The 140,905-nt window shown below is 50.0% G+C and overlaps 5 protein-coding genes and 1 long non-coding RNA gene across 11 annotated transcripts; 3 read left to right on the forward strand and 3 right to left on the reverse strand.

The window, feature by feature from the left end:
• Positions 1–10,628: 10,628 nt before the first annotated feature.
• LOC309801999 lies at positions 10,629–18,732 on the reverse strand. The gene is made up of 4 exons (XR_014293704.1): positions 18,207–18,732; positions 14,648–14,803; positions 12,347–12,452; positions 10,629–11,564 (listed from the first exon to the last, which is right to left on the reverse strand). It is a non-coding gene; the product is annotated as an uncharacterized lncRNA (long non-coding RNA).
• An 8,473-nt stretch (positions 18,733–27,205) lies between these two features.
• On the forward strand, positions 27,206–46,900 carry SHF (Src homology 2 domain containing F). 6 transcript variants are annotated; one of them, XM_082616908.1, is made up of 7 exons: positions 27,206–27,729; positions 36,364–36,505; positions 39,093–39,302; positions 40,721–40,861; positions 42,140–42,311; positions 42,453–42,572; positions 46,107–46,900. In XM_082616908.1, the coding sequence occupies exons 1-7, from the start codon at positions 27,232–27,234 to the stop codon at positions 46,291–46,293; spliced, it is 1,470 nt and encodes a 489-aa protein (XP_082473034.1). In that variant the 5' UTR covers positions 27,206–27,231; the 3' UTR covers positions 46,294–46,900. The 6 variants fall into 6 exon arrangements, with proteins under 6 accessions (XP_082473034.1, XP_082473037.1, XP_082473036.1 ...); XM_082616911.1 differs by lacking the exon at positions 46,107–46,900 and adding an exon at positions 44,095–44,185 and having other exon boundaries at positions 42,140–42,309; XM_082616910.1 differs by lacking the exon at positions 46,107–46,900 and adding an exon at positions 43,974–44,106 and having other exon boundaries at positions 42,140–42,309.
• A 1,907-nt stretch (positions 46,901–48,807) lies between these two features.
• DUOX1 (dual oxidase 1) lies at positions 48,808–81,782 on the reverse strand (the record flags this gene model as incomplete). The annotated part of the gene is given in 42 exon segments (XM_082618756.1): positions 48,808–49,223; positions 49,901–50,029; positions 50,177–50,332; positions 51,478–51,636; positions 51,884–52,042; positions 52,046–52,116; positions 52,527–52,677; positions 56,403–56,530; positions 57,998–58,047; positions 58,306–58,402; positions 59,082–59,243; positions 59,246–59,281; positions 59,489–59,700; positions 60,181–60,312; positions 60,735–60,804; positions 62,688–62,863; positions 63,153–63,246; positions 63,505–63,604; positions 63,608–63,730; positions 65,835–66,014; positions 66,668–66,715; positions 66,718–66,829; positions 66,831–66,861; positions 67,603–67,716; positions 68,413–68,550; positions 69,135–69,253; positions 69,464–69,639; positions 71,091–71,279; positions 71,513–71,608; positions 72,642–72,732; positions 74,136–74,229; positions 74,410–74,470; positions 74,852–75,018; positions 75,117–75,318; positions 75,483–75,670; positions 76,449–76,476; positions 76,480–76,613; positions 76,808–76,885; positions 79,168–79,198; positions 79,202–79,244; positions 81,145–81,459; positions 81,739–81,782. Coding segments are annotated over 42 exon segments (5,007 nt in total). The 3' UTR covers positions 48,808–49,100.
• A 6,569-nt stretch (positions 81,783–88,351) lies between these two features.
• On the forward strand, positions 88,352–91,660 carry LOC309801854 (dual oxidase maturation factor 1-like; the record flags this gene model as incomplete). Its single annotated transcript, XM_082616914.1, is given in 9 exon segments — positions 88,352–88,498; positions 88,817–88,834; positions 88,838–88,874; positions 89,535–89,669; positions 89,924–89,952; positions 89,954–90,138; positions 90,403–90,620; positions 91,302–91,399; positions 91,401–91,660. Coding segments are annotated over 9 exon segments (1,107 nt in total). The 3' UTR covers positions 91,641–91,660.
• Positions 91,661–92,634: 974 nt separating this feature from the next.
• DUOXA2 (dual oxidase maturation factor 2) lies at positions 92,635–96,218 on the reverse strand. The gene is made up of 6 exons (XM_082616915.1): positions 96,007–96,218; positions 94,845–94,902; positions 94,430–94,564; positions 93,957–94,170; positions 93,380–93,594; positions 92,635–93,023 (listed from the first exon to the last, which is right to left on the reverse strand). Exons 1-6 carry the CDS (start codon positions 96,151–96,153, stop codon positions 92,830–92,832), a joined length of 963 nt encoding a protein of 320 aa, XP_082473041.1. The 5' UTR covers positions 96,154–96,218; the 3' UTR covers positions 92,635–92,829.
• A 1,058-nt stretch (positions 96,219–97,276) lies between these two features.
• DUOX2 (dual oxidase 2) lies at positions 97,277–115,934 on the forward strand (the record flags this gene model as incomplete). Its single annotated transcript, XM_082618757.1, has 33 exons — positions 97,277–97,346; positions 97,634–97,723; positions 97,975–98,139; positions 98,740–98,927; positions 99,089–99,290; positions 99,389–99,555; positions 99,937–99,997; positions 100,178–100,274; positions 100,718–100,808; positions 101,083–101,185; positions 101,672–101,835; positions 102,369–102,544; positions 102,746–102,864; positions 103,227–103,364; positions 103,585–103,698; positions 103,895–104,097; positions 104,393–104,578; positions 105,374–105,599; positions 105,679–105,772; positions 107,376–107,563; positions 108,085–108,154; positions 108,578–108,661; positions 109,198–109,376; positions 109,534–109,764; positions 109,925–110,024; positions 110,730–110,779; positions 111,069–111,196; positions 111,449–111,602; positions 112,852–113,084; positions 113,306–113,464; positions 113,815–113,970; positions 114,118–114,246; positions 114,523–115,934. The coding sequence occupies 33 exons, from the start codon at positions 97,277–97,279 to the stop codon at positions 114,643–114,645; spliced, it is 4,638 nt and encodes a 1,545-aa protein (XP_082474883.1). The 3' UTR covers positions 114,646–115,934.
• Positions 115,935–140,905: the final 24,971 nt, after the last annotated feature.

The following is a 140,905-nucleotide window of genomic DNA, read 5'->3' on the forward strand; positions in this document are numbered from 1 at the left end:
TACTGCCTTTTTTAAAAAAAATAAATTTACTTATTTATTTTTGGCTGCGTTGGGTCTTCGTTGCTGCACGTGGGCGTTCTCCAGTTGCCGTGAGCTGGGGGTGCTACTCTTCACTGCAGTGCGTGGGTTTCTCGTTGCGGTGGCTTCTCTTGTTGTGGAGAACGGGCTCTAGGCACACAGGCTTCAGTAGTTGTGGCACACAGGCTGAGTAGTTGTGGCACACAGGCTCAGTAGTTGTGGTGCACAGGCTTAGTTGCTCCATGGCAATGAGGGATCTTCCCGGACCAGGGCTTCAACCTGTGTCCCCTGCATTGGCAGGCGGATTCTTAACCACTGTGCCACCAAGGAAGTCCGATAGTTACTGCTTTTTAAAACCTCTATTTTATAAAAACCAGGACTTAGAGAGGTTAAGCAACTTGCCCAAGTTGCTTGCTTCTGTTAAGTGGGAATCTTAGTTTTGAATCCAGACAGTTGGGTATTCTCAAGGAGAATCACAAACTCCCAATCGGTAGGTTCCAAAATTGCCTTGTCTCCCCTAATCAGAGGGTGCTGATAGGGGCATTGTAGCTGGAGCACTGATTCAGCCCCTCAGTTCACATCTCCTCAGGAAGCTGCTCCAGTTACTGATAAAGCCTTCCACAAGCAGTGTTGCAATGAAGATAAGTATAATGGCATTCTCCTGAAGGGAATTAAGACAGTTCTGACAGTAGGGAAGGGCAGCCGGGCTGAGCTAGCTTTGAAGTCTGCAAACTCTGCCTGTGATTCAGTCTATACGTCAAGTTCTCAAGAACTTTTCCAGTCCTGTTGACTCCATTGCCTAAAAGAGTGGAACCTGCCTGTGAGAAAGATGGAACAGAGTGGTTGCTACCATCTCCTCGCTTCACTCCTCTCCTCTCCACCTCCGCAAGCCTTTCCAAGGAAACCATTTAAACCATGTAGAAAGTGGGCCAGTGAGGTCTTTTCAGGGGCAAGGAGAGAGAAGGAGAGGGAAATGGGGTCCAACCTGGGTCAGACAGGGGCGTAGAGAGGAGGGTCCATGTCTGAGACATGCACTAAGGACAGCACAGATAAACAGGAAGCCAGCAAAGAGAGTCTTTGGAGGTAAAGGCCCCTCTCTCTTTTTCCTTTTCTCCATCCTCTGTCTTTCTCCTCTCCAGCCTGTTCAAAATCTGTCCTCAGGAAAAGACCTGAGATTGGCTGCTTCCCTGGGAACCCAAGTCAGGAAGTAGTTTCTGTGCTCTGTAAAGGGCTTTGAAGAATTGGTGAGCAAATGAGGGAGGGAGACCTTGTCTGATTCAGGATTATTTCCCCAGTGCCTAGATCATTGTCTGGCTCTTTAGTTGTTGACTAAATGAATATTGGAGGCCAGGGAGTCCTTCTCAAGACCCTAAAATTGAACACCTATTGGCCCCAGGCTGTGGACCTGTGGGCCACAGTTGTTAGAGCTTCTGAGCAAACGAACTTCTGATGCTGAGAGATAGGCAGCAGAATGTGTGAAGCGAACACTAAATACTGTATCACTACATGTACCCAGGGTGCCCTTTAGCTCCTAGCAGAGATTTATAAACCTCACCCCTGCCTCTAATCCCTGCTTCCAAAATAGTAGAATGCTGGCTCTACCATTGGAGAACATGCCCCCAACTTTCTGGGCACAGAGCAAGGGGTCTGGATTAAGCCTTCCCTGCTGCTAATGTGCTGAATTGTGTCCCTCCCCCACACCCCCCACCAAATTCATATGTTGAACCCCTAAATCTAATGTGACTATATTTATAGTAAGGAAGTAATTAAGGTTTAATGAGGTCATAAGGGCAGGGCCCTAATCCAATAGGATTAGCGTTCTTATAAGAAGAGACACCAGAGTGGTCACTCTCTCTCCACCATGTGAGGACAAAGCAAAAAGGTGGCCATCTGCAAGTCAGGAATGGAGTTCTCACCAGAAAATAAATTGGCCAGCACAAATAAATTTCTGTTGTTTAGCCACACAGTCTATGGTATTTTGTTATGACAACCTGAGCAGAACAAGACACCTGCTTCCTCTATAATGCTTCAAGATTTATGCTCAGAGAGGTTCCAATGAGCAGACATACCTTCTAGGCCCACTCTTACCCAAGCCAAATTTCTTCCTGTTATATATCTTTTATTCCACACAAATGGACATAACATTGCTTTTTCTCACACTCCATTTCTCCGTTGCCACGTCTTAAATATTAAGCCACAAATGAGGCAGGTTCTTCAGGACAAGAATACTTTGCAGATCCAGGTATACTATGAAGCCCTGGTGGTACAGAGAGTCTTCTCTCTTAGTCTGTCTTGGTCTCAGGGTCTCAGCATCAAGGAGGTGGGCTGGGCTTAAGATGTCTCCGTTAACTCTGGAGCTATACTTCCTGGTTTCAAACCCAGGCTCTGCTACTTACTGGCGATGAGGCACAAAGCATGTTTGAAATAAGGATGTTAACAGTATCTATCTGAAAGGGGTTTTGTGAGGATTAAATCCAAAAAAAAAAAAAAAGATATCTCCATTACAATGATCATGTTACTTTGGGGTAGGAGGATAATATTTTTAACACCCTTCAACAACTTAGTAGGTCACCTGGCTCCTTCTGAAAGGAACTGGATAAAAAGATATATTTAACTGGAGGAAAGAAGGTTTAAGAGCCCTGGGAGGGAAAGCTTAGGAACCAGAGCTGGTGTCTACAAGAGTATGAAGCTAAAATCAGCAAACCAGGTTTGCTGACTTGATAGTTTTTCCCCTATTTCCCAGAAGATAGAAAACTACAATAAAGTACTTGATGCTGGCAAAGCATAATCCTCAGCAAAGGTTAATAAACAACTATAAAGCATTTAAGATAAGACCTTATATGATTAACTGATTATCTTGGAAATTAAAGAACAGGGCCCCAGGGTATGGGACCTGATTAGAAAGTTATACATATATATGTGAGGGGGGGCCAGGGTAGGAAGACGGTAGCAGGAGGGCACTCTATTAGAATAGGCTGAAGGGGAAGGGGAGGAGTATGTAAGTTGGCCAGAGACAGGAGTTGGGAGAACTCTGTTGACTGACAACTGTACCTGTATCACTGACATGTCTTGGGGTAGCAATAGTGCTGGACATTAACCACAAAGACTACTGCCCTTTCCAAACTGATACACAACCAACTGCTTAGGAGAGGACCTAGAAAGAGACCACTGGAAACATAAGGGTTTTTCTATGAAATTGTTAGGAAGTGTTATCAGACTTATATTCTGCATATTTTCCAATCCCAACCTTCTGCCTCATTAAAATGTTGGGCCTTTGCAACCTTGGAAATATCTTAGGGTGAGTCACCAGCTGTTCTGTAGAATTTCAAGATACTCTGTTGTCAGGAGAAACCAAGATGGCGGAGTAGAAGGACATGCTCTCACTCCCTCTTGTGAGAACACCAGAATCAGAACTACCTGCTGGATAATCATCGACAGCAAGACACTGGAACTCACCAAAAAAGATACCCCACGTCCAAAGACAAAGGAGAAGCCACAGTGAGACGGTAGGAGGGGTGCAATCACAGTAAAATCAAATCCCATAACTGCTGGGTGGGTGACTCACAGACTGGAGAACACTTATACCACAGAAGTCCACCCACTGGAGTGAAGGTTCTGAGCCCCACGTCAGGCTTCCCAACCTGGGGGTCCAGCAACTGGAGGAGGAATTCCTAGAGAATCAGACTTTGAAGGTCAGTGGGATTTGATTGCAGGACTTCGACAGGACTAGGGGAAACAGAGATTCCACTCTTGGAGGGCACACGCAAAGTAGTGTGCGCATCGGGACCCAGGGGAAGGAGCAGTGACCTCAGGGGAGACTGAACCAGACCTACCTGCTAGTATTGGAGGGTCTCCTGCAGAGGCGGAGTGTGGCTGTGGCTCACCGTGAAAGAAGTTCTGGGAAGTACTCCTTGGCATGAGCCCTCCGAGAGTCTGTCCTTAGCCCCACCAAAGGGCCCAGGTAGGCTCCAGTGTTGCGTTGCCTCAGGCCAAACAACCAACAGGGAGGGAACCCAGTCCCACCCATCCACAGTCAAGCGGATTAAAGTTTTACTGAGCTCTGCCCACCAGAGCAGCAGTCAGCTCTACCCACCACCAGTCCCTCCCATCAGGAAACTTACACAAGCCTCTTAGATAGCCTCATCCACCAGAGGGCAGACAGCAGAAGCAAGAACTACAATCCTGCAGCCTGTGGAACAAAAACCATATTCACAGAAAGATAGACAAGATGAAAAGGCAGAGGGCTATGTACCAGATGAAGGAACAAGATAAAACCCCAGAAAAACAACTAAATGAAGTGGAGATAGGCAACCTTCCAGAAAAAGAATTCAGAATAATGATAGTGAAGATGATCCAGGACCTCGGAAAAAGAATGGAGGCAAAGATCTAGAAGATGCAAGAAAAGTTTAACAAAGACCTAGAAGAATTAAAGAACAACCAAACAGAGATGAACAATACAATAACTGAAACGAAAACTACACTAGAAGGAATCAACAGCAGAATAACTGAGGCAGAAGAACAGATAAGTGACCTGGAAGACAGAGTGGTGGAATTCACTGCTGCAGAACAGAATAAAGAAAAAAGAATGAAAAGAAATGAAGAGAGCCTAAGAGCCCTCTGGGACAATATTAAACACAACAACATTCGTATTATAGGGGTCGTCCCAGAAGAAGAAGAGAGAGAGAAAGGACCAGAGAAAATATTTGAAGAGATTATAGTCGAAAACTTCCCTAACATGGGAAAGGAAATAGCCACCCAAGTTCAGGAAGCGCAGAGAGTCCCATACAGGATAAACCCAAGGAGAAACATGCCGAGACACATAGTAATCAAATTGGCAAAAATTAAAGACACAGAAAAATATTGAAAGCAGCAAGGGAAAAACGACAAATACAAGGGAACTCCCATAAGGTTAACAGCTGATTTCTCAGCAGAAACTCTACAAGCCAGAAGGGAGTGGCATGATATACATAAAATGGTGAAAGGGAAGAACCTACAACCAAGATTACTCTACCCGACAAGGATCTCATTCAGATTCAATGGAGAAATCAAAAGCTTTACAGAGAATCAAAAGCTAAGAGAATTCAGCACCACCAAACCAGCTCTACAACAAATGCTAAAGGAACTTCTCTAAATGGGAAACACAAGAGAAGAAAAGGACCTACAGAAACAAACCCAAAACAATTAAGAAATTGGTCATAGGAACATACATATCGATAATTACCTTAAATGTGAAAGGATTAAATGCTCCAGCCAAAAGACACAGGCTTGCTGAATGGATACAAAAACAAGACCCATATATATGCTGTCTACAAGAGACCCAATTCAGACCTAGGGACACATACAGACTGAAAGTGAGGGGATGGAAAAAGATATTCCATGCAAATGGAAATCAAAAGAAAGCTGGAGTAGCAATACTCATATCAGATAAAATAGACTTTAAAATAAAGAATGTTACAAGACACAAGGAAGGACACGACATAATGATCAAGGGATCAATCCAAGAAGATATAACAATTATAAACATATATGCACCCAACATAGGAGCACCTCAATACATAAGGCAACTGCTAACAGCTCTAAAAGAGGAAATTGACAGCAACACAATAATAGTAGGGGACTTTAACACCTCACTTACACCAATGGACAGATCATCCAAAATGAAAATTAATAAGGAAACAGAAGCTTTAAGTGACATAATAGACCAGATAGATTTAATTGATATTTATAGGACATTCCATCCAAAAACAGCAGATTACACTTTCTTCTCCAGTGTGCACGGAACATTCTCCACGATAGATCACATCTTGGGTCACAAATCAAGCCTCAGTAAATTTAAGAAAATTGAAATAATATCAAGTATCTTTTCTGACCACAACGCTATGAGATTAGAAATTAATTACAGGGAAAAAACATAAAAAACACAAACACATGGAGGCTAAACAATATGTAACTAAATAACCAAGAGATCACTGAAGAAATCAAAGAGGAAATCAAAAAATACCTAGAGACAAATGACAATGAAAACATGATGATCCAAAACCTTTGGGATGCAGCAAAAGCAGTTCTAAGAGGGAAGGATACAGGTATACAAGCCTACCTCAAGAAACAAGAAAAATCTCCAATAAACAATCTAACCTTACACCTAAAGGAACCAGAGAAAGAAGAACAGAGAAAACCCAAAGTTAGCAGAAGGAAAGAAACCATCAAGATCAGAGCAGAAATAAATGAAATAGAAACAAAGAAAACAATAGCAAAGATTAATAAAACTAAAAGCTGGTTCTTTGAGAAAATAAACAAAATGGATAAACCATTAGCCAGACTCATCAAGAAAAAGATGGAGAGGACTCAAATCAATAAAATTAGAATCGAAAAAGGAGAAGTTACAACAGACACTGCAGAAATACAAAGCATCCCAAGAGACTACTACAAGCAACTCTATGCCAATAAAATGGACAACCTGGAAGAAATGGACAAATTCTTTGAAAGGTATAACCTTCCAAGACTGAACCAGGAAGAAATAGAAAATACAAACAGACCAATCGCCAGTAATGAAATTGAAACTGTGATTAAAAATCTTCCTACAAACAAAAGTCCAGGACCAGATGGCTTCACAGGTGAATTCTATCAAACATTTAGAGAAGAGCTAACACCTATCCTTCTCAAACTCTTCCAAAAAATTGCGGAGGAATTAATACTCCCAAACTCATTCTATGAGGCCACCATCACCCTGATACCAAAACCAGACAAATATACCACAAAAAAAGAAAATTACAGACCAATATCACTGATGAATATAGCTGCAAAAATCCTCAACAAAATACTAGCAAACAGAATCCAACAACACATTAAAAGGATCATACACCATCAAGTGGGATTTATCCCAGGGATGCAAGGATTCTTCAATATACGCAAATCAATCAATGTGATACACCACATTAACAAACTGAAGAAGAAAAACCATATGATCATCTCAATAGATGCAGAAAAAGCTTTTGACAAAATTCAACACCCATTTATGATAAAAACTTTCCAGAAAGTGGGCATAGAGGGAACCTACCTCAACATAATAAAGGCCATATAAGACAAACCCACAGCAAACATCATTCTCAGTGGTGAAAAACTGAAAGCATTTCCTCTAAGATCAGGAAAAAGACAAGGATGTCCACTCTCACCACTATTATTCAACATAGTTTTGGAAGTCCTAGCCATGGCAATCAGAGAAGAAAAAGAAATAAAAGGAATCCAAATTGGAAAAGAAGAAGTAAAGCTGTCACTGTTTGCAGATGACATGATACTATACATAGAGAATCCTAAGGATGCCACCAGAAAACTACTAGAGCTAATCAATGAATTTGGTGAAGTTGCAGGATACAACATTAATGCACAGAAATCTCTGGCATTCCTATACACTAAAGATGAAAAATCTGAAAGAGAAATTAAGGAAACACTCCCATTTATCATTGCAACAAAAAGAATAAAATATCTAGGAATAAACTACCTAGGGAGACAAAAGACCTGTATGCAGAAAACTATAAGACACTGATGAAAGAAATTAAAGATGATACCAACAGATGGAGAGATATACCATGTTCTTGGATTGGAAAAATCAATATCATGAAAATGACTATACTACCCAAAGCAATCTACAGATTCAATGCATTTCCTATCAAATTGCCAATGGCATTTTTTTACAGAACTAGAACAAAAAATCTTAAAATTTGTATGGAGACACAAAGGACCCTGAATAGCCAAAGCAGCCTTGAGGGAACAAAACGGAGCTGGAGGAATCAGACTCCCTGACTTCAGACTATACTACAAAGCTACAGTAATCAAGACAATATGGTACTGGCACAAAAACAGAAACATAGATCAATGGAACAAGATAGAAAGCCCAGATATAAACCCATGCACCTATGGTCAACTAATCTATGACAAAGGGGGCAAGGATAACAATGGAGAAAAGACAGTCTCTTCAATAAGTGGTGCTGGGAAAACTGGACAGCTACATGTAAAAGAATGAAATTAGAACACTCCCTAACACCATACACAAAAATAAACTCAAAATGGATTAAAGACCTAAATGTAAGACCAGACACTATAAAACTCTTAAAGGAAAACATAGGAAGAACACTCTTCGACATAAATTACAGCAAGATCTTTTTTGATCCACCTCCTAGAGTAATGGAAATAAAAACAAAAATAAACAAATGGGACCTAATGAAACTTCAAAGCTTTTGCACAGCAAAGGAAACCATAAACAAGATGAAAAGACAACCCTCAGAATGGGAGAAAATATTTGCCAATGAATCAACGGACAAAGGATTAATCTCCAAAATATATAAACAGCTCATGCAGCTCAATATTAAAGAAACAAACAACCCAATCCAAAAATGGGCAGAAGACCTAAATAGACATTTCTCCAAAGAAGACAAACAGATGGCCAGGAAGCACATGGAAAGCTGCTCAACATCACTAATTATTAGAGAAATGCAAATCAAAACTACAATGAGGTATCACCTCACACCAGTTAGAATGGGCATCATCAGAAAGTCTACAAACAACAAATGCTGGAGAGGGTGTGGAGAAAAAGGAACCCTCTTGCACTGTTAGTGGGAATGTAAATTGATATAGCCACTAATGTGAACAGTACGGAGGTCGCTTAAAAAATGAAAAACAGAATTACCATATCATCCAGCAGTCCCACTACTGGGCATATACCCAGAGAAAACCATAATTCAAAGAGACACATGCAACCCAATGTTCATTACAGCACTATTTACAATAGCCAGGTCATGGAAGCAACCTAGATGCCCATAGACAGATGAATGGATAAAGAAGATGTGACACATATATACAATGGAATATTACTCAGCCATAAAAAGGAATGAAATTGGGTCATTTGTTGAGACATGGATGGATCTAGAGACTGTCATACAGAGTGAAGTAAGTCAGAAAGAGAAAAACAAATATCATATATTAATGCATATATGTGGAACCTAGAAAAATGGTACAGATAAACCGGTTTGTAGGGCAGTAATTGAGACACAGATGTAGAGAACAAACGTATGGACACCAAGCGGGGGAAGCGGCAGGATGTGTGTGTGTGTGTGTGATGAATTGGGTGATTGGGATTGACATGTATACACTGATGTATATAAAATTGATGACTAATAAGAACCTGCTGTATAAAAAAACAAAATAAAATTCAAGAATAAAAAGAAAACAATTAATACTAAACCTTCTTTGGGTTATTTGTATGGAAATATGTTAATATAAATGTTTCAGACATTGCATGAAATTCCTAAAAATCTTATATGTTCTGGTATAATGTTATAAGTCATAATTCTAGTTATTACTTTAAAATATATATCTCAGCAACAACTAAATTTCCTTGTCAATTGCATTATTATGAACTTTCATCAAATCTTTAACTGTGGTCATTTTTAAGTCTTTTGTCATTTACACACAGTGCTGGGTGTACTCTGATGCTTTTGCAAAAATGTTCCTATAAAAGGGTTTTATCTTCAAGGAATTCATGGAAAAGACTCTGACAAGTACAGGTTTCTGGTAACTGACTATACTGATGAACTGAATGAATAAGCACTTTCAGAACTCTAATGGAAAACTGATGAATTCATAAAAGTGCTAACAAAAGATCAAGATGAAAAAAATTAATTACATGGGACTGAGTGAACTGATGAGGATGATTAGAATTTTTGTGACTTTCTGTTTAAATTAAAAAAAAATGTGATGTTAAAAAAAAAAAAAGATACTTTGTTGTCTAGTGGCTGAGCCTTCATTGCCTTGCTGGTTTCCAGGAAAGCAGGCCCCTAAATCACTCAGCACAGACCCAACAATTTTTTCTTTAGGGCCCATTAAAAATTGTTGGGATTTCCCCTGCCAAAATAGCCATTCATATATATCTGAATAACTTATGAATATGGTTTGCATATAAATAAAGCATTCCAACAATTTTCTTTTCAAGAGTCATGAAATCTGTACTATGGCCTTCTGAGACCCAAGCAAATTAAAGATGATAGGATTGTTAGGGAACCGTTGGCTGAAACTGCCCACCCTGGCCAGGCACAATAACAGATTTGCTTAAGTCTCCCACCTCAGGATGCTTCAAAAGAACACACAACCAGTGAAGGGTCCAAAAGCAACCCAGGGAAAACCCACGAGGGGCCAAGAAGGGGAGGAGACACCAGTCCATAATATGTCTTGCCAACCTCCCAGAAACCCTCACGATGAAAACCATCGTGACTGAGAGATGCGCGCACCACCAGGAAGGGCCCTGAGCCGGACCAAATGAAGGCACAAGCAAGATGATTGGCCAGAAACGACGTGGAAAGCTAACCCCACCACCATAAAACCTGAGACTGTAAGTCACAAGGCAGAGCAGTTCTCCTGGGCTCCCTTACCCTGCTGCTCTCCACTTGAGCGCCCCTTTTCAATAAAATCTTTTGCTTTGTCAGTACGTGTGTCTCCTTGGACAATTCATTTCTGAGTGTTGGACAAGAGCCCACTCTTGGGCCCTTGAAGGGGTCCCATCAAGTGACAGGATGACACTAGCAATATATACAAGGACAGAGATTTGTAAAATTCAGTGGTAAGAAGAAAAACAATTTTATTCTGGACGTTTTAGTTAAATCATTGAGGTGAAGAATGAATATAAAGAACCTTCTTCTCTGGACCAGCCTTTGTTAAAGAATCAGAAACCCCTTCTCCTTTTGGGGCATGTGGTTGTGAGCTGTTGAAGCAACCTGTTAAAGGTAGAGCCAGCTTCAGTTTCCTGAGATTAAACCAGGCTGAAACTAGGTTTACAGACAGCACAAAAGTCAGGTGCAGGACCTCTTGTCTCTGTTATGGAGCTATGCCTTGGGGAATTATGCCTTGGGTCAGTTATTAGCTGTCTCCTATAACTACTTTGTTTAGGGTAATATTATTTATAGAACCTTGATTAGATAAAGATTAAGAGAATTATAAAATATTTAGGTATTCATCCAGCCCAACTTCTTCATTTTACAGATGGGGAAACTGAGGAAGATAGTCTCTTCAAGGCTATTTGGACTTATACTAACACTCTCCTCAAAGTTTTTCCAGTGTCTGCCGAGTTCTAAAGCCACTTTCACATTCTGGGTTTTTGTTGTGGCAGTGCCCCACCTCTGGTAACAAAATCTGTATTAATTATCTATCACAGTGTAACAATTACCCGAAAATTTAGCAGCTTAAAATGACAAACATTGGTTATCTCACAGTTTCTTAACTCAGGAATTTGGAAATGACTTAGATGAGTGGTTTGGGTTCAGGGTTTCTCATGAAATTACAGTCAAGATGTCAGCCAGGGCTGCAGTCATCTGAAGGTCTGGCTGAGGCTGGAGGATCTGATTTCAAGGTGGCTCACTCACATGGCTATTGGCCAAAAATCTCATTTCTTTGATGACTGTTGTGGCAGAAGGCCTCAATTCCTCACCTCATGTGTCTCTCCATGGGATTGCTTGAGTGTCCTCTTGACATGGCGGCTGGCTTCCTTCAGAGCTAGTGATCTGAGAGAGAGCAAAAAGGAAGCGACATGTACTTTATGACCTCATCTAGGAAGTGAAACACCATCACTTCTACTTCATTCTATTCTTTTGAAGGAGTCACTAAGTCCAGCCCTCAGTCCAGGGAGGGAAATAAAGCTCTACCTCTGGAACAGAGGAGTATCAAAGAATTTGTGAACATATTTTAAAACCACAAGTTCTCTCAGAGCATTTGATCTAAAGAGAATTAAGTGGAAAAGGGGTTCTTAGTAGCTTTGATGATATGGTAAGAAAGGAATTCATCTAGACTCAGTCTGAGGCTACTGAACCAAAGAGTAGTCATGACACAGAAGTATTTTGACTCTGAAATTTATGAGGAAGTTGGGAAAAGTAAGGGTCAAGTCAGTTTGTTGCAACCTGTGCATGTGTTTCTCCCTCTTAACTTAAAGTTACATTTGAATTTGCATATCCACGTCTCAGTACTAACAATATAGTATATATACATAAAGGTAACACGGATACATCTACTTTCATACTATTTGACTACTGTAATTCTAGAAAATATTCCACCCTTGATATTAGAGCTTCTCTCAAGCTTCACATTCATTCTCTTCATCCAACATGTCCATCCCCTCTACCTCTGTGCTCAAGAGGAAACACCTATGGGTGTGATGTGAGGGAAGAGCCTCTCCCCCTAGATTAGTCCCCAAGCCCCAACGTCAACCACCAGACCAGGGGGCTGAGATCCTCTTCTATCTCTCCTTTGAATTAAGACTTTTGTCAATAATTACCCATTTACCACTCACCTTTCCAAAAGGAAGATGCGATTATGTCCCTCTTCTGCTTAGAACTGGAGATTTAAATGGTCCCACATATAAGAGAACCTCTGTGCATAGAACTATATCCAATCTCCTGGGATAAACCATAATGGAAAAGAATATTAAAAAAAATAATGTCTCTATGTGTGTAACTGAGTCACTCTGCTGGACAGCAGAGACTGCCACAATGTTGTAAATAAACTATGCTTCAATTAAAAAAAAAAAAGCCTCTGTGGATTCCTGACACTCTATCATAGCTGCACTATTTTGGAGAACAAGCCTATAACTTTCAAGGGATCCCCAAAGCAATAAGTTACCACAAAATGTCAAGATCCACCAGCCTCCAGGATAAAGGCCTGTCTCAATAAGGGGCAAGAGATTCATCAATTTGGCTCTACCCTTGCTCTCTATTAAGAAGAAAAAATGTTGCCTGCCGTTCCAGTTCCACAAGGATCAGGCCATCAGCCACTGCAGTTGCCCACTGCCAGTGTGCCCTTACGGGAATTCAGGATGAAGAAAAACAGGAAACATTCTATGCTTTGGGTACACTGGCCTTTAGATAGTTAAGATGCATATCTAAGAAAAATTTTCAAATGAATTCAGATACTTGCATTTTCCCAGACACAGAAAAGCACTAAAATCGCTAACTTGAGATACCTGTTTGTTGTAATTAGCAGTAATCTTTTGATGCTTGACTACGTTTTCCCAGCAAAAAAGTTTATATATATCCTGGCTCCTCCCTTACCTCTTTGGAGCAGTTCCTCAGAGCTATCTGAAAGGCTGTTTCCTGGGCTATAGTCCTCAGTAAGGTCCTCAGATAAAACTTAACTCACAACTTACATTGTGTGTTTTTCTCTCAGTCTACATCTCCATCCACTCGCCCCTCCATATCTTACGTCACAGCTTTATCTTTCCCTATGCTGTTCACACTTCCTGGCCTTTGTTTCTGCCTTTCTCTCTGCCTAGAATACACTTTCCCCTTCTCTGCCAGGAAAACTACTCTGCATGCCTTGGAACCCAGCTCAAATGTCATATCCTGGAGGAATGAATGATTTAAGTTCCAATATACTTTGTATGTATATAGCTGTAATTACTTCTTCACTCATCTGATTAACCCTGCACTGACATGATCTCTGAGTAAGAATGTTTTACTAGAATTTGTATCTCCAAGGCCTAGCAGAGATCATACTAGGGACTACTATTTGTTAGGTGGGTGGATAGGGGTTAGACTGGACCATTGCCTGACAGAACAGGGATCCTTCTCCCTCTGAGCATTTCTCTGCAGACCCACTACAAACTGAGGACCATCTCTTCTCAGTCTGATGCTTTGCTCTCCAGGCTCTGTAGTGAGCTTTGTACTTTTAGATTTCACTGACCAGTAAAATTTCAAAAGTAATTTTGGAGACCAAAATAGGATTGCCAGTTTTTAATTTTTTCAAACTTAAAGACTTAAAAAAAATTATCACCTACTTTTTAAAAAGTCACTATAACACCTCAAAAGTAGGAAGACCATAACCTTAGCCTAGAGAATAGTTCTTTGAATTAAACACATTTAGCCTTTTGAAAAACCTACCACATCAACCTTATTTTTTCTCATTCCATGATGAAAAATTCATCCCTGTTTATCAGCTCTAGAATAATGTTTGGAAACCACTGATTTTGACCTTTGCTTTTGAGAGGTGGCTCCTGCAATCTTCTTGGCTCAAGAATGAGCTTTAGGCCTCATGACAGGAATAGTCCTGTAGGATCTTCCCATGGCTTTTTTTTTGTGTGTGTGTGGGTGTAGAGAGAAGTACCTGGGAACAAGAGACCAACTAATGTATATTGAGCACCTCTATGCTAGTCACTTGGCACATATATGAGGTGCACATCTCAGGTGACAAACTCAAGAATGCAAAAAAAAAGCAATTTTACTTCTTTGCTTACCAAATTTATTACCTATCCAAGTATGTTCGACCTAGTGACAGAAATACATCTTAATTCAGGGTCCCCTCCTCCCTTTCTTTCCCTAGGGGTTGCATCTCCGATCCAGGGGACTGATTTAGTGTGTCAACGGGGCTGGATTAAACCTCCCAAGGTCTTAAGCACTGAAAAAATTATGTTGCCTCATATGTAAGTGAAAGTTTTTTAAATAATTATTTTATAGTTTATTTTTTCCCAACAAAGTTCTGTTTTTCTTTTTTCTCCTGAAATTGATCACTTCACTGCTTTTTATTCTTTCAAAAAATTTTCTTACTTCTTGGGTGGATGTTTTGTTTTCCTTGTGTCCTTGGCAAGTTCTTGACCTACCTATGGGGTCATCTGGTCCTGCTCATTGGCCCTCAGCATCCACCTGCTTGTACTGGATTATATTGCAGGTCCATGCAGGTCACCACAGAGTCCTCCTCACGCTGTCCACACAAGACTGCCTCACATCTGAAGGCTCTTTATGACACATGTGGGCCACTGTGGGTGAGAGTTTATCTTTTTAGTGTAAAACTTCCATCCCTATTAAAAGGCAACACTTACTATTATCAGTCATCTTACTTTGTACAAAGGAGCTGAGGGGGTACATGGGTGGATAATAGGCAGGGAACAGGAGGACACTATATCACATTATTTTCCATTGGCACACATTCTTTTATTTTTTATTTAACATTCTTTTCTGATTCCTGCACTAGACTATAGGTCTATGAGAACAACCCATCTGTGTTATTCATTACTATAACCCCAGAACCTAGAACAGTGCCTACCTAGCACATAGTAGGCTGTTAGTAAATACTGTTGATCAAATGAACGAGACTGAATGAGATAAGGACAACACAAAGAGGTAGAAGGGGATCAGAATGAGGGTGCTGGAAGTGCTGAAAATAAACTTCAATGATTTTACAATTCTGGAAGTTTATGTTAGCTCTTCCTTGGAGAGTTTCCTTCCATTGCAGCAAAAGATGTCTCTTCTACAGCATTCCTTGTGTTGTTTTCTGACTGTTGCCTGTGGACTAGCATTTTCTTTCAGCTGGAAAATAAACTAGTTTGGGCAAGAAGGATCATATACAGCTTTGCAGCTCCCCATGAGGTACAGCACTTTAAGAGCTAAAATATGCTAGTTTACTGAATGAATGAATGACTGGAACTTGAGTCCTAAATATCCAGAGAATCCCTGAGGAGTGGGCTCCGTGTTATATGGGTTAAATCCAAAGTGGTATCTTCTAGACTAAGTTTTATCCAGCCTCAGCATTCTACATCCACTTCCTGGGGTGCAGTACCTCCTAGTGGACGTCCAGGGCTGCTGCCTCCTTCCTAGATGCTCCCAAACATGGGCCCTCGGTGACTCCCTCCCAGAACTCCATCTTCTCCTCCTCAAAACCTCAATGTCACCCTCATCAGTGAAGCCCAGTAGACGATGAGGCCCAGCCAACTCAGGCAGGTCCTTTCTAGTCACCCCAAGTACTCACAAGATAAATAATGAAGGGCTGCATCAGAGCCAGGTAGTTCTCTAGAGCAGACCAGCGCCTCAAACTTTAAGGTGCAAATGAATAATCTGGAGAGAATCTTGCTAAAATGAAGGTTCTGATGCAGTAGTTCTGGGTTGTGGACCAAGATTCTGAATCTGAACTAGCTTCCGGGTGACACCAAAGGATGCTGCTCCAGTCTGTACTGCAACCTCGTGGTGACTGGCAGCTAAAGAAGTAGCAGCTCCCAGATGTACCAAGTCTGACCAGCAAGCCATGGGGTTGACCATTTAAGTAAACACTCTGAAGCTTATGAAGTACATTCAAGGTTTGTCCCTTGAAGGTTTGCCTGCCTCTTTCCTGGTGCTGAGACCCTAGAGAAAAGATCTGACCTCCAGCTGGAAGGGGTAGGGGAAAGGACACATTCCCAAAATCAGAAACTGCAAAACGTGGTTTAAATCAAGAGGTCAAGGGGAGGGAGCTGACTGACTGCTCAGAGGGTGTCCCAGAGCAGCAGTCTCTCATCCCAGGCCAGAGTCTCTAGCTCTCAGCTTTGCCAGCCTGGAAACTCCATTTTATCTGTACACCCAGAGATAAGCAGACTCAAGGGAAATGAATCATACCAGCCAGACTCTTAAGAGTCTAAACCAAATACCAACAAGTAAGAAGAGCAAACGCCAACTAATCAGAAACTTCTTCAGAGCAATACTTTCCCTGCAGGAATGTCTACATGGGCTGGCAAATCATTACCAAAAGTCTGTTTGGGGGCCTGAAATCAGAGCAAGGGGAATCAAGTGAGCAACCTCAGAAGAGAATATGATGACATTTTGATAGCTGGATGCACCCATCTCCATGGATAATTGCATACCTGCCAAGCAGAAGTTAGGAGAGCACCTTCCCCTTCTGGTACTCTTCCTGAAACTGGGAACTTTCTGTTCAGATTTCTTTAGTGCATTCCTGCCCTCAAATACACTTCAGTTGCCTTGGATGGATGTGAATGGCTAGAGTGGGTTACCTCCATTGATGTATGTTTGTAGTCTTTATTTTCTTGGTTGACTGTTTTTACTCAAAATACTCTTAGGAAGTGATTGCACCAGAATTTCTCCCCAGATTCTGAGATCAGCTCATTGCCCAGCACTGAAGCACCAGCAGGAGAGGAATGGGGGTTGGAGGGAGGGCCATCAGAGAAAAAGCTGGATCCTTTCCTTGCTTCCCACCCTGACATCTTATTCTAGGCTGCAGATTTTTAAAAACTTCAGTACAGTTATTTGGTAAGCGGTCAGAGGAACAGAAGTTGTCACATTTCTGTTGGCTGGTTCTTTTTTTGCTGGTGATGTTAATTTTCTATACATATAACACTTAAATCAGTGTCCAAAGTCTGGCAAGTTCTCAGGCTCACTTTCCTTTATTCTATTCTCTCATGATCTGAGCTGTCCTGTTGGGTGGCTTTTAAGTCATCAAACTTACAGAAGTGGGAGTGGGGAGACCTGGAAAATTACAGACCTCCACAGTTTCTTGCTTTTACAGGCTGTTCAGTAAGACTTTGTTGACAGGCTGTCGGCAAACGAAGCACAACCCCACTGCAATGTCCATCTCTCCCAGGAATGCTTCCTGACTTGCTGTGCCACCCCCAGGTTCCCTGGGAGAAGCTGGAGAGGCTCATTGCTCACTGAGTCCTATCTTATTCCCTCCTTGACAGTGATACAGCCGCTGCCAGCCACCTGAGAGCCAAATCCAAAACATATTTCCATTTTTGCCTAATGCCTAAATGACAGACCTAAATTTGTTGAGTCTGGATTTTTTAAGTGCTCATCAAAGTAACAAATAAAATTTGCTTTAAACCTGAGGCAGATTAGGAAAAATCCTCAACGAGAATATCCCTCTCACCCAGGTGGCTGTGGAGATGGAGGCCACAAAGTCCTCTTTCGCACCCTCATAGTGGCTACGGGAACCAGCACCTCCTGAGCAGTCAGATTTTTCACTCGTCACACTGTATTGTCCACTCTGCACTCTTCTAACGCTTAATAAATGTTTGCGCAGTATTCCTATAATTCCTGCACTCCAAAGGAAGTTTTAGCGAGTGTGAGGGCTTTTTAGAAAACCCAGTACATGACTTCCCCATTGACAGGGGCCAAATGAGGTAAGATAATGAGTACAACACGGAATAACCTCCCCCAAATTAAACAATCATATAGGAAGGAAGATGACGATTGGCTGATTCACTGAAGACCCCGCGGTCACCCTTTGCCGCGTTATAATTTCGGCCCAGACCTAACATCAAGCAGCAGCTGGGGCCTAACCGCCGAAGAATGTGGCTTCCGGAATCTAAAAAGGTGCCCCTGCCGTGCCATTGTTCCCACAATGCCGTGACTCGGATTCGAACCGAGGTTGCTGCGGCCACAACGCAGAGTACTAACCACTATACGATCACGGCGAGCTACTGGGACGCCACGAGGAGTATGTCACTGAGTGTCGTCCTCGTCTAGGTGGCTGCCGCTCTCGCCTTCCCAAGCCGTTCACTGTCGACCAGGCCCCTCTGGCCCTGGCGCCCAGCCCGAAGTGGAGTAGGGGCGCCGTGGACTCCCGGCCGAAGTCTCTGCTGGTCGTCCGCACGGCCCGTGAAAGAGAGGACATGAAAGTCCTCTGCAAACTAAAGGACTCCTAAGAGGCCAGGCCTACGTCCGGGACTCTCACGCTGCCTGTACGAATGTGAGGCCCGGGGGTCGTCCGAATGGCGGCGCTGGGCCCCTCTCACACCCACCGTGCCCTGGCGCTCACGCTGTCTGAACGGGCTCTTGCTAGGAATGGGGCCGTCTCTTAAATCCCACAAGAAGGAAAATCAGTTCGGACCCAGCCGCACAACTTCCTTCGAGATGCGGAGTAAGGGGAACTCGCAAATAACACACGCCTCGGTAATGAAGCAGTAGGATCTGGCGGGCTGGTGAGTGCTTACGGATATCTAGAAAGCAAGCGAGCAGTGCGCCTGCGTTCCCTCAGGGAGAGGCGAGGTTAGAGACGGGCGGGAACCAGCAGTGACACGGCAAAGGGGCGGGGCCTTAAACAGAGAAGAGCTTAGGCGAGAAAAGAAACTCCCGGGTCCCCAGTAGCTCGCCGTGATCGTATAGTGGTTAGTACTCTGCGTTGTGGCCGCAGCAACCTCGGTTCGAATCCGAGTCACGGCATTGCGAAAGCACTGACACGGCAGGAGGACAGCTTTTTAACGCTGTCCTCCATTTTTATCTTCAGTTTGTAATAACTTCCTTGAAAATGGATCCCAGTCCCCTTGTGACAGTTGGAAACGATGTTTACGCCAGGTCTCGCTAAATTGGACTTCGGAAGCATATAGGCTTCCGCTTACCCTGGCCTACGCACGTTATCCTGCCAAGCCCAGACAGAGCACAGAACACTCACAAGGCCAAGAAGTGTTATAATTGACATATGTACCAATGTCCATGGCAGCACTGAAAACGGGTTCCCAATAATAGGAAGAGAACGCTTCGCAGAGGAGGTGACCTTTGAAGTAGCTCTTAAAGGCAGAAAGAGAATTTGTCAAACAGCCAGGAATGTCAAGCAACCAGCATTATCTCGTGTGCTAAGGGCTCCAAAAGGAACAATCATAATTCCTCTTTGTAAGTCTTCTCTCTTCCCCACCCCCACTACGCCCACAGGCCCTGGTCTGACAGGTAGCAGGCGCCTCTCAAGGACTTGTTGAGTGAATGAAAGCAAGTAACTAGGAAATGGGAAACGACACTGAGGAAAGGCCACAGGATGAGCTGGAAAAGGTAGACAAACTTCCCGCAGTCTCGGGGGTGGGGATGAGAGGCGGAGGAGTGAGAGGATGATTCTATTCGTGTTTAGCAAGATCCCTCTGGCGGCTCTGAAGGGGGGCAGTGATTAGAGCAGACAACACTGAAGAGACCGGTGGTCTCTCTGGATTCACTCGTTAGAACCAGGGGTATGTTCTCATTTTAGCAAAAAGCCACTGCCTACTGTGGACTCGGCCTGGTTCTAGGCGCCATGGAGACGAAAGCACTGATGTACAAGATGAAAAATCAGACCCAGTCCCTGCTGCGCCCAGGGACGCAACAGAGGAGGGCACCGGGTCCGGCGGGAGCCCTGCGGAGGGACGAGTCAGGGCCGTCGCGGGAATAAGAGAAACAAGGAAGCGGGTGCTGGAGGTGGGGAGAACGGCAGGGTGTGTTCACTGAGTCCCTTCTAAGTGGACAGCCCAGTTCTGTGGGCATCCACATTATCCGTAGAGGCTGCCGTTAGGTCACTCCTGGGGAATCAACAGGGAGGAGAAGCCCTGAGGAGCGCCCCCCGGCAAGTTTGGGGTCGCTAGAAGGGTCTCAGGGGCAGAGGAGATAGGCGTCCTCCAAGGAATGAGAGTTACACAGCTTGTGAACACTCAGCTCCGGCCAGTCCCGTCTCTGGATGCCCAAGTGGTAACCCCCTAAACTCTTACATGGAACTCACCCTTTCCCACTGCATCATCCCCACCTCCCGTGGCTAATGGGCCAAAACAGGAGAGAACTGACAAGAGAGCAATGCGCCTGCGCATTCTCAGACCCGGCCTTAGGCCGGAACCCGCCCCATAGGTGGACCCTTTGGTGACGTGCAGAATGGGAAGGACTTTAACTGTTGAAGAAGACAATCAGAAAAGGCCGCTGACAGGTCCCCGGTAGCTCGCCGTGATCGTATAGTGGTTAGTACTCTGCGTTGTGGCCGCAGCAACCTCGGTTCGAATCCGAGTCACGGCATTGTGGGAACAATGGCACGGCAAGGGGCTTACCTTTTCTAATTCCTTTTTTCCCCCCCAGCCCATAACACTTTGTATAAATTGTGACTCATTTTTTTAAAATGAAAAAACGCTGCATCTCTCTACTCTGAAAACTGAAACAGCTCTATGATCACCACCTTCAGTAATTCTCATTTAATTATCTGAATACAGCTTTAGATCAAACAGTTGTAACCCCTTACCTCCTGAAAAAAATGGAAAATCAGTGTCTAAATCATTCTCCTACACCAACAAAACAGCGCCCCTGTGGCCTTGCGATTTTTTCCTTTTCATACATTTATTTTAAAAAATGGTTTATTATCAAATTGAGAATACATATGCACAAGCCCAGCGAAAAGTGTCTCCCTCTCATTGTTCACCCTATCTACCAATTATTGCCAGTTTCCAATATATTTTTCTGTGGCAGTCTTTGTATAAATAAATATTTATTTATGTATATATGTATGCAAATATATTCCCCCCTTGCTTCTTGTATAATACAGGTGACCTCTTCCCTTCCTCCTCCTCACCCCCATAAGTCAGACCTGAAGTGCTAGATTTGCATTGGTAGGCAATCTCCCTTTACAGGAAAGAGTATACATACCCAGGGGAATCTCCACCTGATCCAGTCCTTTTTCTCCCCAGGCACTGGCTCGCAGCTAGGGAGGGTGGGACACTATTTGGGGTCATAAGATAAGGGAAAGGAATTCCTTACTGTGCTTGTAAAAAACTTTGGGGAGCCTGGGCTCTGCTGGGAATCAGCCCTATTTTTATTTCAGGTTGGAAAGTCAGGGAAGCCTCCTGGGTTTGGAGTTGGGAAGAGGGACTAGACTTGATAGTTCATTTGGAGACCCTCCACTTCCATCTCTTATCTTATTGTCAGGATCCAACTTAAATCACAAACCACTAAAGTTAGAAAATTCAAGTTCATTGAAGGCAGAACTGAATCCTACTATATTTGTGTTCCAAGAATACAGCCTCTCCATAAATATTTGAAAGGAGATTGCTCGAGTCCATAAATGAGAGAAGTGGCCCGGTTTGCTTTATGGTTGCACCTTAAGTTGTATTCTTGCAACACAGAACCATGTTTTTGTTTTGATTTTTTATAAATTTATTTATTTATTTTTGGCTGCGTTGGGTCTTCGTTGCAGTGCACAGGCTTCTCATTGCAGTGGCTTCTCTTGTTGCGGAGCACGGGCTCTAGGTGTGAAGGCTTCAGTAGTTGGGGCTCACAGGCTTAGTTGCTCTGCGGCATGTGGGATCTTCCCGGACCAGGGCTCGAACCCGTGTTCCCTGCATTGGCAGGCAGATTCTTAACCACTGCGCCACCAGGGAAGTCCCCCATGTTATTTTTTTAAATATATATTTTTAATTTATTTATTTGGCTGCATCAGGTCTCAGTCGCGGCACGCAGGCTCTAGAGCGCAGGCTCAGTTGCCCCACAGCATGTGGGATCCCAGCTTCCCGACCAGGGCTCGAACCCTCATCCCCTGCACTGGAAGGTGGACTCTCAACCACCGGACCACCGGGGAAGTCCCCCCCGCCATGTTATTTTATATCAGACAAATAGAAAACACGGCCCAAATGAAGCTCCATTTACATGCAGAATCTCTAAGAACAGAGTGCATATGTGAGTATACTGGGATATGTTTGTCCTCTCAAGGTTGTGGACAGAGATGGACCCAAGGCAAGGCTGGAGAGCAAAGCCAAGGGCCAGACTTAGAAGAAAAAACCAGAAGGAATGGGAGCTCAGGATGGGACTGGGCATTCAAAGTCAAGCAAATAGAAGGGAGGACACCCCACTTAGTACCCAGTAAGAAAAGTGAGCTCTAAGGTCTAGGTGTTGGAACATGCGAAAATTTAGGAGGTTAAGGGAGGAAGAGAGGATTTGCCTTGAGAGAAAGGAGAACAGTGTCATTTTAAGGAAAGTTTGGGAGAAGACAGTTGCAAGCACAAAGGAGGTCAGCAGACTCAGGTGCTGCAAAGGAGAAAGAGGAATGAGACAAAATAACTGGGCTTAACATTTAGAAGTCGTTGTTGACTTTTAAAACTTTCTATGAGAGCAGATGGATAACGTGTATCAAGAGTAAGATGGGCTTCCCTGGTGGCGCAGTGGTTGAGAGTCCGCCTGCCGATGCAGGGGACATGGGTTCGTGCCCCCGTCTGGGAAGATCCCACATGCCGCGGAGTGGCTGGGTCCGTGAGCCATGGCCGCTGAGCCTGCGCGTCTGGAGCCTGTGCTCCGCAACGGGAGAGGCCACAACAGTGAGAGGCCCGTGTACCGCAAAAAAAAAAAAAAAAAAAAAAAGAAGAGTAAGAAAAAAATATACACTCTTTGCCCCAACAACTCCACTTTTGGGAATCTTGTCAAAGGAAATAATCCTAAACTTGGAAAAGTTATCCGCATAAAGATGTCTGTTACAGTTATTTAGAAGGGAGGAGAATGGAAATAGCCTAAATGTTCAACAAATAAAGTGATGAGCTAAACTGAGGTATGCTTATTTGATGAGATATTAAATTGCCATTTTTAAAGTACAAAGTCAATTTTAAAATACCATTTCCAACTAAAAGGAGTAAGACTCCCTTAAAAAAATGACTGGTTACATTTTGCAACAGGATAAGTACAAGTTGAGTCTAGAACATCTTGTGTGAGAATGCAAGTAAATGTTTAAAGATTGGCGAGACCAAGTCAAAAGAATGCAGAAGCCTCTTGAAAGGGCTCCTGCTGGCTCAATTTGGGACAATTTTGAGCATCAAACAGAATGATGATGGTAATGGATTATATCACATTGAATTTTTTTAAAAAATTTAAAAAAAATTTTTGAGACCATGGGGATGGGGGTGAGGAGGGAGGAGGAGGAGAGGAAACTCTTCTTTACAGAAATGAATGCCAGATAATAAATGCAGGGACTTCCCTGGTGGCGCAGTGGTTAAGAATCCGCCTGCCAATGTAGGGGACACGGGTTCGAGCCCTGGTCTGGGAAGATCCCACATGCCACGGAGCAACTAAGCCCGTGCACCACAACTACTGAGCCCGTGTGCTCTAGAGTCCACGAGCCACAACTACTGAGCCCGTGTGCCACAACTACTGAGCCTGTGCTCTAGAGCCCGCGAGCCACAACTACTGAGCCCGTGTGCCACAACTACTGAAGGCTGTGCGCCTAGAGTCTGTGCTCCGCAACAAGAGAAGCCACCGCGAAGCCACCGCAATGAGAAGCCTGTGCACCATAAGGAAGAGTAGCCCCCACTCCCCACAACTAGATAAAGCCCGCGTGCAGCAACAAAGACCCGACACAGCCAAAAAGAAAGAAAGAAAGAAAGAAAATTTAAAAAAAAACAAATACAGAATGACAATTAGAGACATCATTTTGCGATCCCCAGTGTAATAACAAATGTAAGCATAGATCATCAATGGAAGCTCCGCAGCCTGCGCGTCCGGAGCCTGTGCTCCGCAACGGGAGAGGCCACAACAGTCAGAGGCCCGCGTACCGCAAAACAAAAACAAAACAAAAAAAACAAAACAACAACAACAAAAAAACAAAATAAAAAATGTTTAACCTGAATCTAATCATGAGGAAACTATGGAAAAATCCAAAATGTGTGACATTCTACATGACAACTGCCCTGGACATTTCAGAATGATCAATGTCATGAAAAACAAACTAGCAAGAAAAAAATGGGGAACAGTTCAAGATTTAAAGAGATTAAAGAAACAAACAAGTGCAACGGGGGAAGGAACCTTGATAAATCCTGAATCAGGACAAAAAACAAACAAACAAAAAAACCCCCAACTATATATATATGACATTTGGGGGGAAATGGAAAAAAATTAATATAGACTGCATAATAGACAATACTATTATGGTAATGGTCTAATGGCCCCATGCAATAATTCCTTATTCTTAGGGAATGGCTGCTGAAGTATTTAGAGCTGAAGTATCATGATACCTGAAACTTGCATCAAATGGTTAAGGAAAAAAAAGGGTGGGGGGATAGAACAAATGTGGCAAAATGTTAAAAAGTAGTGAATCTAGGTGAAGGCTATACAGATTTCCACTGTACTTTCTTTGAATTTTTCTGTAGGTTTGAAATATTTTGAAAAAAAATTGGAAGAAAATAAAGCTTACATAATAAAAATGGGGAAAATGTGCAATGTTAAGTGGAAAAAATAAGGACATAAAATTGTGTATACCACAATTATAGCTATATAAAAATACGAACAAGAGAAATGATCTTTATTCATTTCAACATTTGTTAAGCTCCTGCCCCATGACAGGCTCTGCTCTAAGTGATGGGAACACCTGGCTCCCTTTCAGAATCCTGAGTCTATGGTACAATGCTTAACATGCTTAACTGCAAGACTTTGGATCTGGCAAACTCCACCCAGGTCTTAGAGGAGACTTGCTGAGAGGGCCTCACCTCTGTATCCTTGGTTCCTAGCAAGCTTCCTGGTCCCATGAGGTGCTCAACAATGCCTGATTCCAGCAGCACACACTCTGGTGGGGGAGAAAAGTGCATTAACAGATAGTTTAAAACAAGAGTAAGTTCACGGTGCACATAAGGTATTATAGCTTTTTAATTATCATTTAAACTCTACCCTTATGCTATCCTCCCCCCTCCTCATGTGACTTTACTTCCTACCCTTCCTCACTATGAACCCACCCCTTCTTTATGGTAGGCTGGTTCCCACCTCAATCCCTTCACTCAACTCATGCTGACCTCCTGGCTTGGAATGATCTTTCACTCCTTTGCTTCATCTGTCCAAATCCTACCCAGCTCAGGTCTACCCCCTCCATGAAGCCTACTATCTTTTGTGTAGACTTGATTGATTCCCTTCTTCTGAGCTATCAGCAGCTTAACTCCATATTTCTTAAACATATGTGGCTTCATTTGACATCTACCATGGTAAGCACTTTACAGTTTTCAAATCCTGTTCCATCATTTCCATCATTTCATATCCATCATTTTCCCTAATCCTCACCCACAGTCATCATGCCCTTTGCAGATATAAGGAAAGTGAGAATCAGTGGCACTGAGTATCTTGCCACTGATCCTCAGACATCTGGCTACAGCCCACAATTATTGTTGTCAGATACCTGGTGATTGAGGAGACCCTCCAATATGGATCAACTGGACAATTCTTCTAGAATTTATTATCTCTATGTCCAGTTAGTCAATTTTTTAAGCTGCACATTTTTACGATGTGCACGTTATTTTCTCTATTATACCTCATGAAACCAGGCACAATATCAGATATTTCAGTATCTCCTACAGTCCTGCTACTCAAAGTGTGGTGGCAGGGCCAGCTGCATCTGTATCACCTGGGAACCTGTTGGAACTACACGGGACCCCATCCCAGCTAGACCTACAGTATCAGAAACTTCAATTTAACAAACTCCCCAGGAGATTCGTGTGCATATTGCAGTTTGGAAAGCACTGTCCTATAACACCAAAGAATATGCACAAAGCAGAAACTCAACAAATATTTTGAGACCTGGGGTCCTGGGAATCCTAGGGTATTCTCAGTTTTACCATCACATCTTACTCTACTCCAGCTTTGAGCCCCCTTCCCTGTGGGGCCTCATGTGGCTCTTTGCTCCCTCACAAGACAGATATGAGCCTAAGGGTGAGGGAGACACTGAGGTAGTGCTCAGAGGGATGTTGGTGAGGTGAAGCTGCTACCTTTCCATCAGAGTCAGAAGCAAATGTTGGTGTTGACCTCAGGGCTACAACATTCCTGGGGAGAAATTGGTTTTATTTCTCAGACAAAAATGCTTGAGCATCCGAGCCTCTGGAGGATAAGGGGTTTATGACAGACAACACTGGAACTGTTTCTAGACTTGATTTATTGACTTGTCTGTTTCTATTCTGTCACTAAGCTGATTGGCAACGCAACCTGGGACTTGAAGGGATTTCTGTGTATATGCGTGCGCTGCCATCAGGGCCGGGTGGGAGGCGTCTATGCAAGGGCTGTTTGCCTGTGAGGAGGGCGTGTGTGGAAACCACTCGGGAGAAGTGGGTGCCTCTAGGGAGCTGATTGTCTGTGATGTGAGATGTCTACCTTGAGTGGGTTCGAGTATGTGCACAGAGAGCAGTTGGATGGGAGGAAGTAGGTGGGGCTCCCAAGGCAGCAGGCCGGAGCCGGTAGTTCCAGACACATCTTACAGAACAGCCCCTGTCTCGCCCCCACACCACCCCAGCTTTTCCTCCCAGGACATTATTTCCCAGTTGGGAGGCCTTGGGTAGGGTAAAGGAGGGGCGGAAGGCGCCGGAGGGCCAGGAACCCCGGAATCCGAAGACTCCCCTCTTGGCGTTTGGCGCGAGGTGGGAGCTGGGGAGGGGGAACAGACGTGCACAGGTGCGCCCCGTGGAGGATTCATCCTCAGTCCATCCTCAGGAGTCGCATTCCCTGCCCTAGGGTCGCCACTTCACTTCTGCGTCCACACAGGCTGGAAGCCCCCGCCCGCTCCTCTCCGCCGGGCGGGGGGAGGTCGCCTCCTTTAGGTAGCGGAACCCCGCCCCTCCCTTGTTACTGACGAGCCCCGCCCCCTCTCGCCGCCCGGCTAAGCCCCGCCCCCTCTCACCGCCCCGCCGAGCTCCGCCCCCGCCCCGCCCCCGCCCCCTGCCCGGCCACAGAGCTCCCCACGTTCAGTCTGGCTGGCCTCATGTTACTGAGCGGAGCTTCTCCTGCCGGCTCCGGCCCGGGGCCGCGGGCGCAGGGGAGCGCGGGGGGCGGCCCGGCTGGATCGCGCCGGGGCGCCGGAGGTGCGGGAACCGGCCCAGGAGGGGGCGGCAGCGGCGGAGTGGCCAAGTGGCTCCGGGAGCACCTGGGCTTCCGCGGGGGGGGCGGCGGCGGAGGTGGGGGCAAGCCGGCGCCCCCGGAGCCGGACTACCGCCCCCCCGCACCTTCCCCGGCCGCGCCCCCCGCACCTCCCCCGGACATCTTGGCCGCCTACCGACTGCAGAGGGAGCGCGACTTCGAAGACCCCTACTCCGGGGCGCCGTCCGGCTCCGCTGCTCTAGCCACCCCTGCCGTTCCTGGCCCCACGCCGCCCCCGCGCCACGGCTCGCCACCCCACCGCCTTATTCGGGTCGAGACCCCTGGACCCCCAGCGCCTCCTCCCGAGGAACGGATCTCTGGACCACCCGCCAGCAGCGACAGGGTGAGTGCCACGCCGGTCGGGGGGTGGCAAGGAGGAGAGGTGGTCGGAGGTCTGGGGCTTTCGAGAGGGACAAAGGTGGCCTGACCGGGGCCGGGCCCCTTGGTGTCACGGTTCCTGGCGGACACGATCTTAGTCCCTGACCCCGGGGCTCGGAGCCTTCATCCACCTTTGTTCAGATTCTCGACCTTCTAATTTGGGACGTGCGCCCCAAACTCTGCCTCTTTCCATTATAGCCCCTGAACTAGTGACCCTCCCCCTCCCAGCTCTGCTCTCCTCATCGCAGACCCCGGAGCCTAATCGGGGAGCCTTTTTTCTAACGGGATTTGAGCCCGTTTCTCCCCAGTTTATGGCCTTTCAATCCTCTGGGAGCAGCAGCTCACTGCCCTTTGATCTCTGACCCCTCCCCCTCAGGGCAGAGCCAGCACAAAGCTCCACTCCTTCTCCTGTTAAAAAAGCCCAAGCATCCTTGGAGGTGCTGAAGCCCCAGGAAGGAGGTGAAGGCTGGGTTTCTCCCTGTGCACACGGCAAGAGCTGGCCTTTGCCTTACCCAGTAGGACTGGAGCCGGGTGGACCGTTGTTCTCAGGAAGCCAGAACAGGCAGTATGCAGCTCTTCACCAAGGATGCTGACCACTGAGGTCCAGGCAGGCCCACTCCTGCACTCCTTCCCTTATCCCCCCAGGTATGCGGACAGTCAGTGCTCAGAACCTGTTGCCCAGAAGGGGCTAAGCAACTGAGCCCACTCCTCCTCTCCTCTTGGCCTCCTGCTCCCCGGGTCCCTTCTGAGGGTGGCTAGATCTTTTTGTGGATCTGCAGGCTTGGGGTAGAGAGGCGGGCTGGGCATTCACTCTTTCCAAGAACATCCACTGTGGCTCAAAGGCCCCTGGCAGAGAAGACACCCCCTGCCCAACCTCAGTGCGGCCTTATCCCTCCCTGACAGCTGAAAGTCATCCCCAGGTCCCTGTAGTCCTAAATTCTAGGACGATGACTCGGTGGGCTGCCCTATCTCTATTGTCCCTCTTCACTTACCCCTGGGAGCTCGCTCTGGGGTTTACTCTCCTCTCCTCAGCAGAGAACACAGTTTTCTTTGATTGGAGAGCAAAGTTGCTGTCTGAATCTGTTGGCTCCAGGACTGAGGCTTTCAGCTGAGAGCGCGCCACTGTTCTGCCTGATTCTTGGGTAAGAGAGATGCGTCAGGGTCAGAGCAGAAGCCTCAGGAATGTGAATTATTTTCCCCCTAGTTCCTGCCATGGCGCATGGCTACCCATCCTGGGCCAGGACTGTTTGCCTGCAGAAGGAGCCTATGCTTTCTTCACATGTCCTTAGGCTCCTCTTCCTAATTTTCCCCGATGGTGGTGGTGGCAGTGAGGCAGAGGAAGCATTAGGCTTTGTTCTTAGTATTGATCAGTTAGTCTCCTCCTCCCTGACCACTGCCTGCTGGCATGTGGGCCTGAACTGTCCCTGGCCCTCCTCCTCTCTGTATCGTCTTGGAATGGCATAACAGGCTGCCCACCAAGCCGTGGGCTCCTCCAGGACAAGGACCTTATCCTCATATTGTGTCTCCCAAGTGCCTGACACAGAGTTTGGCATCAAGAGGGGTGGTGCATAAATATCAATAGGTCCTGAGTGGTGACTCTCCACTGCTAGGGTGACCTGAGGGTCAGAGACTCCCCTAACTAAAGTCCCCCTTGTACACTTCCCCACAGAGACCCCAAGGAAGGGGCTGTGCCCACACAACCATGCAGAAACCCACAGCCTCTTCTCACCAAGGGCATCCATGCCTCTCCCTGGGTCGTCCCTGAGATCTGTGGGCTGCTCAGACCTTGGGGGCTAAGAGGTATCTGACTCCTTTGTCAGCTGCAGGGACAGGAATGAAATCCAGCAGGATTTCCTAGGAGCCATACAATTCTGTGGTTTAATGAGTGTGTGGGAAAGACCCAGTATGCCATCTGAGCTGGCCCAGGGGCAGGGATGCTGACCTGGGGCCTCCCACCATTCAGAGAGAGTGGCTCCACCTCTTCAGGAGTGGAGTTTGGATCATCTTAGGAAGAGCCCAGACTAGGTACCTGAGCCCCTTAGCCTAAACCCAAGTGTCAGCACCTGCCTGCAGAACTCACACAGGATTGTACCTTCTGGATGGTGAGCCGGCCTGGCCCCCGAGGCCCCGCTGAGCTGGTGTTCCTGTCCTGTGTGGCTGCTTTCTCCTTAGTCTCAGTTCCCCCTCCGCTTAGCCCTGCAGGTCCTCTTGGCTTGCTGCTTTTGAGTCTCTTCCTGAGGTGAGATGAGGCTGGGGACCAGGTTTTGCCTTGGGCTGGCTCACTTCTCTCCTTCTGCAGTCCAGCAGCTGGTGCTGGGTGGGTCAGAACCCTCTGAGCTGGATCATGAGGTTTGATGAAATGGGTGCAAATGCTTCTGTGATGAGCCAGAGAAGCTGAAGAGGAATGAGCCCAGTGGATGTAGGGGCTGGAGAGAATAGGCCTCAGACAGGACCCTGAGAGGCCTGGGGGCTCAGGACCATTAGCCTTCTCCCCGTGCAGGGCTCTGGCCAGTGGCCCACCCTGAGACCCACGGCTGCAGTTGGCAGGGGTGCAAGGTTGGCCATCTGGGCAGGCCTGGCAGGGCAGGTGTGGGAGCAGCAGGCAGGCAGGGCCTCACCATCTGGCTGCAGGAAGACTCCCTCTTGGTACTGGGCCCTGTCTGGCCATCAGGCTATGCCCTGGCAGAGGGACTAGAGAGCTGTGCCTTCCCTTGCTTTGCTCCCTTTTCTCAGACCTTCAACAGGAAAAACCTGATCTAATTAGGAAAGGGGGATGGGGATGGGAGAGGGGCCCTGATTGGATGAAGCTTTGAGTTGCCTCTGACCATCTGCAGAGTGTGTCCTTTGCCTCCATCATGCCAAGATACATGTGTGAGAGAGAGAGACAGAGACAGAGAATGAGAGAGTGAGAGAGCAAAACAGAGAGAGAGAGGTGATGTGAATACTAAGACAGTCAAGCACCCCGTATGAATTGAAACTAGGGTTCTTGTTCTTAGCTCACAGAGGGGCTTCTAGGGTTCATGAACCTCCAGAAATACTGTGCACATATTTGGGGGCATGAGCATTTTTCTGGGAAAAGGCTCACAGCTCTCAGATTCTCACTGGTGTTCACAGGGCCCGAAATATTAAGAACTTTGAAGAATAGATACTGTACCTCATAGATGGTTTTCACATGGACTTGGATCCTCTGGGCCCAAGTTTGGAAACGAATCAACAGACAGGCTGGAAGAAGAAAGTGAAGGATACATTCTGGGTGTCAGAAGATGAACAAGACATGGCTGCCCTGGGATTAGGAGGGCAGGTAGGGGCCCTCCCTGGCCAGTGTTGAGTGTTTGAGTGTCGTTAAGTGACACTGGCCTAAGCGCTGAGACTCACCACCTAGAAGACCGAGTCCTTGCCTTTTTTGAGTTTGCTTCCTCGTTTGCTTTAATTTTCTTTCGTGTGACCTGCGCCGAGTCTGGAGGGGTGACTCGTTTGTCTCGCACGTGTCCTTGGGTCTCCTGCTGGAGGACGGGGGAGGGCTCCGGCCAAGGGGCCTGAACTCTGTGGCCTGTGCTGTTGTTGGTCCCACTGCCATTGGTGCTTCGAGGAGGGCTGAGGCCCACAGGCCTGTCCACTCTATCCACTGCTGCCTCCTCGTGCTGCAGCACTCCCTCCCTCTGGAAGACAACTGCGGCTTGTTGGCTTGGGCAGTGACTCAGTGATACTGCAGCCCTGGTGCTCCACCCTTTGGGAGCCAGGAACAGCCAGGACCCTGTGACCCTGGATGGAGCAGCTGGCTGGGGCCCGGGACTTGGAGGGCTACCTGCAGCCTGTTCCCTTTGCCCTGGAGAACCAGTGTGATATGATATGAGAGTGGAGGTGGGGCCCAAACCCTGCATACAGTGAGCCTGTGGGGCTTGCAGAGCCTGGGGCTCAGCCGTGTGGCTTCATAGCACCTTAAGGTGCTTCACTTTTTGGGAACTTGTTTTGTGTCTGTCACTGTGAGCTCTTGGAGGATCCAGGAATTTGTCCTTTGTATTTAATAATATAATCGTGGACATTGACTGAGCCTCCACCTTGTATCTAGTACCATTTGAAGCAGCTGATGTGTATTAGACCAGTTGATCCTTACAACAACCCTATGAGGACAAGTCTGTTATTCCAGCATTATGAAAAGGGAGACTGAAGCACAGCAATGTTGAGTCACGCTTGCATGGTGTCACAGCTAGTTAGAGAGCTGAGGTTCCCAGCTGGGCAGCCTGACTCCAGACTGGCTGCCAGCACCGTGTATGGGACCTTTGCACGGGACCTTTGCACCTGCTGAGAGGAGGCCTGCAGAGAGAGGAAGTATCCACTGAGCATTTGCTAATGAACCAGGGGAAGGAGGCTCCTAAGGAAGGAATGAGGATTGCATTCTGTGCCGAGTTTGCCATTTCCTGAATGCTGAAGGCCAGCACTTGCCACCCAATCCCAAAGTGGCCTCGGACATACGTTATAAGTGTCTTAAAAGGTTTGGTAGCATCAATTGCATGTCTGTGATGAATGTTTTACAAGCATGGCATTGCTTTGTTATTAGAAAAGGATAATAAATTTGTTTCACGTGAAGGAGTTTCCCTGGCAGATAAAATTGGGAAGGGCATTCTAATAAGTGGGAACAGAAGGTGCAAAAAGTTCAATTCTGAGCGAGGTAAATATCAATAGTACACCATTTCCCAGACTGACAGACTTTCAGTGGAAAAGGGATTTCATGGTTAAATAGTTTGGAGAAATGCTGAATTAAACAAAATTAAGTTAGTCTTTTGGTTGCAGGACTTCTCAGAGCCTTTAACATGCTAAGGCGTATTTTAAATCTACAAATAGAGGAGAGAAGATGCTACATTTCCCAGTTTTTCTGGAAAATCTGTGGCAAGGCAATGAGAGTCAGGAGACCTGGGTCTCTGTCTTTCTTGTCTCTGCTACTGCAAGCTGTGCACCCTAGACAAGCACCTGAACTCTGGGGTCTTAATGCCTGAATAAAAGAGATTATCATCAGGGCAAACATTTATTGAGCACTGACTCCTTGCCAGCCTCTGGGCCAAGGACTTTTTACATTCATTGCCCTCTACCCAGTCCTATGAGGTAGGTGCTAATACCATCCCCATTCTACAGATTAAAAAACCAGAGACTTCCAGACATTAAATATAAACTAAAGAAATGGAGAAAAGGGACAGTGGTAGACTTCGGGTACTTTGCAGAGCCCAAATCCTGTGACATGTGTCTCCTTTGCTCCCCTGGCCTCAAAAGCCCCAGAGGTGGGGTCAGAAACTCGTAGCAGGGCCCAGCTGCAATGTGGAGGGTTCAACCAGATCGTGGGCCTGCCGGCTACCTCAGGAGAGGCCTGGGCAGGAAGGAGAGGCAAGTCCTGGCAGCTGCTTTGGGAGGAGCACTGCCCAACTGAACAGGCACAAGACCAGGGTCCTGGAGGCACCCTGCCACCCTCCTGCAGGAGTGGAGGGAGCCACAGAGCCCTCTGGGCAGAGCTACTTACCTACTAGTTTGGAAATATTTCAGCATTTCAACAGCGTACCAGAGGATTTGCCTAAATATCAGCCCTGGCTTTAGGTGCCTCCCCTGCCAGTTCCTTCCTTCTGCCCTTGAGCCAAAGGCTTTGATCCCTATCAAATGTGGATTCTCCTGACAGGCTGCTCCTACAGCCCCTGCTGGTCGGTCAGAGTTAGATGAATTGGGATCTGAGAGTCTGTCACTCCAGAAGATGGAGTCTGGGTAGAAGGCGGCCTTTTGAGTACCCAGTACATGCTCACTGAGCACCTACTGTGTGCCAGGCCCTGTGATGGATGCCGTATACAACAGTGAGCACGGCAGAGTCAGGTAGAGGGCCCATAAACAAAGTAAATCATGATAGAGCAAAGGTGTCAGAAGCCTACAGGGGCAGCTTCCCCACACTGAGCAGTTTTGCCTCTTCACATGACCTAGAAGCCACTGGGAAAGCAGGTCTGGTCTCTGACATGTCCTGTATGTCCAGGTCAGGTGCCCGTCCTTCCCAGCAGGCGTCTCTGCTGCTGCTCCTGACCCCAGCCCCGTGGGTGGCTTCTCTAGGTGCCCCAGCCCAGGGCGGAGGCCAGGGCTTCCTGGAGCAGGGTGTGGAGCCAGGCATGGAACAGAGGAGCCATTGAGCTGCCCACAGAGCTGCCACCTGGGTGCCCACGGGCCCTGAGCTGCCAGGAGCTGCCAGGAGGGGTCGCAGCTCCTGGCACTGGCCCAGGACTCCAGTGGGAAGGGTGCTGCCTGCAGCTCTGACTGGGCTTGCTAAGGGAAGGCAAGGGAGGGCTCTGTGGAGTTGGAGAGGGGGGCCTGGGGCTTGGGCCAGGTGCTTCTGCTTATTGAGCAGCTTCCAGGGACTCATACCCCGTGTTTGACTCCCCAGCCAGATTCATGCTTCCTCCTCCCCTGAATGAACAAGGAAAAGTGCTTCCTTTGTCCATTCTTCCTTCCTCTGTTATTTGAACTGATTTAACAAATATTTACTGAGCACTTTTAGGTATTGGGAATTTAGCAATGAACTGCCCTCAGGAAGTTCACAGTCTGCAGGAAGACAGATAATAAAACAAGTATTTACTACACAGTGTGTTGATAGCCCAGCACAGAGGCCCTAAACAGACCTGGAGGGAGAATGGAAGGCTTTCTAAAGAAAAATAATCTGATCCAGGTAAAGGGAAAGCCTTTGAGATAAGAAAGAGATTATACAGCTTTCAGGTAACAAAGTAACCTAGGGTGGGTAGAGAGAACCCAAAGAGCAAAGTGGAATCTTTAAATCCCTTTAACTTTGGACTTGTTCTTCTGGCACTGGAGAGCCACTGCAAGGTTTAAGGATAGCACATTTGTTGATTCAGTTACTGTTAAGTAGCTGCCACATATGAGTGTAAGGCTGGGTGCCAACCTGGGGGGGTACCCAATGGGCTGGCTCCAGAGCCCCTTGGTCAAGTGGGTGAGACTGTGGGTGCCCGTTGGCCTGGGGTGAAGCAGCTCGGGGTAGGAGTGGATTCCTTTTCTGCACTTCCTGCAGGAAGGAGGACTCGCAGAGGGGGGCTGTAAGGGGAAATAGGCAGTGATCTAGCAGAAACATTTTTCTAGTGCCCACTGTGAACCAGGTGCTTACTGGAGCTGGAGGGACAGAAGTGACAAAGAGCCCCAGGCCAGTGGATGCTCTGGTGGAGGTGATGGGATGATCTGAGATGGTGGTCTTCTCAGAAGCAGGCAGAGATTCAAGGGAGGTAAAGGAGCTGGGGGTCTTGACTGGAACAAGGTGAAACGAGTAGGAGCTGAAGAACCGATGGATGAGATGGTAGGAGCTGTTGGGACACTCTTGAGACCCCTAGAAGGGCCAGTGGGGGTTCAAGGAACATGCAGAAGGGGTCTCTGAGGTGGGAAGTTTTCTTTCTCCATTTCCGCCTTGCTAGGGGTCCCAGGTCCTGTAACCCAGGACAGGCGGTCATCATCCCCACAGCCTCCCTGCACAACTGTCTCCCACAGCCCTGATCTGGACCAGAACCAAAGCCTAGACCGAGAATAGGGGAGAGGCAGGAGTGGCCCCTTCCCCATGCTGCAGGCCCCGGAGCTACCTCTTGTCAACGCCTGGCAACCCGGTGTGCGGTGCTCTCCCGCCCCGAGGTGCAGTTAGTGCGCCGCGGGCCGTACTCTGTCTCTGCCTCGGCAGGTCCCCCCAAGCCTGTGCCCAGCTTGGAGAAAGTCTCTATTGTCCTCAGCTGCACCCCGCCCCGAGCACCTTAAGCTCCTCTGCAGGGTGTGCGGCTTGCACCCTGGGATGGGGAGGGCCAAGACCAGGCCTTTCCTGTCCCCGTCCTCCAAGAGCCCGGGGGATTTCAGCAGAGCCCAAACCCTGGCTTTCTCAGGGCTATCCTAAGGTGGTCTCTCTCCCAGGACAGCCAAGATGCCCAGTGGTAGCAGGTTGGCAGCATGATTTTGCACAAAGGGCACAGGTTCCATCCTGGTTTCTCCACTTATGTGGAATGGACTTGGGCATGTTGTTCCCTACCTGCCCTGAGCCTCCATTTCCTTAAAATGGGGATAATAATTCCCACATAACATTGTGAAGGATGTTGTGAGGATAAACCAGCGAACTGTGGCATAAAGTCAGTACCTTCCTTGATGGTCAGCAAATACTTATTTAGCATCTGGGAATGCAGTGCTAGGCATGGACCAAGCTAATCCCCCAGTTGCCTACTGTTCCCTGCTTATTCTTTGAACTCCAGCACCTTTATAACCAGGTCTCTGAATTAATTCCCTCTGTTAGGCCACCTGGTATAGGCTCTGGTCCTGCCTGGACCCTGACTGAGGCAGGCATTAAAGTCCAGAGCCTCATCCTGTCCATTTAGCCTAGGGAATGGGCCAGAGGCACAAAATTAACAGAAAAGAAAGATGTACCATTCTGTTGGCAGCCTAGTGGGGACCCCTGCAAAGGAAGAGCCAGAGCTTCTCCCCATCCAAGCTCCTGGGCAGCCTGCCCAGGACTCTTGCTCCCATGGACAGAGCATCCTGGGGAGAAGCAGAGCTGTCTCTCAGACGTCTGAAGCTTGCTCCCCTCACTCTCTTCCCAAAGTTAGCAATTCTAGAAGACTATGCGGATCCGTTTGATGTTCAGGAGACTGGTGAAGGCCAAATAGGAGCTTCAGGAGCCCCAGAGAAGGTCCCCGAGAATGACGGTTACATGGAGCCCTATGAGGCCCAAAAGATGATGGCTGGTGAGTGATGGAGTTAGGGGTGGGGGTGGGGTGGGGGGTTGCTCCCTGAGGCCTGAGTATCTGTAGAACAGGCCCTGGGACCCACAAGTCTAAGGACTGATTCCTTGGTCCCTAGAAAATATGGAGAAAGCCTTTGCTGGGTCTTTGGGGAGGGTGGCCATTGCCTTCAAGATAGTCATTTTGGAGAAGAAGCTGGGACTTGTGGTGCCTGAGACGTGAGGTGCTAGAGAAGGCCATACAACCAAAGGGCAGACAATAGAAGCATTTGGGAGCTAGTGGTGTGGGCTGGGGGTCACTGATCCCAAGAAGAGAATCACTAGCTTTAGGGAAGGTGATGGGTCTGAAATGATGGGACCTGGAAGCGAACATCTATGGCAATTGGAAACACATGACTAGAAATGCAGATGCAATGCACATGATATTGGGCAAGCAGTTCAAGGAGTGAGGGCAGGGAGAAGTGAATGAGACCTGGCCCTGGGGAACAGAGGTCAAGAAAGCATCCAGGGAAAGGGAACAATGTGGGTGATCAGAGAGGAGGACAGGGGTGAATCAGTGTAAGCCAAGGTCCCAGGGAAGGATGAGAGGAAGGTTTGTTCAGGGGCAGATAATCTTAGTGCTGGGCATACAGGAGAGCTAAAATGAGAGAGGCCAAGAGGGGTAGTGCAGGTCTTAAAGGCTCAAATGAGGCATTTGGACTTGCTCCAAAAATGGGAGGGGAGCCATTATGGATTCTTGAGCAAGAAAGGAACAGGATGAATATGGCATTTTTAGAGGATTACTGAGGCTTTTGGGTACAGAACACACTAGAAGAACTGGGCATCAGAAAGATGAGTTAGGGGGCTTCCCTAGTGGCGCAGTGGTTAAGAATCTGCCTGCCAATTCAGGGGACACAGGTTTGAGCCCTCGTCTGGGAAGATCCCACATGCTGCGGAGCAACTAAGCCCGCGCGCCACAACTACAGAGCCTGCGCTCTAGAGCCCGTGAGCCACAACTACTGAAGCCCACGCACCTAGAGCTTGTGCTCTGCAACAAGAGAAGCCACTGCAATGAGAAGCCCGCGAACTGCAATGAAGAGTAGCCACCACTCACCGCAACTAGAGAAAGCCCGCATGTGGCAACAAAGACCCAACGCAGCCAATAAATAAATAAATTAATTAATTAATTAAAAAATAAGAAAGATGAGTTAGTAGGCTATCGTGGAAATTGTTGAGGCTTTAAGGGACCAATAATTAACACCCCTTTCTTCCCCTCTGAGCTTGGAAATAACTGAGGAATAGGATTAAGGAAACAGATAGATGGAGATAGCAATGCCAGCTTTATTACTGATAAAGTTGATTGGAGAACATTACTTAGCTATGTCACCAGAATGACATAGCTAAGAATACTTCGCCACAGAATTAAGCTTGCCTACTCAGGCTTGGGCAACTCAAGACAGCTATAGGCCCCTGCACGGGGGCAGGAGGAGAAAGAACCAGAATGTTCTCTCTCTGCAAGTAGGCAGATCTGGGAAAGAAAGGAAACTTCCATTGGCCAATCAGATAAGCTGTTCTCCCTCCCTGGGAGAGGTGGGTGAGGGAGCAGACAGCAGTAGGGAGTGTCATTCCATGGAGCCCCTGAAACATGAGCCTGTAGATTGTAGGTTCACCCTAGCAGTAATCTAGACGTGGAGAGTTGAGGGTGAGAGTCATCAGGTATTGGCACTGAACACATGGGATTCAGAGAATGAAGGAGGGCCAGGACCAAGGAGAGCAGTGTAGTAGACAGAAATGGAGAAAGTGAGAGGGCGGCCACTGTGTTTAGATCAGAAGGGTGTAGACCTCCAGGAGGTCCATGAGTGCTGTGGAACTGTATGTGAAAATTCGCACATTTTTCTGGGGAGTAGCTCCATAGCTTTTATCAGATTTCCACTGGGTCAGTGATCCCCAAATGAGGATCACAGAACAGACTAGAAGAATTTTTCGGGAAAGCAGTGAGTTTGAAACATCAAAGTGAAACATTTTTATGGCAGTTGGAAACATATAGATGCAAAGGGTGCCATGAGACTGGAGAGTGAGGGCAGGGAGAAATGAATAAGATTTGGCCCTGGCGGACAGAGACCAAGAGAGGATCCAGGGAAAGAGACCAAACGGGTGTGATGGGAGAGGAGGACAGTCCATGAAACTGACTTGTCCAAAGGGTACAGTTTCAAGGAGGGGGTGGTCAGCAGTACCTGAGCAACAAAGGATATTCTGAATGCGAAATGACATAACTTGGGACACAAGGAAATAAATGGATCTGAGTAGCAAGGAGATGGACCATGCCTCAGTTTCCTAAATGTGTAAGCCTCAGCTCCCCAGCCCTTGTTGGCCATCGCAGGATCTTTTTTCTGTCTTTCACTCTGGTGCTCCTCTGCCCCTGCCTCTGTTGGGTCCCATGCTTTTGGAATCCTAGAGGTGTTCTGAGGGTGAGGGACCCCAGATGTGTGGCCACTGGGCTCCCCCCAGAGCCAGCATCTCCTCTGAAGGCTTGTAGCTGGGGAATGCTGCCGGGGGCGCTGAGCCAGGCAGCCAGGACTGCTCACACCTCCCCTCCTGCCTTGCCCTGGCAGAGATCCGGGGCTCCAAGGAGACAGCAGCTCAGCCCTTGCCCCTGTATGACACGCCCTATGAGCCAGAGGAAGAGGAGGGGGCCACCCCGGAAGGTGAGGGGGCCTCCTGGCCCCGGGAGTCCCGCCTGCCAGAGGATGATGAGAGGCCCCCTGAGGAGTATGACCAGCCCTGGGAGTGGAAGAAGGAGCGGATTTCCAAAGCCTTTGCAGGTGAGTCCTGGGTGGAGAGGGCAGGTCTGCTGGGGCCTCTGAGCAGCTTTCCAGGCTCAGGGGGATGGGAGGAGTGGGCTTGGGGTGGGGGTGGGGGTGGGGCAGGAGCTGGGCTCAAGGGAAGTGCAGTTGAGTTGCACCATGGAGAGTGGTGAGTTGGGCGGTGTGGACACAGAACTGTGTGCAGGGTCAGGGATGACTCCCTGCATCACCACCTCTCAGAGGCCAAGAGGCTTGGGCCACTTCCATCTTTTGGGAGGCAGGGTATACTTAAAAATAAAGAAATTCCAAACAAAATGATAAAACTTGTGGCATATGTTAAATACTTACACGTAACAAAGGAAAGCATTTAACACTCCAGACAGTGAAAACCCACTGTGTGTATAGCCTAGCCCCAAGGGTATTTCTCAGGAGCAGGAACCAGTGGGGAGAGGGAGAAATCATCAGGTTTCTCCTGTACCAAGCACCCCAGTGTCCATCCCAGGCCCGGAGTCCAACATAGAGAGGGCCTGAGTGGGTGATACAAGAGCCTGGTACAAGAGCCTTGTTCAGTGAGAACATAAAGGACTTCAGTGCCGTTAGACTTCATTCCTACTCCCATGTCCTCCTCAGCCCTCCTTGGGCAAGGAGCTCATCCTGGAGCTGGACTCCGCTCTCCGCTCTGTCCTCCCCACCCCGGCAGCCACACTGGGAAACCACAGGTTCCTAATTTGTTTCCCTTAAAGCGTGCACCGTTGAGGATGGGCTGTTTATCTCCCGAAGTCTCCTTGGAGAATCAATACTGTTTGAATTGCTTAATGGGAAAATCTATGTTCCTCATTAGGAAACCTGTTAGCAGTCCTGCAGCCGCCAGTTGCATGGCTCTCCTAATTGTCAAGGCTCAGGATTGAGGGTTTGGCGGGTAAATTTCAATAAAACATCTGCTCCAGCTTCTGAGTTTTCCTGACAGCCTGAGGCTGGGCTGTCTCAGTCTCTGCCCATGAGTTCCCAGGCTGCAGGCGAAAGGGGGAAGGGAGGCAAGGTGGGGCGTGCCAGGATGCTGTGTGGGTGTCCAGGTACGGTGCTGGGGAGTATGGGCAGCTCCTGGTCCTGCTTTTCCTCCCTGCCTGGGCCCTTTGGGCCCTGGAGGCTTGTGAGAGGTCAAACAAAGGGGACCTGTGGGGCTGGCAGAGCAAGACCCTGTGTCCGGCTGTTTGCTCCTGGAGCCTCCCACCCACCATGGTGCGGTCAGTGTGGCTCTGCCCAGTCCTCTGAGAGTCCTCTTCCCTCAGAAGCTGCCCCTGCCTCTGCTCTGACCCTCCTCCTTTCTAGGCTGTCCTGTGTCCTGGCTCTGGGTTTTGGTGTCTCAATCTCTGCCTCTCTCTGTCTCTGTCTCTGTCCCTGTCTGTCTCTCTTCTCCCTGCTGCTACTGGCTCCAGTTGACATTAAGGTCATCAAAGACCTACCTTGGCCTCCACCAGTGGGACAGCTGGACAGCAGCCCCTCCCTTCCCGACGGGGACAGGGACATCTCCGGTCCAGCCTCACCCCTCCTTGAGTCCAGCCTGGAGGATGGCAGCGGTGGGTCCTTTGGGGGCTTCTGGCCAGGGTGATGTGTCCTCTCAGCCCTCAGGCCCTGTGGATTGGAGGAGCAGAGAGGTGGGGCAGAGTTCAGAGAACCCAGGAGGAATCCCTCTTGCCCTGGAAGAAGATGGAAGGGACAAAGTACACGTTCCTCCCTTCCCTAAAGGGGTGGGGAAGGTATCTCTTGAGGGAGGCCCCTTCCAAATCTTTCCCCCCATGCCATAAAAACCCATTATTCTAAATTCAGTCTTTTGGGCAGAGCTCTGCCTGACCAGATCCCTCAGCAGTGCAAATAACGCCTGAGGCAGGGGCGATGCTAGCACAGGAAGTACCTAACTCCTTAAAGGAAAGGTTTGATCTTTGTATCTGGTGACTGGAAAGACAACGAGGGCTTGAAAGTGCTACACGGAGAGAAAAAGAGCCCAAATGGGGTGAAAAAAGACACTGAACACTTCTACTTTCAGTTTTACCCAGAATGGGCAGCCAGGGATGTGCTTGCATCTGTGCATACGCACACGGGCATGAGCACCTGTTTGTACATTTGTGCGTGGGTGTGAGTGGGTATTTTGTAAATACAGGCTGAAGGAGGGTCTCTGTCATCTGTGCATGTGTGCTCGTGCCCGTTTGGCCCACTGGCTTCAGTCCTCCCTGGACAGGCTCGGCGGTCATGCCTGTCCCAGTCTGGGAGGCCAGAGCTGCCTCTGCTGGGCTTCTGTGGGTGGGGGAGGGGAGCCTGTGGGCCGCGACCTTGGGGGCGAGGGAGGGGCGGGCTGGCTGGTGGCTTTGGGCAGGATTAGCCTGTCAGGATGGCACCAAGGGGAGTCAGATAATTGTTCTCAGATCGATAAGTCATTTCTACAGAACGGCTTGGCAGGGTGATTTGGAGAACAGTAATGAACTCTTGAGGAGGAGAAAGGAACAATATTATCAGCACTGAAGCCACCCTGAGGGGGATGGAATAAGGGAAGGCAGTCAGCTCCTCCAGAGGGAGGAGCTTAAGTGGTTTCTCGTGTTGCTGTCTCCCCTCTCCTGCCACGGTGTGGGGACTGGGAGGCCCTGTGGCACAGGAGAGCTGAGCCCCGCCCCTGCCCCCACCCCACCCAGGGATGGACCTAGGATACTGTCCCTAGAGCTGGTCAGGCTCATGAGCACGCCCCACCCTTCCAGAACATTCCTTTGCCCCCTTTTGGCTGGAAATGGGGATGGGGCACTGGCTAGTCTATAGGGCTCTATCTCTAGGGTCCTCAGAGTCTATGACTGGTATGTCCCCCACAGCCCAGTTTGAAGGATCTGAGAAGAGCTGCCTGTCACCTGGCCGGGAGGAGAAGGGGCGGCTCCCTCCCCGACTCTCTGCAGGGAACCCCAAGTCAGCCAAGTCCCTAAGCGTGGAGCCCAGCAGCCCCCTGGGGGAGTGGACAGACCCAGCACTGCCTCTGGAAAACCAGGTGTGAGTGTCTGTGTCCAGCTGGGGACTCTCCCCTCCCTTCCCCTCCTGGCACCGGCTTGCCTGCAGGGGACACCCAGAATGGTGGGCCTGGACAGCGAGGGACCCAGCAGAGATGCCCCCCTTCCTCTCTCTTGTCCTCAGCTGGTACCACGGGGCCATCAGTCGAACAGATGCCGAGAACCTGCTCCGGCTGTGCAAAGAGGCCAGCTACCTGGTGCGCAACAGTGAGACCAGCAAGAACGACTTCTCCCTGTCCCTCAAGTGAGTGGGGCCTGCTGGCTGGTGGCTTTAGGCAGAGTGAGCCTGTCAGGATGACTCCAAGGGGAATCGGTGGGGGGATAACCAGCAGGACAGGAGGAGTCTCCAGTATCTCTCCTGCCCAGCCAGGCTGGGGAGAACTTCATCCCCTGTGAACATGTGCCGACTCTGTGCCAAGCCCTGGGCATCTGGAGACGTCTGAGGCTCAGCCCCGGCTCCCAAGGAGCGCAGAGTCCACTGGGGGAAGCAGTCAAGCTATAGAGTGCAGCTTAGAAGGGTTCTGTCACTTTCTAGCTCTAGTATAGAGTGCAGCTTAGAAGGGTTCTGTCACTTTCTAGCTCTAGTGGCCTGGGGCCCCCTTAACCTCTCTGGGCCTCAGTTTCCATATAAAATGGGGGAATAATCATATCTGACTTATAGGGAAGGATTAAATGAAATAAGCACTTAGCATAGTGCTAAGTGCTTAATGAATTATCACTATCATCATTATTAACGGAAGCCCAAGATGTTCTACAAGTACAGGCAAGGAGATAGGAACTTTGCCTGTGGGACTCAACAGGGTGAGATGGAGGCTGGGTGCTGGGAGGAGGATGGAGCAGTGGACACAAAGCTGTTCTTGTTCACTCTGAAGAAGAGGGCAGAAGGTCTGGGTGCTAGCGGCTGACAACTGGGCTTTAAACGGTCCTGGAAGAGGCAGGGGAGGCAGGGCTCCTCCTCCTCCTTAGCCTTCCAGTCCGGGCACAGATACAGAGAGACCAGCATCAGCCTCCCAGGTTCTACTGGCAGGATGGCTAGTCCTCTCCTTGGTACCTAGGAGTTCTGCCTGGTAGAACCTGCACCCCACATAGCAGCCTGTCAGAGTGCTGTGTCCAGTCACATCCCCCATCATTACAGGGGCATCTATACCACTTCCTATCACATTTTCTAGGGGGCATTAGAGTACAGGTATACCCCACTTCAGACATATCCAATATATGGAAATTTGGGAGTATTAAACAGATACACTGGAGGATAATTATTCAACTTCACTAAAAGATAATGGAAAAAATGCCAGATTATAGTCAGATAACCTGAATTTCATTCTTGGTTTTAATAAAACTAGCTGTGTGACCTTAAGCAAATCACTTAACCCCTCTGGACCTCGGTTTCTACCTTTGCAAAATATGTCAATGGATACCTCTTAGGTTTCTTCCACCTCTTATGCTGGGGGAGTCTGCAAATTATAACATCAAAGGAGCATTTAGGAAAAATTCATTTGTCAAAAATTTGATCTACATAACTTCAGAATGTGTATTGCTTTAAAAATTATAGTTAAGATTCATAGAGCATCTACTATGTGCCAAGCAGCATACATACCATCTCCAAACCAGCTACTGTCCTGCAAGATCAACCTCTTTTTTATAGAAAGAAAATCGATTCAAAGAGATATGTGACTTGCTCAAGGCCACCAGCTAATAAAGTGCCCAGAGCAGGATCTGAACCCAGCTCAGGCCAACTCCAAGAACCACACTGTTCCATTACACAGTTCCACCCCCCATCAAGTTTGGTATGGTTCAAGGCAAGAGGAGACATCCGGGTCTGGCTCCCGAGCAGAGCAGAGCAGAGCCTGGGCCCTGCCATATCCTGAGGAGTGAAAAGGGGAGGCCAGCCTGCACACTGCTCCAGCCCAGGCTGATCAGGCCCTGCCAGCATCTGTCTGCCAGAGCCTCGTTTACATATAAATGGTTTCTCTGAAATACAATTATGGTTTCTCTTCTCTCTGTAATGGAAGGGCTTTCACTGGTAATTAAACAGCTTCCTCCAAAAGCCATGCCAGCCCTAGCCCTGCGGCCCAGCTAGTCCCACCTCAGTTCCCTGAGGGTCAGGCAAGGGCTCTGCTGTGTCTTAATGGACCCTTGGGACTTCGTCCCAGGAGGTCAGTTATCCAGGTGTGGAGGCTGAGCGCTCAGCTGCCAACTCAGTTCTCTGGCCACTTGTTGCCCTTCTTGGCCATATCTGTCCCTGAAGGAGAAGATACAATGTACAGTTTTCAGGAGAGGGGATTCTGTCAAGTGGACTGTGGGGAGGGGGCTGTCCCCAAACTGCGGGAGCACAGGGCCTACCCTGATGCCCATAGCCTTGGGCCTGGGTTTTGGCATAGGGCAGACAGGGGAGGGCAACCACTCACTGCCTCCCCTCTCTACTGCCCCAGGGGGCTGTACGTATTCCTCAGGCCCTTTGCTCTTTTCCCCAGGGCCTGCATGGTCACTGTCAACTTCAGCCGTTATCTCAGCCCTGCAAATGAAGGATGGTCCCACACCCTGACACACACGCCCAGGCTTTAGGGAACTGTACCCTGTGGTGGGGGGAGGGAAGGATGGTGTTAAGGGCCTGTTTTTTTCCTCCCATCCCTTTCCTCTTTAGTCTCCCCACTCTCTGTGCTTTCTCACTTGTGGCCCTAGTGAAATGGGACCAGTCAGAGCCCTCTTTGTACACAGACAGGGGAAGCAAGTGAGGGGGTTTGCCAGCCTCACCTCTCAAGGGTGGCAAACCTCACGAGGAGGCAGCCCCCTCCCCCAGTCCTACCTCCCACACCAGCTTCTGAGCCCGGCCCTTGTCCCCAAGTAGGCTCTGACCAGCAGAAACAAGTACTCGGGCTTCAGGGCTCTCCCAAGCATGGTTTCCCCATTGCCTGTCTGGAGTTTCAGACCTGGGGCCTGGCCGACCAGGCCTGTGGTAGTTGGAACAAACGTTCTTGCTGGGAGCCGGCCAGAGCTCTGAGCAGCAGGGTCCCTGTCTTGTGGGCAGGGCTGGGCACTGATGCTGATTTCCTGGATTGTGGTAGGGAGATGGGAGAGGCAGTGGGGCATGTCCTCTCCGAGGGAGGGGATGGAGCTGCAGCCTCACAGATGATGTCATCCCAGGCAGCAGAGCTGGATAGATGAGCTGGGGGATTGGCCCAAGGCCCAGTTAGCAGGAGGGTGAAGGGATGTCCCCAGGACAAGGCAGCTGAGTATTCCCAGATTTGGGGTGATGTCCAGCTCCCTCTCTCCCCTAGTCTCTACATGAGAGCCCCAACCAAGATTCGCCTGGTTGGTTGTCGCATGCGTCCACCCACTGTCCTGCCAAGGGTGTCTGTGTGTTCACGAGGCACCAGGAGCTCCCCCACACAGATGTCCTCCCCTACAGCTCAAGGAGGGGGAGGGTAAACTGGCCCTGGTCGCATAGGCTGGGGGGGTGCATAGGCTGAGGCAGGAGCGACTGGATCCCAGGGTTGGGGGGGGGTGCTGATAGCTTGTTTCCACCTGCACACACCCTGTACACTCACCACCCACACATTCTTGGCACAACCAGTGCCCTCACCACAAAGCCAGTACCTACTGCTGCCTACTTACAAAATCCCCTACATCCCCTCCCTGCTTCCTGGACTGACCTCCACCTTCCCTAGTTGCCTCCACTCTCAGCTGGCTTGGAACAACCATGTTTGCAGCGGGTGGTGGGGTGGTAACGACGACCGGAGAGGGCCCCACTCACCAGGGTCTCCCCTCCTCTTCCCAGGAGCAGTCAGGGCTTCATGCACATGAAGCTGTCCCGGACCAAGGAACACAAGTATGTGCTGGGCCAGAACAGCCCGCCCTTCAGCAGCGTCCCTGAAATCGTGCACCACTACGCCAGCCGCAAGCTGCCCATTAAGGGGGCCGAGCACATGTCCCTGCTCTACCCCGTGGCCATCCGGACTCTGTAGGTGTGAGGCCCGGGCGTTGTGACAGATCTGGACCCAGCCCTGTGCTCATCCCCTGGCTGAGGGCTGTGGCCCTTCCTGGGCCACATGATCTCTCAAACCTTTCTTGGTCCTCTCCCTGGAATCGAGTGGCAGCTGGAGATTCCTTAATTTATTCTAAAGGGAAGGACTACTGGAGCCTTGGAGTAAGAGGTGGTCTGGAGCTGAGGATAGAGGACTCCCTGGGGAGAAAGGATAGCTCCAGGAGGAAGGGATTTCAGAATCGCTGATCTCCTGAGCAGTTTAAGACAGACAGCTCCAGCCCCTTTCTGCCCCTAGGGCAGAGGTGGCGACCTCCTCCCCGCCACCCTCTTTACCCGGGGGTGGAGGGGTGGATTGGGAATGGAGCTGGACGCGGGCCCTCGGGTGCTCTAACCACCTCTCCGCCTCCACCCCTAAACCACTGGCGGGCTCCGCCCGGAGTCTGGTGCGGGGCGCTTCGGGAAGACAGACCCCTGGGATGGAGACATTGGGGGTGGGGAAGGAGGGGAAGGGCTGGGCCGGAGGGAACTTGTGCAGGCCCGGGGCCGCCCCGGCTCCGGGCCAGAGGCAATAAATAAACCCAGTCCTGCCAGGCACAGCCGCTTCCGCGCCTCCAGCGCCGCAGCTCCCTCCCTCCCCCTCCCACCCCACCCCCACCCCCACTCCGGCTGACGGGGGAGGGAGTTGAGCGAGCACAGATTCTGTTTATCAATCAGCTCTGGAGAGGACACAGGCGGCTGTGAAAAGCACTTTCGAAGCATCAAGTTCCTTCCTTTGACGAGATGTCAAAACATCCCCCCCCGCCCCCGCCCCGGCTCCGGGCACCAGAGCCGGCCTGCCGCGCGGCGCCCCCTCCCCGCAGCCCCGACAAGCGCGGCTCCCAGAGAGCGCATCTAATTTCCTGCCTACAGCCATTTGTCTGGGAGGAGGGGAGCCACGGAGAGACAAAGAGGCAGCGCGCCAGGCGGGAGGGAGCGGGGCGCCCCTGCCACGCGGAAGCCGCGCGCCGGCGGAGGCGGGAAAGCTGGCGGGCCGACTGCGTTTCCTTTCCAGAGGAAGCGGGGGCCTGCCGCGCCACCCGCGGCCTCGGGCCGATGGGTCCGGCCCCGAGACCTGCAGGCGGCCAACCCGGGCCCGGATCTCCCTCGTGGCTGCGGCGCCTGGAGGGGCCGCCCGCGCGCGCCCCCTTTTGGCCGCACCTCTACCCGAGGGGCCACACCAACCGCGGCCCTGGCGGCCCCCCAGCCCGCGCCCGCAGCTGGAACCCGCCGAGGCCTGGGGCCCAGTCCCTGGGGAATACCACTGGGCCGCCAGGCGGAGCTGCTGTCAAACCACTCCAGGGCCGCCCTCCCGCTCCCACGGGCAAGCTGAACAGCAGCTCCCGATGACAGGCTGAACTAACACCCTCGGGACGGGTGCCCAAGGAGGGCAGCCTGAGAGCCTCCTCCAGAACCGATACCTGCAACTCCCAAGCGTGGTGTGAAGCACGGGAATTTGGATTTTCTAATCCAGTGGCTAGTTTCTCGAAATCGAGGATATGTGATCTGACGAATGCAAGAATTCTGTGGGGACAGTGGAAAGGATCACTTGAAATTGAGTCCTGCTTCAAACATTCCATCATAGAGGTTGCCCTATCCTTAAGTAGACTTGGAGGGCATCCAGTTATTTTGCAGATGAGAAAACAGAGGCCCAAAGAGGTTAGGTGATGTGCTCATCAGTCTCCTTGCTGTCATCTCACTACATAGAAGACTCATAGGCACAGGTGCTCCACCCTCCCATGGCTCAGAGGACCGGGAGTAACTGAGGTCCTGGAGCAAGCCAGTGAACTCTGACTCCCTGTAGACTCCTGCTGTGTCTTGCTACACTGCTCCCTTCTTTGTGCCCAGCCCACCGTCACCAGAAGCCCTCACACCTCCCTCTGCCCCTCCTGACCAGGCCTCAGGAGCCCCACACTAGCCGCCCTGAGAGGCCCTCTGTCAGGAAAGGTGCCCCTGAGCAGGGGAAGGGGTCTCTAGCTGGGGCGCTTGGCCTTGGAGGGGTTCCCTTAGTCAGTGGGTACAGGCAAGCTCAAAGAGAACGTGTGGACCAGCCTCGGTGAGCTGGCTGCGTGAGGACCCCACCCTGCAGCAGAATAAAGAAACCCTAAGGCAGGAAAGTGGCTTATTTATAAAAGGCTATTAGAGCAGGAAGAGAAGAGCTGAGGAGCACTGAGGCCTGCTGGGGGAGGTTTTGACTACAGTACACGTTTAAAAAGTTGGCAGAAAAGATCAACTGTGCTGTTAGAATGGGGTGCTGAGGGGGGTCCTGTAAACTGCTCTCTGTGGGTCTACCCTCTACCCTCTCTAAGGCATTTGCCAGCCCTTTTGACAGTGGGGAGCTCCGAGGAGGGGAGATTTGGGGGAAGGGGTTTTAGGATGCCAGCATCTGTGCTCCCACTTCATCCTTAGGCTCACAGCCCCCCCCACACACACACACTGTCTGTTCCAGTCTTTTGTTTTTTTTTCTTATTTTGGAAGAAGAGGTGTCACTTTGCCCCAAAGCAATAATAGCTCTCCTACCTCCCAACCTCTAGTCCCCACACAGTGCCTTGCATTTCTCCAGGCTGAGACCTTCCGGGCCTGGGAGTCCCTGAACCCACATGAGGTGACTAACCATGGCCACCTGGACCAAGGTTGGCAGGTGCGAATGGGGAGACGGCTGAGGGAGCCAGAAACAGGAAAGCTAGAGGTGAGGTATGGGGCCAAACCTCTGCTCAGCTGGGGAGTGGGCAGAGGCCCTGGGCAGGAGGCCTAGAAGTTCTCATGATGGTGGGAGAAACGAATCCCGTCCTGCCGGTTGATGAGCTGACAGGCCTTTCCCACATTCTTCGTCATGCCACGGGGGTCACAGCTAAACACCCTGATCTTCTGGACCTGTTGGAGGAAGAAGTGAAGGCTAGCTCAGTGTTCAGAGGGAGGGCTAGCTCCATGTTCATGTTAAAGACCAGCAAGAGTCCTTGGTGAGGACCATTCCATGTTCCTGATGAAGGTTTGCTTCGTGCTGTGTATGGTGAGGGCTGCCTCAATGTTTATAAAACTAACTCAGTTTTGGTAGACTTGCTCTCTGTGCGTCCAGCCTTTACCGTTTTCCAGCGCACTTGCTAGCTTCAGGTGCAAGGTCAGTGTTTCCAACAGGGGCCAGGTTAATCAATGTCCAAGTTGAGGACAGTTTAGTGTCTCGTTGAGGGCTAGCCCAGTTTATATGAGAGTGTGGCTAGCATCGTGTTCGTGGTGAAGGTTAGCTTGGTGTCCAGGGTGAGGGCTGGATAGCATTAGTGGTAAGGATAACTCTGTGTCTGTGGTGAGGACCAGCCCAACCACCGAGCCTTTCCTTCTGGACAAGGCATCACGGCTTCAGAGGTGGCAAGTCCCTGCTGCCTGATTCCTCCCTTTGCCCCTGATGGTGACCCACACCTCTCCCCTTCCATTCCATTACCCCACCAATATCCCTGGGGGTGGATTCTCCTTCCCTTATGGAGCAGGTTTGGGAGCTTTGCTCAGACCCCAAACGATAAAGGTGAAGAAAACCTGAATATGGGGTGGGAACGGACCTGTGGGTAGACCTCCTGCAGAGAGTCAAAGAAGGGCTCAAAGGGGGGTCGGCCAAAGTGGGTGATGGAGCGCAAGCCCGTGAACAGACTCCGGTTCAGCACCTTCTGGAAGTGCCGCTCACAGATGTACTGGGGGAGGGAGTAGAGGAGGAAGGTCACAGCCAGGCAGAGCCAGGGTCAGCGCCTAGTCCAGAGGGTCCACCCACCTGCCTTGGCCATCCTTACCCTCAACCCACATACCCACTGAGCTGCCCTGCCTGGCCGGCCCTGACGTACCAGCATGGTGGTCCTGAGGTCAAACTTCTCAGCCAGCTGGGTGACGTAGATGTGCACGGACACCAGGTCCTGGTGGTCATTCTCCTCCACCTCCCGGATGATGTCAGCCAGCCACTCAAACTGCCGCTGGGTCCGTGTCACCCAGATGAAGTAGATCTGGGGACAGGGCTAGAGCTTGGGACCCAGCTCATCTCAGGCTCCCTACACCCCAGGAATCATCACACCAATAGAACTCTTCTGGTCTCTAGCAGCTTGTGCCTCTCCCCAGATAGCCTGGGGAGGTGGAATGTATGGGGCCACAGGGCCGTGCTCTGAGGCAGGAGATGGAGTTGCCCCAGGGCACAGAGCAGTGGAAGTGAGCGATACCCTGGGGCCATGAGAAAGGACCCTGTCAAGGGAGCTGAAGGTCTGTTGGGGTGGGAAGCAGCTTTCTCTTGCCGAGCCTGACCTTCCACTCCCTCCAGTGGGCCCTGCTCAGGCTGCTAGGCTCCCAACCTACAGGCTGCCCAGAGGGAGAGGGTCCCGCTAAGGGGTATGTCACAGAACAGCCTCTGGAAAGACCCAGCTGGCTGCCTGGAGTGGATGGGCATGGGCTCAAAGAGAGACCTGGGGAATGGAAGCTGCCCCGGAAGGTCCCCGGGGGGGACCCACCTCCAGCTTCTGATGGGGAGAAATGGGGCTGTGAGTTAAGAGGCAGAGACAGAGCTGGCACGGACAGAGGGGCAGGGGAGCTGTCTGCCACCCTCTGAGTGCTGACAGCATACAGGCTGGGCCTCTGCCCGCTGCATTCCTGTGGCGCTGACTCACCTGCCAGGCCCAGAGAGACAAGCAGGGGCCTGCCACCAGGGCCAGGGTGAGGCGAAGGGGCCTGGTGTGGAGGGGCCTCAGGGCCTGGGCTGTGTTCCTAGGGCGATCCAGGCCCGCCAGCCCTGCCTTGCTGCCTCCCCTCCTCTTCCCCTTGAGAGCAGAGCCAGTTTCACTTGTGCCCCACCCCAAGTGTGTCCTTCCCTCTCCCGACCCGACAGTGCTTCAAGTGCTGGCTTCCTCTCCAACGCTGCCTGGAGGGACTCTCAGAAGCACATCCTACGTGGGGCATCCCCTAACTGAGGCAGGAGCCTGGAAGGCATCAGCGAAACAACTCTGTCCCTTAGGGTCCAGGAATACCCCGAGTCCCTTGGGGTCAGGCCAACTCAGCCTTTCCCAGACCAGGGAGGCCAAGGACAGAGGCAGGAGACAGGTTCAGATGGACACAGTGACAGGGAGCAGGGGGCCAGGGGCTGGTGGGAGGAGGGGACACTCACCTTCCTACAGAACACTTGGCAGCTGACCGATGACTTGAAGACCAGGTCTTTGAGGATGGAGGCAAAGGGGGTGACCCCAATGCCCCCTCCCACCAGCATGGACACCTCAAGCTTATGCCACTCCTGGTGGCCCTCTCCAAATGGTCCATCGAGGTACAGCTGCAGGGAGGGGAGTGGGTTTGAGTTAAGTTCGGCTACCACCATAGTTCTGAAGCCAGAAATGGGAGGCAGGGAAATGCAGGTAGGCGTATGGAGTGGGGAGTAGTGGGGGGCTTGTAGCATCTTCTGGAAGAATCAGTCCCCGGATAGGGGAAGGGAGGAACACAGTGGGGAGTCTGGGGCAGCAGGACCGAGGCCTGCTAAGGACTGTGGGAGCGTGTGGTGCGTCCGGCCTGGGTCTGGGCCCCTTTGGATGTTTGGCACAGCTGTCACCCGTCGGGGGTGAGTAGATCTCCCTGAGGCGGGTGGTCCAGGGCCCTGCTGCCCGGATGTGCAGGCTAAGTGTGTCCTCGTGGGGCGCAGAAGTCAGGGTGAAGGGGTGGCACTCTGTGGTCCCCAGAGCCAGTCAGGCGATCCGCACCCACTGTCCTGACTTGTACTCAAAGTCTTGGGGCCGCTGGAACTCAAGGCGGGTCACTCCTGAGGAGGGGAGGTGGGTGGGAGGCTGCTGTCCTGAACCCAGCAACAATGTGACCCCTAGAGAGTTCCCCAACCTGCAGCCTCAGCTCTGCTTTTGGAATATGACAGACGAGGCCTCTCGCGATCAGAGGTCATTACTCCCCTCAGGCAACGTCTACCCTGAGCGGGTGCTGGGCAGCACTGGGGTTGGTAGTCAGCCTGGCCTGGGCTCCTCCTCTCTCTGTTGTGAGAGAGGCTCAGGTCCCCTGGCAAAGAGCCTCTCTTACCAGCTCCCTCATCCCTACCACCTCAAGGACCCTGCTAACTCCACTGGGCCAGGCCAGGAGATTTCAAGGTCCAGGCTCTGCTCCTGGCCTGTCAGCTTCCTCAGTACCACCAGCCTGCTCCCCTGACAGCCTCTGTGTTGGTACCTGAAGGCAGCTGCTCTGCCTTCACCACACTGATCACCTTCTTCAGGCTCAGGCTCACCAGCTTGTCCCCCATATAAATAAATACTGGGACCAGGAAGAAGATGTGAAAACGGGGCAGCTGGATCAGAGTGAAGCTACCATGGATGATGAGCTGGATAGAGCAAAGAGTATAGCTGAGATCCAAGCCACACTCACAACAGGGTCTGACCCCTGCATCCTTTCCCAATTGGCCCATCCAATTCTCACCTCCCCAGGAGCCATGTTCCTTCCAGGCTCCAAAACTTAACCTCTCCCAACCCATCCTCCAAAGCCTTTATGTTAATGAGACTATTTGCATCTTCCTGACACCATCCTAGACCAAGCCACCTGCACTCATGCGGTAGCCTCCTACTTGGTCTTCCACTGGGTTGCCCCACTGTGATCCATTCTCTCCAAGACAGCCAGTGTGACATTTTAAAGTTTCTTTTATCATGTCATTTCCAGCTCAAAAGGCCTTAGATGATTTCCCATCGCACCACAAGGCCTTGCAGTGTTCTGGGCTCTACCTGCCAGCATTTCCCCCTCCCTGTTCTTCAAACACGGCAAGTCCTTTTGCACCTGCTGCTCCCTCTGCTGGGAATGCCTTTCCCCTACTTCTTCCATCCATCTCACTTTTCAGGTCTCAGCAGAAACGCCACCTCCTCAGGCCTTCACCAGGCCCTCTCTATCCCTTCTCCCTGTGAACTCCCTTCAGAGCATTGTCGTCATCCACGATACGTGTTCCTTCATCCACGGACATGTTTATTGTTGTTCTCCCCACTGGACTAGAGGAGTAGGGACTGTGCGCATTTCATTTGCCGTGACACTCTCAGCTCCAATCAGTTTCTGCCTGGCACACAGTAGGTGCTCAGTAAGTACTGAGTTAATGGAAGGAGTTTCCCCAATTTACCCTACCCCTTTGGAGACTAAGAACACCTAACCAGTCCTCCTTTTCCATGAAATAACTGACAGGTATTGTCCAGCTCCGGTCCTTTCCCCAACAAGCTGGTCTAACGTGGTCAGACACGACTTGCCCCCTTCTTCCCACTTGCTTGCTCCTGAGTATGGTCGGCCTGGCTCCCGCCTCTACGTCTTCTCAGGACCTGCTCACAGAGGGCTCACACGTGACCAAACCCCGAGGTCTCCCTTCAGACTGCATTCGCGCCCATGCTTGGCAGCCTGTGGCTCTAGTGACCACCCCCGCCTTGCCCCTTCTGCAGCAGTGCTCTACTGGTCCTCCCCCTTTCCCTCTCTGGCTGTTTACTTTCTACCTCCTGCACTGGCTCTGCTCCTTCTCCCACCCCCAATCCTGTGTGTTGCCCCAGCCTGATTTCCTCACCCTCTGCTCTTCTCTTTCTATGATCTCCCACCTGGCGCAGCCCCTCAGCTGAGCCACAGCCCTTCAGCTGCAGCTGCAGCCTGCACAGGTCCGCCATGTCCTGCCACCACCTACTGCCCTGTTGGCTATTCATAGCCAGGCCCATCTCCTCTGTGCCCCGAATATTCTATCATCATTCCCACCTCTGCACCAGTGTTCATGCCTTTCTCTTTTTTTTTTTTGGCCCAACCAGGGATTGAACCTGGGCCCTCGGCAGTGAAAGCACAGAGTCCTAACCACTGGACCTCCAGGGAAGTCCCTCATGCCCTTCCTTCCACCTGGAATGCTCTTCAGTTTCTACTCTGCCCTGTCAAACCTTAGCTTATCTCTCCTTAAGCTTAGCACAAGTTCCACCTTCTCCCCAAAGTCTTCTCTAACCAGTTTGGCCCAAACGAAACCCTTCAATGAGCTCTTCTAACTGACTGACTGGAACACTCAGCTCAGCAATTAATCCTGTATTATCTGTTCATTTTGATCATTTCACATGCATGGCACTTATCTCTGCAGCAAATCCTCAGTTCCTGAGGGCAGAGCTTAGAGTCTCCCCTTCCTCTGCTGGGCCTAGCACAGAGCAAGTATATACTAGACCCTCAACACATAACAGTTAAAGTGAACTCCGGTTCCTAATTCAGCTCTCTATTCCTCCAGCTGAGTGTTACCCAATTCTTGAAACTTTCCCCACAGAGCTCACTCAAACCTCCTTGGGCTCTTCTCTGAATTGGCTCCAGTTTTCCCAAGTTCCTCTTTCATTAAGGAGTCCATGCCCACCCCCAAGCCTTCCTGAGAATACAACCAGGCTGAGAACAATGTCAAGGTGACTTCATACTCCTTTGTTTATACACCTTGCTCAGTGTTGGCTCTACCTTTAAACCACAAAGCTGCTGCAGGGTCATGGTTGACTGAGGAGCCTGGGGAACAGCCTGCCAGCTGTTTCTGCTGTGCTAACTCCACCCTCTACAGCCTGGATCAGGAGCCTGGACACCCTTCCCCAGGGTCTGCTCCACACTGGGGTCGTTTACTTGTAACTTCTCTTTCTGCCAGAGGTCAAGTGGGCATACCTGAGATAAACAGGAAGGCAGCAGGTGCTTTGGCTCTGATCTCCCCCGAGATGAGATGCACCCAAGCTGCAGGGGCTAGGACTTCCTAGCAGAGGGGCCTGCACCTTTCTGAGCTGCTAACTTCCCTTCTGGATCCCCCAGTGGTCCCCACAACCGGGGATAAATCAGAAACCGGTCTTGGTCTCAGGGAACCAGGCTGGCCACTCTCCTGGGTCTCCCATCTAGTTTAAAAAAGCTGCTTTATCACCAGAAACAAGACCATCATTTCCACCCCTAACAGAAACAGTCACCCAGATACTAGGGCTCTACCCATTATCAGGAACATTGGGAGGGAGGCATAAATTAGCCACAATTTCCAGAGAAACAAACGTCATCAGTTCTAGGAAACATCCTAAGCCCAGGCTGGATAGTCATCTTCAGAACCATGAAGTGCTGAGCCTCAAGCAGGATGGAAGCAGACCCTCCTACCTACCAATGAGGACAGACTGCACCCCAGCACCAGCCTGACCCAGGCAATGATGACCTTTCTCCCTTGTCTCAGGACAAAGGAGACCCCCGTGTGCAGTTCTGCCTGGAGCCAGGTGATAGGGCAGCCATCTGGGCTCTGCACTTCTTGAATGCTGGCAGCCAAGCTATCCTCAATGGGGACATCAGAGCACTGGGACTTGGTTTAACTTCCTAGCAAGGTCCTCAGGGTGCCCTTCGGGGAAGTGCCTGTGCCTGTGAGAAAGGCAGGCCAAGTAGAGCCATGACATAGGGGCATAGATCAGAGTCAGCTCTGGAAATAGCCAGCTGAAGCAGCTGAGGACAAAGCCAGGGAAAGGTGAAAAGGGAACAGGAAAGAAGGAGGGAGGGAATGTGAAGGAAGGGAGGCAGGGGCCCAGGTTAGGAAGGGGAGAAGTGGAGTCTTAAAAATCCATTTTATCAACAGTCCAATGAAGACATTTTGAGCAAGTTCATTAACTTTACAGGTGGCACTTAGCTAGCTGGATGGGGTAGCTAACACCCCAGAAAAAAGGATCAGAAGTGGCAGAACCTATTTAAGGTACGTTTCTCTTTAAGAAGGTGATGCTCCCTTGAATGCAGACAGTCCACCCAAGAGCCCAAACCACTACCCAAAGTAGGGAAAGACTGGCTGGGCAGAAATGATGTGGGGTGTCTGGAAGGAATGCAGATCAGCCTGGTAAGGCTGCTACTACAGATCCCATGCCAGGGAGTCAGTCTTCCAAGTGCCGCATATTGGGTCAGCCTACCTTAGAGCCCCATACTATATAATCTCCACCTTTTGAGAGAGATACGGAGAAGTGAAGAGGATACTTGAAATAACTAAGGGGATGGAGAACTGATGTCTCAGGCATCACTGCCTCCCTGGGAACATCTGCCCAGCCTCCACTGGCCTGGTTCACAGCCAAAAGCCCTCACCAGCACCAAGAGCAGAATGCACAGGTGGTGGGTCAGCCAGAAGCCCCGGAAGCTGCGGCGCCGGAAGTGGTGGGAGGCGAAGACGTACATGACGGCGGGAACCAGGAGCAGCATGACCCCCGTGAGACCTGCAAATGAACATGGGGTGAAGGGCAGAGGCGCAGGGCCTCACAGAGGGGGCTGTTCTGAGGCTTCCAGGGTCCCCTCTCCACTCCTCAGCTCCAGGCAGGGGGCGGAAAGCCCAGCACCCTTCCCTCTTCCTCTCTCCGACACCACTGATCACAGGTACTTTTCATCTCAACAGACCCTACTTGTCCTTCGTGGACCTTGTCATGATTGTTGTTTTTCAAACACCTGTGTCATTACTTGTTTTACGTCTATCACTTTCTTGACGCTCAGGTCCACAAGAACAGGGACCAGGCTAGGCTAGTTCACCACTGCACCTGAGTGCCTAGTGCAGGGCCTGGCACACCATGGGCCTTATGGACATGTGTGATGAGTGAATGAATGAATGAATGAATGTACAGGGCAGCTGCTCTGAGCCCTCTGGGTGGAACTCTGGACATTGTAGGCCCTGCCGTCAGGGAGTTAAGGCTTGGCCAGCATTCCAGCTGCACTCTACCTGGCAGCCACAGCACCAAGCGTGAGCACTGGCACCGTGAGTGAGCGAGTGGGACCACACTGTCGCTGCTCATCACCAGAGCCCCCATGGATCTGGCCCAGACCTGGTGGGAGACCCCTCCTCTCAAAGGGGATCCCAGGCTAGGGGTGCACAGGGCAATACTGGAGCCATTCCAGATAACGGCCCCTCAAGTGATCAAGGAGGAGAGAGGCAGAAGTGAAGAAGATTAGAGCCCTGTAGTGTGGAAGAGTAGAGGTTAAGAAGGGATCTAGCCAAAGCCTGTAAAGTCCTGAATGGAGAGAAGGGCATAAACGCGGCCTGATCCACTAAACCCCAGTGCGCAGGAGTTAGCAAGCACTCTCTGAAGTTCAGAGCCGATCATTTTAGGATTTAAAGAAAAATAAAAAACAACACGCTGTGTTTCACAGAAAGGAGTGTAGAGAACGTGTTACCCCAAGGAGGGAACAGAGTGAAAATATAAATAGCTTCAAGAAGCATTTGAATAGATTCACAGCTAATAGCTCTAAAATGAGTGATTATGGGGAGTTAGGAATATGCCCCTAAACAGCTCTTGTCAAGACAGACTACAGAATGGAGGGGGAGAGGGGGAGGGGGTGTCCACCAGGCTCCACAAAGAGCCTGGTCCCTCCCCCATGCAGCTGGGGCATAGCATTCCTCAAAGTCACTGTCATGGTAGGTGTGTGTGTCAGGGGTGGAGGGGTGCACTCCCATTCCTCAGAGGGAGGGACTAGTTCAGAACTGGGGCAGAAGCCCAGCTAAGCTCCTGAGAGAAGGCCTGGAATGCAGAGTATCCTACTGCCCAGGAGAGTGCTCAGGGCAAGGGCAGAGCCTGGCTCACCGTGAAGGCTATGAGGGCCGAGTGAGAGCGACTGGGCTGCCTGTGGCAGACAGAACCCAGAGCCTGGAACCCAGAGCCAGGCCCAGAAATTCATGGAGCAGAGAGGGCTCTCACCTGGCAGGGTCTGGAAGAACCACCAGTAACACTTCTGGGGGAACTCGGACCTGAGGGTTAGGGAAAGCAAGGACGGATCCTGTGAGGAGATGTCTGGGACCTCCAGAAAGGATCCTCCAGAGGAGGCACCCCACACCAGCCACCAGTCTCCCTTTCTGCGACTTGGGATTGGGGACTCAGGCTGGTCACTGTCCTATAACTTGGAGAGTGACACACTCCTCTGAGCCAAGAGAATTTCTGCAAAGAATTCCACCCCCTTCACCCCCGAGCCAGGCCACACACACACACACACATACACACTCACTCACCCATTGTCATGGAAGAAGCCGGGGAAGAGGCAGGAGAGGATGCTGAGCGGGCTGATGGAGAAGTAGACATTCACCACATGGCCTGCACTGTGTAAGGCTAAGGAAGACCAGACAGGGTGGGGTTGAGCCTGGGGCCAGCCCACTGGGGGTGCTCAACCCATTCAGCCCAAGCTCTAGGACTCCAGCCAGCCAGAGCTGGGGGCCTGAAAAAGGACCCTAGGGATCTGGACTTCTATTCTTTAATAAACCTCCTGTTCCTCCCCTGCCCCATATACACACCATCCATGAAAACAGCCACATGCGTCTGAAATTACACCATTAGGAGTTCATTCCTTTGGTTTCTCTCATAGAATTACGTGTTTTTGTTTGTTTGGCTCACAAAGAGGCTTGTGGGATCTTAGTTCCCCGACTAGGGATAGAACCCGGGGCCCTGGCAGTGACAGCATCCAGTCCTGACCACTGGACCACCAGGGAATTCCTCAGAATTATGTTTTAAAACATAAAACCTGGGAGAGTTCACACATTATGTGCACTCATTCTGGAGTGTTAGTAACTGGTCAGTGGGAGGCTGGTAAGGTGGCCTTGAGAGCGTGGGGCAGTGAGGGGCTCCTGGGCTTACTTCACACCACTGCAGGGGCCACCGTCATCCTAGGAAAGGACATCTAAGACTCACACTCCAATTACGTGCAGGTAGAGAGGAGGGGGCTCTCAGAGGAGGGGGAGGCTGCAGGGGGCGGGAGGACGTGGAGAGAATCCTCGGGACTCCCAGGCCCTGCCTGTGAGGACGATGGCAGTGGAGACAATGAGGCAATGGAAGTCCACGGCAGCGTCGAAGGGCACGTAGCGGTTGAGGAAGGTCTCTCGCAGGAAGCTGATGAGGTTGCGGCACATGGTGAGCAGGATGTAGGAGAACATGAAGGAGATGCTGGCCGCCGTGACAGGATGATGCCCACGTGATGAGCCGCAAAGGCGTAGTCTGCGGAGGGCCCAGTCGGGTGAGCTCAGCGCAGGCGCTGGCCGGTGGCTACCATTGCAGGCAACAAGCCTCCCGCGGTCTCCATTCAAGCAGGCCCCTCGCGCACCCGGAGGCCCCGCCCCCAGGGCTGTCCATCACTCACAATAGGCCCCACCGCCAGGGCTGTGGCTAATTGTTAAGACCTGTCCCGCCACGGTCGTCACACACAGTAGGCCCTCTCCAGGAAGAAAACCCCGGCGATGGGGTAGGACACGGCCAGGCAGCCGATGTGGCGTTGGTAGTTCTCGACGAAGCGCTTGAACTGCTGCACCGTCTGGTGGCCATGGTTGCGTTGAAACTTCTCTCGGTGAACATCAGGGGCTGGAACATTACCCTGGGAGACAGGAAGTCTCGGCTCTCTCTCGGCCAAGGACCCGATGCTAATGTGGACCCGCTCTCTAGAAGGGGGAAAGGTGCATCTAGTTACTCAAGCCAAGTAGGGTTCAGACCCCAAAGGCTCCTCAGTACCACACTCCTCAAGTGGGCTGTCAGTGTGGGGACGGCCTCGCAGGTGGTCACTCGGTCACCTTTCCCTTTCCAGTCTGTAGCTCTCAACTCCCACCAGCTCCGTTCTCACCCTTTACTGGAGACTCAAAGGACACTTCCTCCAGGAAGTCTTCCCTACCTCCCAGGCAGAGGTGAGCATTTCCTTAAGCTCTGAAGGCCCTTGCTCTTACCACTATTATTACATTAATCGGACATTGTAACTATCACTGTGCCAGACTCTCTTATCAGACACTCTTGGGCGGGGACCATTCATCCTGCCTGCACCTCCAGTGCCAGCACAGTGCCTGGCACCAAGTAATCAATGCTGAAGGGATGGATGAACTGCCTGGGCTTAAGGGGAGGAGCAGGCGTACTTCTTGTCAAACCTCCGTCGAATTTCCTGGGGAGGGTCTGTGTCCGTGGGGCACTGCATCCTCCATGTTGTCAGCCCCACCTTGACGTTAGCGTCCCTTCGGGGACAGTAAGCACTCACTCTGGGAGAGGGACTAGGACAGGAATGCAGGAGATAGAATAGGACCTTGGCCACCTGAGCCACTTGGTCCTCTGCTGCCCCACGTCTGCCTCCAGACCTACTCTGTTAAGGAAGGGTCAGAGCTCTCAGCCAGGGAACAACAGGATTCCCACAGAGACCTAGCAAGAGAATGAATGAGTCAGATCCTGGGGCCCCCACCGGGGTGTCAATACAGTTGTGCCCTTCAAAAGGGCATCTGATTCAGGCAGCAGGTGAGTGCTGAAATCCAGCAGGCTGTCTGATCTCCCCTTCCCACAGGGCTTTCTCTGCCTTTTTCTAATTTGCATGAAGGCGCTATTTGGGCTGGTGAGTGCCCTGATCCCAGTCATTCTGGGTAAACAAAAAGCACCTCCCTGACCCCAGCTCTCCTTCCAACATTCCCAGATGAGGGTTCACCAGAGCTTCCCGTGGCTGATGTATGAGGCTCGCTGGCAGAGGTCCTTGATGACTTCAGGCACCTCCACCCCTGCAACACAGAGCTGGGCTAGTAAGAAGCTCAGGGCCCAGAGCCCAGGACGACCTAGCTCAAATGCACAGCACCCACCCCATGTCCAAAACTGTAGAGGATCCCTGGCCAGTACCCTGCCTCTGGGTGTGCCAGCCTCAGCCTGTGCCCCCAGTGGGAGCAAGACCCCACCACGGGTGGGTAGGGAGAAGGCTTGAAACAAAGTTGGCCAGGCAGGCTCCCCTGAGTGTGTGTCCACTTTCAGTCCCACATCTGGGACTGGTATCAGGCTTGTGGAATAGGGCTCAGGAACTGTACGCAACCTGCCTGCTAAGACCACTCAGCCACAAAACCCTGCTAAAGACCCTCCAGCTTAAAAACTCCCAGGAGTTCAGTGCAGAATCTAGTTAGTACATATATGGGAGATTACTGTAAAATTCCTTCTACTTTTCTGTGTTTGAAAGAGCTCATAATAAAATGTTGGGGGTGGGAGGAACCCTCCCAGGAGCCACCAGTGCTGAGGGGCAGGGAAGGACTGAGCTGCAAATCCAGGACCTCACAGGAGGCCTGGGAGTCTCCAGGTCACTTCCAAGTGCAAAACCAGTCTTGAAGATTACCCTGGCTATAGACCAGGGTAAAAAGCTGAATTTAATGAAATGAATGTTTAAAACAAACCATAGATGTCTATCCTCTCAAATGGTTTGGCAAACAGCAAATGTGGCAAAATGGTAACAAATGGCAAACCTAGGTGAAAGGTAAAGGGATGTTCCTTGTACTATTCTTACACCTTTTCTGCAGGTTCAAAATGTTTCAAAGTGAAATATAGAGGAAACAACAAAGCACAACAATAATTAAAAGCAAAGCAAAATAGTACTCAATGCTAACTCTCTACTTAATCCTCAACCCCCAAGCCTGGTCCTCCCCTCCACTCCAGGGACTGGATGTCCCCAGGACTCTAGCCTCAGCTCACTTCCAGGCACCTGGCCCTGTTTTGCCCTCAGGCCCAGGTGCCTGCTGCCCTGGCTGCCTGGGAAAGGTGGAAAATTGCAGAATCAGAGGAGTGCTGGGTCTGTGCTCTACCAACTCTCCTCCCCTCCGGGCAGGAGAAGCCCTGACCAGAGGCGCAGCTGTGTCTTGTACAACTCGCCCCTTGCCTCCATCTGGGCTGCTCAGCCCTCCAAATTCTCATAACCCTGGGAGGGGCTGGGTTTGGTCTCAACATGACCCAGTGAGAATCCCAGGCTGTGAAGACACCTTAACAGCCCAGAGCAGGCCACAGGCAGTCCCTCTGCCTGCTACCTGCCCCCTCCTCACCCTGACTCTAGCCCCCACCCACCTGAGTCAGACACAGGTCAGGCAGGAAGGAGGGGGAGGGAGAAAGAAAAGAGGGTCTCCATATACTCAGCAAACATTTAATGAGCACTCCTCCAAAGGATAAAGTGGCAAAAAAAATCAGAGCACCCCACCGCCACCAGACACCCCAGCTGAAGTGGGTATGGCTTGGGTAGGGCTGTAATGAGGAGACACTCTTCCCCCTTGACCTGGGGACCAGGCACTGGGACCTTTGACAGCAAAGCAGAATTCCAGTCTCCTTCCCCCACCCCATCCATCCTGACCCTGCCCACCCCACCAGCAGGGCTGCACTATGACTTTTCTGGGCCGTAGGCACTACTGCCTTCCTGCATTAAAAAAAAAAATTATATTTTACAATTATGTTGGTATAAAGAAGAATATAATTCAGGCTGGATACATTACATATTTAGCATTATTATTATATTGATTGTTTTCTTTTGATTTTAAAAGAAATGTAAACATTTCTCTGGGCTCCTCAAAGTATGTGGGCCCTAGGCATGTGCCTGCTGTGTCTCATGGGCGAGTCAGCCGTGCCCAGCAGGCCACCCCACCTTTGACGCAGAGCTGGGTGCGGCGGAGCTCGTTGTCGTGGTCCCGCAGCATGAAGTGGAAGTCCTCCCACATCAGCTCCTGCTTGTCCTGGAAGCCCGACTCCCGGAACATGGACTTCACCACCTTGGCCGGCTGGGCCTTGGACAGGCAGTTGTTGGAGATCTCGATGAAGGACCTGGGCAGGGGGAGGGGAGCCATCAGGCCCCGACAAGCGGCCTGGGGCCTAGATGCAAGGGCCCGCTGGCCATCCCACCAGGCCTCCAGAGCAGAACCTACATGGAAGGGCCCTGACCCAATCCCAATCCCACTCCTCGTTACAACAGCCTCTGGCTACATGGGTGACAAGGAGGCCCCTGCTCTTTATCCTCCTGCTCCTTACCCTCCTGCTCCCTCCTTCATGTCCCACCTCTTTCCTCCCACAGTCCCTGCTCCGCCCACTCTCCCGGCTGTCCCACAGGACCAACCTAAGCATTCTGATGAAGTCGTCCTTGGAAATGAGGCCATTCCCAACAAAGTCATACATGCAGAACGTAAGGTGAGACTTCTCCTCGGGGGAGCCTGGGAGAAGGAGGACCCCATGAGAGTCCCAGTCCACCTGCCTAAACCCCAGGCTGGCCAGGAGGGGCCTCACACTAGAGTGACCCACTGCTGGACACAGCAAGGGGTCGCTCTGCTTCCTGACCCCTGCCTGGGCACTCCCAGATGTCTGCCATGACTGGGGACCTGGCCCCAGTGCTTCCCCATCTCCCACAGGTCAGCTGCACTCCAGCCCCCTCCATCTTCTCCTACCTGGACAATCACTCCCTCCTCCCCCACCTTTCATGAAGACTACCAGGACATCCAGGAACTCCTGGAAGGACAGGTAGCCACTGCCATCCTTGTCAGCCAGAGAAAACATGGACTCCACAAACACGTCCTAGGGCTTGAGGCCCAGGGACTCGGCAAACTCGGCCCGGCTCAGCTCACACATCAGGGCCTCCCGCACCTTCTGTGACGAGTCCAGGGGCAGGGTGTCTGTGTCCACCTGGTTGATGTCCAGCACCTGCACTCTGGCAGCAGCAGAGGGAGGGAGAGAAAAAGACAAGATTTCCTGGACTTGAAGGCCAGTGGAGGCTTTTGGCGCCTTTTAAGGTGTCTGCCCAGCACCCTCTCCCCTAAGCACTACCCCATCAGCTTTGTGGATGGTCCCTGGGGCCATCTGTTCTACAGAGCCCTGGGCCCTCCGCATTAGCTGATTGGACCAGGGATGCACGCACGACCCAAGCAGAAGATCTGGGATTGGGACTGAGTGGTCCCAGGACTGTCTTGACCTGAGTGCTTTTAAAAAAACCACCACGCTTTTCCTTCAAGTGCTCAGAGACACAGATACAGAAGGAAGCGGGGGCACAGAGAAAACAGAGGCAGTCTGAGACAGGAGTTGCCTTATTTGCTGACAGCTTTCCCTTTCCTGGTCCTTTCCCAGCCAGGTCACAGCCCTCCTTTTGGACTTCCTGAGACACCACTATGTCCTCAGAGTCAACTGACCCTTTGTCACTGCTAGCTTCAGCAGGTTTCTCTTACCTCCAAAGGAGTTTTGACTGAGAAAAAGCCTCGGCTGGGTTGAGAAGTTGGGCTGGGGCAAGGGGAATGCTCATCACAGGCCATCTCCAGCCCACCCTCCCGGGGGCTGCCCCAGCATAAGGACAGACGGTGAGGGAAGCAGGCCACAGCACCTGTTTTTCCTGCCTGTCAACTGGGGGCCCCTAGTCCACGGTTGGTTCTGATTTCATGAGCTAAACCTCGTTGCTTCAAGCAAGGTGCTTTAGTGGAAAGAGCCTGGGGCTGGAGGCCAGAGAGCCGGGTTCACGTCCCAGCTCTGCCACCCGCTCACTGCATGACCTCAGGTAAGTCTCTTCAGTTGTCTGGCATTCATTTCCTCACCTGCCCTACTTGTCTCACAGGGTTATTGTGAGAATCAGTGAGAGGTTGTGTAGAAAATGTTTTGAAAGCTGAAAGCACTGAGCAGTTAGAAAGTGCTGGCAGGTACCCCTACAATACAGTAACACACCCTCACCTCCTAGCATGGGGAGTTCCCAGAGCCCTGATGGGTCCTGAACTGAGGGGAGGTGCCCAGGGCCTGGCAATGCGTCACCCCGGCGGAGGGGGGCGTCCCTCCGTTCTCGTGCATACACAGGTTCAACTTGTTGGCGGAGTGAATAACATGTCATGTGCCTGGCACATAACGAATGACCACTAAATGGTAGCTTCCCTCATAAATCCTCTCCGCAGCCAGCCAACCCTGCTCCTTCTCCTCAAACCTTAATTTTCTGCCCTTCTACTGGGCACCTCTGCTCAGTCCTTCATGCTCCTTTCTTCTGAGCCAAAATTTTTCCAACTTCTTCTTGAGTGCCTGCCTAATCCTACCTCCACCATGACCTTACACCAGCCTGAAGCCTTGCTGCCTTTTCTGAACTCTTAGACCACTTATTTCCTGGGTCTCTTTTGTAGCTGTCATTCTTCCCAATTATTTTCCTTTCTGTGCTCATCCCATCTTCCCAGTGGGATGATAAACTCCTCCAGTGGGGACCCATGCAGTATTTATCTTACATCTCCCAAGGTTCCCCTCTCCACTATTCTGCTCCCAGGCTGCCTTCATTTTTGTACCAGATAGGGACTCAAGTCCTTGCATTTCTCTTCCTGTCTTGTTCCCCCACATCCTCCCTACAGTCTCAGAAATCTGCAAGGTGGAAACTAATGTTCCACTGAGGCCTCTGCCAGCGGCACTCCCCCAGGGAGGGGTGACCAAGGGCTCTCACTGTCCCCATACTGCTCATCTCACCCTAAGTTTCTGCAGCCATTTGGGCAGGATGAGCTGAGTGAGGGCAGAAAAGTGAGCAGCCATGAGAAGAGAAATAAGGGACCCGTGCAGATAAACCCCTTCCCGGGCCTTGCCTCCCTGGAGTCTCACAGATGAAGGTGGGCTTGGGAAGGGGCAGGAGCATCTCCTTACAGAAAGGTAGGTGACTTGGTGCAAATCGCAGTAGATTTGATTCTTAGCTGAGAACTCGGGGCTTCTAACTTTCCCTGGAGTCACCCCATGGCCTCACACAGGTAAGGGCACCATCACAGGCAGACACACATGGACAGATCCGATCCCACATACACACCCGGGAGAAAAGGTGCCTGAAAAAGGCCTCCAGGAGATGGCTCCGCTGCTCCTGCATCATGGCGGCGCTCATCAGCTCCTGCAGCCCCCACTCCTGGAAGCTCAGCCCACTCTCCTTCAGAGGTCCCCGGAGGTTTTCCACCATCACCTGCCGCTCTTCCCCCAGATCTAATAGCAGAACCTACGGAGGGGGCAGTAGGGAGAGCAACCACGCATCAAGGCCTCTTGAGGCCACAAGCTTTACATGAATTTTGTTGCGGGGCGGCAGGGGGCGGGGGGCACTGGAAAAAGCACCCTTGCAAAAGAGATACTGTTATCTCCTGGGCTCTGTGGGGTTAAGTGGCGTGCTTGTAGATGCAGAGGCAGCATTCAAAGGCACGTCTGCAAAGCCATTCTTCCCTATTCCATACTGGAGAAGGGAGGGGAAGGCAAGAAGGGCAGAGGATGGAGGGGACCAGAGCCAGACAGAGTCAGAGCCGAAGATCAGCCCCTGACTGAGCTCCCCTCCGGAATCCCTAACAATTCACTGGATCCTGCAATCAGGGCATGGGAAAGAGGGCCCAGCCTCTTCCAAGTACTCTCAGCTAGGACCTGCCAGGGCGCCCTTAGAAAGGGAGGAGGCAGACCCTGTCTGCAAGAGTAAGAAGGGACTGTGGAGACTGTGTCGTCCAGCAGGCTCAGAGCAGGAAAACAGTGCTCCAGTTTCTCTATCTGGTACTACAGCTGGGGACTAGAAGCCAGAAACCCTGCCTGGCCCAAGGCTCCTGGCCCTCCACTCGGCTGCCTCCATGGCTGTGGCTGTGGACAAGGAGCCAGGGGCCGGTTAGGCCATACCAGGTCATACTCCTTGCGGATCCTGAGCAGTAGGGCGCGGCGTCCCCGCAGTTGCTGGACAGGATGAGGTGGACCTGCTGCGGGGGCCTCAGCTGGACGGTGCGGAGCACAGAGAGCCTGCCATCCACCACGTGGATCTGCCCGGGCTGCAGGTGCACGAGCACAGGGCTCCTTGCGGCCCTGCCATTCTGAGGCTGGAGAGAGACAGGGCTGGGTCAGCTGGGGCCCCCTGCCTCAGGGAGGAAGAGGGCCGGCTCAGGGCTGGAGGAAGACCAAGGCCTCTAAGCTCCTTGTCCTTTCTTGGGTCCTGAAGGTCGTCCCCTCCCCGACAGTCCTGCTGTGCCTCTAGCCCGTGAGAAGCGTAATAACTACCATGTCCTGAGTGTCTACTATGTGTCCAACACTGTACCAGGTGCTTTGCATGAACTGCTTTATTTAACCTTCATAAATCTATGAAGTAAGTGCTATTATTATTATGTTACAGATAAGAAAATACAGGTTTAGAGAGATTAAAAAGTTTGCCTAAAGTCCAGTAGCCCATAGGGGTGGAACCAAGATTCTAATCCTCAATGAGTGTGACTCTAAACCTTCATTAATGACTTCTCTGTTGCCTGAAATTCCAGTCTGAGACACCACAGAGCAGCAGTTCTTGGGAACTTGTGCATCACAGTAAGCTTGTGAAATGTAGGCAGGGTCCCGTGACTCCTCCCCGCGAGTCAGTCACATTCTTTTTTTAGGACCATTAGGAGGAGCTAAGGAGGATGGAGGACTCCTGGTCCAACTTCTGCCTAATGCCCCGGTGGCTCTTCCCGCCTGCCCTGGCCTGCCTGGAGGCCTAGAAAAGGGAGGCCTTTGCCTGAAGCTGCTGAGGGAGGTGGAGATGTAGCCTGGAGTCACGTCCTCCCCACCCGCACCCTGGCCAGCCCCAGGCCTACCTTTCATGCTCCCCACGAGCTTCTCAGACATGATGCTCTGGCGGTTCTGGCCCTGGAGCCTCTTTAAATATCTCCTCCAGAGCTGGGCAACAGTCCAGGCACTGAGCAGGCTCACTGAGAGGGCAGAGGCAGTGGGATGCTCAGAGGAAGGTGAAGGTCTGGAGAGATCAGTGGCTTCTTTCCCAGGCTCCTTTCCTTGGCAAGACTCCCTGCTTTCCCCACCTCTTAGGTTACCCATTCAATTGTCTCAAATTATGAAGCTCCCTTGCGGGGAGCTGCTTTGCATCCCATGGGAAGCTTTGGGTAGCATCTAAGGTGTCTGCCCAGCCTCCTCTGCTTCCATCACTCAGATCCCTTTCCAGCCAGAAACTGAGGCTAGAGTCCTTGTGCCAGAGACTGGACCCACTCCGCCAGTCTGCGGGTCGACCCACACACAGCCATGGCAAAGACTAAGTCCCAAGCCTTTGCCCCAGCAACTACATCCCAGCCCTGGTTCTCAAGCAGGGATTTGCCTCTGACAGTTTCCCAGGCCCAGGCTCCTGCAAATTGCTGTGGATTGTGGACTTCCCATGGCTCCTGACCAATCTGGGCCCTTCGGGGGACCCCAGAAGAACAGGAAGACATTTCTCCCTGGAGCTGACTTACATGCAGGTTAGACACTTCTCATGTCCCTCCTGCTCTGATGTTTTCTTCATCTGCTCAGAGGAACAGTACTCTGCATGGTTGGTTGGTTGTCATAGTTGGAAACACTCCAACCCCACCACCCAGCTTACACCTCTCACCCAGCCCCACCCTGCCCATCATTTTTACCCAGGGGGAAGCAGCACAGGATCCCGACGGTGACCCTGAAGCCAAATCCACTGCCTTCAAAATAGTCCCACATGACGGGGGGAGCACAGGCTGGCAGGCCCTCTGTGCTGAGCTGTCTTGGCTGCAGGCAGGGGTCTCCTGGGGAGACAGAGGAAGCTACAGGCCTGGGGGTGCTGGGCCACAAGCTTTAGGACAGGATCACTGAGGAGGTTAGGGTGGTAGAAAGAGTTCTGGGTAGCAGAGGGGAGGGGGCTTCTTACCCCTGCCATTGTACCAAGAATGTGGCATCTGCCTACTAGGGTAACAAGTGGAATAAAAAATAAACCTCAGCCTGTCTCTCCATCACACGTACATATGTACACACACACACACAGCCCTTCCTTTCCTCATCACTGCAGTGGGATTAGATATCCTTAGGATAGTCTCACTGCACTCGGCCCTCCTAATATTACAACCATCCTGGCCAAATGTGAGCCTCCTCACCAGGTCTCTCTGCGTCTCAGTCCTGCCTGCGCTTGGGCACCTGGTAGAATTGTGCAGAAGGGACTGTACATAGCTGTATGTGGCCACCTTGGTGCCCAGAACCAAAGTTCCCAAGGGCAGAACCATAGCTCACGCCCCCCTTGGAGTCTACTATCCAGCCACACTGAACTAAGCCCACAGCTGAGGAGGGATGAGGCACCAGATCCCAAACCCCGCCAAGTGCCCCCCTGGCCACTCACCAGCATGCCAGAAAAAGACGTTGGACTGCAGGGCACCAGGGTTCACGTTGGTGACAGCTACTAGAACATCCTGTAGGGAAGTGTTTCTGACCTCTGCAATCTCTTTTTCAGAGAACAGCCTGGGGGTGGGAGAGGTAGGGAGCTGTTGAGGTGGGAGAGAGATGCAGGCTCCCAGGCCCAGGAACCCAGATGCAGGAAAAGATCCAGAGAGCTTGGGGAGGGAGGACTGGGCCAGCTGGGAATCAAGGGCCCATGGGGCTGTCTACGGGCAGAGGGTCTGGGGCCCAGGCCGAGGTAGAGTCTGAGGTGGGAACCCAGGCAGGCCTCACCCATTCCTGCTGTTCTCAAACCAGTAGCGGTCGCCATCCTGCAGTCGCACAAACTGATGGAGGACGATGGTCCTGAAGAGGGGTCCAGGGTCCCCATGGCTCTCCGGGAGCCCCCCGGGGAGTAGCTCCAGCCAGGACAGGTCCTGGTTGTACAGGGCAGCTGTGGCCTCCAGCACCTTGGGCCAAGAAGGGACGGGAGTGAGTGCAAAGACCCGGTACCTGCCCTCCGGCCAAGAGGTAGCTCCCAGAGATCAGCCCCAGGGATAATCATAATAAATGACAGGAACAAGTCGTCACTTATTATGTCCTGGGCACTGCTCTGAGTGCTCTCTTGTAAGTTAACTCATTTACGAGAACTCTCTCACAGACTCAGCTGCTTATTTTATATAGCTGGAATAAAACAGACAGTCAGTCTCTTATGTTACTTGTTCTTGAAAAGGTATGAAAGTTGAAGAGTCAAAAACAGCACAAAAGTTGAATGGTAGAATGATGTGTTAGAAAAGGTTCCTATTCTTTAGAGGTTAAAAAAAGTTTTTGAAAATCAAATCCCTGCATATACATTGCCTTTTAGAGACAGTGCTCAACAGTATATGAGCAGTGTTGTCTACCTGACCTTTACTTTAGTTCTTTTCTCCACTATATATATGTATTTGGCTGTATTGGGTCTTCATTGCTGCACGCGGGCTTTCTCTAGTTGTGGCGAGCGAGCGGGGGCTACTCTTCGACGCGGTGAGTGGGCTTCTCATTGCGGTGGCTACTCTTCGACGCGGTGAGTGGGCTTCTCATTGCGGTGGCTTCTCTTGTTGTGGAGCACAGGCTCTAGGCACACAGGCTTTAGTAGTTGTGGCACGCGGGCTCAGTAGTTGTGGTGCACCGGCTTAGTTGCTCAGTGGCATGGGATCTTCCCAGACCAGGGCTTGAACCCACGTCCTCTGCATTGGCAGGCGGATTCTTAACCACTGTACCACCACGGAAGTCCAAAGTGAAAGATTTGCTACCTTTGGCATAGCTGGTGATTCCTATCTACCTATTGATTTTATAAAAGGTTACAAGTCTCATGTACATATCACTTCTTTATAGCCTTTCAACTCTCCACTTTCCAACAATGTTATAAAATAGTAAGGGCAAACACAATAAAATAGGCACCCACTTGTAGAAACAATGCTGTGCCAAGGTGTTAAGGCAGCCAAAACTGGTCTGTTGGCTGGCAGGCAATGCCATTTGCCCAGGGGCTAGCTCAGGGTATGACAGCTGACTCCCCAAAAGCAGCTTGAATATTGGTGCATGAAAGTATAGCTTGTTCCTGAGTCAAGGACCTTCTAAACCCATTTAGGAAGTTGTTGGGAAGAGTATATGAGATGAACCCTATTAAGTGCCTGGCATGCAACAGATGCTCAATAAACATTCGCTGGATCTGCACAGTCACAGAGTCTAAAGCCTAATCCTGCTGGTCTGGTAACCTCCATACTGGTGTGTGATACTGGGAAAAGCGACCTGGGTGAGCCCTGCCCCTCTCACCAGGTGCTTGTCTCTGATGCATGTGTTTCGCCGCCCATCTGCTGTGTCTCAAGCCAGTGTGCCCTGGACCTCCCCCAACCCTGCCCTCTGGGTCCTGACCCCTCCTCACAATGACATCACTCTGGAAGAGTGCAGGGTTGACGCCCTGCCATCTGGTAACTGGAGGCAGGCCCAGTGTTGCCCTGGCTTTCGTGTAAGAGGGCAGGCCCAGATCCCGGCCTGGCTGCAGGCAACTGGCCAGGTGGCCTGTGCGGGAAAATTTCAGTGGCCCAAGCCAGAAATCGGGATGAGGTACCAAGTCTGAGGGAGCTCCTCTAGCCCATGCCCCAGGCTCCAATCAGCCCCAGGGGGACCTGAGCCATACAGAGGGAGCCAAGGTCAGCCATGGTCAGAAGCTCTCTCAGCAGTGAGAGAGTGCAGGCTCCCAGCCCTGGGCACCCCTCCCTGCCCAACTCTGGAGCTCCAGCTGAACTTCCTCCCAGGGGCCAGGCATACACAGCCTGCAGGGACAGCCTCAGCCTCACCTCATACGTCCTCAGCCACCACATGGTCCTCTCGCTCAGCAATCTGGGAGGCCATGCCCAGCAGCAGCGAGTCCACATCTTCAGCTCTTTGTAGGTTTGGGTGCTTTGGGGGTGGGGAGAAGAGAGGGGCATGGCTAATGAGGCCAGCAGTTGGGCAGCCAGGCTCCCTCAACCCCACAGTTCATGTCCTGGGCCCACCCAGTCCTGCTATTTGCTCCCAAACTGCGGGGCCATTGCTTCTCTACAGGTTGATTCCCCACTCAGGGTGCGCAATGTCCCCATCCAAAGCTCATGCTGCTAGGACACAGGTCTCCACAAGCACAAGGAACCGAAAACTTTGCTTCTATTTTAGGAAACTCGACGGTATGGTTGACAAAGGCACTAGATCTAGGTCTTGGTCCTTGCTCGGTTAGTAACCAGCTGTGTGACAGGACCTCTCCGAACTGTGTCCTGCCCTTAATAAAAAGGGCCTTAGGGATTAATAAAACAAGTAAAATAATAAAAAGGTATTAGCAGGACACTGAGGTCTCTTTCAGCTCAGCTCCATGACTCTGATTCTATGCTTGCCTCTTCCCTCTTTCCTCCCACCGCCTTCCCCCTTTATGAGCACTCTACACAAAGTATCTGATTTTGCTTTAAATTAATGGTCAATGCTCTTTACCCATACTGGCCTGGACAGATGATTCCTGGTAATCTCTCAGAATTCCTCTCTCCACCTTGCCCTCCCCACACGTTCACATTCACACACTGCCCTGGTGTGTCTAACTGGGAAGTTTCCTTGGGGACTGGGATGGCTGGGGTATTCCATTGCCTACAGGGGACCCAGAGTTGTCAAGGCAGAAGGAAAACCTAGAAGGAAGTGATAGATGTAGAGCCACATCTGCACAGACCCCTGCTGTGCCTCACACAGCCCTGAGGTGGGCATGGAGGACTGACGTTTGACGGTGTATAGCTACCTGGTCATCTCAGACAGTTGGCAGGGGAGATGGCTGGGGTGCCCCAGGCTGCTTCCTCTACCCCAGCCCATCCCAGCTGGCTTCCTCAGTCCTACTGCCCCCTTTCACCACACACCCTCAGACACAAACACACACACACCACAACACACCCACACCCACATATGTGTCCCCAGCCCTGACCTCTCGGCTCCAGTAGCTATTGCAGACCCGGAGAGCTCTGGAGACCCTTGAGTTCCTATTGGTGACCCCCTGGAAGTGGCAGCTGGCATTTCTGAAATGCAAGGAGCAGGTTAGTGGTGACCGAGGCTATGAAGCCCCAATGTCAGGCATCAGCTCTGGTCTCCAAGACTAAAGCCAAGGGCCCAGGCTATTGCTTCCTTGAGGCGGTGTGTGGTCAGGGTAGGTCCTGAACAACCTGAATTTTTGGAAGGTCCCTCTCCCCACATCAAACCAAACATCTAAAAGTGTATCCCTTATTTCACCATGTTTCATTCTCTCTCTCTCTCTCTTCTTCTCTCTCTCAATAGATAAAGAGATAGATAAACTGTCAACTGAAAGGAAAAATGCACAACATAAGAGTTGTGAGTTTCAATTTTATTCAGGAAACTTACTGAGGACTATAGGCCAGGAAACAGCCTCTTAGTAGCTCTGAGGGGACTGCTCCAAAGAGGTAGGGGGAGAACCCAGTATATATAGGATTTGGGCTAGGGAATGGGTGCAGTCAAACATACATCTCTGTAAAAGGTTACTGCTAGTCACAAGGATCAGATACCTCAGTAAATGGTTTTTGTGTTTTTCTATGTATGGGAAGATGCAACAATCTGGGTCCATTAAAATTTTTTCCTGAGATATCTCTAACTGTCTAAGGGGTTTGTTTTCCCAAAGCACCGAGTGTCTTATCCTGTTTTTGTCCGGAATTCCTTTTCAGGGTGTACTGTTAGAAGGCGACTGCAGTGGCTAATGACCTGATCCTTGTAGAGCTGGATGGTGGGCAACATTCTTTATATATATTTTTATGTATGTAAATTAAAACATTTTAAAAGGATTATTAATCGTTCTTCTGAAATTACTTGTCTATGGATAACTCAATTACTACGATTTCTTGGCCATCATCAGCCATATCCAGAAATTGGTCCAGAGTAAAAATAATCTAATCCATGAACTGTTTTAGCTTATAATGCAATTGTAAAAAAAAATAGACTGCATGCTTTATTTTATATACTTTTAATTTAATATGTATATTTTAAAGTTTCCTTTTCATTATTCTGGAGTCAGTACTACAGATCTCACACATTTTTATTATAATTCCCTCCAAAGGCTTATAAGCCCCACTTCCTGTCCTTATAGCTAAAAATATCCCCAGTGTAGTGTCAACACCTGAGGTTCAGACCTTCGGGCTTTGTGACTCACCCTCTGAACCTCAATTAGCCCGTCTTTAATTGGAGAATTAATATCTAAACCAGCTGCAGAAAAGTGGACATTAAGTTGCTCAAAAACCACAATGATGTATCTTTTTAAACAACTGTTGTTCTTCCTTCCCTCCATATTCACTGTTCCCTGGGGAATGGGCACACTTCTGATTGATAAGCCTGTCCTGAGGGCTCCTGAGGCAGATTTTTCTCAATATACACCTCCACCCCTCCAAACACACAAACATCTGAGCCCCTCCCTCACCTCATGTAGACGCCAGGGGGCACCATGGTGGAGAACTGCTCAGAGGCCGCCAGGAACTCCGGAGACATGCTGGGGTCCAGGAAAGGGCGGTACTCTGTCCACAGGGGTAAGAAGAGAAATAGGCTCTTTACCCTCACACACTCTCGTCACATGAACCCACCTGTCTTCTTTGTCCTGAAGAAAGACAGAGATCCTGGATCCTGTCCTGACAGGATCCTGACCCCCTCCGCCTCCCCAAAACCCCTCAGCCCAGGTGTTCCCCAAACTCCCTCACCTGTGTAATTCGGCGGTGCTTGCTGCAGGAAGCTGGGCAGCCACTCATACATCGCGATGTTCTGAGGGTCAAGAGAGGGGGAAATGGGAGGCCAGCGCTGGAGCAGCCAGGCCAGGAGGGATCTGAGCTCAAGGAAAGCTTAGGTGGGAGACGAGGACCAGGCAGGGGCAGTCACGGGAGAGACACTCAAACAGGAGAGGGGCGGAGGTTCCCGTTGCCCACGAGGAACGAGGGCAGGGGGGAGGGGCAGCTAAATAACAATCACGAGAAAACCTCTGGTATAAGTAGCGCTTTGCCTCCTTATCACTCTCAGGGACTTTCCCCAGACGGTAGCTGTCTGGGGAGGGGTGTTTCTGGGTGGGCTTGTCCAAGGATGGAGGGCTCTGCGGGGCAGCGGAGTCTCCCGGGGACCAGGACGTGGGGGCAGGGCCGCGCGACCGACCTGGTAGGTGGCGATGACCCTCTTGCGCGCGTGCTGGAACAGCTCCTCGTCCCCCCAGAGCGGGTGCTGGCGGGCCAGCCTCTGCGCCAACAGGTTGTGGTAGCGGAACCAGAGCAGGCCCAGCGCCTGCAGGAAGGGCTCGCGGTTCCCTCGCTCCGCCCCGAAGGCTGCTCGCGCGGTGGGGACGCAGGGGAGGAGTTGAGCGCGGGTGGGCCCGAGGGGGGCGCACCTCGCCGGCCCCCCGCCCGCGCCCCCGCCGCCTCACCGTACAGTCCCCGGGGCCCGCGCCGTCCCGTGGCGGGGTCGGGCGCCGTCCACATGCGCAGCGGGTCCTGCGCGTCCCGGGGGAAGGCGGGGTCCGGCCCCGACGCCAGCTGCCCCCCGGAGAAGCTCCGCAGCTCGTCGCTCCAGGAGTGCGAGGAGCCATAGATGGCGCTGCCGTCCAGCCAGCCCGTCGCCTCGTTGGTCTGCGGGGACAGCGGGAGGCTGAGCCGGGGTTCGGGTGGCCGAGGCGGCTCAGGGAGGGCGAGGGCCGGGCGGCCATTGCAGGTGTGCTGGGGGTGGGAGCCTCTCCTCAGCTGCCTCAGGTCCCGCCCCACCCCACCCCACCCCAGCCGCCTGCCCCGCCCACCAGGTCCCGGGGGTTGCTGGGGCTCTGTCCGGTCTCGGGGTCCCAGCGACTCCTGTGGAAGGGCAGCACCACGTCCCCGCTCTGGTCGCGATCGACCACGGGGTCTCCGGGCGGAATGTGGATGCTGAGGAACTCGGCCGGGCAGCCAGGCTTTTCCACGCTCACCAGGTCCGAGAGCACGTGGTAGCCTGCCCGCAGTGGGGGAGGGCGCGGGAGGGCCAGCTGAGGGCCACCGAGCCATATATCTAGACCCCCCACCCCCTTCCCTTGAAGCTTCAAAAGACTCAGAAGCCATTATGGGCAAGTGTAAGCCTTGACCTCCCCACTCCTTCCCAAGCCTTCATCCAAACTGGGTTCGTTTTAAGTTTGGTCTTCTCCTTGGTAACTGGGAGGTGCCCAGTGAATGTGCCTAAGCAGTAGGGCTGGCAGCACCGGCTCCAACATGCAGCTGGGAGCAGCCTGCCCAAAGGGCCTGCCAGCCTCAGTGGGACACTGGACACTGGAAAGCAAGTTTGGGCACCATGGATGGCCAGCAGGAGCTGAGCATTCCTGCTGGGAGCCAACAACCCACAGTCACTGCAGTCAGGCCCACCTGTCACCCCCATTTTGCTGGCCCACCCCCAGTCCTCTTACCAGAATCAGAACCCTGCCCTGAACCTGTCCTAGGAGCCACATGGGGCAGAGTGAGAACAGAGTCCCCCCAAGAGTACCTACCAGATTATTTCCATGCTCCTCTAACCCCACTCCCATCAACAACTCAAGGTGGTGTAGATTTATGCCTCCCCCAAGCAGACGTTCTCCCCCTGCTCCGACCCCTACCCCACCCCATTGCCTCCTCTTCCATCTCTCACCCCGTCTCTCAGACCCTCCATCACTCTCTCCCTCATTCCCTGACTCCCTGCCGCAGACACAGAGGTGTCCAGCTGACCCCACTGGCCTCCCTTCCCCAGAGGTTGAGGCTCTCATGGAAGAAGACTCCCAGCACTGTGCGGTTTCACAGGAAGGCCTGCCCTGCGGGGCCCCTCATGGCTGTGTTGCTAAGTGCCTGGGGGTTGGGCAGGTGAGGCTCTCGTAAGGGCTGGTACACACCATCTGCATAGCTGGCTGGGATGAGGCGCTGCAGCCGAGAGCCTAGAGTAGGAGGGGTAGGGACAAGGATGAATCCTCAGGGGGCTCCCTGACCTCTCTGCCAGGCTCCTTTCCACACCACAGATCCTAAAACCTTAGGAATGGGTGAGCCTTTGCTGGTACCTGCCAGCCCTTGCCCCTTAGCGGTGGCGACCTCCCTGACCCTGGGGCTCCATCTCCACTTGGCTCTCACCTACCTTTGCTGCCCCATCTGTGCTCCATGGTTGTTGTACCATCAAATCGCTGCACCTCCCATGAAATGGGGTTCTGAGCTCCTGTGTGAGAACAGAGGGAAGGGGCAGCTGAGCAAGTCAGTGCGTGAGAGGACAGGCCAGCAGCAGAAAGTGGATACCCAGCACAGTGCAGGAGGTAGGGTATGGAGGGAGTTTACCCAGGGCAAAGTATGTCCAAACTCAAGCCCAGTCTTTAAGCTGCTCACTGGACAAATATGGCAGGGAGCACTAAAGTGGTATGGCCAGTGTGTGCTGATAAATGGCCTCAGAGAGGAAGAGGAGGGTGAAAGAGAACAGTGGCGGTGGCGCAAGGGATGTAGGAGCCTTCTAACTGCCCTCACACCCCAACTCCCTGGGGGACAGGACAGAAACTGTTCCCAGCCCTAATACATCATACAGTGCAAGAGCCAGCCACTCTTCCACCCAGTGAAGGACATGTCATTCTGTGACTCACCCCTGGGCAGGGGAAATATGGAGAGGGGCTTGGCTCTCTCTCGTTGAGCCGCTCTCAGAGCAAGGGTATGGGCCATGGGGCTGTGGCTCTGGGGACTATTGCTACCCCGATCTTTTCCCCAGTTTCTTGGGTGACATCAGGGACTGACTGGTCATACGGATAACCTTGCTGCCTCCTCTTCTGGGGCATCATGTTCCCCATATGATTCCTCTATTGACCCTATTTTATTCTCCAAAAACTAGGGTCTAGGAGGAAGCACTCAGCTGTTGAGGGAAGAACTCAGACAGTGCGGGCAGAAGGAAGGGTCTAGAATCAGAAGTGGAGCAAGGATCCTTCTGGTCAGTAGATCAGATGACCAGCCAGAGTCCTTTCCCCAAACTAGGAGGCTACAGGGCTTAGGCTCCCTCTCTGCTCACCTCAGAGAACAGAGAAAAGAAAAGGACTCTCATCAGCCAGAGAGACCCATTCCTCCGGTTGTCTCTCCACTCAGACCAAGGACAGGATCTCAGAGCTACTTTCCTGCCCCATGCCCTGGGAGCACGCACATCAGCACACATCATACATACGCTCGCCAGGGGGTCTGAGAGGGAAGATGACTCAAGCCCTGATGTTTGAGCAAAGAACTCAACTAAGGATCCAGGACATGGGGCAGGAACTAGGGCAGCCACATGCATGTGATCTCTAAAATAAGATGAGCCGGTGGCAGAACAAGGAGGCCGCCTCTTGGGCAGGGTATGGGGGAGAATACCTCTGGGAACAAGAGGCAAGAGCTGGGGAAAAAAAGGAAAATCCAAGGCCAAGGCAAGGAGAGGACTGGGAGGAAAGGGAACGTGAGCAGCTTTGGCAAGGGAGAAACTGTACGGGCCGCCTCACCATGCTATCGCCTCCAGCCAAGACCGATCACGCCACAGATTCTCTCTGCTTTCTCCTCGTGCATCCCCCACCCCTGATGATCAGAGACTTGCTCTTTTTTTTTTTTTTTTTCCTGTACGTGGGCCTCTCACTGTTGTGGCCTCTCCCACTGCGGAGCACAGGCTCCAGACACGCAGGCTCAGCGGCCATGGCTCACGGGCCCAGTCGCTCCACGGCATGTGGGATCTTCCCCGACTGGGGCACGAACCCATGTCCCCTGCATCAGCAGGAGGACTCTCAACCACTGCGCCACCAGGGAAGCCCGAGACTTGCTCTTTTAAACCTAATTTGTGGCACCTTAAGCCCACTTTTCTCCTCAGAGACCCAGACTACAGAGAATGGCCTCAGATTCTAATAAGAGACTGTCCAAAGCTGAAGTAACGAACGCTTATGGATATTTTTTTTTTTTGCCATGCCATCAGTTCCCCGACCAGGGATTGAATTCAGGCCACGGCAGTGAAAGCCCAGAATTCTAACCACTAGGCCACCAGGAAACTCCCAGATCTTATTGATTTTTGTGTTTGTTTTTATCATATGGTGTTAAAACCCTGGTGACTTCCCTTTAGCTTTGGGTCCAGTCCGATACCAAGATCCTTTATTGTTCTGTGTGTCTAATCAGTCTTTTCCTCTATGGGGTGTCAGGGGTCCTTACTGCATGAAGAAAGAGAGAAGACAGAAGAGAGAGAAAGGGCCCCCAGATTGTAAGGAATAAAATAGGAAGTGCCGACACAGCAGATGAAGGCGCCCTAATTCTGTGTATTTGGGGAAATTTTTCATTCCATTATCCATTCATCTAGTCAAGAAGCTTGAAATGAGCATCTACCATGTGCAGCGTGCTGGGTTAGCTAGGGACTAGGGATACAGAGGTGAATATGACACAGCTTCTGTCCTTGGAGGACCCCAGAGGATGCTGGGTTCCTCTGCTCCTAGCTGTGTTTCTCCTCCAATCTGTACTCACCCATGGGCACCCACGGCCCAACCAGGAGTGTTCATGCCAGAGCCAAGCGGAAGCCCACGATTAAAATGTTAATAGGGCTCGGTTGTTAGAACAGCCTAAAATGGGGACCCTAGAAAAAAGACAAAGGACCGAGAGAATGAGCTCCAGCAGTTCAGGAGAGTCAGGGCCTCTTGAGGCCCCTATGAATCAAGGCCCGGGGCTGGGCCAAGACCAGAGTGTGTAGCAAATGGCAGGAGACTGACTCTCTCCCCAGAATCTTTCATTCATTCAACAAACACTTGATAAGCACCCACTATATAGCGGGCACTGACCTAGGCACTGGAGATTAAGTGATCAACAAAGCAGACAGAAATCTCTGCCTTCCTGGATTTTACTTTCTCCGATTAATTGGAAACCTTGCTTTGACTCAGCTTCCTGCCGTGTGTGTGTGTGTGTGTGTTCCTTGGACAGAGTCTTGCTTGGGGGCCAGAACACTGGGTTGAGGCCAGGACACTGTGCGGCTGCCAGTCCACTAGTGTGATCTTAGGCAGGTCACTTATCTGCTTTGGACCTTGGTTTCCTCTTCTGGTTATGGGAGTACACATGCCTGAACTGTCTACCTCCTAGCCTGGTTGCCATAATCAAATGTGAGAATGAGGTTGAATTCCAAGCAAGAAAAGTGACAGATGTTATGTAAATGTGATATAGAGAGGGTAGGCTGGAGCTTGGCTTCTCTGGGCAGACTCAGAAAGGATGCAGCCCCCGGTGCTTATGTGTTTGGGGATGGCTTCCTGCTCTCTCTCCCAGGCCAGCAAATCACCTAGGGATGACAGGGAAACAGAGGCAGCAGGGGACTCAGGATGGGACTCCTGAGTGACGCAAGGAGTGCCTAAGGCCAGTGAAGACCTTCTAAAGGCAATATGGAGAAGGGGGTGGGGTGGGGCTGGGGAACTGTCTAGTAGACTAAGGTAGGAGCTCAGGGAAAGCCTCATCTCTAGCCAGAGCCTCAGGGCTCCTGGACAGGTTGTCTAGTCACAGAGGAGGGAACCCAGAGGATGATCTCCTCCCCGACTTGACATCGCCCATTAAACAAATGAAAAAAATGTAGGCCCAGCATAATTCAAAAGCTCAGCATTCCACTCACTCCACCCCAGTGAAAGGCTTTGGATGGTTAAAGGCAAAAGGCTGGACATGCTGAAGTGGCCACAGTGGTCCTTCCCTGATCCAGGATGTCTTGCCCCTTCCCCCCACCACTACGTCTTCAGGAGTCTGGGCCCCAGCCAGGTGTACCACTCAACCAGTAAAAGCATGCAGTGAGCTTTCAGGCCAGGCTGTGGCGAGAAACTGAAGGGGAAGGTGGACATGCTTCGTAACCACTCCTTTTGGGTGGGTAGCCACAACCATTTACGCAGCATCGCTGGTTCCGTAACCTCCCAACAACCTTGAAAGGAAAGCACAGCCTCACGACAGGGCAGTGAAGCCCCCGGGCTGTGGTAGAACCAGGAGGGAACACAGGTTGCCTGGTTCTTTCCCCACATGGCTGCTTTCCAGGCCCAAAGTCTAGTGTGGTGACCCTGGGCTAGGGAAAAGATGAGTCAGCTCCATAAGTAGTCCAACGTGGTCCCAAGGGAGGGCTGAAGGGGGGAAAAAAAAAAGCCTGGACTCTAAATGCCCAAAGTTCCCTTTCTGGCATGATGTGCTGGTACCAAGAGGAGCTCCAGAGAGAGCCCCTAGGCCCAGGCAAACTAGGCCACCCAACATTCCCAGTTCCCAAAGAATCCAGTCTCTCCAAACCGTCGTTGGTGGGGGAGCGGGGGGCGGGGGAGGATAGGACCTCACAGGCTCATTTTAGCCTCAGGTTAAGAACGGAGGCTCAGGGGGGCCAAAGCTAGAATTCCCCTTCCCTCAAAAACGTGGCGGCGCTGGAGCACACGCCACCGCAGTCACCTTCCCCGGAGCGCCCGGGCCCGCGGGCGGGGGTGCCCTCCTGGGTCTGACCTGCGGTCGCGGCGTCTCTCGAGCGCGGACGGCGGACTGTCTCCCGCCGGGCTCACAGCTGGGCCCGCGACTTGCGCTCGGGTCCGGCTCCCTCTCCAGCTCTGCGCCCGGGCTGGCGGGGCTGGCGGGTGAAGAAGGGACCGCACGTCCCAGTACTCAGGCGGGGCGAGGCGGGGCGGGGTGGGGTGGAGCGGAAAAAAGCGGGCGCGCCGGGAACCGCCGAGGGGCTCCGAGGGGACCCGGGCGCGCAAGGTGAGACCGCACGGGTTCGCAGGGCTCAGATGGGGTAGATGTCCTGTCCGTGGCGAGGCTCGGCTAATGCGGCCGAGTGAACGGCGAAAAGGGCAAGTCCGCCTCTACCGGTCTGCTGGGGCTGGGGAGAGGGCAGAAGAGGGGGAGAGGGTGCGAGGGGACGGAGGAGGCGCCCCCCAAATCCTCTCCACGCGGGCGGATCTGGGCTCTAAGACCAAGAGGATCGGTCAACGCCTGCAGACCAGGCCACGCGTTCGAGCAAGGCATCCGTCCTAAGACCCTTTAAGAGTCCGTGGTAACACCCACCTCCCGGAGGTCCTCGTGAGATCTCGGGGGTCTCACCGCCCTCGAGGGCCTCCCGCGCCCTGCCGGACCCCGGATTGCATCGCTAGGTTTGTGCTAGAACTGCCCGGGTTTGTGGGCAAGGGGCGAGGAGAAGCAGGGGTCCGAGGGATGGCTGCGTAGGACACGGTTCTCGTGCACCCGTCCTTTTTCTGTCTCAGGCTGGGTGGGGGCGGGCGCAGCGCCTCAGAGCCTCAGGTGTGGTCTGAGTAGGTTGAGGCTACTTGGAGTGGGGGGCTGGGGGGAGGGCGGGAAAGCATCCCGGACCCGGTTTGTCTGGTCATAGTCTAGTACTTAAGTGAATTAGAAGAGTGGGGGTTGGAAGAGAGCCCCGCCAGGAGAAAGGGCGTGCGCTTTGGACGACAGAACGTCCAGAACTGGTTCCTTCTCTATCCCATCCCTGGGAGCGCTGCGTGTGAGGTTCCACCACGAGGAGAGCTGCGCGTGCTGCGAGGCACGCAGTGTTTAGAAGAGGCGAAGGCAGGAAACAGCGGTCCGGGTTTGAGTGGCGGGGATGCGTCTGCTGGGGTCTGTGCGGTCCGGGTGGGTTTTGGAGGGTACCTTGAAGTGTTGTCCCCGTCCCGGCCCCTAGAGGCGCACTTCCTGCATCCGCCCAGACCAAGTTCAGATCTAGTGGGAGTTCAAAAACAAAGTATGGTGAGAAACTAAGAACAGGCAAACAAACAAAACAAAACAACAACAACAAACTTAATAAGGTCCCAAGGTTTATCTCTGCTTAACTGGAGTATAGATAGTTTGACTGGCGTGATTCAGCACCCCAAGTCTCCTCACACACCTCAGCCCTTATTAGGGATTCCTGCCCCAGCGCGCTTTTCAGATCTTGTTCTCTTTCTCCACTTAACTCCTACTTTGGTGCAAAAGCACACATACACACGCCCACACACCTTCTTGAAGAAAAGAGACTGGGACAGGAGTTCTGGACAGGGTCCTCTTAGCCATCCAGAGCTGTAAACTTTGAATGGGGTCCACCCTAACCAGAGAAATAAACCATCACATTCTAGTAGGTCTGTATCACCAATAAGAGCTCTTGGCAACTCCAGGCATGTCACTCACTCCCCCTTTGTAGAGAATTAGTAGTCTTTATGGGTTCTAGAAGAAGGGGAAGGCAGTCAGGGGAAGACTTCAGAAGAAATCCCTGTGAAGTTACCAGAGGCCACAGAGCATTAAGAAAGTACATAAGAACTTCGAATGCTGAAGTCTGGAGCTTGTACTAGGCTATATTTCCTTAAAAGATTGTAGCTTTATTTCTTGGCCATCCCTCATACACACACAGGAACCCCACTTCTGTGGTAGGTAAGGAATGGGTAACTGTATCGGAAATGCAACTGAGTATGAGAAATGCTTTAGTATTTCAAGGGAGTTCAGAAAGGGAAAAGGTGTCCCTTACCTTTCCAGGCCAGGTGAGAAAGGAGAACCCCCAAAGTGTAGGGATTGGCTCACCCTGTGAGAAAGCACCTCAGTTTTGTCACAGGAGCCTCTGATGCAGCGTTTTTGTGTCTAGATGTCTGTTACTGGGAACTCCTTCCTTCTTGTGTCTGTATTTCTGCTTATAAGAACCTGCAGGTGTATGTCTGACTGTATCCTGTGCTTATTTATATTAGTATATATTTATATCAATATAACAATCATGGTAGTCAGCTAGGGGAGAAGTGGTGGAGTGAAGATTGACATGAGATTTCTCTCAGATTAGAAAAATTCTACTGTCAGACCCTCCTTGGCAAGCCAGGGAGGAAGATGTTCCCAAGGGAAACTACAAGCTTTGTAGGAAAAGCAAGATTATTGGGTGTGGGAACTTTTCATTTCAGTCCCACCTCTTCATGCAGGAGGCCTCTTAGCTTAATAATTAAAACCAAATTAGGATCAGGGTCAATAAAAATTAACTTTAAATTGGGCAATGTAGATTAAAGAAGACCTAATTCATTAAACTGAACAAGAAGGGATTAAGGTAAGTTTTACTCACCAACTGTCTTTTTGCTTTAGTCAATTTTAATGTTTTGGAGAATTGGAGATAAGTTAACATGTTCTTCTGTACTTAAGATACAGAAACCCTTTTGTTAGTGTTTCTTTGAATCATCATGTTAATAGAGATGAGCCATTCTTATAAAATATTTTATAACCTCTCTTTGAAATAAATGCAGGAATAATGCTAATACATGACCCTGATCAAAATACATTGCACCTTTATTATTTGCCTATGTTGCAAATATTTGTTTTTGAAATTCCAGCATATAACATTTACTGTTACTTGAATACTATGTATTCAGACTTGCTTTATCTTTCTATGTTAACCAAGATATTCTACATTTTATAGCCTTTCCTAAATCATATAGCCTTCCATCAAAATTGTAACGGCTTCAGTCTAGGTGTCATAAATAAAAAATTCTTAGACCAATAAATATCTGCTTTAAAATAAGTATCACTGGGATTTCCTTGGTGGTCCAGTGGTTAAGACTCCACGCTCCCAATGCAGGGGGCCCGGGTTTGATGCCTGGTCAGGGAACTAGATCCCACACGCATGCCGCAACTAAGAGCCTGCATGCTGCAACTAAAAAGATCCCACATGCTGCAACTGAGACCTGGCGCAGCCAAATAAATAATAAAATAAAATAAATATTAAAAAGTATCACTATGGGCCTCCCTGGTGGCGCAAGTGGTTGAGAGTCCGCCTGCCGATGCAGGGGATGCGGGTTCGTGCCCCGGTCTGGGAGGATCCCATATGCCGCGGAGCGGCTGGGCCCGTGAGCCATGGCCGCTGGGCCTGCGCATCCGGAGCCTGTGCTCCGCAACGGGGGAGGCCACAACAGTGAGAGGCCCGCATACCGCAAAAAAAGAAAAAAAAAAAAAAAAAAAAAAAAAAAAGTATCACTATCACATATTTTACAAAATAATTTAATCCTCAGATTCTTACTTATCTTCAGCTGGAGTTGAAATTTATGTTTCAAATTCAGTTAAACATGAACATTCATGCTTTGGAGACTCCAACTGTTGGAAGAGACTTTCTGAAAATTTTGTGAAAGCACTAAAAATTGACAGGGTTGGCCAAATCCCTTCCTGTCCAGTCCTTAGCCCTATATTGGTGATAGTTAATGTTGAATGATTATGATAGAGGGCCGTGAGGGATCATAGCTCCCTCTTGTGTGCAAAACAGAAGATGCCTCTTGCAGGGATAGGGACTCGTTCATTCATATATTCATCCATTCCATCCACAGACTGATTGGTAAGTATATGCTGCATGCAGGGGATGCAAAGATGGAAAGACGAAGTCGTCGCCCTTTAGGAGATTAGAAGCTACTGGGTTCTAAACGTTCACACAGTTAGAGTGCAGTGTAATTATTGTGATTGTGAAGGTATGTTCAAAATGCAGTCAGAACATTAGAGGTGGGGACATCTACCCTGGCCTGATGACGTCAGAGGAAACTTCACAGAGGTGGTAACACAAGCTGAGACTTGATGGGTGAAGAGTTTGCCATGGGAGTAAGAGCATTCCAGACAGAGGAAATAGCGTATACAAAGGCACGAAGGCTTGAAAGAGCGTGTCAGATTCAAAGAGAGGCCAGTAGTTTAGTATGGCTAGAGATTAGATTGCACAAAAGATGGAGATGGAAGTGCGGGTGGGACCAGATCACAAAGGACTTTGCATGTGATGGTGAGAAGATTAGACTTAACCCAGAGCAAAGAAGTGAAATGATTATATTTGCTTGTTAGAAGAATTGTTGTGGCACCGGGCCAGATAGGATGAGGCTGAATTAGGGCAGAGGCAGTAGGGAAGGAAATGCCTGGGTGGTTTCAAGAAATATTTGGGAGGTAAGATGGTTCAGCTCTCTGGCTTATTTGATTGATGAGGTGGTGATGCCACCAAAGAGACAAATAAAACAGAAGAAAAAGCAGAGTGGAGACAGTGAATTCAGTTTGGGACCTGTTAAATCCAAGGCATCCGTGGAACAGCCAAGTGAAATGTCCAGAGGATAGCTGGCCCTTCTGTGTTTGGAGCCCAAGTAGGGGGTCTATGTGGAGACATAGATTTGAGAAGCATCAGCCATGGGAATGGATGAACTTGCCGAGGGAATCATGAAGAGTGCTGGAAGAAGAGAGTCAAGACAGAATCCTAGGGAGCATAAATGTTTAAGAGGGGAGAAAGAACTAGCAAAGGAGCCACAGAAGTGTTGGCCAAAGGTAGGAGACCCAGGAGAACATGGTGTCATGGAGGCCCCGGGAGGAAGCCTGAAGAAAGAGGAATTACTACAGAGAGATCAGGAATGATGAAAAGTGAACATTTCCCTTTAGATTTACCGCTTGGTAACCTAAAGGAGAGAAGCTGGGGATGGGAAGAAGCCAGGTTCACTGAGGAAATAAGGCAGTGGACATACATAGACTATTCTTCCCAAAAGCCTGGCTGTGAAAGGGAGAGAGTAGCATAAGATAGTAGCTGGAGGGGACCCAAAAGGTCAAGAGAAAGAGTTCCTTTTCTTTGTGCTCTTAAGATGGGAGAAATGTAAGCATATCCTTGAGAGAAAGAGCCAGCAGAGAAAGAGAAGCTGAAAAGTCACCAAGAGAAAGGGGGAGAACTGATGAGAAAGGTGGTGGTGAAGGCAGGCAGGAATGGAGTCAGAGCCCAAGAAGAAAGGAGATACACATTCCTCTGGAATGGGAGAGTTGAAGAGTTAAGGAAAAAAAGCAAAACTTCATGTTAAAACTGAGACAGCGTTTATTTCACTTGCCCAAAAGACAGAATTAAATGTTTAAACTGTCTCTTTGTCTCTGCGTGATACCATGCTACCCCCCCCCCCCAGAGACAGCACCAGGAGGTGGCCAGCCTAGAAGGAGAGAGAGAGGTTGGGAGCTACGATGTGTCATAGAGAATCACAGAATTTAGAACTAGAATGGGTCCTGGAGATCATCATATCCAACTGCAGATGAGGAAGCCAAGAAACAGGGAGGTTGTCATTTGCCTGTCCAGTTATAAAATCAGTCAGTGAATGGGACTTTCCTGTCGGTCCAATGGTTAAGACCCCACGATTCCAATGCAGGGGTGCAGGTTCAATCCCTGGTCTGGGAACTAAGATCCCACATGCCATACAGTGTGGCCAAAAAAATTTAAAAAGAAAAGAAAAAAAAATCAGTCAGTGAAGAACTAGAACTAGACCCAGAACTGATTCCTGCCCAGGGTTCCCACTAAGAAGGATTGGTGAAAGAGATAAATGGAGTAATGAAATGTCCCCTCCTTCCCAATCTGGTGGCTTCCATTTATGAATATTATTCTGTTCCAGGCACTATTCTTAACACTTTACAGACACAATCTTGTTTCATATTCACAATGACCCTGTGAAGTATGCCTTATCATCATCATCCCTATTTTTAAAATACACCCAAGTCTCTGTAACTTAAAGTGGCAAAGGCAGAATTCAAACACAGAGCTGCTAAACTTCTAAGCTTATTCTTTCACTGTATCACTTAAGACACTACCTGGTCAGACTGTAACTTATGGAGCCTCCTGGGTACCAAGGCCCCAGTACAGATTATACACAGGGAAATGAGCAGAGCTGGGTTCATTGATTGTAAGATGCATTTTTTTTTTCACATTTTGACATCTCTGAAACTGAGGTGCGTTTTACCAGCGATGGCTGTCATTGTTTAATTGGCAGTGTTTTTTCCTCTTTCTTTCTTTATGGTACTTAATAGCATGTCTTGCAATCATTCTGTCTGTGTTTACAAAACACAGTAAATGTAGGTGCCATTTCCCCAATATCCTGTCTGCAAAGAGGCAAACTAGAGCCAAAATAGCTCTGAGATCAGGGGACAGACAGAAAAGAGCTAAGCCAGGGTTTGACCTGAAATGAAGCCTAGGAATTTAAATCAAGGAGGAAGGCTGCTGTGGATGATGTGTGGGGCAGAAGGACATCTGGCCCCAGCACTGTGCCCTAGTGGAGGGCAGGCTCCTTCAGTGCTTATTGAGGTGAGCTCAGTTCAGCTCGATCGCTCTCGAGTTGCCAGAACAGGAGCCAGGGTGCCCGAGAAAGCTTGTCAGACCAGCCTGGGCAGTGCCAGGTCTGGGAATCAGCCCTCTGATGACGTAATTGGATTATGTACTTAGCAGAGCTATCTTGTCTTTGTTCTTTGGGGACTGAGGAGGAAAGCCAACCTTTTTGTAATCTGTACCATCTTTCAGGCTTACGCCTTCTCTTGACAGAAAATATAGCTCTTTCTATGTTCTGTGATCCGTCTGCTTGTGCTGGAGGCCTGAGGGAGATAAAAGAGAATTACGTTTCTTAAGACAGTCCCAGAGGAAGCAGAGAAGCCTCGAGGGTAGTGGTGGCACTGGTTTAGGGGACCTGGGGGTTAGCAAGGGAGCATGGAGCGACAGAGACTGATTGCCAAGACCCTTATTCTCTCACAGCTAAAACATGGGGAGATGGATCGCTGAGGGGTAGCGGAAATGGCAGTAACACTGGCGTCTGGTGAGCACCAGAGAAGTGTCTGGTTTATCCTCTGCTGGGTCTCCAGCACCAAGAACAGTGTGTGGCACATAGAGGGCGCTCAGTAAACACCTACTGTTGTTGTAGAGCATCCACCTCCCCTGAACAACCCCACCAAAATGGCTGCTTTGGGACACACATTCCCCTTCTACGCTGGCCCCAAGCCGAACTTCCCAATGGTCACCACCTTGGCCGTCATCATCGCTGTCTTTCTGACTTCACTGGTCACCTTCATCATCATCCTGCCAGGCATTCGGGACAAGATGGTGAGAAACAAAACCAGCCCTGGAGACCCCAGCCCCAGAGAGACCCCGGCCTCGAGGTGAGGGGGCCAGACTTTCTGATTGCAGTCAGATTCTGGAAAGAGATTCTAGTCCCGAGAAAGCGTCACTCACCCTCCCAGCAGAGAGCTCCCTGCTCATTGATTCAACAGTAATTACTGAGTATCTATTATGGGCCAGGCACTTTGATCTCAGGTGACCAAGTGACCTCAGTTTTAGAACACCCTTCCCAAGTCTGGAAAGAGAAAGGGTGGATTTGGAAGGAGGGTGCTCCATCCTAAACCCACCCACCCTGTGATGCAGAGGCTGTTCTGGAACCTGTGAGTAGTGACCAGCTTATTCATTGGGGCTGTGATCCTGGGTGAGTGTGGAGTGCAGCTGACTTGGGCAGCTGCCTGCATCCCATCTCTTCTATGCTGGCTCCCTCACAGAGGCTCTGCTTCAGGGTGGGCTTCTAGACCTCCCTGCCCACACGCCTCCCTCACCCTGGCCTTATCCCCTCACATCTACCATTGCCCTGACAGGTGCAAGCCTCCTGGATGCATCTCTCCAACCTTCCTAACATTTTTATTCAGAGGAAAGCAGGTCAAAATGAATGCCTTTGGGGACAGGGTCTACAGAGCCTGGAGGGAGAGAATGGTGGAGGGCTGCTTGCTTTGCTTTGGGGATTAGGCGATAGGAAACATAGAAAGTCTCTATGTTGAAGTTCTCTGTGTTTGCCCAGCATGGTTTATTATGTTAATGTTTCCTGCCCCAACTGCTTGAGTAGCTCTCCCTATATGGGGGGAGGAAGGGGGGACAAGGGGAAGAGGATTATGACCAGGGGAGATATTAGGTTCTGACCCATTTATTCATCCCATACCTATTGTTGGCAAACTTACCATGAGCCAGGCCTTAGGCGGGTTAATGGATACACAACTATGAGCAAAACTGACATGGTCCCCTTGCAGCTCTCCCTCTGACTAACCCAGCAATGCCCAGACCTCCCTCAGTGCCTGAACATCAAACTCCCCAACCCCAGCCATGAATTTCAGTTCTGAGTGGTCTGTGGGCCAGGTCAGCACCAACACATCATACAACGCCTTCAGTTCCGAATGGATCAGCACCGCTGTTGGGCTGCAGATTGGGCTGGGAGGAGTCAACATCACGCTCACAGGTGAGGGAGGGCTCTTGCCTGGGAGGAAGGGAAAGCCTCTGCTCTGTGGCTTTGGGGTCTATGTTTCGTGTGGTCTAAAGAGCTCTAGGATCCGGGCCGGGGGAGGTAGAAAGGGAAGTTCTCAGGCCTCAGAAGCTGCCTTCTCTCACTTGAGACCAGAGCCTGGCCCTCTTCCAGTGTGATAAGCCTCTGCCCCGGTAAATACCCACTCTGGCCCTCGGGTCCCTGCTGAGCACAGCTGCTCCATTCCCCAGGGACCCCAGTGCAGCAGCTGAACGAGACTGGCGGTTTACAACAAGGAGTTCACCTGGCGCCTGGGGGAGAACTACGCCGAGGAGTATGCAAAGGCATTGGAGAAGGAGCTGCCAGACCCCGTGCTCTACCTGGCCGAGAAGTTCACCCCACACAGCCCATGTGGCCTGCATGGCCAGTACCACCTGGCGGGACACTACACCTCGGCCACACTGTGGTGAGGGTGGGACGGAGGCCCTGCTGGCCTAGACCCAGGAGTGGGGTTTCTACCCATCTCTCCCCCACTCATGTGCAGACCCCTAGTGGGACAGTCTGGCACAAGTCACCGGTGCTTGGTTGGGAAGCCCACAGGCAGGAATCCCTACCTCACCTCTTTGGGGTGTCCTTGGGTCCCTGAGCCTCCACTGGACCCCTCCAGATAGTTCACCCCAAACAAGGTAGAGGTGCCTGGGCCAGCCTTCCCCAGGTCGTGGCTCTCCAGGGTGGCATTCCTCTGCTGGCTGCTGGCGGATGTGATGCTGTCCATGCCTGTGCTGGTCTATGGTGGCCATGTGCTGCTGGCCACGGGTGTCTTCCAGCTGTTGGGACTGCTCTTCTTCTCCACGGCCATGTCACTCACCCCGCCCTGTCCCCTACGCTTGGGCACTGCCACACTGCACACTCACCGTGGGCCTGCCTTCTGGATCACATTGACCACAGGTGAGGCCCAATCCTGAAGGCAGGGATGGGAGGACTCAGGGCTGGGGCCCGTCAGGTCCGTGGGGTTGAGCGTCTGCCTCCAGGGACTGGGAGGCACTTCTGGGGACCTTTCCCCTCTTTAGAGCCCCCTCCGTCTTAGATCCCTCATCGCTGGGTTTCCCCTTCTCAGACCCACAGCCCCTCCCTCCTCATATATCCCTACTCCCCTGTGTCTTATCTCTGTCTCTGTCATGTCCCTCATCCCTCAACTCTGTCTTCACCCAGCTCTTCCCCAGATCTTCCGATCTCATGTCCCCCCTTCCCCCAAACACTCTTCTCTGTGTCCCCCATTCCTAGAACACTTCTCTGTGCCTATTTCACATAGCCTTAAATTGCCCTGCAGTTTTATTGTCCTCTCCTGTCCCACTGTGTCCTGCCCTCCCCCCAGGGTTTCTCTGTTTTCAGAGTTCTCTCTCTCTCTCTCTCTCTCTCTCTCTCTCTCTCTCCTGGGATGTAATTGAAGGAGCACTGGGTTTAGAGTCCAAAAACTCAGAGCAACAGAGCCACATCAGCCATATGACCCTATGCCAGTCACTTCTCGGAGCCTAAGTTGCCCTGAAGCAGGGACGATAGGCTTCCCTTAAGAGGTGTCCTAATGCTCTTAGCAGAAGATGTCCTTGGGAAGGTGTTACTATCACTAAGGCGGGATACTTGTTGCCTCATCCCCGGGACTGCTCTGTGTGCTGCTGGGCCTGGCCATGGTGGTGGCCCACAGGCTGCAGGCTTTCTTCAGCCAGTGTGGGAGAGGACCCTGTCCTGGAGTGGGATCCTGAGGAAGGGGGACCCCTGAGCCCTCGCTACAGGTGCACAGCTGAGAGTCCCGAGCCCCAGGACATTCCTCTGTCAGAGGCTTCCTCTGAGGTGCCTTGTGAGGAGTCTGACTGTGCCCTGGAAAGTTCATCTCCCTGGTGGCCACCCAGACTTCCAATCTGGCTCCAGACTTCACTGGGAGCTCCCCAAAAAACCACCAGAACTGCCTGAAGGATGGGTTGTATCAGGTTCCCAGCCCCAATGTGTAGGTGGAGTAGGAAAAGAGGCTCTACCTATTGATGTTAAAACATGAAACAAAACAAAAAGCTCTAAGGCAGATGTTGGCCATAAACCCTGCTGCCATTCGTGATGAGACCAGGCAGGGGCTGCCCCTCCTTCTGCCCAGCTACCCTGCCCCCCCCTTGGGGCTTTGCCTCTTTGAGGTGCCGTTTACTGAAACCCAGCTCCACCCACATGATGACATACGTGTACGGGGGGCTTACAGTGCGATTCTCCCATGTTCCCTCTTATCCCTCTGCATCTCTTGTTTTCCTTTTTCCTGGCTCCCTTTTGTTCTCCCTTCACTTCCCCAGCTTGTGTGATCTCTTGGTACAATGAACATACTGCGAGGGAGGAGAGACCAAACTTCTTGTTCTAGATCTAATATTAACCGATTGTGCCCCATTCTCTCTGAGCTTCAGTTCTCAAATTTGCCGCATAAGACTGTAGGACTTGCCAAGGACCTAAAACAAACAAACAAAAAATCCTGGGATTTACAGCTTTATGCCTTGCTGACATTTACCTCGGCCCTCAGACACCACCCCTTTAATGAATAGTGAAGCTAGTGAATAAACTCCAAAATGCCATTTCTTCTTAGCCCCCTCAGCTGGGCCAGCAGAGGGGGATCCCACAGGGCCAGCGGGGGTGGAGGTGCGGGGGAATGACCTGCCTGGTCACTGCTACCATCCACTTGGAGCAGCTCAGGAAGATGCAGGCTCCGATTGGTTCTTCTCTGGGCTCACTAGAGGGCACCCTCTCCCAGACCCTTTCCCCGGTTACTCTGCATTCTTCAGACACAGAGAATCCGGCGTCTGTGGCAAAGCAGAGAAAGAGTGCACTAGGCTGCCTCCAACCCAGGGAAGTCTCCCCAGAGCTTGTATCCCAAAAAGTCTCGAAAAGCCATGGAAAACAATGGGAGAAAGTTTAAAAAAAAAAAAAAAGAAAAGAAGAAGAAGAAAGTTTATTTACAGCTCACCCTGGGAGACTCTTTCCCGGGTGCAGGCGGCACATCTGAGGCCACCGGCCTTTCACCCCCACGCCCCCAGCGCAGTGCCCTCCCGGAGCTCCCCAGGCCCGGTGGGCACTGCTCCCCAGCCTGCGGGGGACCAAGGCAGAGTAGGAGTCCGAGGTTGAGTCCCTTTCACAGTTTAGTACTGATGGTTAAGTCTGAGGCCCAGAACTGCTTATGCAGTGGGTTGTTGAGGATGAGAGGAGAGCTCCCTTTCGCCTGACTTTCGAGGCCCTTGACGCTTCCATCCAAGAAGGTGCGAAGAGCGTTGGTCCGAGCGTAGTGGAGACTCAGCACCGCCACTCCGAGGAGGAGGCACAGGATGCCTGCGTTAGCCCAGTCGCGGGTAAAGAGGGCGGTCAGGGCTCCAGAACCCGGCCGCCTGTCTCCATCTATTGGAGGTATTTGCGTTTCCTCCCCAGACACACCCACCACGGAAAGACCTCTAATATGGCATACATGATACACGGGTTCGCACGCCACTGGGGCAAGATACCGAACCCTTCCGAACTCCCTTCCCCTCCTCTGTAAAATAGGCACAACAGTGCCTGCCTCTACGAACTATTGAGAGGGGCAAATTAGATAATATACGTGAACTCATTTTGCAAATCGGAAAGCGCACGCTGGGATAAATCTCGTCTCTGCCCCCAGACACCCGGGGGCCGGTTCCCTCGGTCCTCACCCGTGGCCAGCGTGATCCAAAAGGCGGCACCGTAGTGAGTGGTGAGCTCGGAGGAGCCAAGGCGGAGCTGGCAGAGAGTCACGCTGGAGATGGAGGCGAAGGCGAAGACGGAGAAGAGTGCGAAGGCGCCGGTGATCAGGAGAGCCAGGCCTCCGTAGTGCGGCACCGGCATGGAGAGCAGCACGTTGGCGAGGAGCCAGAAGCAGAACGCCACCCTGCGGGGAGGGGACCAGCGGAGCTGTGAGCCGGATTACCCCAGCCCGCCCGGGTTCCCACGGGCTCGCTTCCCCTACATCCCGGCCCCAGAACAAAAGCCCGGGGCTGGGATGGCGGAGACGCAGGGAAACACTGGAGGGGAGTAGCCGGCGCCCAGCCATTGCTGGGTCTCTTCGGATTCCCACGCTCTGTACGGACCTCGTGACCATCTGCGCGCGAGGCGGCAACTCTCACCCCCAGCGCGTCGGGCTGTAACTGTAGCTCACATCCTCCGCCTCACATGCCCCCACCCCGACCCCCGCCACATACACACACGCACGCGCGCGCCCAAGCACGCAAAGTGTCTTCTTTCCGCGCTCACCACAGCGTGGCCGAGGCGTAGTGTCCCGCCAAGCGGTATTGGCGGTAAACCCCGCAGGGGCTGCTCGGAGTGAACTTCTCCGCCAGATAGAGAACTGGATCCGGCAGCCCCTTCTGCAGTGCCTCCGTGTACGCCCCAGCATAGTTTTCGCCCATCCGCCAAATGAACTGCTCGTTGTAGTCGATGGTCTCGTTCAACTGATGCACTGGGTTCCCTGCGGAGGGCGGCGTCGTCACCCGGCTGCGTACAGCGAGGACCGGGCAACTAAGCGGATTCGGATAGGAAAGTGAGAATCTTGAGAGAAGTAGGTTTGGCAGCGGTTGGGGAAAACACAAATCAATGAGAGCCAAAAGCTATTCTATATGGGCTTGTGGGAGCTGTCCTCACAGGTCCTCCAGCTGCCCCTGCCTGCCACACACCCCCAACCATGGTGTCTGCCAACCTCAGGAGTTCACTTCGCCGCAGCTCCTCACCTGTGAGTGTAACATTCACGCCCTCCAGGCCCACGTGCAGACCGACGTGGGCTCGGACGCGTGCCGCACTGAAGGCCTTGTAGGATGTATTGGTGCTAACTCTGCCCACTGACCATTCTGCGCTGAAGTGTACCGCTGTGGGGAGAGGCAAACCGTGGGGGAGGGGAAAGGTTAGGGAGAAGATTGGGGAGATAGGATTGGGAGCGTGGTGATGGGAGTTGGGACACTGAACAGAGATGGGGGGGTCTAGGAGTCCAAAGGGATATACACGGTAAGGGTGGAAGAGTGGGCACTAGAAAGAGAATGGGAAGAGGGAGCGGGAACCCATCCCCGGTTCTCCATTTTCCCAGGTGCCCTCAGGCCACATCCTTCCTCACCCCAGGTCCTCTCCCGCTCCGCTGCATCACACACTCACCCACAATTTCTGCTCCTATGAACAGGCTGAGGAGAACTCTCACCAACCAGAACCAGCGCTGCAGGAGCAGGAACTGGGTCAGGCCTGGGTACTGCCCAACCAGAGTCCCCAAGCTCTCCCTTGACCCCATGCCACCCGGGCCTTTAGTGCTTCTGCAACTTCCCTCTCTTGCCCACTTCTCCCAGTTACATTCCTGACCTTTAAAGGCTGAAGTCAAGTCATGCAAGTCCCTCTGAGCCACTGGCATTTTCTAATGTTTTCTGGCTGCATGATTCTGCCTCCCAGCCCCATTTTCCAGTCCACCCTGCAACTGGGCTGTCTCTATCTGGTGCCCTCACACCACCTTCATCCCCCTTCCTCTCTAGCTATCTGACTCCTAGTCCTGGTCCCACCTCCTGCTTGGGTCACTGCCATGATGAGGCTCAGTGAGTCCAGAAGTGCTAGGCAGGCAGCGGTCACCTCCCTCAGGAGAGGGAGGCCTCAAGGTCTGGTCACCAAGTAGAGGAGATGCGAACATAACCTCTCAGATATTACTAGGTGTGCCAGTTTCCCAGAAAACCAACACAAGACTCAGGGAGGCTAGGTCCTCCTAGACTTGAAAAACAGAAAACTTAGGTTCTGGGACAGGAGGGAATCTAAGAAAAAGTGCCCAGTCTGCTACAACTTCGAAGAAATTTCTGTGGAGAAATCTGTCATTAGGATGGGGGCTCCCACACACATGACTCAACCCAGTGCACAGGTGAAACACAGCAGTATGAGTTGCTGGTTTCTGTCCTCTTGGCCAGAAGGTCATCACCTGAGGTCGGGATGGGAGTGGGATGGGAGTGGAGGTGCAGCCTGAGGAGAGGCAGGAGACCCCTGCAGTACGTGAAGACTAGAACTGGCCCCAGGATTACTGGACTGGGCACCCACTCTCTGCAGCAGCCTCCTGAATGTTCCAGCTGGGGTCAGCCTCTGGATGTCTTGTATGGGACCTCTCCCTAACCTTGGGAAGGGGTGCTTGCTGGGCCAGACTTCTGGCTATGCTCCACCTGTCTGGTTCAGTGCTTCAGTTTGACTATTCACGGAAGATCTTGCTGCCGTCTTAACTGTCCTGTCCTCCAGAGACATGCTGTCCTTGATGCCCTCCACCCCCATACCCAAGCTTCTAGTACCCCCTTACCGAGTGGCCACGAATCCCAGGTAAGATGAGTAGGAAGCTGGCAGCCAAGGCCAAGAACACCAGAATGACAATGAGTAGCGGGACGCTGATGCCGGCGGCATGCCGGGGCTGAGGGTAGAAGGGCAGCACACCGTTCCACAGAGTCATGCCGCAACCCGGCCGAGCTGGGTCTGTTCCAGCGGGGAGAGCGGTCACTGGCGTCCGAGCCCGGATCCCACTTCTCTTTACCCCGTTCCCTGCGTGCGAGGACTGGACCCAATAGACAAGTCAAGTCTGAGCGCCTCGGCTTGCCCCTAAGGAAGCGCAGCAGCTAGCTGCCCTCAGGCACTCTGGGTTGGCCGGGACGGAGTTAGGTAGGTGGGAGGGCGGGCTCTGCGTGTTCACTCTGCGTTTAGAAGTCGCACAGGACCTGAAATCCTTTTTATAGCAGCCTGGGCAGCGTGCCGAGCCGTGTCTGGGCTTTGCAGCCAGGTCCCAGAGGGAAGAGATCATGCAAATGAGAGGCGAATGTTGCTATGCAAATGAGAGGAGCCCCGCCTGCATAGCAAGAGGGTGAGTCCCAGTCCAGATGCTCACATCTGGTGCTGCTCTGGCCTGAGTGGACACCTGCACAGCTGGCCTCAGAGGACCCAGAAAGGAGGGTGAGAATGAAGCCGGGGAGGCTGAGGATCTGCGGAGCTGGGGAGGAGTGGTGGGGGAGAGGCAGAGAGCAGAGGAGAGAAGCAAAGATTCCAAGAAAAAGAAGACTTCTGACCCCGATGGGGGCCCTAAGCCCGAGGTTTGAGTGGGACTTGGGACCTGATCTTCCCATCCCTCGTGTCCATGCACAGGCATTCACTGAGGGGTATGAGGGACTGCAGGTTCCAGATTCCCAGCTCACTAGCCACGTTCCTTTCCCTGCCTCCTCTAGGAGAAGCAGTTCCTGAGGGATAGGACTTGAGGCTTTGTTCGGGACCTGGGAGGCTGGAGGTAAAGTCCTGCCAGAGACTGACAAGCCCCAGAGGATTTGTGCCTCCCGGGTTCCTGTGTGTGATCGGGGTTAGTTCTTCCACGGGGTGGAGGGTGGGGACCAGTGTCACTGCCTTGAGGGCTGCTTGTGCCTTTAAAAAAGTGCCCTGCGGGTACGGGTCCTTGGCGACGTTTCTAAAAGCTTCGCTCCAGAAGTGGACACAGCTGGCGCTTCCTCCTCCTGTGCCAACTGTCGGTGTGGGGGACGCCTGCTCCGTGTCCCTCACGTACCACCTCCCACCCCCTTGGCTGCAGGGTCAGCATGCTCCGTGCAAGACCAGAGGCCCTGGTGCTCCTGGGAGCTCTGCTGACTGCACTCCTGGACCCAGCGGGTAAGTACCAGGCACCCCTAGTTCGGGATGTCTCCCAGTTTCCCTTGGGAGTTGGGGAAGGGAGACGTGCAGGCAAGCGGCTTCCTGAGGCTAGAAGATCGGGTGAGATGGCTGAGCGGCTCAGCCAGATGGGAAACTTCCTGGCGCAGCCTAGACGTCGCGCGAGTATCGCCACTTGGGTCGGGTTGGGGGCGCTGGGCGGGCTGGAGAAGCACGGGCCGAGGCCGTCGGGTCCCAGAGGGGTCGCAGGGAGGCTAGCACTGAGTGGACCACCCTCTGACCCACAGGAGGCCAGGACTCACTCTCGCTGACCTGGGAAGTGCAGCGCTATGACGGCTGGTTCAACAACCTGAGGCACCACGAGCGTGGCGCTGCCGGTGCGTCCCGTGGTCTGGGGTGGGGAACGGCTAGTGGAGGGCAGGGTGGCGGGAGACCCGGTGCGGAGAAGCCGAGAGAGCGCGCCGCCAGCCGCCCGGCTGCCTGCGCCGCGAACTCCTATGCACTCCTGGGGACAGAAGAAGGGGTCTCGTCAGTGGGAGTGGGGAGTTGGAGGGAGGCGTAGAGCGAGGTTCGTGGGCTTGTTGGAGACGGAGTGCTCTGACAGAGCCCGGCTCCCTGCTTCCCACAGGCTCCCGACTGCGGCGCCTTGTACCAGCTAATTACGCGGACGGCGTGTATCAGGCTCTGGGGGAGCCACTGCTGCCCAACCCGCGCCTACTCAGCAACGCCGCCATGCGGGGCACAGCCGGGCGGCCATCCAGCCGCAATCGCACAGTGCTGGGGGTCTTCTTCGGTGAGAGCAAAGTGGGAGAACGCGTCTTCGGTGAGGGTTGACCTGGCGCTCAGCTCAGCGCCTGGGGAGAGGGGCCCTGAGGCCTCTCTGCAAGTCCACAGGAGACCGATACAAGACCCCGAACCACTTCCTCTCCCCACCAAGCCTCACTTTAAGCCTTTCTTCTTCTTGGAGGGATTTGGGGGTGTTGATTCGGGGGTATTTGCTCTCCTAATCTTTCTCTTATCACTGACTACAAACCCAGGAGCGCCACTAACCCTCATTATAGCTCTTAGAAGCTGATTCCCCTGCCGCCGCTCTCCTCCTGTTGTGATTATATCTTCTTTCCCCCGAAGAGGGAGGGAGAGGCAGGATCTGTTAGGAGATGGGGACTGGCTTGGGGGAGCCCTTACATTAATTATATTATTTTGATTCTCCCAACAACATTATGGGGTGGGCGAGGAGGGTACTATAACCCCACTTTGCAAATTAGAAAAAAGTTTTAGAGCTGGTGGCGCGGAAATTGCCTTGGAACCTCTGCCTTTAGGCTCTTCAGAAATTGGCGTCAGCATTGGCGGTGGGGAGTAGCGATTCTCACCAGTTTGCCCCCTACACCCGCAGGCTACCACGTACTCTCGGACCTGGTGAGCGTAGAAAAGCCTGGCTGCCCGGCCGAGTTCCTCAACATCCACATCCCGCCCGGAGACCCCGTGTTCGATAGCGACCAGAGCGGGGACGTGGTGCTGCCCTTCCAGAGGAGCCGCTGGGACCCCGAGACCGGACAGAGCCCCAGCAACCCCCGGGACCTGGTGGGCGGGGCAGGGGGCTGGGGGTGGGGGTGGGGCGGGACCTGAGGCAGCTGGGGAGAGGCTCCCACCCCCAGCACACCCGCAACGGCCGCCCGGCCCTCGCCCGCCCTGAGCCGCCTCGGCCACCCGAACCCCGGCTCAGCCTCCCGCTGTCCCCGCAGACCAACGAGGTGACGGGCTGGCTGGACGGCAGCGCCATCTATGGCTCCTCGCACTCCTGGAGCGACGAGCTGCGGAGCTTCTCCGGGGGGCAGCTGGCGTCGGGGCCCGACCCCGCCTTCCCCCGGGACGCGCAGGACCCGCTGCGCATGTGGACGGCGCCCGACCCCGCCACGGGACGGCGCGGGCCCCGGGGACTGTACGGTGAGGCGGCGGGGGCGCGGGCGGGGGGCCGGCGAGGTGCGCCCCCCTCGGGCCCACCCGCGCTCAACTCCTCCCCTGCGTCCCCACCGCGCGAGCAGCCTTCGGGGCGGAGCGAGGGAACCGCGAGCCCTTCCTGCAGGCGCTGGGCCTGCTCTGGTTCCGCTACCACAACCTGTTGGCGCAGAGGCTGGCCCGCCAGCACCCGCTCTGGGGGGACGAGGAGCTGTTCCAGCACGCGCGCAAGAGGGTCATCGCCACCTACCAGGTCGGTCGCGCGGCCCTGCCCCCACGTCCTGGTCCCCGGGAGACTCCGCTGCCCCGCAGAGCCCTCCATCCTTGGACAAGCCCACCCAGAAACACCCCTCCCCAGACAGCTACCGTCTGGGGAAAGTCCCTGAGAGTGATAAGGAGGCAAAGCGCTACTTATACCAGAGGTTTTCTCGTGATTGTTATTTAGCTGCCCCTCCCCCCTGCCCTCGTTCCTCGTGGGCAACGGGAACCTCCGCCCCTCTCCTGTTTGAGTGTCTCTCCCGTGACTGCCCCTGCCTGGTCCTCGTCTCCCACCTAAGCTTTCCTTGAGCTCAGATCCCTCCTGGCCTGGCTGCTCCAGCGCTGGCCTCCCATTTCCCCCTCTCTTGACCCTCAGAACATCGCGATGTATGAGTGGCTGCCCAGCTTCCTGCAGCAAGCACCGCCGAATTACACAGGTGAGGGAGTTTGGGGAACACCTGGGCTGAGGGGTTTTGGGGAGGCGGAGGGGGTCAGGATCCTGTCAGGACAGGATCCAGGATCTCTGTCCTTCTTCAGGACAAAGAAGACAGGTGGGTTCATGTGACGAGAGTGTGTGAGGGTAAAGAGCCTATTTCTCTTCTTACCCCTGTGGACAGAGTACCGCCCTTTCCTGGACCCCAGCATGTCTCCGGAGTTCCTGGCGGCCTCTGAGCAGTTCTTCTCCACCATGGTGCCCCCTGGCGTCTACATGAGGTGAGGGAGGGTCTGGCTGAGCAGCACACTGGCAGAGGTGAACACTTAGTGGTCTTGTGGGCCTGGGGCCTTTTTTACACCCCTACAGTTTCATGGGGGAAAAGAAGCAGAATTTGGTGCCCTGAAACAGCACCCTGGGGTAGGAAGTTCAGTCTTAACAGGAAAATCTCCCCATTTCCTCCTAATGGCTGAACTTCAGTTGTTGAGAGAAGGATTTGTCCAGCAGCTGGGTCACTCTCTTCCCTCCTTCTCTTCCTACCCTGTGTGGACAAAGAGCAACCTCTACCTTCAATCCGCACTCGTTGCCAAATCCCTGCCATGTTCAGGGAAGTTCCGAGGACACCCCTTAGTATTGGCCAGACCCCCTCTGAACCCCTCACCCCACTCAACCCCACCTCAACTTCTCTGAATTCTCTTACTGCATCCTTGATTCCGCATTTCAGAAACACCAGCTGTCATTTCCAGATGGTCCTGAATGAGGGTTTTGTCAGCTCCCCAGCTCTCAGAGTCTGCAACAGCTACTGGATTCGGGAGGTCAGCCTGGGGTCAGGGGCAAGGGGAGGTGGGTCAAGGTCAGTCTCATCACACAGGCTGGGAAAAGCAACAATTCCAGTTCTTAGGTGTTGCAGCTCCAGGGTGGTAGGAGTTGAAGGGTAGAGTGATCAGAAAATTATCTGGGGACAACAGCTCAAGAGAGTCTAGGACTGGCCAAGGGCCCTTTATCCTGAGGTGCTGCATTGGTCCTGAGAAGGACCTGACTTTAGGGAGGGGCCTAAGAACCTACCTTGAGTGTGTTGTTTTTTTCCAGAACCCCAATCTGAACAGTGCCGAGGCAGTGAATCATCTGCTGCTGGGAATGGCCTCCCAGATTTCGGAGCTGGAGGACAGGATAGTGGTTGAAGATCTGAGGGGTAAGCACTGGAGGCAGAGGGGATGAGGGCCCAGAGGTCCGGGAGCCTGGGGACCCTTCTGGGTTAAGCATCAGGCAGACCTAGGGTACCTACAATGCAGGAACATAGATAAACACACAGTAAACAGCCATTAGAAGAAAACAAGCTTTATTCTAAATTACCAACATCTGAGTATGTGGGGGAAGGGTGGCACCACAATCTCTGGTGCTTAGGTCGCTAAAGGTTTTTGTCCAGCCCTATGCTGAGGTTAAGGAGGTGGGACGGAGAATTTACTGCTTGGTGACTAGAACAGTCCTGAGTCTTAAGGGAAGCGTTTTGCCAGAAAAATTGCCCCTGGTCACACATGATGACAGTGACCCTACACCAAGGCAGGTCACATGTCAAGGAGTGCTGAGTGTGGGTAATGCCAACAGCCCAATTCAAGGCTGCTGGGCGAAGAAGGGTTAGAGGGACTGAGCCTAGAGCCTGGTCCTCTCTCCTCCTCAGATTACTGGCCTGGCCCTGGCAAGTTCTCCCGTACTGACTATGTGGCCAGCAGCATCCAACGTGGCCGAGATATGGGGCTGCCCAGCTATAGCCAAGCCCGACAGGCCTTGGGGCTGAAGACCCCAGAGAGCTGGAGTGACTTCAACACCAGCGTGGACCCTCAGGTCAGGAATAGTGATGATAATAATGGCAGCTAAAGCTGTCTTGTGGTGATACTGTTCTAAGTCCTTTACACATGTAACACATTTAATCTATGTCAAGAACGTTACAGAGTAGATACCATAATTATTGCTGTTTTACTGATGACATAATTGATAAGTCAGTCTTGGAGGCAGGATTTAAATTCAGCCATCTGATTCCAGAGTATCCTCACACTGCATTGTACCATTACTGCAGAGTGGCCCCTGGGTTGGGTGCCATTGTCCTATTCCTGCAGGATCTCTCCCCAGGAGTTGGGTGACCCTGAAGCTGCTGATCACTGGGGATAGGCAGTCTGGGTAGTGACGCACTGGTCCTCCCACCAGACTTGTCACCACCTGAGGAGTGCTGCCTAGATAGAGGAGACTTCCTCAGGCCTGAGCAGCAAGCCAGGCAGCTGATGGGGTCCTGTGTTTGAGGGATGGGGCAATAGTGGCTGCCCTCCCAACACAAAACCATACCCATGCTCACACACTCCTTGCTTCCTGTGTGGCCCCAGGTGCTGAATGCCACAGCCGCCCTGTACAACCAGGACCTGTCCCGGCTGGAGCTACTCCCCGGGGGGCTCCTGGAGAGCCATGGGGACCCTGGACCCCTCTTCAGCACCATCGTCCTTGATCAGTTTGTGCGACTGCGGGATGGCGACCGCTACTGGTTTGAGAACAGCAGGAATGGGTGAGGCCTGCCTGGGTTCCCACCTCAGACTCTACCTCGGCCTGGGCCCCAGACCCTCTGCCTGTAAACAGCACCCGGCTGTCCCAGCACCCCTCCCCAACCCCTCTCGGTCTCTTTTCTCATCTGGGTCCCTGGGCCTGAGTTTGCTGGAGACCTGTGTCCCCTTCCCATCCCAACAATTCCTGGCTTTCTCTAACTTAGGCTATTCTCCATGGAGGAAATTGCAGAAATCAGAAACACCACTCTTCGGGACGTGCTGGTGGCTGTCACCAGCGTGAACCATGGTGACCTGCAGCCCAATGTCTTTATTTGGCAACAAGGTGGGTGGCCTGGGAGAACACAAGCAATGGTGGCAGAGAAGAGACAGAGGTTGTGTAGGGATCACTTGGTGCTGTCCAGGGAGCTAGGCACCAGGCAGCTCCTTCTGTGTTGGTCTGGGAGGCCTGCATTAGGCCACCTCCCACAGTAGAGACTAGACTGGTTTGCAGGCTGACCCTTGTGGTCAAGTTGGGATAGATGCTGAGAGATGGGATGTGGAAGAGGAATTTTTGATGGGAACAAGTTCCAGGGAGGAGGGTTTGGGAGGGAGTGGGTACCTGGTCCTTTATAGGACAGAAGGGAAGGCTGCCTGGCCAAGGAGTGGGATCCTCAGGCTCTGAGATCTTCTGTGTCTTTCCCTCAGGTGCACCCTGCCCTCAGCCCCGGCAGCTCAGAAGTGAAGACTTGCCCCGCTGTATGCCCCTGACTGTGACTCATTTCTTCGAGGGCAGTGGTCCTGGTTTTGGCATCACCATCGTGGCTCTGTGCTGTCTCCCACTAGGTGAGCCCTTTACCCCTTCGCCCATTTCTCTTCTGGCTCCCCTCCTCCTCACAGACTGTCCCTGCCCCTTATTACCTGCTGGCCTGTAAGGCTAGCTCCTAGGTACATTTGAAGCCAGGCTCAAGGGGCCTTGGGAAGGGAGCGGCAGCAGCCAAAGCCTCAGTAGGCGAGGCTGTAGGCAAGGCCCCCCCACCCAGTGTCTCCTTCTGACCCCCTTCAGTGAGCCTGCTTATCTCTGGGGTGGTGGCCTATTTCCGGGGCCAAGAGCGCAAGAAGCTACAAAAGAAAGGCAGAGAGAGTGTGAAGAAGGAAGCAGCCAAAGATGGAATGTCAGGTGAGATGGGGCCTAGGGGCGGGAAGGGGGAAGGGGACAGATGGGGGGGCAGTGCTGGGAGAAAGAACCAGGTTACAGATGTGGGGAGAGAGCCAGGCTTTGGGGGTGCCTGCTCAGACTGGCAGAGTGGAACCAGCCTGAGGGCAGGGGCCTGGGACCTCTGCTGAACCACTCTGCCCCATTGTCCCTTCCCTAGCGATGGAGTGGCCGGGACCCAGGGAGAGGAGCTATCCCATCACCATCCAGCTGCTCCCAGACAGGCGTCTGCAGGTCCTGGACAGGCGTCTCTCTGTGCTCCGCACCGTCCAGCTGAGGCCCCCGCAGCAGGTCCACCTCATCCTGTCCAGCAACTGTGGACGCCGCGCCCTGCTGCTCAAGATCCCGAAGGAGTATGACCTGGTATGGCCCATCCTGCCTCCCCGGCTTGGGCTGCCCTCACACATGTCCCCTCTCACGGCAAGTCCTCTCCGGCCACCCTGTCCTCAGCTACAGAGCTCAGTTGTGAAGGCTGATGCTGGGAGGAGGCACTCCTTTCAGAGGTCCCCAGACCCACCGAACTCTCCCTCTGACCCGCTTTGGGCCTCTCACCTGGCCCCAGCCGGGATGGAATGGGGGACAGCTTTTTTCTCCATCCCCCAACCCAAGACCCTTTGAGGGGAGGCTGAACCAGAAGCTTGAGCCTTCCTCCCACCAGGTGATGCTGTTTAACTCCGAGGAAGAGCGAGGCATCTTCGTGCAGCATCTGCAGGGCTTCTGTGTGAGCTGGGCTCTGGGCCTTGATGTGGCTGAGATGAGTGAGAACGAGCTGTTCAGGAAGGCTGTGACCAAGCAGCAGCGGGGCCGCATCCTGGAGGTCTTCTTCAGACACCTGTTTGCCCAGGTGCCTGACTGTGCCTTTTGGAGGCAGGGCCGGGCCCAGGGGTTGAAGGGACCCTGGGCTGGACAGGACCCTATGTGGGGTGATCTAAGCTTCTGCTCTGCGGGCTGGAGATTTCAGTTTCCTCATCTATGAAACAGTGATTAAAATAGGATCCATCCCTTTAGGTTGCTGTGAGGATTCAGGGAGATGGTCTACATCAGTGGTTCTCAAAGTGTGGCCCCTGGACCAGCAGCAGCAGGCTCATCTGGGAATTTGTTAGAAATTCAAGTCCTCAGGCCCTCCCCCAGGACCTAGGAAAGCAGAACTCTGGGGTTGGGGCCCACAAGCCCACCAGAGGCTTCTGATTCACTCTAAAGTTTGATAAACACTGTTCTATGTACAGGGTTTAGCCCAAGTGCTTACTTCATTATAGGCATTTAACAAATGGTAGTTACATGTATATGACTTTTAAAATCAGGCACATGGCAGCCCTGTCTGAACTGACAATAGAACATATCTTTAGCCCCTTCCTCCCTGTCCACTTAATGTCTGCTGCAGCTTCTGTCCCCAGTGTAGGCTCTCTCACTTTGCATTCCCAAACTGTGCCCCTCCCCATTCCCACCCCATCCCCTGCTACAGTCACCCCCTCTGCAGGAAAGCAGAAGCCCAAGTCAGAAGTTTATCTAATGACCGTGAGCAGCCACCAGGGCTTACCCTTTCTGAGCTGGACTTTGGGGAGATGTGAGAGGTCACTGAACTGCTTCCAGCCAGGCCTCACCTCCTTCTCTCCTTCCCTCTGCTGCTGCCCGAGTGCAGGTGCTGGACATCGACCAGGCAGACGCCGGGACCCTGCCCCTGGACTCGTCACAGAAGGTGCGGGAGGCCCTGACGTGTGAGCTGAGCCGGACTGAGTTTGCCGAGTCCCTGGGCCTCAAGCCCCAGGACATGTTTGTGGAGTCCATGTTTTCTCTGGCTGACAAGGACGGCAATGGCTACCTGTCCTTCCGGGAGTTCCTGGACGTCCTGGTGGTCTTCATGAAAGGTAGGGGGATGGTGCACCATCCCAGGAGTCAGGTGTCTTTCAGCAGAGAGGTGACGGGCATCCCCCTATCTCTTCCCAGGCTCCCCAGAGGACAAGTCCCGCTTGATGTTCACCATGTATGACCTTGATGGGAATGGCTTCCTCTCCAAGGACGAGTTCTTTACCATGATGCGGTATGGGGTGGGCCCCTCCAGTCCTGAGACTTCCTGATACTTTAAACAGGAAAACAGGTCAGGTCAGAGGAGGGTAGGCGAGGAGGTTATGAGTCCATCTGCATTGAGAGGTGGCCTGGGTACTATATCCTAGACACTCAGAGCATCCAGCTTCAGAAGTTTATCTGGCTAGGCCCCTGCCTCCAGGAGGGTCTGTATTTGCAGTGCCAACACCGCCAGAAAATTCTCCCTGGTTACAAAAGACAACCAACGTCAAGATGACCAGTAACAAAGCCCACTAACCCCTTCTGGATGCCTTTGGGTCTTTGCTAACTCTTCAAATGCTGTGCTTTACACAGTGAGATAATGAATCATGGAGGGTGGATGCCCTGGGTCACTGCCAGTATTAATCACCATGACAGGCAGGAGGAGAAACATGGAAAGTTTTTCTATATTCCAACCCTTCTCTCTTCCTGCTTCTTAAGCCATTTCTGGTTGTGGTGTGCTGATAAAGACCAGTTTTGAGCTCACAGACTTATTCCTGAAGACCGTGCTCCTGTAACACAGCTGCCTGCAGCTCTATAAGGACAGGGTTCATATCTCTCTTTGTTCCCTACTGAATCCCCTCCTCCGCACTGTGATTGGCACATAGCAGGCATTCAATACATAGTTAACTGAATCAGATGAAACAAATAAGCAAATGAATAAACAGAATGCGTAGAACAGCCCAGACCCTTTTAACTCTTCTACCCCTGTAAGCCTCCTCATTGCTTTCAGCTTTCACCTTAGCTGCCACATTCTTTACAGTCCAGATACCACAACTGGACGTGGGCTTCTGAAAGGGCTAGGGCGAGGCGCATTGCAGTTGTCCCTCGCTGGGCGTGCTGCTGCAGGACCCTCTAGGAGACGGTCTCTGCTCCCAGGGGCTGAGGTCCACCTCCTTGGCCTGTACTCAGTGTGGCTCTTGCTCAGTCTCACCCTGAGCAAGTGGGATGATGTGTTTTTTAATGTGATGGCAGTGCTTGCTGTGCCATGCACGCAAAGGTCTTTTTCTGCTGGATTCACACAAACTTGCATGTTTGTTTGCTTTTGTCCCAAAGCACAGTCTAAGAAAAGAGTTATGGCCACTGTAGCTGCCACTGTGGGTGCTGTCACATTGGGTGCGTAGATACTCCTGCCTATGCCCCAGGCTGTGGCACAAGGAAGCAGCAGCCAGTGCAGCTACATCTCCTCTTCCAGCCCGCCGCTGGACCACGAACGGGTGCCTGGCGGTGGTGTGGGAGGTATCAACACAAGAGCCTGCCACGTGAGAGTGCCATGGCACACCTGGACAAGTCCCTACACTAAGTAGACATTCATCCCAGCTGTAGATGCCCCCCTGTTTGGGGACTGCTTTCTTTAACTGGTCAAGGTCACTTTCAATTTTGTTCTGCCTTTTGAGCCCTTGGCCACCCCACCCAGCTTAGCGTCAGTGGCAGGCTGGATGAACACTTTCTCAGTGCCATTTCCTGGGTCACTGGTAACCACATTAGATAGGCCGGGGCCCACCCCACCCAGCACCTGCCTGAACCTGACCTTGCCGGGTGACAGGCTGCTTTCGTCTCTCCTCCCTCTTCCTGCCCAGGTCCTTCATCGAGATCTCCAACAACTGCCTGTCCAAGGCCCAGCTGGCCGAGGTGGTGGAGTCCATGTTCCGGGAGTCGGGCTTCCAGGACAAGCAGGAGCTGACGTGGGAGGACTTCCACTTCATGCTGCGGGACCACGACAATGAGCTCCGCTGCACCCAGCTCTGCGTCAAGGGTGGAGGTGGAGGTGTGTGAGTTTGGAAGGCGTCAGGAACGGGCGTGTCTTCAAAATGAGAGTTCCTGGTGCATAGCACTCAGGTCTTATTTCTCTTTTAGTCCTTGGTGCCTAGTAGAGAGCCAGGCACGTGTAATCAAGGGCATCACATACACCTGTGCAATTTATGCACAAAGCTACCCACTGAGGGGTCAGGGCAGGCTGAAGTCCAGCCTACATTCTACACACCAACCATGTGCATTGGTCTGGGGTGTGTCGGGCCAGAGGAAGAGTCCCTATTTTCTCTACACAAAGGACCTGCAGGGTTGCATCCGCCTGGAGGGGGGCCCCTTTGCTAACTGCACTCAGTTGCCACATTGTCTAGCAGTGGCAGCCGCCCTGTGTACAGTGGGTGCTCGGTGTGGGCAGTGAGGGAAGCAAGGCTGGAGAAAGAGATGGGGACATGACCAAGTCACTGGCAAGTGCCACGGCAGCCTTCCTAGGACAGTCTCCTCCCTCTTGGGGAAGCCCATCCAGCTTCTTGTTCTCCCCAGGTATTGGAGACATTCTTAAACCAAACGTCAGCTGTCGAGTGTCATTCATCACTCGGACTTCTGGGGAACGGTGAGTGGGAACGGGGCACTGGGAGGTGCCCCGGCTGGGTCCCCTGCAGAGAAATGAAGGAGTAGGGCTGGTGGAATCAGCCCCTGGGCCAGATGTTTGCTCTGAAAGTAGCTTTCAGCACACGGTTGTTCTAGTCCAAGTTCCAGCTGCCTCACACACATACCCCTTACTGCTCAGGAGCCTGGCTCTCTCCCTGCCCCTCCAGGGCAGAATCATTCTACAGAACATATGACCAGATCATGTTCATTCCTTCTGTCTTGCCTTCTGCCTGGCTTCTTTCTGACCAGTTTTATGGGCAGGTTCTGTGGACAGAAATGAGTCCCAGGATCTATCCCCTCCCCCACCAGCCCCAACTCTGACTTGGTAGTTCTTCTCCTGGCTGCAAAGACAAGGGGAGAATGAGACCTATTTTTCTCTTCTCAGTTCTTGCCCTCAGGGAGTGGGGCTCCCTGTCTCAGAAGCCCCAGAGTTGGGAGGCCCTGGGTTGAAGAAGAGGTTTGGCAAAAAGTAAGTGTTTCCCAGACCCTTGACCCAAGGAGACATGGGGAGAATTCTCAGGGTCTCTGGTCTGCCCACACCTCCACACACAAGGAACCATCCTGAGACTCATTCCATGTGTCCCTGACCGGATTGGCAGGCTATTGAGTTAATGACTCTTCAGCCTCTTCCAACCTCTGCATCCTAATCTTCAGGCAAGGGGCCTGGCACTCAGATGCAACACTAGGCAGTGAGGGGTCTCCTGGCTCCTGCCTGCCTTGGGCACAGCAGTGAGGCCTGTGCAGGGAGCAGGAAGAAGGAAGCACAGAACAGAGGGGAGGAAGTGGAGATGGAGGAGTGGGGAGATGGAGGAGTGGGTGGAGAGGGCAAATAAAGCTGAGAGGCAAAGGCTTGGCAGAGTGGGATTCTACACCACAAAAGCTTTTTCTTTCATCTGTTGTGGCCCATCCTGACCGCTACCAGATCACCAGGTCTCCTTCATAGGGTAGCATTTAGGGGAGGACAGGGTGCCCTGACCTCAGGCCACCTGCCTCCCATTGCTGCAGGGCAGTGGTGCCCCCTCCCCGGCTATACACAGAGGCGCTGCAGGAGAAGATGCAGCGGGGCTTCCTGGCCCAGAAGCTGCAGCAGTACAAGCGCTTCGTGGAGAACTACCGGCGGCACATCGTGGTCGTGGCAATCTTCTCAGCCATTTGTGCCGGACTGTTTGTGGAGCGTGCTTACTGTAAGGAGAGTTCCAGGTGGTGGGCAGTGGGAGGGGAGATGTGAGAGCCTTCTGGTTGTTATTCTTGATCCTCAGGCGTCTGGATAGGGGATCCCAGCTGTTCTGACTGGAGTCCAGGCCTCTGTGCTGTGCTGATCCACCCCCACTGTGCCCCCAGACTATGCCTTTGCCTCGCCACCCTCGGGCATTGCAGAGACCACCCTCGTGGGCATCATCCTGTCACGGGGCACGGCGGCCAGCGTCTCCTTCATGTTCTCCTACATCCTGCTCACCATGTGCCGCAACCTCATCACCTTCCTGCGAGAGACCTTCCTCAACCACTACGTGCCCTTTGACGCCGCCGTGGACTTCCATCGCTGGATCGCCATGGCTGCTGTCGTCCTGGCCAGTATGTGGCTCCCGGGCGCGCTCGTCACTGCTGCAGTCCCCTGGGTCGAGCTGTCGGGGAGGCAGTGGGGAGACTGGAGCTACTTATACTTCCTGCTCTCCTCGGGGCTGGAGGTAGAGTTGGCCCTGGAGGTGTCTCTAACAGGACGTGTCTCTCTCAGTTTTGCACAGTGCTGGCCACGTGGTGAATGTCTACATCTTCTCAGTCAGCCCCCTCAGCCTGCTGGCCTGCATCTTCCCCAGCGTCTTTGTGAATGATGGGTCAGTTTTGGGGAGGGTCCCCCTTGGGAATCCTGGGGCAGGCCTCAGGGTACAACAGAAAAGAGGTAGATGGCCCTAGACCCTCCACTCTCTCACTAAGTGAGGGCGAGAAGCTAGCATCCTTGGGAAGGCTGAGAGATGACTTCCTTGCCCTCAGGAAGGAAGCAGGCCGTAATTGGCCAGGAAAGGAGTTTGGGAGATGAAGTCGGAGCCTCTTTCTCACGTGTACTTGACACATAGCTTGCTGTCTCAGCCTACTGTCCATTCACTGGGCAACTATTTGTGGAACACGTCCTGTGTGTCCATCCAGGAGCCAAAGAGTAGGGATGCCAAGATACATGCAGTCGTTCAACAAATATTTATTGAGCATTTACTCTGTGCTGGGCATTGTTTGAGCATAGGGATAGAGCATGGAGGTAAGCTCCCTGCCCTCATGGAGCTTACAGAATATGAACCAAGCACTCAAGGAAGCAAAGGTCAGCTGCAGTAGGAGAATTCAAGATAACACAGGAGGAATAATTGCTTTGAGATCAGAGGGTGGAACTGCAGGAGGCTGGGTGCCATGTTCTTTGGAAGGATCCTTGGCCTTCTGGGTTGAGGCCCAGTAACCTCCGCATTCAGGGCCGTCAGGAACAGAGTCACATTGCAACAGTGGTGGAGCCCCTCCTGCCCCAGCCTGAGGCTCTGGGTGTCTTTGTTCTACAGGTCCAAGCTTCCCCAGAAGTTCTACTGGTGGTTCTTCCAGACAGTCCCAGGTAAAGAGTGGACTGTATGTGGAGTCTGGGGTTTCTGTCTGAGGACTTTTGCTTTTGTCCTCATCTTCCCATGAATACACACTTGTCTATAGTGGTCATAGGATCCCTTTGCAGCCTCCAGCATAAGCCTCAGCTCCAGCCTTCTTTGGACAAGCTGTTCTGGGAGCCAGGGAGGGATGAGAGAGGTCAGGGAGGAAGAGCGGAATGGGGAAATGCCCTCTGGTGTTCTCAGCCCAGGCTGAGGTCCCGAGACCAGGGGCTCTCTGACCCTGTCCCCCGCTGCCCCCAGGTATGACAGGGGTGCTCCTGCTCCTGGTTCTCGCCGTCATGTACGTCTTCGCCTCCCACCAGTTCCGGCGCCGCAGCTTCCGGGGCTTCTGGCTGACCCACCACCTCTACATCCTGCTCTACGTGCTGGTGAGGGAACTCTCTGGGCAGGGCCAGGCCACAGGACAGAGATGAGCACTCATGATGTGGGGAGGGAGCAGGGTGAATTGGACACAAGATCTCAGACCGAGACCCCGAGATCTGAGACCAAAGTCTATGGAGCCTATGCCAGCCCCATCTACCCTGCCCAGGCCCAGGGCCCAGGCAGGAAGTATCTGGGTAGGGTGGGTGCAGGAAGGGGGCCAGCTGGGCCTGAGCTATACTAACTGGCCATGTCTCCAGCTTATCATTCACGGCAGCTTCGCTCTGATCCAACTGCCCCGTTTCCACATCTACTTCCTGGTGCCAGCACTTATCTATGTGGGGGACAAGCTGGTGAGCCTGAGCCGGAAGAAGGTGGAGATAGGCGTGGTGAAAGCAGAACTGCTGCCTTCAGGTACCAGGCCTGGCCTGACCCTCGGTGGGGAGCATTGGAGGTCAACTCATGGGATGTGGGGAGACAGCTCCCCAGGCCTCATCATCCCATTGCTGCATCTGTTAGCCTCTCAGGGACCCCTGCAGCTTTCCTGATTGAACTACAGCCCCCAAAAGAGCTGTGCTTAGTTCCCAGGAGGACTTACAGACGGTGAGAAGTGACTGAGAAGAGGGGGCTGAAAGTGCATTCAGAGGGGTTTAAGGACAAGAAAGACCCGTGCTCGTGTGGCCTGGGTGCAGGGTGGGGAACCATACATCCCTCTCGCATTCCTTCACTCAGAATAACCTCTCTTCAGAGACAGATAAATGGCCCAGACTGCAAGAGTCTGTTGTTAAGAGTCAATGTTGGCCAGAGTGGGGATTCACATCAATGTAAAGGGTGGTGGAAGATGACTTAAGTGACAAGGGGTCGGCTAACCTTCAGGACTCACATAGTAAGAAAATTAACTTCACTTCAACTGTATTTCAATCAAGATTATTTAAGTGCAAAGTCTCAGCATGGTATTAGCATGCCTTCTGCATCCTCCAGTACTTGCGAATCTCCTTTTTCCACAAAGAGAGAACAAGCCTGAGGCTCAGCTATGGTCAGGCAACAAACAGTATCCAGCTAAAATTTGTTAAAACATGGCACCTTCTGTTTAGACCACATGATACTTAGGCAAGGCAATGTAGGGTATTGGTTAAGAACTTGGCCTCTGAAGCTAGATAGAGCACATGATGCTGGTTTTCTACTCACCTTAGTGACCTAAATGTTCTTCTCAAGGTAAACTGAATTGAAAAAGTAAGTCAATTTAAAGAAAAATGTTAGATAAATGATAGTGCAGGAGGTGTGCTGATATGGCCCACCATAAAGGTAACCCTCATATGGTGGAGGTTTGGCAAACACTGAGATGGTACCTGGGGAGCCTGAGGTCCCCTGACCTAGTAAGCTGGTATCCAGGACAGTGGTATCAGGCCTGGGCCCTTAGTGGGAAGAAGCAGCAAAGAGGAGGGGAGGGGCTGGAACAGGAGAGTGGAGAAGCCCAGCTCTTGAGTTACCCAGGAAACAGAGAAGGGGGCCCTCCATCTCCCAGCCCCAGAAGCCATACTCGCTCAGATCATGTGACTACTCCCTGTGCCTCAGGTGTGTGGAGAGGACAGTGTACCTGCCAGTCCTCAGGTACCAGGAGCAAGCCCTCTGATCCCTGCCCCTCCCTGCCCATGACCCCCAGGAGTGACCCACCTCGAGTTCCAGCGGCCCCAAGGCTTTGAGTACAAGTCAGGACAGTGGGTGCGGATTGCATGCTTGGCTCTGGGGACCAACGAGTACCACCCCTTCACCCTGACTTCTGCGCCCCACGAGGACACGCTTAGCCTGCACATCCGGGCAGTAGGACCCTGGACCACCCGCCTGAGGGAGATCTACTCACCCCCGACGGGTGACAGCTGTGCCAAACATCCAAAGGTGCCCATCACTGGGAACCACTTTTGGGGTTCTGGCATTGATAGAAGGTCCCCACCCTCCCTGACCTTGGGATAAGATGCTCCAGCCACCCCAAAGCCAGACTGGAAGAGGGCTGGCGTGCCTCAGAGAAATTAGTTCTCCCTGTCCTCCCCGCCCCCCCATTTCTAACCTCAGAGCTGGGGAAGGGCCAGGCTCATCTCATCTTCCTCTTCTGTTGGCAGCTGTACCTCGATGGACCATTTGGAGAGGGCCACCAGGAGTGGCATAAGTTTGAGGTGTCCGTGCTGGTGGGAGGGGGCATTGGGGTCACCCCCTTTGCCTCCATCCTCAAAGACCTGGTCTTCAAGTCATCCTTAGGCAGCCAAATGCTCTGTAAAAAGGTGAGTGTCCCTCTCCCATTCTTCAAAGAAATGGGGACAGACAGCCTGATTGTGTCCCCACATCCCAGCAGAGTGGCATGATAAAAAGTCCCTGGCTCCTAGGCAACTGGTTCTGCTGGGGCCATTCATACCCAGTTGCCCAGATGGCAAACATTTGAGGGAGGGTAGAAGGTATAGCCAGAAGAGCCTCTGCTGGGATCTGTGGCTAGAAGCCTTGGATCAGGCCTGTGGGTCCTGCCAGAGGTTTGGTGCCTGTGGGGGGTCCAGGGCTTCCCACCATCTCAGTATAAGCATCTGGGTGGAGGAACCTTGAGCTGAGCTGAGTCAGAGCCCTAGTTGTGTGTCCCCAGATCTACTTCATCTGGGTGACACGGACCCAGCGGCAGTTTGAGTGGCTGGCTGACATCATCCGGGAGGTGGAGGAGAATGACCACCAGGACCTGGTGTCCGTGCACATCTACATCACCCAGCTGGCTGAGAAGTTTGACCTCAGGACCACCATGCTGGTACGTCCGGGCCGGCCAGGCAGGGCAGCTCAGTGGGTATGTGGGTTGAGGGTAAGGATGGCCAAGGCAGGTGGGTGGACCCTCTGGACGAGGCGCTGACCCTGGCTCTGCCTGGCTGCGACCTTCCTCCTCTACTCCCTCCCCCAGTACATCTGTGAGCGGCACTTCCAGAAGGTGCTGAACCGGAGTCTGTTCACGGGCTTGCGCTCCATCACCCACTTTGGCCGACCCCCCTTCAAACCCTTCTTCGACTCTCTACAGGAGGTCCACCCAAAGGTCAGTCCCACCCCGACCCATCCTTCCCCTGCCAGGACTTCCTGGCCCTCAAGCAGCCTGCAGCTGGGTACTGAGCAGAGGACCTCAGGATGGGGTCAAGCATTGGAGAAGGGCTTTAAACCCCACCCCCTGCCTCCCCAACTCAAGCCTTGTCCTCAGGGCCTGTGGTCAATGCCCTGGTCGTTCCAGCCAGGCTTGAGAAGCAGCTCCCTCCTGGGGAGGAAGCCCACAGGCCTCTGCTTCTCTGCAACCACTGTCCCCCCACACACTTGACAGGTGAGGAAGATCGGGGTGTTTAGCTGCGGCCCTCCAGGGATGACCAAGAATGTAGAGAAGGCCTGTCAGCTCATCAACAGGAAGGACCAGGCCCACTTTGTGCACCACTATGAGAACTTCTGAGCCCTCCCTCCCTGGTTCCTGATCCCTCCATGGACCAGCCCTGCCAGCAGTTTCTGTCAGAATTCACCTCAGGCCTCAGCTGGAGAGCTGGAAGAGCCTCTCCCTCATTGCCCCATCTGTCCCAGGCTCTGAGAAGATAGAGGAGATCCTTCTAGCTTAAGCCACAGCAGGCTGTAGCAGACAAAGTGGGGAGGGGACAGTCCCTTCCTTGTGACAACTATGGAGGTGAAGAGATACAACCACCTTTTCCTCTGATAGGTCCCCATGTCTGTTTTCCTTCCAGAAAATCAATGTATTGCTTTGGTATTTTCTTGGCCTAGGCATTTGAGGGAGGACAGGGTGGGGATACCTGGTGTGAAGAGAGGGTTCTGAGTGAGAATCTCCTCAGAGCCCAGCTTAGAAGTTGCAATGCTAAACCTGGATGGCCTGCCTGCCTCAATTCAGTCTCCGAGGTCTTTTCCCTCCAGCTCTACCCCCCAACTCGTTCCTGCTCCTAGAGGATCAGGAATCCTGAGGAGCAACCAGCAACGCCCGCTGCCCTCACCTCTTGGCTGGCCCTTCTCTTAGCCTGCTGGAGCAGCCCCTCAGCTCTGGTACCAAGGGAGTCCAGCCTCTCTGCCAATCATCCAGAGTCCCCACTCAGCTCCCCTCCTTCACAGGACTTGGATGACCAACTGTCCCAGTTTGCCCAGGACTCTCCCAGTCTTGGCACTGAAAGTCTCTTGTCCCAGGAAACCCCTCAGTCCCAGGCAAATCAGGGCAGTTGGTCACCTTCCACAGGAGCCAATCTGGGACATCACCTCCATACTCTTTAAGACCCTTCCTTTTCCTTCTTCAACTGGCTCTTTCCTCAAAAGCTAAGCCTTAATTAAAAAAAACAAAAGGTATAATTTGCTTAAAGTGTACAAATCTTAAAGTTACCATGTACTACATATGTTACTACTACCCAAATCAAGATATAGAACATTTCCATCAGCCCAGAAACTTCCCTTGTACCCCTTCCAGTCAGTCTCCCCAAGCCTTAGAAGGAACCACAGATGTGATTTTTTGTTATCACTCCAGATTCATTTGGTCATACTGAATGTACTGTTTTGAAACTGGCTTGTTTTACTCAGCACAATGTCTCTGTGATTCATCCATGTTGTTGTATATATCAGTAGTTTGTTCCTTTTTATTGATGTGTCATATTCCATTGTAGAGATATACCACAGTTTATCAAATCTTCTGTTAATAGACATTTAGATTGTTTCTAGTCTTTGATAATTATGAATAAAGCTGCTATGAACTTTCTTAGGACTTATCTTTTGGTGAACATAATGCACTCATTCCTCTTGGGTACGTATCTAGGAGTAAAATTGCTGGGTAATAGCGTCCTCCAGCCAATAGGACCTGTGGCAGGGAGAGTTTCAGGCCATCTCCACATTCCTGCCCCAGGCTTCTGTCCTCATTGGTCATACTCTACCTCTTCTGACAGATCAGATGCCTTTAGCTCCCTACTCTCTGTACTGAAGGAATCTCTCTGACAGAACTGGAAGGGCACCAGATCAGGAGCTAAGAGACCTAGGTACGAGTGCCAACTTTGCCTATATGTAGCTACAGAGGAAAATCCCTCAACTTCTCTGAGCCTGTTTTCTCATGTATTAAAATGTCTGTGTGGGTATTAGGAAGAGAGATAGTGATACTGGCCCAGAAAATTATACAGATGAGAAAACTTATGAGAATATATTATACAATTGCAATGTATTTTGATTATTAATCCACCTATTTCCTAACAGCATCAGGCCTACAGGCCTCCAGCCCTCCTGCCCCTCACTGGGTCTACAACCAGTCACTAATCCCAAACTCCAGCCCCTTAAGTCTCAGCCTTAGCTGTATTCCCAAATCTGGCCCATCAGTTCCTTCCTTATTCCTTTCTAAAGACCACTGAAAATATTTATCTGTCTCATCCTAATTCATCTACCCTTGCTAGACCAGATGATATTGTTAACACGGCTGTTATGATTGTCCATAATATTCTCTACTCAGCCTTATCCTCCCTACCATTCTTGAGCCTGAGTGAGGGTCTCCTGAAGACTCCATGATCACTTTTGCCCAGACAATGCCAATTGCCTGTCCAGCTGGACAGAAGGACGTGCCATCATCATCTTGAGTAGCCTCAGGTGGCTCTTAGGCTGCCTGGCCTTAGTCCCGACTCCAAACCCCAGCCAAGTTCTAGATATCAGCTATAAGCACATATTCATATGATCTGGCTGCTATCCAATCTTGTTCAGTTCCCAGAAACCCACTTGTTGCTGTGATAAAAGTCAAGGACTTACACAGAGGATAGAAGTGTTTTCAGCCTGGTCACTCACCAAAACCTCAGTGGGCCCCACCTTTCCTGGGACTTTGTAGTCAAGTCTTGGGAAGTGGATTGAAAGGCAATATCAGGCAGCCAGCAGGCGATGTGCCTTTGGACTGAGGAAATGAGGTCACTGCACAAGTGGGTATAGGGGAGAGGTTAGACTCTGGAAGATATGTAAACATGGGAGGCCACAAAAATGTCTCAGAAAAAGAGGACTAGGGAAAGGTAGCTCAGAAAAACTTCGCGGAAACTATTATGTTGACAGTGAGAAAGAAAGCAAACCTTTTCTGCTCCAGGTCACAGATATAGGTCTCAGGTCCTAGGACAGAGCCCAACCCAAGCCCTGCCTCATAGACATAGGAATGCGGATGAGAATGGAACAGGGATGGAAAAGGAATCCGGTCGGATTAGATGGAGATGGAGAAGATGAGGATGAGACTGGATGGAAGGTCTTCAGGGTCTGTTGGGAAGGGAGTGTACAAGGATGGGGAGGTGCTGAGACCGAGCTCTAGAAGAAAGAAGTGAAGGCTAGCTCTTTGTCTTTTTTTCGAACTTTCCAGATCCAGCACCATTTGAGAGGGGAGAAAGTTGATAAGATGTGGCAACCTTCCCACCCACTTGCTAAGAATTTTTGAGTAAGAGGAGCCAACCTAGCATAATCATTAAGAGTGAGGGCTCTTGACAACACAGCCAGAAATAATAAATAAATATATATATAAAAAAAGAGTGAGAGCTCTTGAATCAAACTGGGTTTGACCTGAATCAAACTGGGCCACCAGCTGGGTGACCTTGAGCAAACAAAGGAGCTCTCAGTGCCTCATTTTGCTTCTTCATAAAGGGGGGAATAACACGAGTATCTGCTTCCAGGAGTTTGGGAAGACCCCAGTGATATAATTCAATTCAATTCAACAAATATGTACTGAGCGTCTATTCGATCCCAGGCGAGGTCCAGCTCCCATGAAACTTACCTGTTAGTGGGAGCAAACAGACAAAAAACAAGTTAAAAAAATAAAAGGAAGATAATTCCAGATCATGATAAAGAACTTTGAAAATAATAAAAACAATAATCTGATAGTGAGTCACTAAAGGGGACCCTTTAGATAGGATGATTAAGGGAAGGCCTCTGAAGTGACTCTAAGATATTAACAACTAATGCACACAGAGCTTGCTGTGTGCCCAGTGCTATTGTGAATGCTTCATATGTATTAACTCACTTAATCTTTAGAACAACCTATGTAGTAGATATTATCATTCTTCCCATTTTATAGATAAGGAAGCTGAAGCACAAAGAAGGCTTAAATAACTTGCCCAATATTGCCCAGAATGTAAGTGAGAGGTCTAGATTTGAGCCCAGAAAGTTTTAACCAGAGACCAAGCCCTTAACTGCTGCTTTATCTTGCCTCTCAAAAGCAGGCTGCAAGTGTGCAGGCAAAGATAATGTATGATAGCCTTTAACTGTGCCTGGCACTTCATAATATTATTGTTGTTGTCATCGTTATTATTATTATTAAGAGAAATTGAGGTTCCAGGAGGCAGAGCTCCATATTCTGAGGAGTTTGGAGTGTTTGGGACTTGAGTGATGCTAAGTGGCATGTTCTGACTGTCCTGTGCTGACTGCTCCCTTCACTTTCCATCTCCCCAGGAAGGGGGAGGAGGAGGAGGCCTGCCTTACCCTCTAGGGACATCAGGCCCCCAGATCATCTGGAAATCACTCTATCCTGGCCTTTCCTGGAATGCAACAAGGAGAGCTGACCACCTTCTCACCCAGTCTCCAGGAAGTTGTAAAGGGTCTGGGAACCTCTCCAGCTGACTTCTCAGGAATTATCTTCCTCCCTGGAGAGAGACTTCAGATGAACTGTAACATGAAGGCATTCCCTTTTCTGAGAGTGAGAGGCTGGCAATAAAATTCTAGGAGAAACTGCCCAAAATGCACCGATGCTGGGTCAGGACCTGGGTTCTTTTTCCAGCCCTACTACTAAAATCATTGTGCGACCCTAGGGAAATCACCTGAGTTCTCTGGGCCTCAATTTCCTCACCAAGAAAATAAAGGGATTAGGCTAAGACCCCATCCAGACCTAAAATTTTACTGTTCCCCTCTGCACTCATTATCCTAAATGAATGGAAGTCCTATATTTGGAAAACAGCTTCTTTGGCCTCCCATCCAAGGTTCAATTGGCTAGGGGAAGGAAACTAACATTTAAAAGTTTGTATGTGTTTTAGATCCTATACCACATTTACATAAATTGCCTCATTTAATCTTCACAATAACTCTTTGGAGAAGGTATTTTTGCTTTCATTTTACAGAGAAGGCACCTGTGGCTCAGAGAGCAAATTGCCCATAAACATCCAAGAAGTAACAAGTAAAATCAGGATTTGAACCCAGGTCCCATGAAATCTCAGAATCTCTGCTCTTTCCATCCTGGTGCCTCTAATGGTATAGAAAGAGAAAGCAATCAAGAAGCAAACTATAGCGTGGTGACTCTAGTTAATAATACTGTATTGCATATTTGAAAGTTGCTAAGAGAGTAGATTTTTAAAGTTCTCATTACAAGAAAAAAATTTTGTAACTATATAAGGTGACATATATTAATTAGACTTACTGTGGTGATCTCACGATACTGGATCATTACATTGCACACCTGAAACTAATATAAATGTTATATGTCAATTATACCTAAATTAAGAAAAGAAACAAACATTTTCATAATCTGTTTCTCATTGTTAATTATTCAAATGGTATTTATTGAGCAACTGCTGTGACAGATCATGTTAGAGCCCACAGGACCCAAAAGGAATGCAAGATATTGGGTTGGCCAAAAGGCTCATTCCGTTTTTTCCGTAAGATGGCTCTAGTAGTACTTAGTTGTCTTTAACTTCATTTGAGACAATTTTGTTAGATTGTATGTAACAGCTGTCATATCAGCGTGCATTTAAAAAAGACATCAAAATTGGCGAATTTTTGTGTAGCTATTTTAATATTGAAGATGGAAGAAAAAAAGCAACATTTTCGCATATTATGCTCTATTAATTCAAGAAAGGTAAAAACTCAAAAAAAATTTGTGTAGTGTATGGAGAAGGTGCTGTGATGGATCGAACGTGTCAAAAGTGGTTTGTGAAGTTCCACGCTGGAGATTTCTCGCTGGACAATGCTCCATGGTCAGGTAGACCAGTTGAAGTTGATAGCGATAAAATGGAGACATTAATTGAGAACAATCAACGTTATACCACGCTGGAGATAGCCAACATACTCAAAATATCCAAAGCAAGCACTGAAAATCATTTGCACCAGCCTGGTTATGTTAATGATGTTTGGGTTCCACATAAGTTAAGCGAAAAAAACCTTCTTGACTGTATTTCCACATGCGATTCTCTACTGAAATGTAAAGAAAATGTTCCATTTTTAAAACAAATTGTGACAGGCGATGAAAAGTGGATACTGTACAATAATGTGGAATGGAATAGATCGTGGGGCAAGCAAAATGAGCCACCACCAACCACACCAAAGGCCAGTCTTTATCCAAAGAAGGTGACGTTGTATGCATGGTGGGACTGGAAGGGAATCCTCTATTATGAGCTCCTTCCAGAAAACCAAACAATTAGTTGCAACTATCAATTAATTAATTAATTGCAATTATTCAATTCCATTAGGATAACGGCAAGATCACATGTTTCTTTGATCACCAGGCAAAAATTGTTACAGCTTGGCTGGGAAGTTCTGATTCATCCTCCATATTCACCAGACATTGCACCTCTGGATTTCCATTTGTTTCAGTCTTTATAAAATTCTCTTAATGGAAAAATTTCAATTCCCTGGAAGACTATAAAAGGCACTTGGAATAGTTCTTTGCTCAAAAAGATAAAAAATCTTGGGAAGACGGAATTATGAAGTTGCCTGAAAAATGGCAGAAGGTAGTGGAACAAGAGGGTGAATATGTTGTTCAATAAAGTTCTTGGTGAAAATGAAAAATGTGTCTTTTATGTTTACTTAAAAACCAAAGGCACTTTTTGGCCAACCCAATACACCCCAGCCCTATGGGAGTGGAAAATTAGCCCAGCTCTGGGGAGAAAGTGCAGTAATTCATCACACTTGCAAGCACAGTGCTTGTTCAAGGTCCGTCTTTCCTGTTATGCTGTAAGCTCCTAGAGGGTAGGGCCTGGGCCTTTGCTGTTTCACTGTTGTTTCTCCACTGCCTAGCAGAGTGCCAGGCACAGAGCAGATTCTCACGGGCTTTTTGGTGCATAAATTACATTACACAATAAGTAATTGATTAAATGCCAAGATGAGTGGGAGAGCCGTGAGGGAGTTCAGGAAAGGTCTCTGGAGGAGGGAGCTAAACCTTGAAGGATAAAGGTCAATTGTACAAACTCATCTCTGGGCTGGAGTCCACATTCTACTGGTCCAGACTTGAGCTATATTCCCCTTCCACAATCAGAGCTTCCTAAAGATGGCATCTTCAGAAGGAAAGAACATCTCTGAATTCCTATTACCTTCAGATCTGCTGACATCCAGTGTGATGTGGCTACCTCGTCAGTGTCAGTGACCCCAATGAAGGATTGTCACCTTTATCACATCACTTTATAAGAAACAAGAGTCTTACCTGGTCTGGGTTTAGGAGAGGCTGACACTTTTGGAAGGCACAGACTTTTGGGGATGTGATGCAATGGCCCCCAGATGAGGAGGGGAGGCAGTTACGCCTGAGTTTTCTGGGGGACAGGAATGCCATTACCTGGAATGGCTGAAGGAGGGGGTCAGCAAACAAAGAAATGGAGTTCCCCTCTGAGTCAGGCCCAGGACTAGTTCCCTAATATGCTTTCTCACTTAATTCTCTCAGCAACCCTATGAGGAAGCCATAATCTGGATGTCCAATGGGAAGAGAGTAGCTCAGTAAACTACACAACCAAATGTAATATGATCTGAAAGACTAACTGAGATCCTGTTTAACAGCATGTTAACAGTTTCATTAAATGGTGTATCAGATACGATATCGTGAGAACCACTAGGGGAGTAAAGAGGGAGGTTTGACAGGGCTTTTCCGACAGCTATATAATACCAAGGGATGAGTAAGACTGGGGAGGAAACACTTAAATCCACATTTCTCTAGAGCAAGATTAAAATATAACTTAATTGTTCATAGAAATTAATAGCAGGAATGACAAAAAACATTGTTAAAGGTTTTTAAGGTAAAAACCAGTTTTAAAAGCTAGAAAGATGAGGTAATGTTCTCCTCTGACCTAATTTAAAAGGATCCAGAAAACACAAAGTCCTCTACAGAAATCAAATATGGGAGAACGGAAGCAAAAGAATTATGTAACCAAGGCAGGTCCAAGGGATAACGAAAGACAGACACCATAATCAGAGGCATAAATGAGTACTAGCTGAATTCTTCTGAAAATGGAAAGGGCCTTGACTTGATTCAAAAACAGAACTCAGTGTCATGGAGTCCACAAAACACGGCTAAGACCAAAAGATGCAGGCATGCAGAACTAAAGGGAGGACTGCCAATGACTGCCCAGCTGTGAGAGGTTACTCCCCTAGTCATCAGATAAAGCACATGATTTACTTAAGAAGACCAAGAGATAGCTCAAGGATGAAAACAGCTCACTTCTCAGAGCCAGTGGTTCCACCCCATAGTCCTGAGACTTCACAAGTGATCCTTGGGCCCATGATGTAACAGATCACCCTGCCCAGGCTGCCGGGGGTATTCTAGGGGTGAGGGTTGGGGTTGTAATTGAGCTTGGGTGGCTCCTTCCCTCTCCCTGCTCCTGGGAACTGGCTGCAGTCAAAGGATTTCTGGGAATGGAGAGTGTCCCCTGCCTTGGGAGCCTGTGCTACTGCTTATGCACTTCTGCATTTGAGTCTGAAAGCTACAGTGAGTTGTGACATCCTTATTCATTTTCTTAAATTTCTTAAATGATAATGGTAAAAACTTTTTTTGATCAATAGAGGAATTTATACAGTAAAAAAATGAAAGTCCTCCTGTTCCCCTAACCTCAAACACCACAAAACCCCCAAATCCTCTCCTCCAGAGTTAACTACTATTAACAGTTTGGTGTCTATCCTACTAGACAATTTTCCCACACATATTCAAACATATGTATGTATGGGGGGGGCATCTGGAGCAATTATTTAATCTCTGTACCTCAGTTTTCTCAGCTTTAAAATGGGGGAAATACTAATCCCATAGGGTTGTTGTGAGGGTGAAATGAGTTAAGATATCTAGCATTCTCAGAAAAGGGCCTGATCCATAGTTAGCACTCAGAGGTTAGCTGTTATGATTATTCCCTCATTCTTTTTTACAGCAGTTTAGCATCCTACTGTATAGATGACGTTACTGAGAGAGGTTTTACTGTCCCCATCACAGATGCCCAAGAACACACACAAATTAAATGGCTCTACTAAAATTAGTGGGGGCTGGGCCCAGAACCTAGGATTCTGCCTGTGGCCCAGAGTTGTTCTTATCATACCACAGGGTCCCCCACAAGCCCCTTTAAAGCCAAAGAGGTCTGAAGGGGGCAGCTGGTCTCACTCCTTGTCCCTCAGTGAGATCCGTCTCTGTTGCCCCATCTTATTTGGACCCCAGGCTGTCTCTGATGGGTTTCCAGGGTAGGGGGCTCTAAGTGAAGGTGAGCCCTCCTCTTGCTCCAGATATGCCCCTCTTGGTTCTTCCTCTTCTACACAGTGAATCATGCTGAGCACTCCCAGTTGCTCTGGGGTTAGCTCAGGCTGACTGGCAAGAAGGCAATAGCTCAGAGCTGAGAGTAAGATCAGGCTGCTTGTCAGGCTACAGACATTTCCAGAGCTCCCTCTGTGTATGCCAGGCACTGCACCAGCTATTGAGGGATACCTCCATAATGTAGGTGTGAGGCATAGCCATGGCCTCAGGGAGGCCCTGTCCAGCAGGGTCCAATCACTTACTTAGGGCTCCTGGGTGCAGGGGCTCCTCTGGGTGGTCACAGGGGCAGAGCAGTGCAGGCAGATAACAGGGAGCTCCTGAGAGCAGTTACTTAGTCCCCACTTCTCCTACCTGCCTGGCCTCCACGTCTACCTCTGGTGCTATCTCCCTTGCCCTGACAGGTTTATGGAAAAGCAGAGGATACTGAGTCATGGACAGGCTGAGCCTTTCCTGTCACCCTGAGAACTTCTTTGAAGCACCTTTGCAGACTAGAGGCTCAGAGCTAGAAGAGTCTTGGGGATCATCCACTCTGCTCACTTACCAGCTGAAGAGAGGTTTGGTGAGGAAGGGGCAGGGGTACAAGCACCTACTGAGCATAATCACGGTGTTATTCACCATGCTAAGGACTTAAAAATCTCTTTATTCTGCCCCTGTGACAACCCTGAGGTAGGTATTATCTTTCCCACTTAAAGAATGAGGAACCTGACGCTTGAAGAATTTGAGTTGCTCCAAGTCATAAGAAAATGGAGTAGCCTAACGTGTACCTACCTCTTTCTTAATATAGGGAGCCCAAGACGTCCAAACACCCCACTGGCCTCTTCCTTTACCGCCTCTTCCAAATGCAGGAGAGCTTTTCCTCTAGTCAGGCCAATGACAAGATGCATATTGGATGGACAGAATACTCTTCCTCAGCCAACCACCTCAGCAATGTCTGTCTTAACCCTGGAAGATTCACTCCCTTTGGAACCCTATTCTGGGAAAGGCAGTATGGGTTTAGGGACCAGTAAACAGAGCAATGGTGTTTCTCAGGTTCTAGGTTTTTTTGGGGTGTACAGCAAGATGTGGGAATTTTGTATGTGGTACCAGGGGAAGCCAAGTCCAGGGTGCTCAGGAGAGCTCTGACTAGAGCCTGTCTGTCCCTGTGCTCTACTGAAAGCTCAGCTCTTTTTCCCCAGAACAACCAGTCCCAGTCTACAAAGGTCACAGCTGAGTCACTTTCTTCACCCTGCCCTAGATTACTAGTTCCTTTTCCTCTGAGCTTTTCCTCATTCACTCCCTCTAAGGTCATATGTTGTGCTTCATTCTGCTTACTGTAACAGTTTTTCCAGAAGTTCCTTATAATCATCAGTCATTGAGACTATCAATGTTGGTAGTCCTATCTCATCCCATATAATGGGTGACAAGAGAGACGATTCACTTTCGTGTTCCTGAAAGCACATGGCACAAATATGCAAGCACAAGAGACCTTCAAGATGGCGGAGGAGTAAGACGTGGAGATCACCTTCCTCCCCACAAATACGTCAGAAATACATCTACATGTGGAACAACTCCTACAGAACACCTACTGAATGCTGGCAGAAGACCTCAGACTTCCCAAAAGGCAAGAAACTGTCCACAAACCTAGCCGTGTAGCTGACAGGGTCTTGGTGCTCTGACCAGGTGTCAGGCCTGTGCCTCTGAGGTAGGAGAGCTGAGTTTAGGACACTGGTACACCAGAGACCTCCCAGCTCCATGTAATATCAAATGGTAAAAGCTCTCCCAGATATCTCCGTCTCAACACTAAGACCCAGCTCTACTCAACAACCAGCAAGCTACAGCACTAGACACCCTATGCCAAACAACTAGCAAGATAGGAACACAACCCCACCCATTAGCAGAGAGGCTGCCTAAAATCATAAGGTCACAGACACCCCAAAACACACCACCAGACACGGTCCTGCCCACGAGAAAGACAAGATCCAGCCTCATCCAACAGAACACAAGCACCAGTTCCCTCCACCAGGAAGCCTACACAACCCACTGAACCAAACTTAGCCACTGGGGGCAGACACCAAAAACAACGGGAATACGAACCTGCAGCCTGCGAAAAGGAGACCCCAAACACAGTAAGTTAAGCAAAATGAAAAGACAGAGGAACACACAGCAGATGAAGGAGCAAGATAAAAACCCACCAGACCTAACAAATGAAGAGGAAATAGGCAGTCTACCTGAAAAAGAATTCAGAGTAATGATAGTATAGATGGTCCAAAATCTTGGAAATAGAATGGAGAAAATACAAGAAACCCTTAACAAGGACCTAGAACTAAAGAGCAAACAAACAATGATGAACAACACAATAAATTAAATTAAAAATTCTCTAGAAGGACGCAATAGAGAATAACTGAGGCAGAAGAATGGATAAGTGACCTGGAAGATAAAATAGTGCAAATAACTACCACAGAGCAGAATAAAGAAAGAAGAATGAAAAGAATTGAGGACAGTCTCAGAGACCTCTGGGACAACATTAAACAGACCAATATTTGAATTATAGGGGTCCCAGAAAAAGAAGAGAAAAAGAAAGGGACTGAGAAAATATTTGAAGAGGTTATAGTTGAAAATTTCCCTAATATGGGAAAGGAAATAGTCAGTCAAGTCCAGGAAGCACAGAGAGTCCCATACAGGATAAATCCAAGGAAAAACACACCAAGACACATATTAATCAAACTATCAAAAATTAAATACAAAGAAAAAATATTAAAAGCATCAAGGGAAAAACGACAAATAACATACAAGGGAATCCCCAAAAGGTTAACAGCTGATCTTTCAGCAGAAACTCTGCAAGCCAGAAGGGAGTGGCAGGACATATTTAAGCGATGAAAGGGAAAAACCTACAACCAAGATTACTCTACCCAGCAAGGATCTCATTCAGATTCAACAGAGAAATTAAAGCCTTTACAGACAAGCAAAAGCTAAGAGAATTCAGCACCACAAAACCAGCTTTACAACAAATGCCAAAGGAACTTCTCTAAGCAGGAAACACAAGAGAAGGAAAAAACCTACAATAACAAACCCAAAACAATTAAGAAAATGGTAATAGGGACATACATATCGATAACTACCTTAAATGTAAGTGGATTAAATGCTCTAACAAAAAGAAATAGACTGGCTGAATGGATACAAAAACAAGACCCGTATATATGCTGTCTACAAGAGACCCACTTCAGACCTAGGGACACATACACACTGAAAGTAAGGGGATGGAAAAAGACATTCCATGCAAATGGAAATGAAAAGAAAGCTGGAGTAGTAATTCTCATACCAGACACAATAGACTTTAAAATAAAGACTATTACAAGAGACAAAGAAGGACAGTACCTAATGATCAAGGGATCAATCCAAGAAGAAGATATAACAATTGTAAATATTTATGCACCCAACATAGGAGCACCTCAATACATAAGGCAAATAAATGCTAACAGCTATAAAAGGGGAAATCAACAGTAATACAATCATAGTATGGGACTTTAACACCCCACTTTCATCAATGGACAGATCATCCAAGACGAAAATAAATAAGGAAACACAAGCTTTAAATGACACATGAAACAAGATGGACTTAATTAATATTTCTAGGACATTCCATCCAAAAACAACAGATACACTTTCTTCTCAAGTGTTCATGGAACATTGTCCAGAATAGATCATATCTTGGGTCACAAATGAAGCCTGGGTAAATTTAAGGAAATTGAAATTATATCAAGTAACTTTTCTGACCACAACACTATGAGACTAGATATCCATTACAGGAAAAAGTCTGTAAAAAATACAAACACATGGAGGCTAAACAACACACTACTAAATAACCAAGAGATCACTGAAGAAATCAAAGAGGAAATTAAAAAATACCTAGAAACAGATGACAATGAAAACACGACAACCCAAAGCCTATGGGATGCAGCAAAATCAGTTCTAAGAGGGAAGTTTATAGCAATACAATCTTACCTCAAGAAACAAGAAACATCTCAAATAAACAACCTAACCTTACACCTAAAGCAATTAGATAAAGAAGAACAACCAAAAAAAAAAAAAAAACCCCAGAGTTAGCAGAAGGAAAGAAATCATAAAGATCAGATTAGAAATAAATGAAAAAGAAATGAAGGAAACAATAGCAAAGATCAATAAGACTAAAACCTGGTTCTTTGAGAAGATAAAAATTGATAAACCATTAGCCAGACTCATCAAGAAAAAAAGAGAGAAGACTCAAATCAATAGAATTAGAAATGAAAACAGAGAAGTTACAACTGACACTGCAGAAATACAAAAGATCGTGAGAAATTACTACAGGCAACTCTATGCCAATAAAATGGACAATCTGGAAGAAATGGCCAGATTCTTAGAAAAGCACAGCCTTCCAAGACTAAACCAGGAAGAAATAGAAAATATAAACAGACAAATCACAAGCACTGAAATTGAAACTGTGATTAAAAATCTTCCAACAAACAAAAGCCCAGGACCAGATGGTTTCACAGGCTAATTCTATCAAACATTTAGAGAAGAGCTAACACCTATCCTTCTCAAACTCTTCCAAAATATAGCAGAGGGAGGAACACTCCCAAACTCATTCTATGAGGCCACCATCACCCTGATACCAAAACCAGACAAAGATGTCACTAAGAAAGAAAACTACAGGACAATATAACCGATGAACATAGATGCAAAAATCCTCAACAAGATACTAGCAAACGCTATCAAACTACCACTGGCATTTTTCACAGAACTAGAACAAAAAATTTCACAATTTGCATGGAAATACAAAAGACCCCGAATAGCCAAAGCAATCCTGAGAAAGAAAAACAGAGCTGGAGGAATCAGGCTCCCTGACTTCAGACTATACTACAAAGCTACAGTAATCAAGACAGTATGGTACTGGCACAAAAACAGAAATATAGATCAATGGACCAGGATAGAAAGCCCAGAGATAAACCCATGCACATATGGTCACCTTACCTTTGATAAAGGAGGCAAGAATATACAGTGGAGAAAAGACAGCCTCTCCAATAAGTGGTGCTGGGAAAACTGCACAGCTACATGTAAAAGAATGAAAGTAGAACACTCCCTAACACCATACACAAAAATAAACTCAAAATGGATTAAAGACCTAAATGTAAGGCCATACACTATAAAACTCTTAGAGGAAAACATAGGCAGAACACTCTATAACATAAATCACAGCAAGATCCTTTTGGACTCACCTCCTAGAGAAATGGAAATAAAAACAAAAATAAACAAATGGGACCTAATGAAATTTAAATGCTTTTGCACAACAAAGGAAACCATAAACAAGATGAAAAGACAGCCCTCAGAATAGGAGAAAATATTTTCAGATGAAGCAACTGACAAAGGATTAATCTCCAAAATTTACAAGCAAATCATGTAGCTCAATATCAAAAAAACAAACAACCCAATCCAAAACTGGGCAGAAGACCTAAATAGACATTTCTCCAAAGAAGATATGCAGATTGCCAACAAGCACATGAAAGGATGCTCAATATCACTAATCATTAGAGAAATGCAAATCAAAACTACAGTGAGGTATCACCTCACACTAGTCAGAATGGCCATCATCAAAAAATCTACAAACAATAAATGCTGGAGAGGGTGTGGAGAAAAGGGAACCCTCTTGCACTGTTGGTGGGAATGTAAATTGATATAGCCACTATGGAGAACAGTATGGAGGTTCCTTAAAAAACTAAAAATGAAGCTACCATATGACCCAGCAATCCCACTACTGGGCATATACCCTAAGAAAACCACAATTCAAAAAGATACATGTACCACAATGTTCATTGCAGCACTATTTACGAGAGCCAGGACATGGAAGCAACCTAAGTGTCCATCAACAGGTGAATGGATAAAGAAGATATGGTACATATATACAATGGAGTATTACTCAGCCATAAAAAGAAGCAGAACTGAGTTATTTGTAGTGAGGTTGATGGACCTAGAGTCTGTCATACAGAGTGAAGTAAGTCAGAAAGAGAAAAACAAATACCGTATGCTGACACATATATATGGAAACTAAAAAAAAAAAAAAAGGTTCTGAAGAACCTAGGGGCAGGACAGGAATAAAGACGCAGACGTAGAGAATGGACTTGAGGACACGGGGGGGTGGGATGTGTAAGCTGGGATGAAGTGAGAGAGTGGCATGGACAGATATACACTACCAAACGTAAAATAGATAGCTAGTGGGAAGTAGCCGCATAGCACAGGGAGATCAGCTCGGTGCTTTGTGATCACCTAGAGGGGTGGGACAGGGAGGGTGGGAGGGAGAGGCAAGAGGGAGGAGATATGGGGATATATGTATATGTATAGCTGATTCACTTTGTTATAAAGGAGAAACTAACACACCATTGTAAAGCAATTATTCTTCAATAAAGATGTTAAAAAAATATGCAAGCACACTTGAAAATCTACATTGTTAAGCTATATAAGCACAGCATTAAGTATATATGTGACAAGAGATTAAAATAGCAATATGACGATTGTATTTTAATCACTCGCTCAGAAATTCCTTAAAAGTATTACAAACTGTCCATCTCTAGGGTCTGAGAATCCAAGATTTGCATCTTATTAACTATTCCAATTCATTCTATACCACATTGATTTGAATATATGAGAGGCCAGAGCCAAAAAAGAACATTCTATATACACCACCCTCACTTCCTCCTAATGACTTCCAGTATAAGTTTATTTATGGGGTCCACTGCTCCACAGGAATCCAGTCACAGTTCCCCATGAATCCTATGCCAGCCCTTTACAGGGGCTGCTTGTTCTCATGTCCTACTAGAAGCAACCACTGAGTTTACTAATAAGAAGACTAATGCCTGAAGAAATGGTGACCTGCCCAAGTTATAGATGGTGAGGCCGAAGCCTCCAGCTTTCCCAGGGTTGGCCTGAAGCCAGAGAGCCAGTGTCTTCATGGCCCCATCTCTGAAAGCTCTCCCACTCCCCAGCGTCCTCCCACATTGTACATGGACTGGGGCACACCCAATCTCAGATTTTCGTAGATAGTCTCAATATTTTGTTTTCTTGTCTAACCAAGTCACCTTTAAAATGTGTATACTCTTCAACCCAGCTATTGTCATTCTAAAACATAACTTCATGAAAGAATAAGTCACAAGTACAAAAATGCATGTACAAGGATAGTCATTGCAACTTTATCTTAAGCCCCAAACCCTGTAGGTTACCCAAATATCCAAACTACTGTGATTTGCTTTATAAATAATGGTACATCCATACAGTACATTTTATATCACCACCATATATAAAATGATGGTGATATAAAATGATGATGTGTGACATAGTTATGGGAGTGGCCAACACGGTGGAGTAGGAAGACCCTGAGCTTACCTTCTCCCACAGGCACACCAAAATTACAACTATTTACAGATCAACTATTAATGAGAAAGACCTGAAGACTAGCAGAAAAGATCTACAACTAAAGATATAAAGAAGGAATCACAGCAAGATGGGTAGGAGGAGCAGAGATGCAACATAGTCAAGTCCCATACCTCCCAATGGATGACCCACAAATGGGAGGATAATTACAGTTGCAGAGGCTCTCCCCAAGAAGCAGGAGGAACCCCACATCAGGCTCCCCATCCTGGGGGTTCTGCATGGAGAAGACAAGTCCCTAGAACATTTGGCTTTGAAGGCCAGCAGGGCTTACTTTCAGGAAAGCTGGAGGGCTATAGGAAATAGAGACTCCACTCTGAAAGGGCACACACAAATCTAACATGCTCCAAGACCCAGGGCAAAAGCAGTAATTTGAAAGAAGCCTGGGTCAGACCCAACTGCTGATTTTGGAAAGAGCCTCCTAGAAAGGCAGGAGGCAACTGGGAACATAGATATTGGCAGCAGCAATTTTGGGGAGCTCATTCTACCATGGGACACTGGTGCTGGCAAGCGCCATTTTTGAATACTCCCTCTAGCTTGTTAGTGCCAGCCCCACACACCAGAGGGACTAGAACCTGGACCCACCCTCCAGTGCACTAGCACTAGACCTGGGACCACTGGGACCCTGCAGGAAGCCATTGGGACCAGGCCCCACCCACCAGTGAGCCAACACCAACTCTGGGACCTTCAGGGCCATGCAGTCAGGGACCATGGGACCCAACTCTGCCCACCAGTGGACCCACACGAGGCCCAGGATAAACCTCACCCACTAGCAGGCAGACACCAGCCCAAGGACAATCATAGCCCCACAGCCTGCTGTGTCAGGACACAGCCCACCCACCAACAGGCCAGCCCCAGCCCCAAGACTCCCTGGGCCCTGGGCCCACCCACCAGCAGGCTGACACCAGCTCTGAGACACCTTGGGCTACTCAGCCAGCCATTCCAGTATCCAGTCCCACTCACCAGTGGGCCAATATCAGCAGTGGGACATCCCAGACCCTGCAGCTAGCCATGTCAGGAATTGGCCCTGCCCACCAGCAGGTTGATACTAGATCTGGAATTGGCCCTGCAACCAGCCACCACCTCAGGACCTGGCTCCTCCAATCAGTGGGCCAGCACTAGCCCTGGGACTCCCTGGGGCTCCACAGCCAGTTGATTCATGACCCGGATCCATCCACTAACAGTTGGCAGCCTCTGTACAAGGCAGGGCATGGTAGCCAAATGGACTAAAGGCCAGCAACACCTATCAGACCACCCATATTAGTCATCCTAAGGACCCACACAGCCCACATAGGAAGCACCCCTAGAGAGTACAGCTCTGGTGACCAGAGGGGAGTCCACTGCTGGGACACCAAGGATGTCTCCTACAAAAGGTCACTTCTCCAAGATTGGGACGCACAACCAACCTACAAAATACATAGAAATAAAAACAGTGAATTAGCCAAAATGAGGCAACAGAGGAATGTGTTCCAAATGAAGGAACAAGATAAAACCCCAGAATAAGAACTAAGTGAAGTGGAGATAAGCAACCTACCTGATAAAGAGTTCAAGGTCATAATTAAAAGATACTCAAAGAACTGAGGAGAAGAATGGATAAACACACTGAAAAGTTTAACAAAGAGTTAGAAAATATAAAGAAGAACCAGAGCTGAAGAATACAATAACTGAAAATTTAAAAATACAGTAGAAGAAATCAACAGTAGATTAGATGATATAGAGGGACAGATCAGCAAACTGGAAGACAAAGTAGTGGAAATCACTCAAGCTGAACAGAAAAAGGAATTTTAAAAAGTAAGGACAGTTATAAGAGACCTCTGGGACAACATAAAGCATACTAACATTTGCATTATAAGGGTCCAAGAAAGAGAAGAGTGAGAGAGGCAGAGAACATATTTGAAGATGTAATAGCTAAAAATTCCCCTAAACTAAAAAAGAAAACAGACAGCCAGGTCCAGGAACCACAGAGAGTTCCAAGTAGGATCAATGCAAAGAGGACCAAACCAAGACACATTATAACTAAAATGGCAACAATTAAATATAAAGAGAGAATCATAAAAGCAGCAAGGGAAAAACAACTAGTGACATACCAGGGAACTCCCATAGGATATCAGCTGACTTTTCGGCAGAAACTCTGTAGGCCAGAAGGGAGTGGCACCATATATTGAAAGTAATGAAAGGGAAAAAACCTATAAGCAAGAATACTCTACACAGCAAAGCTATCATTCAGATTTGAAGGAGAGACCAAAAGTAAAGCTAAAAGAGTTCAGCACCATGGAACAAACTTTACAAGAAAAGTTAAAGGGACTTACCTAAGTGAAAAAGAAAAGGCACAACTAGAAATATGAAAATTACAAAAGGAAAAAGCTCATTAGTAAAGGCAAATTTACAGTAACGGTGCTAGATCAATCACTTATAAAGTTAGTAGGATGGTTAAAAGACAAAAGTAGTAAAATCATCTATATCCACAGAAGCAGTTAAGGGATACAAAAAACAAAAAGATGTAAAATATGATGTCAAAAACAGTAAACATGAGGGGTGGAGAGTAATAATGCAGGACTGTTAAAAATGTGTGTGAACTTGAACTTAAGAGATCAGTAACTTAAAAAAATAATCAGGGCTTCCCTGGTGGTGCAGTGGTTAAGAGTCTGCCTGCCAATGCAGGTGACACGGGTTCGTGCCCCAGTTTGGGAAGATCCCACATGCCACGGAATGGCTGGGCCCGTGAGCCATGGCCACTGAGCCTGCATGTCCGGAGCCTGTGCTCTGCAACAGGAGAGGCCACAACAGTTAGAGGCCCACGTACCGCAAAAAAAAAAAAAAAAATCAGATAGATTGATAGATAGATGATAGATAGATAGATATAGATATATAGACTGTTAAATATAAATCCCTTGGTAACCATAAACCAAAAATCTATAATACATACACATACAAAAAAGAGAAAGGAATCCAAACATAGTACTAAAGATAGTCATCAAGTCAAAAGGGAAGAGAGCAAAAGAAGAAGAAAGGAACAAAAATGACCTACAAAAACATCCAGGAAACAATTAACAAAAATGGCAACAAGTACATACCTATCAGTAATTACTTTAAATGTAAACGGACTAAATGATCCAATCAAAAGGCACAGAGTGGATGAATGGCTACAAAAGCATGACACATATATATGCTTAGTACAAAAGACTTAGTTCAGATCTAAAGACACACAGACTGAAAGTGAGGGGAAGGAAAAAGGTATTCCATGCAAATGGAAATGAAAAGAGCCAGGGTAGCAATACTTATATCAGAAAAAATAGACTTTAAAACAAAGACTGTACCAAAGACAAAGAACGATGTTACATAATGATAAAGGGATCAATCCATCAAGAAGATATAACAATTTTAAATACATATGCAACCAACATAGGAGTACCTAAATGCATAAGAGCAAATATTAAAAGATATAAAGGTAGAATTTGATAGTAACACCATCATAGGAGGGGACATTAATACCCCACTTACATAAATGGACAGATCATCCAGACAGAAAATCAACAAGGAAACCTTAAACAACACATTAGGCCAGATGAATGTAATAGATATACATAGAACATTCTATCCAAAAGCAGCACAACACATATCCTTTTCGACTGCACATGGAACATTCTCCAGGAGGGATCACACGCTAGGCCGCAAAACAAGTCTCAGTAAATTTAAGACCGAAATCTTACCAATCATCTTTTCTAACCAAAACGCTAAGAGACTACAAAACAAAACAAAACAAACAAACAAACAAAAAACAACAACAAAAAACCCCCCACAAAACCTCTGGGGAAGGGTGGGAGGAGGGATAAACTAGGAGTTTGGGATTAACATATACACACTACTATATATAAAATAGATAACCAACAAGGACCTACTGTATAGCATAGGGAAACTAACTATAGTCAATATTTTTTAATAACCTATAAGGGAAAAGAATTTGAAATAAATAAATAAATAAATAAATAAATAAATAAATAAATAAATAAATATATATATATAATTGAATCACTTTGCTGTACACCTGAAATGAACACATTTTAAATCAACTATACTTCAATTAAAAAAACAACTGCAGAAATATAGACACATAGAGGCTAAACAAAACAACCAATGAGAAAAAAACAACCAACTGAAAAAATCAAAGAGGAAATAAAAAACTACCTGTAGACAAATGAAAATGAAAAAACAGCAATCCAAAATCTATGGGATTCAGCAAAAATAGTTTTAAGAGGGAAGAAGACAAGAAAAATTTCAAATAAACAACCAAACATTACACCAAAAGGAAGTAGAAAAAGCAGAACAAATAAAACCCATAGTCAGTAGAAGGAAGGAAATCATAAAGATCAGAGCACAAATAAATGAAATAGAGAATTTTAAAAATACAAAAGACCAATAAAACTAAGAGCTGATTCTTTGAAAAGATAACCCAAATTGATAAACTTTTGGCCAGACTCATCAAGAAAAAAAGAGGGCTCAAATAAACCAGAAATGAAAGAGAAGTTACAGCTGATACCATGGATATACAAAGGATCACAAGAGACTACTTCAAACAATTATATACCAATAAAATGAACTCCCTAGAAGAAATGGATACATTCCTAGAAATGTATAATTTCCCAAGACTGAATCAGAAAGAAATAGAAAATATGAGCAGACCAATTACCAGTAATGATATTGAATCAGTAATTTAAAAAGAAAAAAGAAAAGAAAACTCCCAACAAACAAAAGTCCAGGACCAGATGGCTTCACGGGTGAATTCTCCCAACATTTAGAAAATAGTTAACACCAATCCTCAAACTATTCCAATCAATTGCAGGGGAAGGAACGCTTCTGAACTCAGGCCAGTATCACCCTGATACCAAAACCAGACAAAGATATCACAAAAAAGAAAATTACAGGCCAGTATCACTGATGAACATAGATGCAAAAGTCCTCAACAAAATATTAGAAAACAAATTCAACAATACATTAAAAGGATCATACATCATGCCCAAGTGAGATTTATTCCAGGGATGCAAGGAGGATTCAACATCCACTAATCAATCAATGTGATACACCACATTAACATATTGAAGAATAAACGTCATATGATCATCTCAACAGAAGCAGGAAAAGCATTTGAAAAAAATTCAACATCATTTAATAAAACTCTCAAAAAAGTAGGTATAGAGGGAACATAGCTCAACATAATAAAGGCCATATATGAGAAGCCCACAGCTAATGTCATACTCAACTGTGAAAAGCTGAAAAGTTTTCCTATAAATTAGTAAAAGATAAGGATGCCCACTTTTGCCACTTTTATTCAACATAGTATTGGAAGTCCTAGCCACAGCAATCAGACTAGAAAAACATAAAAGGAATCCAAGTTGGAAAGGAAGAATTAAAACTGTCACTGTTTGCAGATGACATGATACTATACATAGAAAATCCTAAAGACACCACCAAAAAACTATTAGAACTCATCAATAAATTTGATAAAGTTGCAGGATACAAAATTAATATACAGAAATCTGTTGTGTTTCTATACGCTAACAATGAACTATCAGAAAGAGAAATTATGAAGACAGGGACTTCCCCAGTGGTGCAGTTGTTAAGAATCTGCCTGCCAATGCAGGGGACACGGGTTTGATCCCTGGTCCGTGAGGATCCCACATGCCACAGAGCAACTAAGCCCATGCGCCACAACTACTGAAGCCTGCATGCCTAAAGCCTGTGCTCCGCAACAAGAGAAGCCACCACAATGATAAGCCCGTGCACTGCATCGAAGAGTAGCCCCTGCTTGCCGCAACTAGAGAAAGCCTTCACACAGCAATGAAGACCCAACGTAGCCCAAAATTAAATAAATAAATAAATTTATTTTAAAAAAGAATACAGGGCTTCCCTGGTGGCGCAGTGGTTGAGAGTCCGCCTGCTGATGTCGGGGACACGGGTTCGTGCCCCGGTCCGGGAGGATCCCACATGCCGCGGAGCGGCTGGGCCCGTGAGCCATGGCCGCTGAGCCTGCACGTCCGGAGCCTGTGCTCTGCAACGGGAGAGGCCACAACAGTGAGAGGCCCGCGTACTGCAAAAAAAAAAAAAAAAAAGAATACAATCCCATTTATCATTGCATCAAAAAGAATAAAATAACTAGGAATAAATCTAACCAAGGAAATAAAAGACCTGTACTCAGAAAACTGTAAGACAATGATGAAAGAAATTGAAGACAACACAGATGGAAAGATATACCATGCTCATGGATTGGAAGAAGTAATATTGTGAAAATGACCATACTACCCAAGGCAATCTACAGATTCAATGCAATCCCTATCAAAATACCAATGGCATTTTTCACAGAACTAGAACAAATTTAAAGTTTGTATGGAAACATGAGAGACCCTGAATAGCCAAAAGAATCTTGAGAAAGAAGAACAAATCTGGAGGTATTACACTCCCTGATTTCAAATTATACTACAAAGCTACAGTCATCAAAACAGTATGGTGTCTTATAAAATATTTTCTGTTAATTTCTTTACTTGAGTCCTTATGCCTCAGTTTTTATTGAATAATAAATTATGTCATTGTAAACAATTAAAATAAATTTTAAAAAAGTGATTTACTTCCTAGTGATAAACAAAAAAGTTATATTGAAAACAAATATAAAAAAGTTCAACACTACTAACATTTAAAGAAACAGAAATTAAATATTGGTCTGTTTAATTAGTGGTATTTTTAAAGAATTATAATGCCTAATGCTCAAAAAAAATAATGTTGTGAGTCTGATATACATTCTTACCTTGATACCAGTACTAATTGACAAAATAAATTTATCACAAGATTCCAAAGCCATAAAAGTATTTATATCCTTTGCTTAAATAATATAATTTCTATATATGTCAATTATATCTCAATAAAAAATTTAAAAAAAACTAAACAGTATGGTGGCACAAAAAAGGACACATAGATCAATGGAACAGTATAAAGAGCCCAGAAATGAACTTACTCTTATGTGGGCAACTAATCTATGACAAAGGAGACAAGCATATAAAATGGGGAAAAGGAAGCCTCTTCAATAAACGGTACTGGCAAAACTGGACAGCTGCATGCAAAGTAATCACACTGGACTACTTTCTCACACTATGCACAAAATAAATTCAAAATGGATTAAACACTTAAATGTAAAAATGAAACCATAAAAGTTATAGAAGAAAATATAGGCAGTATGCTCTTTGACATCAATCTTAGTAATATTCTTTTTATGGATACGGCTCATCAGGCAAGGGAAGCAAAAGCAAAAATAAACAAATGGGACTGTATCAAACTAAAAAGCTTTTGGACAGCAAAGGAAACCATCAACAAAATGAAAAGGTCACCTACTGAATGGGAGAAGATATTTGCAAACAATATATCTGATAAGGATCTAATATCCAAAATATATAAAGAACACATACAATTCATCATCAAAAAAAACAAGCAACCTGATTTAAAATGGGCAGAGGATCTGAATAGACACTTTTCCCAAAGAAGACATATAGATGGCTAATAGACATATGAAAAAATGCTCAACATCACTAATCATCAGGGAAATGCAAATGAAATCCACCATGAGATATTACCTCATATCTGTCAGAATGGGTATTAACAAAAAGACAACAAATAACAAGTGCTGGGGAGGATGTGGAGAAAGGGGAATCTCTATGAACTGTTGGTGGGAATGTAAATTGATTCAGCAACCATGCAAAACAGTATGAAGATTCTCCCAAAAATTAAAAATAGAACTACCATGCAATCCAACAATTCCACTCCTGGGTACTTATTCCAAGAAAGCAAACAAACAAAAACTAATTCGAAAGATATATGCACCCCCATGTTCAATGCAGCATTGTTTACAATATCCAAGATATGGAAGCAACCTAAGTGCCTATCCATAGTTAAATGGATAAAGAAGTTGTGGAATGTACATACAATGGAATACTACTTGGCTATAAAAAAGAATGAAATCTTGCCATTTGCAACAAAATGGATGGAACTAGAGGGTATTATGCTAAGTGAAATAAGTCAGACAGAGAAAGACAAATACTGTATAATTTCACTTATCTGTGGAATCTAAAAAACAAAACAAATGAACAAAAGAGAAACAGAGTCACAGATACAGAGAACAAACAGGTGGCTGCCAGAATGGAGGGTGCGGGGGGATGAAGAGAAATAGTTGAGGGAGATTAAGAGGTATACACTTTCAGTTGAAAAAATAAATGTGTCACGGTATGAAATGTACAGCAACTATCAATATAGTCAATAATTACATAATATCTTTGTATAGTGATAGATCATACCTAGACATCATGGTGATTATTTTGAAATGTATAGAAATATCAAAACACTATGCTGTGTAACGGGAACTAAAATAGTGTTGTAGATCAATTATACTTCAAAAACAAACAAACAAACTCATAGAAAAAGAGATCAGATTTGTGGTTACCAGCGGCAGGTGTTTTGGGGAGAGGGAGTTGGATAAGATAAAGGCAGTCAAAAGGTACAAACTTCCAGTTATAAGATAAATAAGTACCTTGGGATGTAAGGTACAACATGATAAATATAATTAACACTGCTGTATATTATATATGAAAGTTGTTAAGAGAGTAAATTTTGAGTTCTCATCACAAGGACAAAATAATTTTTTCTACTCCTATAAAGATGTTTAAAAAAAAGTAAAAAGGAAAGAAAAAAATGTTTCCATTTAATTTTTTATCTATATGCGATGATGGATGTTCACTAAACTTATTCTGGTAACCATTTTATGAGGTACGTAAGTCAAATCATTATGCTGTACACCTTAAACTTATACAGCGCTGTATGTCAATTATATCTCAATAAAACTGGAAGAAAAAAAGAAAAAAATTAAAATGATGTGTATAATTACTGACATAGAAGGAATTTAATAATTTATTAAGTAAAAAAATTGATTAAATGAAAACAAATGCAAAACAGTATGTGGAGGACAAATGACCCACTTTTGTCAACATAATAATGGATGGTATTTAGGGAATTCCCTGGTGGTCCAGTGGTTAGGACTCAGTCCTCTCATTGCTCGGGCCCCAGGTTTGATCCCTGGTAGGGGAAATTAGGTCCTGCAAGCCACATGGTGTGGCCAAAAAAAGAAAAAACAATGGCATTTAAACAAAAATGGAGGGGGAACGATAAGAGATTAAGAGAGACTTACAAGACATATCTACAAAACAGAAATAGACTCAAAGACATGGAAAGCAAACTTATGGTTACCAGAGGGGATGGCAGGGTGTGGGGAGGAGAGATAAATTGGGAGCTTGAGACTGACATAAACACACCACTGTATATGGAGTAGATGGACAGCAGGGACCTACTGTATGGCACAGGGAACTATATTCAATATCTTTTTTTTTTAGTAGTTTTCTTGGGACTTCCCTGGTGTCACAGTGGTTAAGAATCTGCCTGCCAATGCAGGGGATATGGGTTCGAGCCCTGGTCCGGGAAGACCCCACAAGCCACGGAGCAGCTAAGCCTGTGCGCCACAACTACTGAACCTGTGCTTTAGAGCCTGTGAGCCGCAACTACTGAGCCCTTGTGCCACAACTACTGAAGCTCGTGCACCTAGACCCTGTGCTCTGCAATGAGAAGCCCGTGCACCCAACAAAGAGTAGCCCGTTTGCCGCAACTAGAGAAAGCCCGCACGCAGGAACGAAGACCCAAAGCAGCCAAAAATAAATTAAAATAAAAAATTTTAAAACCTTTAAAAATAATTTTTTAAATATTTATTTTATTTATTTATTTGGTT

This window comes from Mesoplodon mirus, assembly GCF_964341445.2.
Source record: "Mesoplodon mirus genome assembly, chromosome: 4".
In the NCBI taxonomy this organism is placed as follows: Eukaryota; Metazoa; Chordata; class Mammalia; order Artiodactyla; family Ziphiidae; genus Mesoplodon; species Mesoplodon mirus.

Bases quoted from the DNA above. Each gene is read 5' to 3' on its own strand.
- SHF (XM_082616908.1), top strand. From the start codon at position 27,232: ATGTTACTGAGCGGAGCTTCTCCTGCCGGCTCCGGCCCGGGGCCGCGG. The intron at 27,730-36,363 runs GTGAGTGCCACG...CTCTTCCCAAAG, and splicing joins CACCCGCCAGCAGCGACAGG to TTAGCAATTCTAGAAGACTA. The intron at 42,312-42,452 runs GTGAGTGTCTGT...TCTTGTCCTCAG, and splicing joins CTGCCTCTGGAAAACCAGGT to CTGGTACCACGGGGCCATCA.
- DUOXA2 (XM_082616915.1), bottom strand. From the start codon at position 96,153: ATGACTCTGTGGAACGGTGTGCTGCCCTTCTACCCTCAGCCCCGGCAT. The intron at 94,565-94,844 runs GTGAGTGTGTGA...CTCTCCCCACAG, and splicing joins CATAGGAGCAGAAATTGTGG to CGGTACACTTCAGCGCAGAA. The intron at 93,024-93,379 runs GTGAGGACCGAG...GGGCTAACGCAG, and splicing joins TTGGATCACGCTGGCCACGG to GCATCCTGTGCCTCCTCCTC.